We start from the raw sequence: 136,796 nt of genomic DNA, 5'->3' as shown, positions 1-136,796 counted from the left end.
AATGTCCTAGTATAAACTAAACTATTTTTTTTCCAGAAACACTAGCAGAGGCTCCCAGTGTAAAGGTAAGCCTTGCATATTTTCAGAGTGTGCAACTAGAGTAAGAAACACACAGAGCGTCCATCTGTCCTTAATACAAAGCAGTGATAAAGAAAGAGGGTCCAGGCCCTTTGCAATCTTATCTTGCTACTATCCAGTCTTGATCAGAGGCTGTTGCAACTAGGGGCTTTGATTTAGGTTTATTGCACTCACAAAAAAAAAAAAAAAAAAAAAGACAAAGACAAAGAAAAAAAAAGACAAAGACGTTATTTAGGACTATAGAAATGATGTGTGTGCCACTTACAGCTATGTCTGCCCAGCAACAAATGGAAGTGTGGTGGGGACAAAAGGAATACATAACTTGATTTGGTTACCCTAGATGACAGTAGTGTTTCTGGCCTGAACTGCTTGTTCACAGGTATATACCACAGTTCTCCACGGACTCCAGACTTCAGTGGCTAGCCCTACCAACTCTACCATGTCTGCTGGCGCTGGTATTATCTAACAGTGTTTCCACATGCTTAATCTACCTGGCACTGATGTAAACTGTAGTGACCTTATGAACAACAAGGAAAGCATCTAAACAAAGCTCATTAGTGAGTAATAAATCTTGAGCCTTTATCTCCGTAACATATTTACTCAAATCATGGCATAAATCCTAGCCAAAATAGGAAGTTTTGTTTCAGCTACAGCAGTCAGCATCATTTCTCTCAAAAACCACAGAACTAGAATTAAGGACCATATGCTGAACAGTTAGAGGGAAATTTCTGAAGAGTATCAAGAGTTTGATGACTGCCATTAAACCTTTGACAATGTCCATTTCACTCTCCTTCGTGAATGTGGAAGCACTCAAGAAAAGTGAATAATAGAGAAACATATTGCCCTCTAATAGAGCACAACTGCTGGTTTAGGATAGATAACACAGAAGAGTTGCAAAGGTCTCTTCTCTGCACACAGAATACTGAAGAATTTGGAATTATTTTGTTCTTCCACTTCAAAAGTTCTTTTATAAGTTTGGAAGAGTCTATGAAAATCTCTTGGTTTATGTCTGAGAGCATCAAAAGTCAACAGGACTTATTTTTCTGAAACTACAATAGCAGCTGGAATGTAACTGGTTGCTGAAAAGGCAAGGTGTGACAGATGGATTTGAAAAGGCACTTTAATATCTTCTCTACTGTAGTGTCATTTTGGTTTGGTCATGTTCTACTTTAGTGTCATTTTGGTGCTATATCAGGTCAAAAGGGGAGATGAGGACAGAGGAAAGTCAAAGATGGGAGCTCATCCTAGAAACTGTCAAGCAAATTTGACTTCAACACTGCACTTATCTAACAACATGGGCATTCCAAGCTGATATGGTAACAGAGTTACGATGTTAGCATAGCATTAGGGTCCAGGCAGAGCAAAGCCTTGCCTTTTGACAGAGCTGTTTCCTTCTGAGGCTCAAGAGTGTCACAGATCTTTCATATGCCTGTGCAAAATGTCCATCCTCATTACTGTAGCTGCTTATCTGTGTCCTTTCCTGCCCCTTGCTATGCTATAAGAAGTACCAGAAGGCAGCTTGGGAGGGAAGGATTCAGAAGAGGACTATATGGTTGCCACTTTCATTTTTGGAACTTGAGAGCTGAATCAGCAGGAGCAGGGAATCACAGATCTTAGTTGACAGCACCCTAATAAAGGCAAAGCAGTCAGTTAAGACAAGGCTAAGAGTTTTCCATTTTTAATGTTTTCTGTGGTTGCAATGACCTGTTGAGAGGGGCAAGTCAGAAGAACATCATTTTGCAATATATGTCTGTTCTGCTCAATGGCATTTGAGTATTTCACAGAATCATAGAATATCTCAAGTTGGAAGGGACCCATAAGGATCATCGAGTCCAACTCCCTGCTCTTCACAGGACTGCCTAAAACTAAACCATATGTCTAAAAGCATCATCCAGACATTCCTTGAACTCTGACAGGCTTGGTGCCATGATCACTTCCCTGGGGAGCCTGTTCCAATGACTGACCACCCTCTCAGTGAAGAACTTTTTCCTAATGTCCAATCGGAACTTCCTCTGATTCCATTTCCTCGTGTCCTATCACTGGTCACCAGGGAGAGAAGAGCACCTCCCCCTCCGTTGCCCCTTGTGGTTTAACCACAGTCAGCATCCAAGCACCACACAGTCGCTCGCTCACCCTCCCCCCCCCCCCCCCCCCCCCCGTGGGATGGGGTTGAGAACTGGAAGGGCAAAAGCAAGAAAACTCGTGGGATGAGATAAGAACAGTTTAATAATTGAAATATAATAATAATAATAACAACAACAACAACATTGTAATGAAAAGGAAAACAAAAAAAGAGAGAGAGAGGAACAAACCCCAGGAAAAACAAGTGATGCAACCGCTCACCACCTGCCAACCAACGCCCAGCCAGTCCCATGCAGCAATCACTCCCCCTCAGATTATATGCTGAGCATGATGTCATAAGGTATGGAATAGCCCTTTGGCCAGTTTGGGTCAGTTGTCCTGGCTGTGCTCCCTCCCAGCTTCTTGTGCACCTCCTCACAGGCAAGGTATGGAAAGCTGAAAAGTCCTTGACTTAGTATAAACACTGCTTAGCAACAACTAAAACATCAGTGTGTTATCAACATTATTCTCATGCTAAATTCAAAACACAGCACTATACCATCTACTAGGAAGAAAATTAACTCTATCCCAACCGAAACCAGGACAGTATCCACCCCTTATTCGATACCATCTACATCATGCCCAGGTCCCATACTTTCCAATACATTCCAATTAATCACCACCACCTTTCCTGTCTTTTGATAAATACAGAAAGATATCATTTCCTTGGTCTATGGGCCATCCCTCTAAAAATATTCATTGGGTTCATTTAGTCCATGACTTTGGGCTTCATCTGTCATAACAGTCTTTCAGGGCAGGAGAGATGGTGTGTGGTGTTGGATTGTTGCATGCTGAAGCCAGTTCTGGTTCTACCACCTCTGCACTTTGCTTGGTTTCCTCAAAGTTCATTCTTCATTAATTTGGGTGTTTCTTACTGTAATACCATTGATATGGCATATAGCCACCATAGAAGCAATGACATACAGTATTATATAGCAATTAACATCATACAGTTCAGTTCATTGGCTATTTTCACCCAAAAGCAAATCCCCTTGAGCTACACATCGGACTTCCCCATCCTCTCGCATCACCCACCAAGTGCATCCAGGTCCTTGAGCAAAAGCAATCCCATGAATGGGTTTGCCTTTGCGCGAGGCGGGAGTAAGCCAGACTGTCTTTCCCAGCATATTTTTTATGTGCACTACAGGGACTTTATCTCCCTTTACAGTACGTAAAAGTCTTGATTGGGCAGGGCCAGCTCAATTGGGAGATCCCCTAGTGCTGACTAACCAGGTGGCCTTTGCTAAATGTGTATCCCAATGTTTGAATGGCCCACCACCCATTGCTCTCAGTGTAGTCTTTAACAGTCCATTGTATCGTTTGATTTTCCCAGAGGCTGGTACATGATAGGGGATGTGATATACCCACTCAATGCCATGCTCTTTAGCCCAGGTGCCTATGAGGTTGTTTCGGAAGAGAGTCCCATTATCTGACTCAATTCTTTCTGGGGTGCCATGTCACCATAGGACTTGCTTTTCAAGGCCCAGGATAGTGTTCTGGGCGGTGGCATGGGGCACAGGATATGTTTCCAGCCATCCGGTGGTTCCTTCCACCATTGTAAGCACATGGCGCTTGCCTTGGTGGGTTTGTGGGAGTGTGATATAATCAATCTGCCAGGCCTCCCCATATTGATATTTCAGCCATCATCCTCCATGCCAGAGAGGCTTGAACCTCTTGGCTTGCTTGATTGCAGCGCATGTCTCGCATTCATGGATAACCTGTGCAATAGTGTCCATGGTTAAGTCCACCCCTCGATCACAAGCCCATCTATATGTTGCATCTCTTCCTTGATGGCCTGAGGTGTCATGGGCCCACTGAGCTAGAAATAATTCACCCTTATGTTGCCAGTCCAGATCCGCCTGAGCCACTTCAATCTTAGCAGCCTGATCCACCTGCTGGTTGTTTTGAGGTTCTTCAGTGGCCCGACTCTTGGGTACGTGAGCATCTACGTGACGTATTTTTTACAACCACGTTCTCTACCTGGGCAGCAATATCTTGCCACAATGTGGCAGCCCAGATGGGTTTGCCTCTGCGCTGCCAGTTGCTCTGCTTCCATTGCTGTAACCACCCCCACAGGGCATTTGCCACCATCCATGAGTCAGTATAGAGATAGAGCATTGGCCACTTTTCTCGTTCAGCAATATCTAAAGCCAGCTGGATGGCTTTCACCTCTGCATACTGACTTGATTCACCTTCCCCTTCAGCAGTTTCTGCGACTTGTCGTGTAGGACTCCATACAGCAGCTTTCCACCTCCGATGCTTTCCCACAAGGCGACAGGACCCATCAGTGAACAGGGCATATTGCTTCTCATTTTCTGGCAGTTTGTTATACAGTGGGGCCTCCTCAGCACACGTCACCTCCTCCTCTGGTGATATTCTGAAATCTTTTCCTTCTGGCCAGTCCAGGATCACTTCCAAGATTCCTGGTCGACTGGGGTTTCCTATTTGGGCCTGTTGTTTGATGAGTGCGACCCACTTTCTCCATGTAGCATCAGTTGCCTGATGTGTAGAGGGGATCCTCCCTTTGAACATCCAGCCCAGCACCGTCAGTCAGGGTGCCAGGAGGAGCTGTGCTTCAGTACCAACCACTTCTGAAGCAGCTCGAACCCCTTCATATGCTGCCAATATCTCTTTTTCAGTTGGAGTATAGCCAGCCTCGGATCCTCTGTATCCCTGACTCCAAAACCCTAGGGGTCGATCTCCAGTCTCCCCTGGTGCTTTCTGCCAGAGGCACCAGGTAGGGCCATTCTCCCCAGCTGCAGTGTAGAGCACATTTTTTACATCTTGTCCTGCCCAGACTGGCCCAAGGGCTACTGCATGGACTATCACCTGTTTAATTTGTTCAAAGGCTTGTCGTTGCTCAGGGCCCCATTTGAAATCATTCTTCTTCCGGGTCACTTGATAGAGAGGGCTTACGATCAGACTGTAATTTGGAATATGCATTCTCCAAAAACACACAACGCCCAATAAAAACTTGTGTTTCCTTTTTGCTGGTTGGTGGAGACATGGCTGTTATGTTGTTGATTACATCCATTGGGACCTGACGACGTCCATCTTGCCATTTTTCTTCCTAAAAACTGGATCTCCTGTGCAGGTCCCTTGACCTTACTTTGTTTTATGGTAAAGCTGGCCTCCAGAAAGATTTGGACTATTTTCTTCCCTTTCTCAAAAACTTCTGCTGCTGTGTTGCCCCACACAATGATGTCATCAATGTATTGCAGGTGTTCCAGAGCCCCACCCTGTTGCAATGCAGTCTGGATCAGTCCATGGCAAATGGTGGGGCTGTGTTTCCACCCCTGAGGCAGTCGATTCCAGGTGTACTGGATGCCCCTCCAAGTGAAAGCAAACTGTGGCCTGCACTCTGCTGCCAAAGGGATTGAGAACAACGCATTAGCGATGTCAATGGTGGCATACCACTTGGCTGCCTTTGACTCCAATTCGAATTGAAGTTCTAGCATGTCTGGCATGGCAGCACTCAATGGTGGCGTGACATCATTCAGGCCCCAATAGTCTACTGTTAGTCTCCACTCTCCATTAGACTTTCGCACTGGCCATATGGGACTGTTAAAAGGTGAGCGAGTCTTGCTGATCACGCCTTGGCTCTCCAGTCGATGAATCAGCTTATGGATGGGAATCAGGGAGTTTCTGTTGGTGCGCTATTGCCACCGGTGCACTGTTGTGGTAGCAATTGGTACCTGTTACTCTTTGACCCTCAGCAACCCCACAAGAGAAGGGTCCTTTGAGAGACCAGGCAGGGTAGACAGCTGTTTGATTTCCTCCATCTCCAAGGCAGCTATACCAAAAGCCCACCGGTACCCTTTTGGGTCCTTGAAATACCCTCTCCTGAGGTAGTCTATGCCAAGGATGCACGGAGCCTCTGGGCCAGTCACAATGGGGTGCTTCTGCCACTCCTTCCTGGTTAGGCTCACTTCGGCCTCCAATACAGTCAGCTCTTGGGATCCCCCTGTCACTCCAGAAATACAGATGGGTTCTGACCCTTTATAGCTTGATGGCATTAAGGTACACTGTGCACTGGTGTCCACTAGAGCCTTATACTCCTGTGGGTCTGATGTGCCAGGCCATCGAATCCACACAGTCCAGTACACCCAATTGTCCCTTTCCTCCACCTGGCTGGAGGCAGGGCCCCTCTAGTCCTGGTCATAGCATTCGTTACTCACTTCTTGTAAATGCGAATCAAAAATCCCTTTATTAAGATCGGAAACAAAATCAGCCCTTCTGCTCTGTCTGGGGAACTGCTCACTGGAAACTGGAGCAGCAATTTTCCTGGAAGAACCCCCTTTTGTAGTTGTTTTTCCTTGCAACTCAGGTACCCGTGCCTCTAGGGTGGAGGTAGTTTTTCCATCCCACTTCCTCATGTCCTCTCCATGGTCCTGCAGGTATTTCAACCACCCCAACATCTGCTGGGAAAGTAGCATGGCAGGCAGTAGGCAATCTAGGAGACCCCTGGAGTGCATGCAAGACAACTTCCTAAGCCAGGTAATAGATAGCCCTACCAGAGGGGACGCAGTACTGGACCTGGTGGTCACCAATGCAAGTGAGCTCATTGGTGATGTCAGGATTGGAGGCAGCCTCGGCTGCAGTGATCACACACTGGTAGAGTTCACAGTCCGGAGAGATAAGGGTCGGGTGAAGAGTGTAGTCAGGACCCTGAATTTTAGGAAAGCAAACTTCCAGCTCTTCAAGGACTTAATCAACAGGACTCCCTGGGAAATGGCCCTCAGGGACAAGGGAGCAGAACAGAGCTGGCAGGTCTTCAAGGATGCTTTCCATAGGGCACAAGAGCTCTCGATCCCCAGGTGCAGGAAATCAGGCAAGGAAGGGAAGAGGCTGGCATGGCTGAGCCATGACCTGTGGGTCAAACCAAAGGGCAAGAAGAGATTGCACAGGCAGTGGAAGAAGGGACTGGTATCTTGGGAAGAGTACGGGGACACTGCCTGGTTGTGCAAGGATGGGATCAGGAAGGCCAAGGAGCGGCTGGAGCTGAACCTGGCAAGGGATGCAAAGAATACTAAGAAGGGCTTCTACAGGTACATCAACCAGAAAAGGAAGGTTAAGGAAAGCGTACCCCCTCTGATGAGCAGAAGTGGCAAGCTGGTAACAACAGACGAGGAGAAGGCTGAGGTACTCAACAGCTTTTTTTGCCTCAGTCTTCACTGGCAACCTCTCTCCTCACACCTCCCAAGTCAATGGGCCATTTGACGGGGATCAGGGGGGCAGAGGTCCTCCCACTGTAAGAGAAGATCAGGTTCGTGACCACCTGAGGAACCTGAACGTACATAAGTCTATGGGTCCCAATGAGATGCATCCCAGAGTCCTGAGGGAATTGGCTGATGTAGTTGCCAAGCCACTCTCCATGATATTTGAAAAGTCACGGCAGTCAGGTGAAGTCCCTGGGGACTGGAAAAAGGGAAACATTGCACCCATTTTTAAAAAGGGTAGAAAGGAGGACCCTGGGAACTACCGACGTGTCAGCCTCACCTCTGTGCCTGGGAAGATCATGGAACAGGTCCTCCGAGAAGCTATGCTAAGGCACATGGAGGACAGGGAGGTGATTCAAGACAGCCAGCATGGCTTCACCAAGGGCAAGTCCTGCCTGACCAACCTAGTGGCCTTCTATGATGGAGTAACTGCATCAGTGGACAAGGGAAAAGCTATGGATGTCATCTATCTGGACTTCTGTAAGGCCTTTGACACGGTCCCCCACAATATCCTTCTCTCTAAATTGGAAGGATATGGATTTGATGGGTGGACTGTTCGGTGGATAAGGAATTGGCTGGATGGTTGCATCCAGAGGGTAGTGGTCAATGGCTCGATGCCCAGATGGAGATCAGTGACGAGTGGTGTCCCTCAGGGGTCCGTACTGGGGCCAGTGCTGTTTAATATCTTCATCAATGACACAGTGGGATTGAGTGCACCCTCAGCAAGTTTGCAGATGACACCAAGGTGAGTGGTGCAGTCGACATGCCTGAGGGACGGGATGCCATCCAGAGGGACCTGGACAAGCTTGAGAAGTGGGCCCACGTGAACCTCATGAGGTTCAACAAGGCCAAGTGCAAGGTCCTGCACCTGGGTCAGGGCAATCCTCAGTATCAATACAGGCTGGGGGATGAAGGGATTGAGAGCAGCCCTGAGGAGAAGGACTTGGGGGTCCTGGTAGATGAAAAGCTGGACATGAGCCAGCAATGTGCTCTCGCAGCCCAGAAAGCCAACTGTATCCTGGGCTGCATCAAAAGAAGCGTGGCCAGCAGGTTGAGGGAGGTGATTCTGCCCCTCTACTCCACTCTGGCGAGACCCCACCTGGAGTGCTGCATCCAGCTCTGGGGTCCTCAGCACAGGAAGGACATGGACCTGTTGGAGAGGGTCCAGAGGAGGGCCACAAAAATGATCAGAGGGCTGGAACACCTCTGCTATGAGGAAAGGCTGAAAGAGCTGGGGTTGTTTAGCCTGGAGAAGAGAAGGCTGCAGGGAGACCTTATTGTAGCCTTTCAATACTTAAAGGGGGCCTACAAGAAAGATGGGGATAGTCTTTGTAGCAAGGCCTGCTGCGACAGGACAAGGGGTAATGGTTTTAAACTAAAGGAGGGTAGATTCAGACTAAACACAAGAAAAAAAATTTTCACGATGAGGGTGGTGAACCACTGGAACAGGTTGCCCAGAGAGGTGGTAGATGCCCCATCCTTGGAAACATTCAAGGCCAGGCTAGATGGGGCTCTGAGCAACCTAATCTAGTTGTAGATGTCCCTGCCAATTGCAGGGGGGATGGACTAGAAGATCTTTAAAGGTCCCTTCCATCCCAAAGCATTCTATGATTCTGTGATTGTATGAAATATTACAAATCGAGCTGTTTCATTTTAAACAATTTCCTCTCGGGTTCATGAGGGGAAAGTCCTGTTTAACCAACTTAATTTCCTTTTATGACAAGGTCATCCATCTAGTTGACCAAGGGAAGCCAGTAGATGTGCTTTTTTTTTTATTTTAGCAAAGCTTTTGATATTGTCTCTCACAGTATCCTTCTGGACAAAATGTCCAGCACACAGCTAGACAAGTCCATAATATGTTGGGTGAACAATTGCGTGACGGGTCGAGCTCAGAGTTCTAGTAAATGGGGTTACATAAGGCTGGCAGCCAGTCACCAGTGGGGCTCCCCAGGGCTCAACTTTAGGGCCAGTGCTCTTTAATGTTATAAATGATCTGGGCGCAGGAGTCGAATGTACATTAAGTAAGCTTGCCAATGATACTAAACTAGGAAGAGCTGTGGACTCCCTCGAGGGTAGAGAGGCCTTACAGAGAGACCTGGATAGGCTAGAGAGCTGGGCAATCACCAACTGTATGAAATTTAACAAGAGCAAGTGCCGGATTCTGCACCTGGGACAGGGTAATCCTGGTTATATGTACAAATTGTGGGATGAGAGGCTGGAGATCAGCCCCACGGAAAGAGATCTGGGGGTTTGGGTTGATGGCAAGTTGAATATGAGTCAACAGTGTGCCCTGGCAGCCAAAAAGGGCCAACCGTGTCCTGGGGTGCATTGTGCACAGCATAGCTAGCCGGTCGAGGGAGGTGATTATTTCACTCTACACTGCACTGGTGCAGCCCCACCTCCAGTACTGTGTGCAGTTTTGGGTGCCTCAAAATAAGAAGGACATCAAACTATTAGAGTGTGTCCAGAGGAGGGCGACCAAGATGATGAAAGGCCTCGAGGGCAAGACTTTCAAGGAGCAGCTGAGGCCACTTGGTTTGTTCAGCTTGGAGAAGGCTGAGGGAAGACCTCATCACAATCTACAACTTTCTCAAGAGGGGCAGGGGAGGTGCTGATCTCCTCTCTCTCGTGACCAGCGATAGGACACAAGGAAATGGAATGAAGCTGCATCAGGGGAAGTTCAGATTGGACATTAGGAAAAGGTTCATCACTGGGAGGGTGGTCAGTCACTGGAACAGGCTCCCCAGGGAAGTGGTCACAGCTCCAAGCCTGTCAGAGATCAAGGAGCATCTGGACAATACTCTTAGTCATATGATTTAGTTTTAGGTAGTCCTGTGAGGAGCAGGGAGTTGGACTCCATGATCCAACTTGAGATATTCTATGATTCTAAATATGGTTCAATTTGAGCAGTATGGAGATAACTTGAGCTCCCTCTGCACACAACTTCTCTCCATATTGTACTCTTAAGACTTGCTGCTGTGGAAATTATAGGAAACCTAATATTTATATTGCAGGGTGTTTGCAATTATCTTGTGAAACTGTTGGATTTTCTTATTAATACATTATAGACAAGGTTTGAAGAGGCTGGGTATAGCTTGTCATGGGTATAGTGTTTATTCTCTCTTTCTATAATCAAGAAGTAGAATATCTTCTTTTTATACTTGTTCTAACCAAAAAGGTACTTCTTTATTAGAAATATACCTGGTCAATAGTGAATATATATGCACAAAACTGTAAATGTTTGGATATACAACCACAAAGAGAACGTGAATGGTGATGTCTTCATACAGCTTCTTAGGTTAACTTTTGTTACTATTAACATTCTTTTGTTTAAGTCACATCATGTCAATATATTAACGAAGTAAATGAATTGAAAATTAGTAATGAAGGTTAAGCAAAGCATGGAGATAAGATTGATTTTTCTAGGAAGTAAAATATGGGAGTCTGCCTTAGCAGCTGTTTCATATAGAATTTGCTTCTTTTGATATAGTCAAGACTAAGTACATAAACCCCAACTTTAATGCTCATTTTAACAATGCCAAACTGGAGTCCATTAACATTGTTAGCCTGTTACTGTATTATTCCTCTGGTTTATATTTTTCAAGCTTTGTTTTCTCCAGCACATCTGATTTCAGGAGTCACCTATCCTTTCTGCTCATCATATGACTGGCTTTACATGTTGAGCTGTACCTTGAGGTTTATTAGTGTGTTTAGAGCAATGAGAATTTCTCTCATTTATTCCTCCAAGTTCTGGTAGTAAAGGAAATATTTTTAGAGGACTTGAACCGTTTGTATCTAGTCAGGTTAGGCCAGGCAGCCAACATAGTTGTGTGAATTTGTGTTCAGAATATGGTAATACTCTTAAGTCTTGGTTACAACTGGAACTGTAGGGAGTTGTATTCATGTCATCTTTTTTATTACTGCTGGTAGGTTCTGTTTTATTCTTTCCTTAGAGTAGCAATTGTTTGATACTTCTCAAGAGTCTGATACATCATCAGCTATAAAGCCAACATAATACGTGATTAATGGTAGTAGTGCAAGTTAAAACAATGCTAATTTCCCAATTCTGTTGCAGGTGGTGATGCCTGGGGACTAGTTATCTCTGAGATAACTGCACAATTCCCACAATCCTATAAGCATCTTAATTTATAATGCAAATGGAAATTTTTGCAAACCGCAAAAAAACCTATTTTGCAAAATAGGTACATTGATTTCTTACTGTCTTTATGGTTTTGCTAAATATCCAAGGTGTTTCTCTTTTTTTGTCATATGTCAACAACAGACGTGAGCTTTGCCATATGCTTCAGTGGTAGTGGATCAGATTTCTTTCTGAAGAAAGATTAAAAAAAAAACCAACCCATTGTGTACTAAGGCAAAAATGCAAATACAGTCTTGTCTTGCATCTGAAATAATACCCATCTAACTTTGGGTCATCCCAAATTGTCAATGTGAAATACCTTTCACTTAAGGTAGCTGGAAACCACTATTGCACTGGATTTCCTCTTTGGCTCCAATTTCTTAGTAACTGAAGAAAACAAGTTGTAAAGCTCACATTAATATGAGACTTAAAGCATTTAAACTGAAATCTTTCATTATAGCAAAGATGTACATTAAGAATGCGACTGGTATTATGCAGTCTCTACAGTAGCTAGTTTGCCAAACCAGCAAGTTACTTTGCCTAAGCAAGCAGCTACTGCTTCATCTGTTGGCACACTGGAAAGAGGCGATAGGGAAGTGATGAAAGGTTTACTGGTACTGTGAAAACTGTTTCATATTAACAATTAGCTGCAGTACCAGTGTACCTGTTAAAATGGCACCAATCCTGAGAATAAGTGCCAAAAAACAAATTTATTTTATGCAACTGTTTTTTCAAACAGCCTACAAATAAGTGTGCATTTTAACTTTACAGTTGATGCAAGTCACTGCAATGAAAGTCACTTAACACTTGTTGCAGTAGTAGTACATCTGCAAAGCAGGAAAAATAGGTTCTGTTAACAAGAACCACCTAAGCTGTTCACTCAGTCTTAGTTTGTATTGGTTTTGATTTTCTAAGTTGCTAGAGCATATAAAACTTTATATTTCACATTGTGTTCATAAAAAAAAAAAGTACTTTTTCTCATTTCATGTATAAATCTTCACCAGCTTGAATGTACCATTTGCATTAATGTCAGCATTGTTCTACTGTTTTTATTGAATATCTCTTTAAACCTCATTTATTACTGTACCATACATTGTAGTTTTAGAAACTTTTTACCTTACTGAGTTAATTTAAATGTGTTGCTGCTTTTTAGTTTCCTAGCTGCTGAAAAATAGCTATCTTGTGTTTATTTGATACAGAACTGTAAAAATTGCATTTATACAGAGACATTTATAATACTTTTATTTTACAAGTGTTTATATGCTAAAGAAATTACTAGTGATGTGTCTTTTCCTCTGGAGTTGCTTCAACATACCTGTCATCTTTTTACTGAATTGTTCAGCTAAAAGGTAACACAATCACTTACCTTTCTCTAAGAGAAGTTGGTAAGGGAGATGGTATGACACTGTAAGAGTTCCCATAGTGGGGATATGAGAAGTTGGTAAGAACTCAGCAGAGATCCAGTCACTGGTTTTAACAGTTCAAGAACATTAGCACTTGCCACAAACTCTCTACAGCTTCAACGAAAATTTTACAGAAATGGAAGGGCACATATGAAACTCTTTACACGCATCCAGTTCTTTTAATTACAAGTTTGTCGTGGTTTAACCCCAGCCAGCAACTAAGCACCACGCAGCCGCTCGCTCACTCCCCACCAGTGGGATGGGGAGAGAATCGGAAGGGTAAAAGTGAGAAAACTCATGGGTTGAGATAAGAACAGTTTAATAACTGAAGTAAAATAAATTAGAACAGTTAAATAGGCAAAGCAAAAACCGTGCATGCAAACAAAACAAAACAAGGAATTCATTCACTACTTCCCATCGGCAGGCAGGTGTTCAGCCATCCCCAGGAAAGCAGGGCTCCATCACGCGTAATGGTTACTTGGGAGGACAAACGCCATCACGCCCAATGTCCCCCCCTTCCTTCTTCTTCCCCCAGCTTACATACTGAGCATGACGTCATATGGTATGGAATAGCCCTTTGGCCAGTCTGGGCCAGCACTCCCCCTGGCTGTGCCCCCTCCCAGCTTCTTGTGCCCCCGGCAGAGCAGGGGAAGCTGAAAAGTCCTTGACCAGTGTGAGCGCCACTTAGCACCTATTCAGAGACAGCTTAGCACTACTTAGCAAGAACCAAAGCATCAGTGTATCCTCGACATTGTTCTCATCCTAAACCCAAAACACAGCCCCATACCGGCTACCAAGACGAAAATTAACTCTGTCCCAGCTGAAACCATGAGAAAGTTCTATGGACCAAAAAAAAAAATTGTTATTTCATAGATACTTTAAAATCACTGATCGAACTTGAAATACACACCTTTCTTCCACAAACCAGACAACAGGCCTTGATGCTGTGTTACCAACACTGTTTTGGTCACAAATCTAAAACACAGCACCATACAGGCTGCTATGAACAAAATGAACTCCATTCCAGCCAAACCCAGTGCACCCCCTTACAGACAAACATTCAGACTTGTTTTAGCTCTAAGCATAAATTGAGCAATGTTTATTTTTCAAGTGTCGACATCAGCTTTTGAGTCTGATAATGCAAACAATTACTCTTATTTCTGTGTATCTACCTCTCTAGCTCCCATGAAATAAAAACTCCCTGAATTAAGTTCTGTTGTGCACTTATTTCTTCACTATTTTACAGCAATTCATGTAAACTGTACTCCTAAACTTGGAAATATGCTTAATTATAAAATGATAGTGAAATAAGAACATAAACTATTAATAGTAAACAAACCAAAATGTTCACAGTGCAGGGCATCATGGAACCCATAAGGTAGATCACATGCCACCACACTTCTGTTTTAGAAACCTTATTGAGAAAGCAGAAAGCAATGCTAATACAAGAAACATTACCATTAGACAAAAAAAAGTTACTGTGTATTTATTTATCACATTTATTTGCAATACACATTAAGGCTAGATTTACTAAAACCATGACATATAAGCCCCACTTTGGGCTTCTTAATGAAGCAACCAATTTCTTTAATATTGAACCAAGCCTTCACTAAGAAAGAAAAAAAATGACCCAGTGAATAAAAAGGAGAGCCAGCATCTATTCATAGGACACACTTACTTAGTTTTAGAGACTTCCTCTGTGCTGTGACATGATTAATTTCCCAAATAGTTGAAGTTACAAGTATAAAGCTCGGTTTTATCAACATTACTCTTATTTCACAAAGCACTAGATGAAGTATAACAGTAATTTATCTGAAAAAAACAACTTAAAAGATTTCCACAGCCTCATACTTAATCATGCCTTAGAAGAGTCTCATTAACTCCACAGATGGCAGCAGTCTAAAGATGTGAATACAGACCTTGCCATGAGTGATGGGAGCTGCCACAAAGGCAACCCAGTAACCATACTGACAAAGAAGGATATCTCCCAAGACATCCCTGATAAGCTCCGTGGAAACCTCCTTGATGGGGAGTAGTTGGCAGGACAAAGAAACTGATAACAAACAGACCTTCCAGGAAAACAGGAGTGTAGAGAACTGCTAGTGCAAAACAATGAGATGTTTCAAACAGCCTTGGTGCTAAAACCACAATGCAGAGCAACAGTCTAGGACCCAGGACTGGACAGTACCTGGAACGAGGGTGAGGGAGTCCTGTGAAGACAGGACAGCCTTGCCTCGGCCCCATCCCCCGAGGTCTGTGAAGCGTCTTATTCTCCCCCACACTTACTGCCTGGGGGAGGGTCCTGGTATCACTTCTCTTGGTTTGACTGGTCGCCCCTCTTAATTCGACTGGTATCTCTGCCACTCCTGGAACTGGGATGAGAGAAGGTTCCAGAAGTCCAGAGACTGAAATCTATAAATAGGGACTCTTGCTCTCTCTTGGGGGCACTCTCCACCGAATACTCACGTTGGCAGGTCCAACTCTGGATCCAGGACTGGTGATTCTCCTCTTCTTCCCTCTTTCTCCCCCCCCTCTCTTTCACTTTTCCTAAGGTTATTAAGTTGTTAAAGTTGTTAAATTGTAGTTAAATTGTGTACTGCCTCGATTTTCCATAAAGCCGCATAGCTTAACCGCATAGCTGGGATAGATATAATCATGAGAGGGCTGGTGGGTATCTAATATTTGTACTCAATATTTGTTTCTATAGAAGCTTTCTATTAAAGCTGGTGTTTGTGTACAGACCTTGAGTGTTGTCTCACCTTAATCCACACCGAGAGGATTTGCAAATCTTAGTTACTCCTCCCCCCTTCCCCCAGGTGGGATGTGACACAGGAGTCAGCAACAACTATTCTGGGAACTGATGTCCTACACCCACTTATGTATCTAGAACAAAAAGGTATAAAAAGTAACTTCGCTACCTACCCAAAAATGAACAGCCCTGCAGCAAGATCTCCCTGACAGACCAGACCCTGACCAGGGACACCTGGCTGACTCCGGACTCCATGACGTGGATCATCTTTGAAGTGACACTTTTTCCATCGCTGATTAGCCCCACTCCTGAAAGTGGTTTGGTGAGTGTCGTACCAGTAACACCTCACACAGTATATTTATAGGTGCATGCAAAGGTAAAGGTTCATAAGTATATACTTGCTTCACTAGTTGGAATTCAATAATAACTTGTAATATATGTATATTTGCTTTACTCTTGTAATACGTATACACTTGCTTGCTTAGTGGTAATTTTGTAGTGACTTGTAGAGAGAGCATGTGTGTATGTGTATATATGTTTTTACTAATAGTAGTTTTGTAGTAATTTGTAATAAAGAAATTTTCAGAAACCCAGACCTCCACGTCTTTGTGTATTGCAGAATCTTGAGAACCCCACAGTCACGATCTTTACACATCTGTGGGTCGAGTAGCTCTCATAGGTCATGACTGTGACCACTACAATGAGTAAAGGCACTTTTGCTAGGAAATCAACTACTTGCACTGAAGAAGTAACTGAAGATTAACTTTCACCTGAAGCTGAATAACATAACATAACATAACATTCCTCCAGCATTATTGTACCTCCTCAATTACTGTACTTATCCATTTACTGTTTTTGACAGCCTTTGGATATGATTTTTACAAGGTGAAACAAAGCCAAATTGAGCTATTTCATAATTTTCTCTTGAAAGACAAGGGCTTCCGGACTGATACAAAAGTCCAGACTTGCCACAGCTAAAAGTGCTACAGCATTAGAGTCCCAAATCACCTGGTGCTAAGCAGGTAAATAAACCAGAGATAGTTTTAAAGCTATTTTTGAGGAAAACCACTAGGTAATAGATGATGTAGGGCAGTTGAAGGAAAACCAGGATTGTACTTTTGGATGCCATGCGAGCTGCATAAAGACTCAGCCCGTGAACATACACTCTGATGAGAGGAGGGCCTAGCTCATTCAACCCATCAAGTTATCCATCACTCAACTTCACCTTAAGAGAAAAGTCCATTTTAAAAATCTGAATATGTTTGTTAACACAAGCTGCTGTGACAGATGAGGTCAGTACATTTCTCCCAACTTCAAAGCATGTATGCAAAACCCTTTAACTTGAATCATGAAGGCGATTTAATACAGTTCATCACCTCAACTCTTATTGCCCCCCATCCATCTTTGACATTGTTACTAAGAAAGTGTTGTAGATGACTAACTGCAAGTACAATTCAACATTATTGAATATATACAGAGCATACACTACACGAGATCTGAGGACAGCACAGAATACAATAACGGACACCCTTAGAATAGTTATTGCAAGCCTGATTAACCCCCATTTAGTGTCACACAATGTTTCTATTACCATGCATCTACCTTCTTCCTCTCAGCAAGATCTACAGAGGCTTATTTACATTCAGTAAAATTCTACACAAGTAACCTCCTGCAAACAAAGTTGAAACTTTTCTTTTTTGAAAGCAGCTGCAACTGGGATAACACAAAGCTTTGCAACTTCTGGAAATTGACTTTCAGTGTGAAGAAGGGAAGATATTTTGTGCAAACAATCGGGAAAGAAAAAGGACGAAAGACTGAGATTAGGTTTGAAATGTGCAACTTAGGGTTTCAAAATTACTAGGACAGACAGAAGAATCCTCTGAGAAATGGTTTTCACTGCCACTGCCGTAATATTGCAGTGTATTAGAACATGAAGACTAAGCCCAACAACTGCACATCAGAGCAATTAAAAGTTTATCAAGCTGGTATATTCCAACAGTTTAAGAAGTCAATGACAACCTAAAAAACCAGCAAGTTTAAAACAAAAGAAGGAAAAAATGCCCTCTAATGCACAGCTATGAACTAGTGAACTGAACACTGGAAAGGTACTTTTGTGGACAAAGGCTATACTGCATTTCAAGTGCAACACTTCACTACACCATTCCCATACTGCAAAGAGAACAAACCCTTCCAAACCATCAGTCAGTCCTTGCATTGCATAAAAGCAAACCCCCCTCCCCTCCAAAAAAACCCACAAAAAAACTCCTGAGAAAGAGTAAGGCTGGATTAGAAAGCCCCTTGACTGCAAAATGCGAGTCTGACTTTTGCTCGTAACAGGTTTGCTATCAGAGGTTAAAACTTTTCATTATAGCATCATGGTCAAACTTGAAGCTCAAGAAAGCTCTTGATGAGAAAGCAAATTTGTAATGGCCATTGCATGCCACAGAGCGTCCCTCTACATGTTCTAGCAGTGGGTCTTCACTGGAGCGCCACATCTTATATGCTGCATCTGCTTAAAGAGGGAAAAAAAAAAGCATGGAACAAATTTTAAACAGCTATCCTATCAATAGGAGGATCAATTACAATATTTAATTCTACAAAGCCATACATGAAATGTATATTCAATTAACATTTACAACAAAATCTGTATGTCTGGTCATAAACTGAAAAAGGTAACTCAAACAACCCTATTTACCAGGCATCTAATAGCTAGAATAAAACTTAAAATTCATGGCAATCTGGGGACACTTTCAATAGCCAATTTTACCCATAGATTTCTGTTTTGCAACTCATATCTTAATAAGGAGGAAAGAAATGTGACCTTATTTTCTGAGCAGGAAATAAAGAACTGTGTGAATACTCTCAGAAGCCCTGGTTAATCCAGAGTAGTCCAACATCATCTGCAGCAGGCAGGAAGTACCTGTTACTAGCAGGACAGAAAGCCTTGAACCAACACTTGCTTACCAGCATTATGTTGACTGAGTTGCTACTTTCTAAACCAACTCTCAGTTATTTTCACCCAGCAATAGGGTGAAACCTGACAGTTTTCACAATTAAGGAGAAGAATCTCAAAACCAACATGAAGTTGACCAAATAAAATAAATAATTCCGACTTCCCTAGAAAAACATGTCTTCATAACATTTGGTAGGTTGGCACTCCAGGAAAATAAAAGCCAAACATCATTAGTTAGGTATCTTCAGCCTTTAATGCATGACATTGGATGGAAATTCAGAGTGTACTTGCCTGTTTCAAAGTTATCTTGAAGTCTTCTTGGATTAAGCCTTTTTTCACATTTCTAGTGAAGAGAATGACCACACATTACACACTTCATAAAGAAATAGCCTTTTATTTCTTGGGGGTATTACTTAAGTGTCAGCTAACAGGCACGCTGGTTATATTTGTTTTGACAAACCTCCTGATGTGGTCTTTTCTAAATGTTTTAAGCCAAAAAGGGCTCACATATGATGATATAGAATTGAAGTGGCACCTACCTGTTCTTAAATCTGATTCTCCTGAAAAGCAACAGGAGAGCATTTACAAACAGGCAGCTAGTGCCAATTAGATTAGCACACATTAGAGACAAACTTAGAAATCTTCAGGGAAGAATTAAGTGCTAGCCCCAGCTATGTATAGGTATACAAATACAGAGAAAAGTATGGGCTTGTGCACTTCATGAAAATTAAGTTTCCTGGCTTCCAAATCCTACTAGAAAATCTCTGGGAAATAAAGTATTTAAACTTCAAAAGATTGACAATCATGAAAACACAAACAAACCACTACAGAAATATTTAGCCAAGTTTGTAAAGAGCCTGCACAGTAACTGTGGAGTATTAAAAGTTCCCCTTGTTGACAGGCGCTGCACAGGCAAGGGCAGGACTTTGGATGGCCTAACCCATCGAGAAGGAACTACCTTTGGGGTGCTTTCAAAAGGGTAGAATGCCTGGATATGTCATGGCTTGAGTCACTGCACTGCGCAGGTTGACCAAAGCCCAGCTGTATCAGGCTGTGGCCTGGTGGTTCACCTCCCCCTCCCCCCCCCTCCATTCTGTGGAGCAAGCTGACACCACAGACCCGCAGAGATAAGAAGCGAGGAATGCAACTCTGTAAAAGCTCAAAGACTACAATAGGTGATAACTACAAACAGAATAGCCACCCCCCAAAAGAAAAAAAAAAAAAAAAAAGAGAGAGATCCTGAATATCCATTTGCGATTGGAACGTAAGTGGAGCACGGGCTCCTTATGAGCACTAGATTCACGTCCAATTGGTTTGAAGGGGCTGAGCATGGGGTGTAAAAAAGAAATAAAGAAAGAAGCCACATAGTCTCCTTGCGAACTCACTGTCAACTGGCCTGCAGACAACAACCCACCCATCAGCAGGGACACCCCTGAGGTCAACTGCCAGGGAAGATGCGATTCAGTGATTCAACTCAGAGCCAGGGTGAGGACATTCCAGGGGAAACTGAACCGGAGGGGTAGCTCACAGATAGTGGGCAAGAGCAATAATTTGTGCACCCATGTTATTTGAAATAAGGCCTTAATGTATCAATCGATGGTAAATATCTATCTAGCTGCAATGCAGAAGAACTTTTTAAAAACAACAAACAAAAAAACCCCAACAAACAAACAAACCCCAACAAACAAACAAACAAACCCCCAAACTTGCCATACATTCCTTCTGAGTGATTGCATGGTTAGTCCCAGAATCTGAAAGAAATCCCAGACACTCCTCCGTTGGTGTGTCATACTTGTTTCTATCAAGATCCTACAGACTCCTATTATCATAAAATACAGCCTTTTTGTAAAGCAAATTTCTAGGCAGTCAATTGTGTGACTTTTCATTTTTCTACTCTCAGACCCAAATGCAGCTAACCACTGCTTTCTACAAATAGAATTTTACAAGGATGACAATGTATGCACTTTTACATGAAAACCAGAAAGAAGGTAATGACTATAAGCCAGAATGGGAAGAGCCTAGCTTATAGCCAGTAAACAAAGTCTGGACTAGCCAGCTGAGCTGCATGGAGAACTTGGGCTCACTGTTGCACAAGAGCCAACAAAGTAGAATTAAGAGAGCCATAAAGAACAAGGGGAAAAAAAATTCAAAGGGACATGCGGTGGGTTGACCCTGGCTGGACACCAGGTGCCCACCAAGCTGCTCTATCTCTTCCCATCCTCAACTGGACAGAGGGGAGAGAAAATACGACAAGAGACTCATGGATCAAGACAAGGACAGGGAGATCACTCAGCAATTACTGTCACAGGCAAAACAGACGCGACGGGGAAGTTAATTTAATTTATTACCAATCAAATCAGAGCAAGGTAATGAGAAATAAAACCAAATCTTAAAACACCTTCCCCCCCACCCATCCCTTCTTCCCAGGCTCAACTTCACTCCTGATTTCCTCTACCTCCTCCCCGCCCCCAGCAGCACAGGGGGATGGGGAATGGGGGTTGCAGTCAGTTCATCACACGTTGTCTCTGCCGCTCCTTCCTCCTCACTCTCTTCCCCTGCTCCAGTGTGGGGCCCCTCCCACGGGAAACAGTCCTTCACAAACTTCTCCAACGTGGGTCCTTCCCACAGGCTGCAGTTCTTCACAAACTGCTCCAGCATGAGTCCCTTCCACGGGGTGCAGTCCTTCAGGAACAGACTGCTCTAGTGTGGGTCCCCCACAGGGTCACAGGTCCTGCCAGGAGCCTGCTCCAGCGCAGGCTTCCTTCCTATGGGGTCACAGCCTCCTTCGGACGCATCCACCTGCTCTGGTGTGCGGTCCTCCACAGGCTGCAGGTGGATATCTGCTCCACCATTAACCTCCATGGGCTGCAGGGGGACAACCTGCCTCACCATGGTCTTCACCACAGGCTGCAGGGGAATATCTGCTCCGGCGCCTGGAGCACCTCCTCCCCCTCCTTCTTCACTGACCTTGGCATCTGCATAATTGTTCCTCTCACGTATTCTCACATCTCTCTTCCGGCTGCTGTTGCGCAGCAGTTTTTCCCCTTCTTACATATGTTATCACAGAGGCGCTACCACCGTCACTGATTGGCTCAGCTTTGGCCAGCGGCAGGTCCGTCTTGGAGCCAGCTGGCATTGGCTCTATCGGACATAGGGGAAGCTTCTAGCAGCTTCTCACAGAAGCCTCCCCCCCCCAATCTTGCCACGCAAACCTAATACAAGACACTTAAAAAACTAGATCTCTCAGTGAGCCTTCTCCTAGCCAGCAGAACTTTGGGGACAAGGACAGTTAGTTACAACAAGGAAAAGGTAGCAAACCAATAATGTCATACTGGTATTTACAAATTCTTGTAGTTCTACTGTGTGGTTAAATGTATATAAGATCCTGGCATACAAGTAAAGTCTGTATCTCAATGTTTTTGCTAGAGAGGAGGGAAATAATAAGCATATGCTTTATAGCTTTTTGTATAATTTGACATTCATAATAATTTATAATATATTAGTGTAAGACACATAATACATTGATTTATTGTGATATACTATAGTAGACTATTACCTGACAGGAACCTGGAAAACTACAGAAGTACTGTCTACTGAAAGAGCTGACAAATTCTCATCTGCTAAAATAAATTTTTACTTCTAAAATGCTAACTAAATAAAGTTTAGTATACTTTTCTATAGATATATATGCATATAGATATATATGCATATATCGGGTCCAGAGGAGGGCCACAAAAATGATCAGAGGGCTGGAACACCTCTGCTATGAGGAAAGGCTGAAAGAGCTGGGGTTGTTTAGCCTGGAGAAGAGAAGGCTGCAGGGAGACCTTATTGTAGCCTTTCAATACTTAAAGGGGGCCTACAAGAAAGATGGGGATAGTCTTTGTAGCAAGGCCTGCTGCGACAGGACAAGGGGTAATGGTTTTAAACTAAAGGAGGGTAGATTCAGACTAAACACAAGAAAAAAAATTTTCACGATGAGGGTGGTGAAACACTGGAACGGGTTGCCCAGAGAGGTGGTAGATGCCCCATCCTTGGAAACATTCAAGGCCAGGCTAGATGGGGCTCTGAGCAACCTGATCTGGTTGTAGATGTCCCTGCCAATTGCAGGGGGGTTGGACTAGATGGCCTCTAAAGGTCCCTTCCATTCCAAAGCATTCTATGATTCTATGATATAAGGTAAGAGATGTCATATTTCTACAACGTATGTACCGAATACTCTGTTCGAATATACTTTTGATAGATATGCACTCTACCTTCCAGGACATTGGCCTGGACTTCTGTTAAGCAGCACTGGAACCTGTTAATGTGACAGCCACTACATGTTTCTTACCAAGGCATGGTTTTGCTTAGCTGGTTGACTGTGGACTCCATTTGTTCGCTTCTTTTGGCTGGGAGTGTCTTGATATTGCTTTCTGCCATTGCTCCTTAAGTTCTGACTTAGCCATTATGTTAAAAAAATAATAAAGAGAAGAATTTAAATGGCAGCACTGAACATCATCGCACTAACACTTGCTATTTATTAGCTAAGCTTTCCTCAGAATACCTAAAAACATGTAAATGATATTTTTTGTAGACAAACTGAAGCACACTGAAATTAACAAAACACAAACTCAAATTAAAGAGTCATCAGCTGTTACTCAGTCTCTTATACTATTACAGACACCATGCTATACAATAAATACAGTGCAATGAGTTCCCACACACTGATGCATATATACCAGTGGTACCCAAAATATTTTGAAGGCTGCCCAAATGGCAAATACTAACTGCTGTTTAGTTGTGTTGCCTCAAGTATATTACCTGATATACACCACCTCTAATGTCAATACCAAGCAAATAAATTTCAGAATCTCCTACAGATCACTCCCTCACCACGTTTTGTTTTCGCACGATATGGCGATAAAATTTAGTACTTTAGTTCCAGGGCAGAATGCTTATGAATTAAGACTTCTTTTTTAAATGGCCCAGATGCACGTTTGCCTGAGAAACATAACCTACCTTTATTTTTAAAGCTTCAAATGTGTCGGGATGATTATATGCCATCTGTGGCTGTTTTGGCTTCAACCACTGCTCTCCTGAAAAGTCATCTATAAACACCTGCTGACTATAGCAAAGTCCAGATCTAGCACATGAAAAGAAACAAAGCTTACAACATAACTTCAGGGCTCCTGATAGCAGAACAGAAATATGAAAGAGTTTTCTGCTTCTTCAGACCAACCTGGAAGACAAGCTTAAGTAACAAAGCATGGAAACTATAATAAAGATTACTGCATTCTAAGAACTTTGGCTTTGCCTGCTAAGTAAGACACACTCTATATAGACAGAAGGTCGGGTCCACGTTAGTTTCTTTAATACATTAGTGTTAGTACTGAACTGACCCGAGTTACTGGAGTGTAGTCATCCCTTTGGGAGTCCAGGCTTGAAAGTGTTAGGTTATGTGATAAAAGCTCATCTGCACACCCAACAAAGGAGCTCAGAGAGGCAATGGCAGGAGGGGGAGCCCAAATAATACCCTGCCGGGCTACTCCCAGGCCCATCACAGGAGCCATCAGCCCATCAAAGGCCTATCTGCACAAGCCCAGAGGAGCACACCCTTTAAGAACAGTAGCACTTGTTCCCTTACTGATCCTTGTAGGTTTTATATCTAGCTGTTTCTGAAGTTACTTTTCAGTACTACTTCTTCAGAGGTCCCAGTTGACTGGAGGTTAGCAAATGTGATGCCCATAGTGGGAGTCTTTTATAGACCACCCAACAGGATGAAGAGGCAGATGAAATATTCTATAAGCAGCTGGGAGAAGTCTCACTGAAGGTGAAATGGGGGGGGGGCAGGGACAGATACACACCCCAGGACACTAGTTAACCTTTCATCCTATTTAGAGTCCTATGAGATATTCCTGTAATGTTATTAAGCCATTCTATTACTGGAACAGGAATACTCAGAGAAAGGACAGTCAGCTTCACATGACCTATGTTTTGATAGAAAGGCTACAGAGGTGTTAGAAGTGACCTGGTTCTTACCTTGTTTTTTCCATGTTGGGCTTAGAGGGTGTGTTCCCAGTAGATGAAAATCCATTCTCACTATCTGAGGAATCTCCATTTCTTCGAGAAAGCCATTCCCTCAAGGGCCTGTGAGAAAGCAGAAGTTAAACAAGATCCACTTACTGAAACAAATCTGAAGAAATTAAGTTGTCTGAAAGGCACTGGCCTAGCATTTTGCTCATGCGGAACATACCTGATGAAAGGAATGGCCATAAAAAATTTGTTAGGTGCCAAACCTAGCTTGGACTTCGGGGTCATATCATTTCTGTGGCATGGTAATTTGTTGATGGAAAACCATTCAATGTTCTATAAAAACAACAAAGAAAACCAACCAACAAAAATCAACAAAACAACTGCTATACATCAGAGAATTTTACAAATGCATAGCATTCACAATTATTTTCTTTAATTAAACAACTACAACAAGAGACTTTAATTAACAGACGACAACAGAGTTTCCACAAAAAGTTAATTAATGATAGGGTCATTCTTCTGACTGCAACTACACAGTAATGGATGCTACAGGACATTCATTAAAAGATACGATACCTATAATAAGAAATGTATTTATCCAACGACTAAACTCTGAATAAATATTTCAAAAATCAAAAAAAAACCCCACTGCACACTCAATTCCATTAAAGATGTGATGAAGAAACTTCCTACCCTGGTATGGCCCTCAGATTACTGTCTATCATTGTTTTTTCAGGTAGGCAGCGATGAAGTTACAACTAGAAGTCCGAGAGCAATCTCAAGAGAGACTTCAGGGCCTTGGGACGACTGGTTAAGGGATCAGGAGCACAAGTAGTGTCCTCCTCTATCCTTCCAGTTGCAGGGAATGATGAGGGAAGAAACAGGAAGTGCCAGCAGATCAATAACTGCCTCCAAGACTGGTGTCACCAGCAGAATTTTGGGTTTTTTGATCATGGGTCAGTCTACGTGACACCAGTCCTGCTGGCAACAGATGGGGTACGCCTGTCTCAAAGGGGGAAAAGGATCCTAGCCCAGGAGTTTGCAGGGCTCATTGAAAGAGCTTTAAACTAGATTGGAAGGGGGAAAGGGGTAAAACCAGGCTTGCCAGAGATAAGCCATGGGGCGGCATACCAATGTTTGAGGGACAGCGTGCTAGTGAGGTCCTTCGGTCTGCTCCACGATCTGCTGAGTGCACTGGAACACGTTTGAAATGTCCCTTTACTAATGGGAGCAGCTCCCTAGCCATCTCAGTGGAGGTAGGGGATGAATATCCACACGGCAGCAAAGACAGAAGGGTTATTGATGTGTTAGAAACCTTGGAAGCACCTGAGAACAGTCATGTAGGAATTAGGGCTTCTCCCCCAAAAAAGGTGGCAGGATCAATGGCCCAACTGAAGTGCATCTACACCAATGCACGCAGCAGGGGCAACAAACAGGAGGAGCTGGAAGCCATTGCGCGGCAGGAAAACTATGACATAGTCGCCATCACGGAAACATGGTGGGATGACTCGCACAACTGGAGTGCTGCAATGGATGGCTACAAGCTCTTCAGAAGGGATAGGCAAGGAAGGAGAGGTGGTGGGGTAGCCTTGTTCGTTAGAGAGTGTTTTGATTGTCTAGAGCTCAACGCCGGTAATGATAAGGTTGAGTGCTTATGGGTAAAGATCAGAGGGAAGGCTAATAAGGCAGATATCCTGGTGGGAGTCTGTTATAGACCACTCAACCAGGATGAAGAGGCAGATGAAACATTCTATAAGCAGCTGGGAGAAGTCTCACTGGAGGTTAGCAAATGTGACACCCATCTACAAGAAGGGCTGGAAGAAGGATCCGGGGAACTACAGGCCCGTCAGCCTGACCTCGGTGCCAGGGAAGGTTATGGGGCAGATCATCTTGAGTGTCATCACATGGCACGTACAGGAAAATCAGGGGATTGGACAGGCCCAGTCAGCATGGGTTTATGAAAGGCAGGTCCTGCTTGACTAACCTGATCTCCTTCTATGACAAGGTGACCCGCTTAGTGGATGAGGGAAAGGCTGTGGATGTTGTCTACCTGGACTTTAGTAAAGCCTTTGACACAGTCTCCCACAGCATTCTCCTGGAGAAACTGGCTGCTCATGGCTTGGGCGGGTGTACTCTTCACTGAGTAAAAAACTGGCTGGATGGCCAGGCCCAAAGAGTTGTGGTGAATGGAGTTAAACCCAGTTGGCGGCCAGTCGCAAGTGGTGTTCCCCAGGGCTCAGTCCTGGGGCCAGTTTTGTTCAATATCTTTATCAACGATCTGGACAAGGGGATCGAGTGCACCCTCAGGAAGTTTGCAGATGACACCAAGATGGACAGGAGTGTTGATCTGATGGAGGATAGGAAGGCTCTACAGAGGCCTCTGGACAGGCTGGATCGATGGACTGAGGCCAATTGTATGAGGTTCAACAAGGCTCAGTGCCGGGTCCTGCACTTGGGTCACAACAGCCCCAGGTAACGCTACAGGCTTGGGGAAGAGTGGCTGGAAAGCTGCCTGGCAGAAAAGGACCTGGGGCTGTTGGTCGACAGCCGGCTGAATATGAGCCGGCCGTGTGCCCAGGTGGCCAAGAAGGCCAACAGCATCCTGGCTTGTATCAGGAATAGCGTGGCCAGCAGGACTAGGGAAGTGATTGTCCCCCTGTACTTGGCACTGGTGAGGCTGCACCTCAAGTACTGTGTTCATTTTTGGGCCCCTCACTACAAGAAGGCCATTGAGATGCTGGAGTGTGTCCCAAGAAGGGCAACGAAGCTGGTGAAGGGTCTAGAGAACAAGTCTTATGAGGAGCGGCTGAGGGGGCTGGGGTTGTTTAGTGTGGAGAAGAGGAGGCTGAGGGGAGACCTTATCGCTCTCTACAACTACCTGAAAGGAGGTTGTAGTGAGGTGGGGGTCAGTCTCTTCTCTCAAGTAGCAAGTGGTAGGACAAGAGGAAACGGCCTCAAATTGAGCCAGGAGAGGTTTAGATTGGGTATTAGGAAAAAACTTCTTCACCGAAAGGGTAGTCAGGCATTGGAACAGGCTGCCCAGGGAAGTGGTTGAGTCCCCATCCCTGGAGGTATTTAAAAGACGTGTAGATGTGGTGCTTAGGGACATGGCTTAGTGGTGGACGTAGCAGCGCTAGTGATGTCCTGCAGGACATCATTAATTTTCCAATTATCAACACTACTAAGCACTTGTGCCTTGGGAAAGGAATTTGGGAGAGAGCTAAAAGATATGGAAGTGCTTGTGTAAGTAACAAACTGTGGAAAATTAACGGCTCTAACCTTGAACAATAACTAACAAGCTGATATAAGGGAACATCTTGGCACCGAAGACTAGACGGTGGCCAGAGCTGATAAAACTGCAGAAACTGGGTGAAAGATAAACGCGGCGAGGGGAGATCGCGACCACCGACTCAATTCGGGACCGAAAAGACTTGCCCCCCCCCTACCTGAAGGAGCATGAGTGCTGATTTACATAGCAAGCACGACTCATTTAAATATAGTTAACTAATAGTGTGTGAAATGTTAATCACTAACCAATACGTTTAGCTTTAGGCGTGTTTATACTAATCATTGAACCTGATAAATATGTTGTGGTTTTGAATGACGGTGTGCTTGATTTGTGGAATTTCCACCGAGCACCCTGCACAGAATAAAGCCATGTTGGCTCTCTAAACGGGACTTTGTCATTTGTTTGGAAGGTTTTCTCAATTACAAGCAACACTAGGTTAACAGGTGGACTTGATGATCTTAAAAGTCTTTTTCAACCTAACCGATTCTATGATTCTATGGATCTGGTCTGAATATTGGACCCTCTGTTCCCCTCAAGAGAACACAATCCTTTGTTTCCCCTTCTAATATGTAGGGGTTTATATATACTCAATTAAAATCTTAAGAACATATACAGTTATAACTAAGAATAACATGAAATGATTAACACAAGCAACTTAAGAAAAAAAACAAGGAAAGAATTATATTTTGCATGCTCTAATGCTGTTTTCATGACAAATGGAGATGTCAGTGTCAAGAATCAGTCTTCACATCAGAGTTGCAAGAAGTTGAAAAGACCCTAGAGTGATGAAATACCATTCGTAAGTAGCATTTGAGGCATTCATCACATCTGGTAGTTTCATTATTTTACAGACTATTAGGTTTTAAGAAAACAAACAAACAAAAAAACCCAAAACTAAAACCAACCCACAGTTTCCACAAATTACTTTCAGAATTCAACAGAACACCACATACCCGAATTTCCCTTCTAGTTTTGGGGTTGAATTGTGTGTTCTTTGGAATTCCTGGAATGATGTACAGCCGTGATACCTGATCATTAATTCGCAGCTCAATGTATTCTTCTTTGCAGATATAATCTTTTATATCAAATCCAGTTTCTTCAAACACCTGAGCAGCATACAGATGAAATTAGTGCATACATTCAAATTTATCCTTTCAGAAGGGTATCATCAAGAGGGAAGAAAGCATGAGTAGTTTTCATATCTATCCATTAAAGCAGGCCATTACTGACAAAAAAGCCACCAACCTTTACACGTAGATATATGTGCCCATCAATAGAAAGAGCATCTAAGATCATATGTACTTTACATTTCTCCAAGACAGACTTGTAATAAAAATTTAAACAACCCTATTACAGCATCATGTAGCAATTCATTAATATGGATGGGGAGTCTCTAGCTGCTCCTTCATGCTGCTGGATGCCTCTAAGTCCTATTCCCAGCAAAAATTACTATACTAGGACTGACATACAGACATATTCAAATTCTAACAAGCTTTACTTGCAGCTCAATTTTTCTTTTCTTTTAATGATCTTTCTACCTTATGAACCCTCTACCTCCAAAATATATAATCCTTTTCAAGTTCATAGTAAAACCCAGCAATAGGGTAGTATAATGTGGTGGTGCATTCCCCCCCCCCCCCCCGGACCACTTTACGATCACAGGGACTCCTGTTAAGACTTGGCCTTTGAGCAATGAGTCTGGTAGTTAAGCACCCCTTGACCATACCAGAAACTCTTGCATGGCTGAGGTGGGGAACAAGAATGCCTTGACTGCACCTGGCATAATCAGTCATCCCCTGACAGCCTTGGAACATATCATTGTGGATTGTAACTCAGGCGGATTGGTACGGGAAGATCATACCAGTCTTGCTGAGATTGATGAGAACTCCAGCAACCTGAATTGTGGCCAGGATGGAAATTTACTGATACCTAAAGTCAATCATCTCACAACCCTATAAACAGCGTGTAAGAGACTGGAATGTCAAACAATTGTCTCAAAGCTTGCTTGTGCATGCTTGCCTGATAAGACATTGGGAATACCGGGACACTGCAGCCTGCGGGGAAACTTATGCAAACTTGCTGAAGCAGCAGACCATTCTTTTGCTTATCAGGCACCATCAAAGCAAGATACCGACCATTGTCTGGGCTGGGCCAGCTGCCCGCCAAGAATATACATTGTTACCTGACGATAGTCACTAGTCATGTAAAGGCCGCGTGCGCGTGAACAACACGTGGGGCGTATATGCATGTACCGGACTGTGAACATGTGCCATATATAAAAGACCGTGGAAACAAACCACGGCGTGCACCCGCCACTGAAGAACTGAAGACCAAGGACCAATGGGACGCCGCTGGATCCATGGTGGTGACTATCCTTTGCTTATCTTTCCGAATGCTTGCTTAGTTTCCTCCTAATATTTCCTGCCTTCCCTATCGCTCCATTCTTCTGCTTTTATCCAATAAACACGGCCTGATAGGCAGCATTTGACCTCGTTTGTGTCTTAATCTCACTCTTGGGATCATTACAAACCTTCCCCGAGCCCAAAATCAGACCGGGACTTTACACAGCGGTACCAAGGTGTCCTGGTTTCAGCTGGGATAGAGTTAATTTTCTTCTTGGTAGCCGGTATGGTGCTGTGTTTTGGGTTTAGGATGAGAACAATGTCGATAACACACTGATGCTTTGGTTCTTGCCAAGTAGTGCTAAGTTGTTGCTAAATAGTTGCTAAGTAGTGCTCACACTGGTCAAGGACTTTTCAGCTTCCCATGCTCTGCCAGGTGCACAAGAAGCTGGGAGGGGGCACAGCCAGAGGGGCTGACGCAGACTGGCCAAAGGGCTATTCCATACCATATGACGTCATGCTCAGTATATAAGCTAGGGGAAGAAGGAGGAAGGGGGGACGTTCAGCGCAATGGCACTTGTCTTCCCAAGTAACCGTTACGCGTGATGGAGCCCTGCTTTCCTGGGGATGGCCTGCCCATGGGAAGTAGTGAATTAATTCCTTGTTTTGCTTTGTTTGCATGCGCAGCTTTTGTTTTACCTATTTAACTGTTCTATTTTATTTTACTTCAATTATTAAACTCTTCTTATCTCAACCCATGAGTTTTCTCCCTTTTACCCTTCTGATTCTCCTCTCAATCCCACTGGGGTGGGGGGAGTGAGCAAGTGGCTGTGTGGTGCTTAGTTGCCAGCTGGGGTTAAACCACGACACAAGGGAGACCCTTTGAGCTTTCCTGGACCGCAGCAGGCTGCGCCAGTATCTCCCTCTGAGTAGGACGCCTCTCAGAGTTGCAAATTCTTAAGTTTGCATACAGAGACCTGACAACAGGACCTGAGCTGATCTCCGGAGCCTTTTAGTCCTTGAGACTCGACCTTTGCCCATTGAGACAATCTTTTGAAGTTGGTATTTCACTGAACTCAAGGGGAATTTTTACTAGGCCTATTGTGTGTGTGTGTGTGTGTGTGTGTGTGTGTGTATCAATACAAATATTGTAGTAAACCCTATTTAATCACCTTGTAGATGCTAAATTAACCAATGATTAGTTATTGCTAAATTCTTGTGATTCTCTCTTAACTGTGAACAAACCTTAAACTGCTGCTAGACATATATAATCCTTAGACATAAACCATTGACCAAGTCTGACACTAGGATTGGATCCAGCCACACCTATGCTCCTCTCTGAGAAGGAGTTTAGAAAGCAAGGGGGTCCATTCTGAACCTCGTGACTCAACAGGAGGGCCTCCTTTACCCCCTTGTATTTTATTTTCTCTCTCTCTCTCTATATATATATATATTCCATTCATTTAATAAGTAATAAAGTGAACCTTGCTATCAAACTTTGTTAAATCACACTTTTATAAATTTTTATTAAAATCACTTTGCAAATATCTTTGATGGTGATTCTTTAAGCGACCTAACCACTCATTCATGACACATAACTTTGACTACTAAATTCAAACTGGATATTCACACTGACAACAGAACAGTCTAAACTGCACAGGCTGCTAATCTTCCAGACCAGAAGATCATTGTACATCAACGAGTTAGTGATCCACATAACAGTTAACCTGAGTATGCCCACACCTGTGCTGCGCTGCACTATGCTGCACATCCAGCTTGGCCTTCAGGCCTGTGTTGCGTTGCACAAATCCCTTGGCTGTAGGACAAACTCATCCAGCTCATTGCAACAGAGGAGCCTGCAGGCAGCTCCTACTCAGTACCAGTGATTACACCACCTGCATGGCCTTGCCTTTATCTAAATGTGCAGCAAGAAGTTCTCATGTGAACATCATTTCTGTTCGACTGCAGAAATGATAAACAGAGTTGTTTTCTTGTAAGAAAATCCTATAATAACTTGAATAACCGAAAGGGGAAAATCTCTTCTATGGACAGGGTCTGCATGACATGCTGTGTATTGGTTGGAGTCCTGTTCAATGCTATACTACTCAGAGTTCCCAGCATCTAAAGGGACATAATATTATCTATGCTATTCTCTCCTTATAGCGTTAGCTCTAATAAATAGCATTTAAAATGCTATCTTACAGGGTCTGAGTGCCTTTCTGACTAGGATCATAACAGAACAGCACTTGCAAAACATATAGGAAGATTCAAGTCAAATACACCTAATACCTTAGTTCATAAGATCATACCTCTAAACTAGCTCAGTAGAGAGACTGATTTTCAGAAACTCTCTAGTCCTCAGTCTTCACAAGGAGTACAAGTACTCAGAAAACATGCAAGATTGATACTACTGTCCAAGATATTTCTGCTCAGACAGCGGAACATGCATATGACAATTCACTTGTAGAACTGGGTATCAACCCTAGGGCTATAGAGCCACATTGCCAATAGTCCACAGCCAGGACTTCTCAATTACTAACAAATAAAGTAAATACATAAATAACCCCACCCACCCACAAAAAAAACCCAAACAAAAAAAAAAACCACACCAAAAAAAAAACCCAAACAAAAACCCCCCAAACAAAACCAAAAACCCAAACTTACAATTAAAAAGAGGAACAGAATTCAGTAAAGAGTTCATATTAAAAAATAAAAAATTATAAAATGCAGGTATTTCATTATTAAAGCAAATTGCCATTCCATCAAGTTGCAAAGCTGTGCACTGCTCCTTTACAGTAACTTAGCTGTTTCTACAGGGCTCGTGGTTCTACCTGTGGGTATGTATAAGTGTACTGGTTTTGGCTGGGATAGAGTTAATTTTCTTCATAGTAGCTTGTATGGGGCTATATTTTAGATTTGTGATGAAAACAGTGTCAATAACACACTTATGTTTTTGCGGTTGCTGAGCAGTGCTTACACAGTGTCAAGGCCTTTTCTGCTCCTCACACTGCCCCACCAGTGAGTAGGCTGGGGGTGCACAAGAAGTTAGGAGGGGACACAGCTGGGACAGCTGACCCCAACTGACCAAAGGGATATTCCATACCACATGACATCATGCTCAGCAATTAAAAACTGGGGGAAGGAGGAGGAAGGGATGGACGTTCAGAGTTATGGCATTTGTCTTCCCAAGTTACTGTTACATGTGATGAAGCCCTGCTTTCCTGGAGATGGCTAAACTTCTGCCTGCCGATGGGAAGTAGTGAATTAATTCCTTGTTTTGCTTTGCTTGTGCACACAGCGTTTGCTTTCCCTATTAAACTGTCTTTATCTCAACCCATGAGTTTTCTCACTTTTACCCTTTTGATTCTCTCCCCATCCCACTGCAGGGGGGAGTAGGCGAGCTACCTACTAGGGTTAAATCACAACAAGGAAAAACAGAAACAAATAATCACATCTAAAAGTAACAATAGCAGCAAATACTCAAAATACCCTGTTCTCCAATGTATATATTGATTCCAGCAAAATGGTTATACATTCCATGACTGAAAACACAGAGGAAGTTAAGCACAAGTGGGAAAAATATCACTACAAGTGGTTAAATACAAACTGAAAGCTCGCTTTCCTAAAATCCAGGGTCCTGACTCTACTCTTCACCTGGCCCATATCCCTGAAGATTGTGAGTTCCACCAGGGCATGATCACTGCAGCCCAGGCTGCCACCAATCTTGACATCTCTATTTAGTTCTTCCGTGTTGGTGAGCAACGGGTCTAGTAATGCTTCTCCTCTGGTCAGGCTGTCTGGATTAAGACATTTTCCTCTAATCTTAAGGAATATCTGGGTCTCCTGCAGCAATATACCCCACAGATTATTTTATTTTTATAGTTTGCTTGCCATGTAGAATGATCCTTGTTCCTGTATCAAGGAATGATATAAAAGTACAGTTCTTCACAAGTTTTACATAACCTTCTACAATCTCCAACTCATCTCTTTATCCTCTTTACATAACCCATCTAACAGGCTCATTTCCCATTCTTGTACCATCTTACAGTTCTGGTGGCTCTTGAAACAAAATTAATACTTAAAAGTCAACTGAAGTTGCAGAATAGAACTTTAAAGATGACATTCAGTAAACTTACCAAGTCAATGCAAGGAAATTAAAACCATCAAAACCTGTGATTTTAAACTAGATATAACCAAATTCTTGATTATCACAACTGGTAATTCAGAAAAGGACCAAAAGCTACAGCAGAAGACTCCAGCAAGAATACACAAGTTATTTACCCAATTTTCATAAAAAGATATATTGAGTATCTTCTCCGCTAATGCATGCATCCTGCTCTCAGAAAAATTTCATTTCTTTATCTTAAAAGAAAAATTGAATTTAAGAGAATCAAACAGAATTTACCTCTCTCACAGCACAGTCATGAGGAGCCTCTTCTTTATTTACTTTTCCTTTTGGAAATCCCCAGCCAGACTTTGCTAAATAGCCCTGGACCAAAAGAACCTGCAGAAGAAAAGGAATGCAACTGTTAAACACCCACTATTCTAACCAATTTCTATTTAGTCTCTTTCCTCCACCCCCACTGCCCCAAAATGAAACTTTAAGTTGGAATAAGGAACCCTTAAGCATCCATTACCATTACGGCTTTCCTAGTTCTCTGTGTTCTAGCAAGAACTGCTAAATTTTGTATGAGATCATGTAATTCAGAATTAAAAATTATTTAAAATTATTAATTATTAAAAATTAAAAATTTTACTCCCACATTATATTCCTGTACAAACTTAAGTGGTATCACATTTCTGTGAGGTCTTTGCAAATCTAAAGCACCTCTTGGTTTTGTTTGTTTTTTCTCCAGATGACATATGTAAACTACAGAAAAATTACTTTTGCTAGCATACTCCATGCTTCCCTTTAAGTTCCTCACAATTATTTCCATACTTACATTTTCAAGTGTATCATCGAGAATAATTGCACCATAGGTTGGCACTCCCATTTTATATTCCTTCCACTCATCTAAAACCTTTTGTACATCTTCATCTTGAGGCAGTAAAAAAGGACAGTGATTGAAGAGTACAGCAACATGTTAAGGAAACTAAATTTAAGTACACAGTTTCCAATCACATGCAGTAATACAAAAAGATACCCACTCAACATTTAAAATAACCACACTCCCTTCCCAAAATGCTTTCTAAACACTTCCAGGCATATGTAAGAGTACTACAAGTAACCCATTACCAAACTCTACAGGTGAGAAAGCATTAAGTGGTTTGGCAAATCTTATACAAGCCGATTTTTAAAAAAAGCAGGAGTGCTTGTTTGAAGGAAGGTCTCCCCTAAGTTTGAAGAAAAAGTATCCATTAAAAACAATTATTTAAAACATATATATTTTTAAACACATTTTCCCATTGTTAAATGAATGGGACAGACAAAAATACTTTGCTTAGTCTCCCACTTGAAGTAAGCAAAGTGAAATTCTTCTTACAATCATTTGCTAGACTACTGTATAGAATCTGTAATTAAGCATTTACCAGCCAAAAAACCACACACTTCCAAATGGCACCAAGCTATAAAAGATCTAAACTCTAATACACCTTATCAAAACTCATCATGCAGAGAAAACATGAACAACCTTTATAATTCTAAAACTTTGAAAGCAAATCTACATGTTAAAAAAAACCAAACAAACAACCACCCACAACACAGAACACACCCCCCCAACTTATTAAAATGCTAAAGATGCTACCAATAAGAAACATTCTACAACAGAGTATTTTGCTGCAGTGTTTTGTTTTTGAACTAGTATTTCCAGCAAAAGTACACTGGACAGGGAACAGTATAACGAACAAGTGCTGTCTATTAAATTGCATTTTTCTTGCACTGCCTACAATTACTAGAGGAATTGTGTTGATCTGAAAATACTGTTATAATTGAAAAAACTACTTAAAAAAACAACTGTATACTATCCAGTGACAGAAGACGACCACTTTTTTTACAGTTTATTGCTAAAATAAATAGTCAGTCTTTCAATCTAAGTCTCTGATATCAAACTTACAAGGAATTATGTTGGGTAGTGAAACCACAGACAATATTATGAAAGTTAAAACCAACACTTGAGTCCCACCTCAAGAAGGCATGAGAAAAGGTTAAAACAAAAATACTTGCTAGCTATTGGTATGAAGCTTACTTAAGTTTTTCTCCATCAAGGACTAGATCATGCAAGTTCCACCAAGGCCCAATAATTAATGAAAAAAGCAGAGGACAATTGTATGAATTCAGTAAAAATGCATCTTCTTCCCTGTCAACAAAATGGCCTCTAGAAGAATCCAGCAGCAACTGTCATAACTCCCAACAAATACATACCATTACCCATCAGGAAACACATATCATCTTTAGCTACGTTAACATTTATGTCAGTGTTTTCTTTGAAAGGGATTAAAGAGAGAACACCATGAAGAGCTCCAACAGCTCATCTTTGAGATCTGCCAAACTGCAGCCATGAGGAAAAGTCAAAGTGAAAAAAACTCAAAAATAAGAAACTACTTGATTTTCATACTTCTTAAGCAGCAAGAGAGAGAATTCTTTTGTAGAAGTCACAAAATTATGGAAGCAAATGAACAGTTAAAAATCACTTATTTAGCAATATTAGTTTTTAATCACTAACACATGAACTGTCATTTTCCTGCTGCAAGTACAAGATATGAAGTTTCACTAAAAATGTTCAGTTTGCACTTTATTCACCGAGACTGAAAAAAATTACAGTAATAAAAAGGATATCAGCTTTAGCAAAGTCTCTTATCCCACACTGCGGTAATCCTGGCGTGTTTTGCACATAGAAATCCAAGTAAAACCAATGGGCAAGTTCAATATGAAAACACACTCTGACTGTATTGTCTCTCTCTTCACTTGGAATGTGCAAAATAAATCGGCTGCCATGAAAGAAAGAAAAAGATTAGCCAATTTTATTCATTTAAATAAACCTAACAACAAAAACGTGCTACAGAAGCATTTTCCTAATCTATTAGCACAGAGCAGGAGATCTTCCTGGTGGTATGGACAGCAAAGAGTTTTCACATGAAAGTAAAAATACAGCTTTTGAAGTCAAGAAAGAAGATGGATGAGGTTCTTTCCTCTCACAAAACTTGATTACAAGAAACTAAGCAAATTAACTGTTGTAAAAACAGAAAAAGTGATGACAGCCTACATGAATGGCTACATTACAAGAATGAAAGTATTTTTAAATATCCAGTAAAGAATGTCTGTGAACTCTGATAAAAGGTGTCAACACATTTCTTCTGGAAAAAAAGTTACACATATCCAAGTATTTTTTCCACTTAACACTACAATAAACTTAAATTACATAAAATTTAAAGTTTACCTCATTCTGGCAATACAAACTTACTAATTTTCTTAGTTTATAATAGAAAGTGGACAAGTGGTTTATTTTTCAAGTCTACTTTATGCTTTAGTTCAGATATTAACACATAAAGATAGAGTTCCAGAGATGTATTTTTGAGTAGTAGCACTGCATGATAGCTCTTTTTATTTGAGGAGGGTATTTATTCATTTTTAATATCAAGAACAACAGAGTTTTCTTTTTAGAAATTTAAGGTCATCCAAGTCATTGAACTTAAACCATTTTACAGATTACTTTTAAATTCAGATCTTCAGAAGTAGCAGGTAAATCCCACAAATGCATAATATTGTTGCTGGAAACAGAAGTATTTAAGACATCTTTAGTTAAAGTTTGATAAGTAGAAGTTAACTTATTCTCTTCAACAAGTATCTATTTCCAACTTTCAGTTCGAAATACCCCACACACTGCTCTCTTCTTTTTGAAGGCTCTATTAATAATGAAAATGTCCCTTATATAGAAGGCTGCTGTAGCTCAAAGGTATAAAAATAAAAGTCTATTTTATAACTAGTTGATGTTGATGAATCTGAAGTAGTTGATGAATCTGAAGATATAGTATGCAGAAGCAGTAACAAAGAGGAATAAGAACATGTCAGCATTAGGCTTATAGAACAACATGAACAAAAACAATTAGAGATTGCTATTTATTAATCAAAAAATTAACGTAAGTTACTTGTATTGATCCTGACCAGGAGGCCACCATACATAGAGATCTCTGTACATCCACATAACAGTTAACTAGAGTAGGCCCACACCTGTGCTGTGCTACACGTACAGCTTGGCCTTCAGCTCTGTCTTGTGCTGCACAGATGCCTTGGCCGCAGGATAAAGTCAGACAGCTCATTGTAACAGAGGAGCCTGCAGGCAGCTCCCACTCAGTATAAGTGTGATCAATATACACCACCTGCATGCCCTTGCCTTTATCTAAAAGTGCAGCAAGAAGTTCTCATGTGAACATCCTTTATGAATAGAGTTGTTTTCTTGTAAGAAAAATATATAATAGCTCGAAGGACCAAAAAGGAGGAACTTGTCTCCATGGATGGGAAAATGAATCCAGGGTCCACCTGATGCTGCACAAACAAAGGGTTCCCAGCATCTGAAGGAATGTAAGATTTACTCACTATATATATATATTCCTCTTTTTATTCCGTCTTATTAAGACAGCTATTTTATTAATCAGTTTGTTGTTGTGACTTTCTTACTGAGATCCAGACCATCCAGAACCCTGCACCATCTGTCTCTCATCTCACACCCATCTCTGTGCAGAACACTTACAAAAATCATGGAATCATTTATGTTGGAAAAGATGATTAAGATCATTGAGTACAACCATTAATGTAACACGGCCACCACTAAGCCATGTCCCTAAGCACCACATCTACACGTCTTTTAAATACCTCCAGGGATGGGGACTCAACCACTTCCCTGGGCAGCCTGTTCCAATGCCTGACTACCCTTTCGGTGAAGAAGTTTTTTCCTAATACCCAATCTAAACCTCTCCTGGCTCAATTTGAGGCCGTTTCCTCTTGTCCTACCACTTGCTACTTGAGAGAAGAGACTGACCCCCACCTCACTACAACCTCCTTTCAGGTAGTTGTAGAGAGCAATAAGGTCTCCCCTCAGCCTCCTCTTCTCCACACTAAACAACCCCAGCCCCCTCAGCCGCTCCTCATAAGACTTGTTCTCTAGACCCTTCACCAGCTTCGTTGCCCTTCTTGGGACACACTCCAGCATCTCAATGGCCTTCTTGTAGTGAGGGGCCCAAAAATGAACACAGTACTTGAGGTGCAGCCTCACCAGTGCCAAGTACAGGGGGACAATCACTTCCCTAGTCCTGCTGGCCACGCTATTCCTGATACAAGCCAGGATGCTGTTGGCCTTCTTGGCCACCTGGGCACACGGCCGGCTCATATTCAGCCGGCTGTCGACCAACAGCCCCAGGTCCTTTTCTGCCAGGCAGCTTTCCAGCCACTCTTCCCCAAGCCTGTAGCGTTACCTGGGGCTGTTGTGACCCAAGTGCAGGACCCGGCACTGAGCCTTGTTGAACCTCATACAATTGGCCTCAGTCCATCGATCCAGCCTGTCCAGAGGCCTCTGTAGAGCCTTCCTATCCTCCATCAGATCAACACTCCTGTCCATCTTGGTGTCATCTGCAAACTTCCTGAGGGTGCACTCGATCCCCTTGTCCAGATCGTTGATAAAGATATTGAACAAAACTGGCCCCAGGACTGAGCCCTGGGGAACACCACTTGCGACTGGCCGCCAACTGGGTTTAACTCCATTCACCACAACTCTTTGGGCCTGGCCATCCAGCCAGTTTTTTACTCAGTGAAGAGTACACCCGCCCAAGCCATGAGCAGCCAGTTTCTCCAGGAGAATGCTGTGGGAGACTGTGTCAAAGGCTTTACTAAAGTCCAGGTAGACAACATCCACAGCCTTTCCCTCATCCACTAAGCGGGTCACCTTGTCATAGAAGGAGATCAGGTTAGTCAAGCAGGACCTGCCTTTCATAAACCCATGCTGACTGGGCCTGTCCAATCCCCTGATTTTCCTGTACGTGCCATGTGATGACACTCAAGATGATCTGCCCCATAACCTTCCCTGGCACCGAGGTCAGGCTGACGGGCCTGTAGTTCCCCGGATCCTTCTTCCAGCCCTTCTTGTAGATGGGTGTCACATTTGCTAACCTCCAGTGAGACTTCTCCCAGCTGCTTATAGAATGTTTCATCTGCCTCTTCATCCTGGTTGGGTGGTCTATAACAGACTCCCACCAGGATATCTGCCTTATTAGCCTTCCCTCTGATCTTTACCCATAAGCACTCAACCTTATCATTACCGGCGTTGAGCTCTAGACAATCAAAACACTCTCTAACGAACAAGGCTACCCCTCCACCTCTCCTTCCTTGCCTATCCCTTCTGAAGAGCTTGTAGCCATCCATTGCAGCACTCCAGTTGTGCGAGTCATCCCACCATGTTTCCGTGATGGCGACTATGTCATAGTTTTCCTGCCGCGCAATGGCTTCCAGCTCCTCCTGTTTGTTGCCCCTGCTGCGTGCATTGGTGTAGATGCACTTCAGTTGGGCCATTGATCCTGCCACCTTTTTTGGGGGAGAAGCCCTAATTCCTACATGACTGTTCTCAGGTGCTTCCAAGGTTTCTAACACATCAATAACCCTTCTGTCTTTGCTGCCGTGTGGATATTCATCCCCTACCTCCACTGAGATGGCTAGGGAGCTGCTCCCATTAGTAAAGGGACATTTCAAACGTGTTCCAGTGCACTCAGCAGATCGTGGAGCAGACCGAAGGACCTCACTAGCACGCTGTCCCTCAAACATTGGTATGCCGCCCCATGGCTTATCTCTAGCAAGCCTGGTTTTACCCCTTTCCCCCTTCCAATCTAGTTTAAAGCTCTTTCAATGAGCCCTGCAAACTCCTGGGCTAGGATCCTTTTCCCCCTTTGAGACAGGCGTACCCCATCTGTTGCCAGCAGGACTGGTGTCACGTAGACTGACCCATGATCAAAAAACCCAAAATTCTGCTGGTGACACCAGTCTTGGAGGCAGTTATTGATCTGCTGGCACTTCCTGTTTCTTCCCTCATCATTCCCTGCAACTGGAAGGATAGAGGAGGACACTACTTGTGCTCCTGATCCCTTAACCAGTCGTCCCAAGGCCCTGAAGTCTCTCTTGAGATTGCTCTCGGACTTCTAGTTGTAACTTCATCGCTGCCTACCTGAAAAAACAATGATAGACAGTAATCTGAGGGCCATACCAGGGTAGGAAGCTTTCTCTTCACATCTTTAACCCGGGCCCCAGGGAGGCAGCAGACTTCCCTAAGAAGTGGGTCCGGTCTGCACATTGGGCCTTCTGTTCCCCTCAGGAGAGAGTCTCCCATGACAATGACCCATCTTTTTTTCTTTATGGAAGCTGTTTTGATGCAGGGCATAGGCAGACTTAACATCAGCAACTCCTCCAGCCTAGATGAACCATCATCCTAAGTCATTGTTCAGGTCCACTTGCAGAGCCTTGTACCAGGATGCCAATGGCATCCTGGCCTGTATCAAGAATAGTGTGGCCAGCAGGACCAGGGAGGTGATAGTGCCCCTGTACTCGGCACTGGTGAGGCCCCACCTCGAGTATTGTGTTCAGTTTTGGGCCCCTCACTACAAGAAGGACATCGAGGTGCTGGAGCGTGTCCAAAGAAGGGCAACGAAAATGGTAAAGGGTCTAGAGAACAAGTCTTATGAGGAGCGGCTGAGGGAGCTGGGGTTGTTTAGTCTGGAGAAGAGGAGGCTGAGGGGAGACCTTATTGCTCTCTACAACTACCTGAAGGGAGGTTGTAGCGAGGTGGGGGTCGGTCTCTTCTGCCAAGTAACAAGCGATAGGATGAGAGGAAACTTCCTCAAGCTGCGCCAAGGGAGGTTTAGGTTAGATATTAGGAAAAACTTCTTCACCGAGAAGGTGGTCAAGCATTGGAACAGGCTGCCCAGGGAAATGGCTGAGTCTCCATCCCTGGAGGTATTTAAAGAACGGATAGATACGGTGCTTGAAGACATGGTATAGATGGACTTGGCAGTGATAGGTTAGCGGTTGGACTTGATGATCTTAAGGGTCTTTTCCAACCTTGACGATTCTATGATTCTATTATGCAAGGGCACCTGAGAAGGTGGGTCAAATACAGAGGAGACACACCTACTGCACCAGGCAGGAACTTGCCCCCTATCCCTTAAGTCACTGTGTTCAGGCAGGCGGAGAGAGGATAGGGAGTCCTGCATATCATGTATCCTGTCTGCCTGACAGGCCTGTCTCAGGGAAGGTAGGGTACGATTCCAGTAGTCTAACTCTCTCTCAGACTCCCTGATCCTCCTCAACCTACTCACCTCCTCCCAGAGCTCTGTCACTAAGCAGAGGAGCTCCTCTACCTGGGTACACCTCCCACAGATATGCTCACTACTGCCGTCCGATACTGGCCTAAGAGTAAGGCACACCCTGCAGCCTGACACCTGGGTGGCAGCATGTTCCCATTGGAGCTCTGTCTGGGAAGCTGCATCAGTCGTGGTGGGTGCAGAGTTTAGAGTGGACATGGCTTTCTACCGGGTGGATACCATTGCTTCCCTGGTCGAGCCAGCAGAGATACAGCACCCTTCTGCGCCACACCCTGGTCGCTAGAGTTCCCCAGGGGCTTCTTTTATACCGGGGGGGGGGGAAGGGCAGGGCTTGGCCGCCATTGTTCCTGGCCCCGCTCAGGTCTTGTCAGCCGCTGTCGCTTGAGCTGCGGGCTCCTGGCGGCTCTCTCAGCTCCCCATAAGGTTTCCCCACTTCAGGAAAACCCCCTGTGCACCACGCTAGAGCGCTCCGCTGCAGATCGTGCTGGCACCGGAGCTGCTCGCCTTGGCGACTTGCATTGCCCAACTCCCAAAAGAGCGACTGAACTGCTAACAGGCACCTGTAGTTTACACCTCCTTTAGTCAAAAGATGGGGTAACAGTGCTTGCTTATAGAAGAAAGCACCAAGAAGCCTAAATCCTACATTAAAGCTTTACACTAAGACACTATATTAAGTCTCTGCATCTCTACTTACTTATTCAGCAGAGTACAATTCAGTAGCAAAATAGCATGATGAAGAATTACTATGTGGATACCTGTGACTTGTCAGTTAACAAGATGTATCAGAGCAGTCCTGCTATTGAAGCACAGAGATATTAAATTACCAAAACTAGGATAAATTGTTGAGTTATTGTAGTGGGTCTGGCTGGGAAGGAGTTAATTTTCTTCACAGGAGAGTCCATATAGTACTGTAGTTTAGATTTGTTGCTAAAATAGCATTGATAACACACCAATGTTTTAGCTATTGCTGAACAGTGCTTACACAGCACCAAGGCCTTTTCTGTTTCCTCACTCTGCTCCCCCAGTGAGTAGGCTGGGAACAAGCAAGAAGCTGGAAGAGGACACAGCCAGGACAGCTGACCCAAACTGACCAAAGGGATATTCCATACCATATAATATCATACTCAGAAATAAAAGTGCAATAAAATAAAATAAAAAAAAATAAAGTTGGACTAGATGATTGTTGTAGGTCCCTTCCAACTGAAATATTCTATTCTAAAACTAGAGGGCAATATTTGCCAAGTAGCTGCAGCTTAGAGACTGGGTGGGCATTCACCTTCTCCCTCCCTTATTCTCACTCTCTCCCTCCCTCCCTCACTTATTAAACTGTTGTACTGGGGTTATGTTGCAAAGTATTGGTAGCGGGGATGGGGTGAGGGGGGCCTGCAGGGGTGGCCTCTGTGAGAAGACATCAGGGGCACCCCCCCCCCCCCCCCCCATGGTGAAGATAGACTGTTCCAGCTTCACAACAGACCCACTACAGGCCAACGCTGAACCAATCAGCAAAGCTGGTGGCACCTCTATGATAACATATTTAAGAAAAGCCGAAATACCACATGGCAGAATGCAGCGTGAGGAAAAAAAAAAAGTGTGAGAAACAAGCCTGCAAACATCAAGGTCAGAGAAGAAGGAGGGGGAGGAGGTGCTCCAGGTGCCAGATTCCCCTGCAGCCTGTGGAAAAGACCATAATGAAGCTGTAACCACCACAGTTATCTTAACCTTCTGTAATTCTAAAACAGCCTAAGAAGAATACTTTAAACACTAAGACATTATGTACCTGGCTTTAGCTTTCAACTTGTTTTTACACACTGACAAGTAACATTTCACTCTCTGAATAACAATTAAGATGTAGAAATTTCTTAATACAGCTTACTAGCAGCTAAAAGCTGTGATCTAGCTTAAAACAAACTTCAATGCAAGTGCCATTACACTAGTATTTTTATCTCATTTTTGCTAGCCATAAGAGAATAGCTTTGCAATGAAAGCATTTAACAATAATAACCACCACCATTATCTATACTCAATCCTCACATAGACCTCTGAAGCTGAATACAGACGCCTACTTGTTATTTTTTCCCATTTGGAAAAAGTTTGTTTTTAAGGGCTAGCTTATGTCAGGGGTTGTTTTGGGGTGGGATTTTTTTGGGAAGTGGGGTGGTTGGTGTGGTTTGTTTTTTTTTTTTGTTTTTTTTTTTTTTTTTTGTTATAGATATTAGTATTGTATTATTTCAGTATTAGATTCTGTGAAGTCAGTTATGAGTGTTCAACCCCAAACATACCCATTACTGTAGGTAACATTATATTAAGCTCCAGATGGGAAACAAAGCCCAAAGTCTGAAAGCCCTTCCTCTCATCTGCTTTATTTAGTAAACACCCAACACAAGAATTTTTAGCAACATGCATTAAGAAAAAACCCACCACATTTAAGCTTAGCTATAACCTATATTAAATTCTTATGTACTCCACTTCTGACGATGTAGATAAACAGCAAGGAGAACACTTTGGAGAACACTTTGGAGAACACTTTGGAGAACACTTTGGAGAACACTTTGGAGAACACTTTGGAGAACACTTTGGAGAACACTTTGGAGAACACTTTGGAGAACACTTTGGAGAACACTTTGGAGAACACAGCATTCAGTTTTGTTTTCTCCCATACAAGAAATCATTGTAATGATTTCCCTCTTCCAAGTAAACACTTGATACTGGATACTGTAGTTGCTACTAAATAGCCAGCCTTTACCCTCTGCAAAATATATCATCACTGAAACACTGCAAGCCAAATTTTGTAGATATAATAGTCCAATTAGTAACATCAGGTCACAAACCCTACCTAAGAACATAATTTAGACCTTCCTACAGAGTAAGCTTATATATCTCAAAATTAAGTTGCTTCAAGCCACTACAGAGAATAAAAATTTGGAGACTTAGCCCAATTAACCAAAGAATTTAACGGTATTTAGCAATTTAAGATAAAAAATGTTTACTACAGAAAGAAATCCAGTCATCTTGCACAGTACTTAAAAGCTTAGAACCTGTAACACACAGTAGCAAAACCAAAATAATTGAGGAGATACACGGTTTGCCAGCAGTACTTCATGGTTTTCCAAACTATCAGGCTCAATAACAACAGAAAAGCCACCACACCCTCCTGTCAGGACACACAAAATTAAGATACCAACTGAGGAACCTTTGTACATCTTCGGTGCTGCTATCAGCCATGAGAATTACCAGCAGGCATTAAACTAGCTGGAAGTACCCCAAGCAGTGGAATTACTACTTAGACTAATTGGCTGAATTAGGTGGCACAGCTGCAAGTGATCTGAGGACCTACACGTGAACCTCTATGACTAGCCTCCATGTGGGAATCTAAAGAAAGTGATTGAACTTAAAGAAAAATCCTAAGACATTTCATTCTAAAAGGACCAGCAAACAGGAGAAGGCAATTTCAGACTGATGGGTGTTCCTTAGCCCCTTTCCTCCCCATCACCAAAACATTCTCTTCTAGCAAAGGTAAAATCAGCAGAAAGGACCCTCAATCTCCCTATATATGACATAAGGTTTTAAACAGTGTATATTGCATCAATTTGTCACAACACACATCATAAGAACCTTATGCTTATAATCCTTCTCTCACCCACACAAACATTGCCAATGCAGTTTTACTCTCGTGAACAACAGCATAAGCTTTTGAACCTTGAAATATTGGAAGAAAAATATTAACCATCCTCTGCAGCTCCAATCCCCTTTCTTCTGCTCTCGATTTCTTGCATGCTGCCAGTTTAGCCCAGTTTTCGACTATGGTGCAGACTACAGAGAAATGTTAGTGGTACCTTCCCCATTCTGTTAGGGGAGCTTTCAACAGGCTTCTTAAGTGACAGCACCTTCTGCTAAGAAACCGTGCGGGATACCGATATAAGCCCTTACAAACACATCCACCTCCAGCAAGAACACCAAACCTCTTCCATTTTGCGGCCACTGTAGAACTGCCAATACTTCTTTTTCTAGGCTCCCAGATCGTCTCGCTCCCCTCTCGAAGTCCAACTAATCAAGACGAGCTTCAAAAAAGCCCCAAATAGCCCAAGCCGGCCACGTTGCCGCCCCAAGAACCCAACAGATGGGCTGGGCGGGGGAAGAGAGGCGCGGGTGCGCCCCCCCCCCCGCAATAACCACGCGCCGGGAGCGCCGTAGGATAGAAGCACCGCCATAGGGGAGAAAGGTATTGCCTGCCAGGAGCAGCTTGGTGGGAGGCGGGCCCCAGCTCCACCCCACACAAGCAGTCCACAGTTACCTGCACAAATCGTCCAAGACACTGCTAGGGATCTCGGCCCGTTTAGTCTCCATAGAAAAAAGCAGCTCATCCCAACACAATAAAACACAAACCACAATACAACAACAGAGCCGAGACTACTTAGTGCCCGCCCAGAAGAGAGAACAGCGGGACTAAAACAAAGTGACAGCTTCTTCCACCAATCCCCTCTTGTTTGCGGCTCCGGGAAGCCTCTCATGTGGTAACGCGGCTTGAAAAGGTGAACCCATGAACTAAAGATTTACCGGGGGAAAGGAACCAATTAGGTGAACCGAGGAGTGAGCCAATAGATACTGCTGTGAGCATAAGGCGTCACCAGCGCGTATGTGTGGGGAGAGTTGTCTGGCGGAGTAGTCAGTCCCTGCGGGTGGAGGGATTTCACCTGCAGTGCCGTTATCGCGACTCCCCTGGTGCGACCAATTACCTCCGGTTCACGCAATCCTCTACTTCCGACAGTATTCGGCGAAACACGAGGCTGGCGGGGTAGGGGTCCTGCGCTCTGTGACGGGCTGCGTACTGGCTGCTTCCCCCCCCGCCTGTCTTTCAGTTTCCTGCCAGCCATCTGAGGATTCCTAGGGCTGCAGATTGTTTGGTGCCTGGGCTATTTATCGAACACATATAATTTATATATGTTACTTTTCCGGTTTAAGTAAGGTGGCCCATACACCTAGGTAAGGATAGTAAATTATGCTCAGCGGGTAAGATGATCAGATGATCATCATAATACCGAGTCCCTTTTAGTCCCTGACTACTATCACTCCTAACCTCTCATCTTCATTCCTTCCTTCCTCCTTGGGGTCATGACTCCCGCAAAAAAATCAATTTATTAACAGTCCAATTAAGTTTATACAATAGTTTGCATGTGACTCACTGTCCTGGTTTTGGCTGGGATAGAGTTAATTTTTTTTTTTTTCTCCTCCTAGTAGCTGGTATAGTGCTGTGTTTTGGATTTAGTATGAGAATAATGTTGATAACACACTGATGTTTTAGTTGTTGCTAAGTAGTGCTTACACTAGCCAAGGACTGTTTGGCTTCTTATGCCCTGCCAGCAAGAAGCTGGGAGGGAGCACAGCCAGGACAGCTCATCCAAACTGGCCAAAGGGCTATTCCATACCATATGACATCATGCTCAGTATGGGGGGACTTGGCTGGGCATCAGTCAGTGGTGGTGAGTAATTGCATTGTGCATCACTTATTTTGTATATTCTATCATCATTGTTATTATTTTCTCTTCCTTTTCTGTCCTATTAAACTGTCTTTATCTTAACCCATGAATTTTACTTTTTTTTTGTTCCGATTCTTTCCCCATCCCACTGAGGGCGGGGGGGGTGGGGGTGAGCAAATGGCTGTGTGGTGTTTAGCTGCCTGCCAGGTTAAACCACAACACTCTCAAATACATATACAGTGTCCGCAGAAATAAATAAAGCTCATCTAGAAAAGAGGCGAGCCACTTTTTCTTGGGAATTTGAGAGTCCCAGTTCAGATAGGAACCTGTAATTGCTGTTGTACCACTTCCCACATACACCAATAGGAAATCCCATAAAGTATATTATTCACATTTGTCACCTCTCGGACCTGTTCTTAAGGTGTTGGTACTTGCGAAAGGCAAGATGCGAACTGCAATACGACTTGCTTACAAGAAGGAACACTATCTGGGACTATGAGCTTTTACCTCAGGGTCAATGTGACCTGAAGACCTAGTATTGCATTTCTGTTAATTCATAAAGGCTTTAGTCTGAAATAATGAAATTTAATGCTTGGAGATACCTAAACCTTACACTGTAAACAATGGGAAGCGCAGAAAACATTTTCGGCTGTAGTCAAGACTTAGCGAATGAGAAATATGTACCAAACAAAAATGTCTCCAAGTTTGCATTCATGGGAAATAATTTGTTGCAATTGCAGCCACCAGAGGGTGTCCCCTGCCCTTTTCATAGAAGTTGCATGAAATGGCAATAAAGATACAGCTCTGCCTCACCCGTTTCAGCTACAGCAGTTGTAGGACAAGTAGCTCTTGCTGCCTTTGCTTTGAATTAGAAGTGAATGTTTAAAGCTTCTTTATCAGGCTTCCTCCCTTGGTGGCCATGGTACTTGTGTTTCTCCAAACATTCTCCTCAAAACAGCTGTGCCCCCTCCCAGCCCATTCCTCACCAAAGTGCCTGAATTCCCTCAGACTGCATTTCCTCAATTTAACTAAATTTGTCAATTCCATTTCCATCTTATTTCCCTGCACTGGACGATACTGAGCCACAGGGAACAAAACCGGTAGAAAACTTGCTGTACAAAATGGTCAATAATTTTCTACTAGGTAGCTACCTGAAACAGCAGAATCTGCTATGTCAATATTAACAGAAGAGAGAGGATAAGAATGAATGGTAAGGATAACTGTGCCAGCCCAGAGTGGCTTAATTTTTTGGGGTAAATTTACACAATATGACTTAATAAGAGCACCAAAAGGGGGAAGTTTCATTTTATCCTTCCCTCTGCTACTCTACCTCTGGCATTCCACCAGGCCTTGTACTAAGCCAATTCAACTCCCTGATTCAACTTTCAATCTTTTTAGAAGAAAACTAATCTAGCAACGAAAAAAAATATCCCAGAAAAATGTAATCTTATTTGTCTCTGGCTGCACTATGCAATTAAGTACTTTTATATTAACTCAGTGTGCTTACAGGTCATTTGAATGAAGAAAGGAGCTAACAAAGATACCAGCCCAGTGATACTTTGAAGACACAAATAGCATGGATATTTGCAAGTCATTTTTCAACTGTTAGGGAAGGAAAGTGAGAAATGTATCCTTTGCCTCCATTCTGTTAGGAAAATCTCATTCCCTAACTATTGTACCAATTAGTCTTTATAGTATGAAAATGTATGAACTTTCTTAAGATATATATAGTTTACACTGTAAAACTACTTAAGTAAGCATGACTAAAGGACCCCAGCTCATTGCAAGGAGGAGGACAGCCTCCACTCTGAAGAATAAAGGATACCCCTGGACTACCAAGATTATGCCAGCATCCTAGCTCCTCTAACACCTCTGTGAAACCCTCCCATTATATGGCATCATAGATAAGTAACTAGAAAGAGCGACTCCAGGGACTGCTGACGCGGAAGTCACGGACACAGCGCACGATCGATATGATCAAGCAAAATGTCGGTTTATTACATACACAGCTTAGTTAATATAGTTTCTTGCCTTCCTAATCATGCATAAACTTATCGCTAATTGGTTAACTATGTTTGGCAATATGCTGTTCATGCGCTACTAGCGATATTCTGATTCGTTCATAACAATAGTTCACATGCACCGCCCGCTTCTCCCATATCTTGTTTTCAACATTGCAAGCCAATAGTTTCTTCCTCTTAATCTGCTTGTTTCATGTCTTCCAAACCGCAGTCGACCTTCGCAGCATCCTTGAATTCCTCTTGCGTTAAATGCAGATTAAGTCCACATAGTCTGAGTCTGGGTTGCTCACTACATGTCCTTGGCTTTTCAGATATCCCACAAATCCCCCTTTTTGTTTTTGAGCAATCCAGACTCCATTCATCATACGCTCCACGGCTTTCATGAAATATTTAAAAACACATCTTAATATAAGTATAGTTAATAATAATAATCCCAGTAATAATATAAACCCATGGATAATTAGATCTTTTCCCCAACCTGAAATGCCTAACCCAGCTAACCATGAGTTAAAACCTAAAGAGCTAGTCTTTCTACAATTGTTTTATCTGCTGTCCAGAAATCTAAATCTGACTTACAATCCTTTGAATATTTTTCAATACTTCTTCAAGATCTGTGGGTTTGTTTTTTAATATTCAAAATCATTGACATCGTTAGCTATATCTCTGCATGCATGCCTGATGGTGGAGGAGTTACAAACATACTCCCACTCTTTACCGCCAATCGGAGTCCCCACTAAACATGTCATAAATGGGTTGCCTGCATTTGCTGCCGCTAAGCAGATTGAATCTTGCCCTGTTTTATTAGCTAGAGTTACCCAAACATTTGTACGTGGTTGTACTGAAATCCATGAGTGACCACTACCAATGATGGAGAGGAATGACGTGAGAAAACATATCGTGGTAACTCCTGTTGTGGTCCCGACTCTTCTCTCCATGGTTTCACCCAGCGGCTAGGCACCCACCTCGGACCTTCGTCTGTCAAAACACAAACATATCCTCAACCTGTCATCTTAATTTCTGCAGGACCCTTCCATTCTCCAGTTTTTAAGTCACGATATCGTACTTTTACCGATACTGAATCGATCTTCTGTATTCCCGATTGAAATGACATATGGTGTATAACAACTGGAGGAGATTCACGGTCCCCTGTTAACCGTAAATAATTTAAAACGTAAATCGCTTTTGCAAGATGTTCAGCAGGGGCTATTTCTCCCCCCTTTTGTTTTTGCAACAGCGATTTTAACGTAGCATGTGCGCGTTCTACGATCGCCTGTCCTGTAGGAGAGTGTGGCATGCCTGTGATTCTGCGAATGCCCCACAAGCGGCAGAAATGTTCGAATGTTTGAGAGATATATGCAGGACCATTATCTGTTTTTATCTCTTGAGGAATCCCCAAAGCAGCGATGGCTGCACACATATGTTTTACAACATGTTTGGCTCTTTCCCCTGTTTGAGCAGTGGCCCAGATTGCATGCGAATAAGTATCAATGCTAACGTGTACATATTTTTGCCGTCCAAACTCTGTGATGTGGGTGACATCCATTTGCCATAACTGTAGGGCTCCCAGACCTCGAGGGTTGACCCCAAGACCTAAACCAAATCCTGATTTTTGGCAGGCAGGACAGGATTGGACGATGCCTCGGGCATCTGATAGTTTTAAATCAAATTGTTTCGCCAATACTTTTGCAGATTGATGTAAAAATTCATGAGATAAACGGGCCTGCTCAAACAGGTTAATATTTTGATTTTTCCAGATGGTAGCAACCAACTTGTCGGCTACGTTGTTTCCAATCGACAAGCCTTGATCAAATTGATGGCTACGAATATGTGTCACAAAATAGTGTTTAGTGCGTTGATTCAATAAAAATAAAAGTTGCATTAATAACATATATAAGGTGTTATTCTTCAGTGATTTGATCATAGCGCGTTCTAGGCGCTGTACCGTTCCTACTACGTAGAGCGAATCTGAAATTACATTTAGAGGTTTGTCGGGCCAGCGTTGAAAGGCCCATAACACCGCTCTCAGCTCGAGGGTTTGTAAAGAGTCGGCAATATGACCTGTAAGAAGTTGATGATTCCATTGATTATTGTCATACCAAGCAATAGCAGCTCGTTTTGATTTTCTACCAGCATCAGTAAATACTGTAAGCCCTTCAACTGGTACTTCTGATCTATAAGGGATGTCTTCAAAGTCCTGATTTTGTAAAAGCGGCAAAATTTTCGTGGAAGGATAGTTATTGGTTACAGTACCTGGATATTCGGCTAAAGCGATTTGAAACATTTCTGATGTTGCTAAAAGCCAATCTAAATAATTCTGTGCTATAGGTACAAACAGGGTTTCAGGTTCTTGTCCTGTCAGATCACAAATCCTTCTTCTACCTTTGATGATCATATTAGCTAATAGTTCAATCCGTGTACAGACGGTATTTTTTGGCTGATAGGATAAAAATACCCACTCTAAAATGTTGATGCGTGGGCTATCTATTTGGATTATCAGTCCTATTAAGTGTTTTCGGTTGGGTGATGAGTTAACAATTAAAAATTGCAAAGGCAAATCACTAATTTTTCTTTGTACAACTGTTGTCAAAACCTTTTTTATAATGTGGTCCAATGCCTGCTCTTGTTCCTTCGTCAGGCTTCGTCGTTCATCGGCTCTGGTTGAGGTTCCCAACAGAGGCATCAAGGGAGCTAGATCATCATTAGTTATTCCACTAACTGACCTTACCCACTGTAAATCTCCCATTAGTTTTTGAACATCTGAGAGCGTCTTAATGTCTGTTTTGAGTATGATCTTCTGTGGTCTGACTGTGCTCCCAGTAACTGTCCATCCTAAATATTGCCATGGATTTTGTCGTTGTACCTTTTCTGGAGCAATTTTAAGACCTTTCGGTTCTAAGGTTTCTATTAACCTTTGTAAAGTTCCTTCCACATCCATTTTTTCTCCAGCAATTAAGATATCATCCATATAGTGAAAAACTAGTAAAAATGGATGTTTCATTCGGAATGGTTGTAAGGCCCATGCTACAAAATTTTGACACAGAGTAGGTGAGTTTTTCATTCCTTGAGGTAGTACCACCCAATGGTATCTTTTTGCCGGTTCCTGTTTATTGATTGATGGTACTGTAAATGCAAATTTTTCTGCATCTTCAGGATGCAAAGGAATAGTAAAAAAACAATCCTTCAAATCAATGATGAGGAAGTCCCAATTTTCTGGGATTATCACAGGGGAGGGTAATCCTGGCTGTAATGCCCCCATATTTTGCATTACAGCATTCACCGCTCATAAATCATGCAACAATCGCCATTTTCCAGATTTTTTCAGGATGGTAAAAACGGGTGTGTTGCAAGGGCTTATGGAAGGCACAATGTGACCTGCTTCTAGTTGTTCTTTAACTAAATTTTGTAAAATATGCAGCCTCTCCTGTTTCAGCGGCCACTGGTCTACCCACACTGGCGTTGTCGTAGTCCAGGTGAGTTTTAAGATGGGCTGCTCAACCATGGCCGCTCCTAAAAAGGCTGGGTTACAAGTTTGGCTCCCATTTGGGATAATATATCCCGACCTATAAGAGCTAAAGGCAAGTGCATTACATATGGCCTTGTGGTAACAGTGGCACCGTCTTCAAAATTGAATGCTATCAGTAATTTGCTAATCATCGTGCATTGTGCCCCCCCGACTCCCACAACACTGGTAGCTGCAGGTACCAGTGGCCAATTACGAGGCCATTTTGTGATAGGGACAATAGTTACATCTGCCCCCGTGTCAATTAACATTGACAGTACTAAAGATTGTCCATTAGGATGTCTTAATGTTACCCTTTCTTCAGGTTTTCCCTTGGCAATATCTATTGCTAATAACACATTTGGTACTCCTGTGGATCCAAAACCTCCATGCCCACGTACAATTGAATGCGCTTTAGGGACACACGCATGAAATGGTATTAATTGAGCTATTTTAGACTGTGCTGGTATTGTAAGTGGTGGCGTTAAGGTATATACCATAATCTTTATGGTTCCACAGAAATCCGCATCGATGAGTCCTGGTACTATAAATATACCTTTTCGTGATATTGAAGAACGGCCTATGAGCAATGCACTCAACCCATGCCCTAGAGGTCCTTGTTGATCTGAATCAATTAATTTAACCTCAGGCGTTGTTAAGGTTATGTCTACTGCTGTTGCCAGGTCCACTCCGGCGCTACCGGCTGTGGCGGCTGCGCAGCGGTCCAAGCACCCTGCACTTGTGTCTTCACGCGTGGGTGTGGCGCGCTCCGCGCCATGTTTCCCGATTTTCGACACTCTTGGGTGTCGTGATTATCTTTTTTACAATTCGTACACCATTTTTCTTTCCGACCCTCAGTATTAATTGGACTCCTACATTCTTTTTTAAAATGGCCTAGTTTTCCACAATTAAAGCACTTCTTGTCCTTTTTTCCCCCTTGCTTTTTTGATACCAACGGCTTCACTGCTGCACCTACAGCTGCGGCCATAACCGTAGCCTTTTCTTGTTCTAACATTCGCTCAGCAGCCTCTAGCAACTGTCCTGTGCTGGATCCTCTTGGCAACACACTGAGTGCTCTTTTTGTTTTTTCATTAGCGTTATCAAAAGCAAGCATATCTAAGAACTTTACTTTCATTCCCTCATCCATATCTGGATGAGCCATAATTGCAGCGTGCAAACGATCAATAAACTTGCCGTACGATTCAGTGGGTCCCTGCCTTACAGCGGTAAAAGCAGGTCTAATTTTCTCATCATGCACGTTAATAAGAGCTTTATAAGCTAACTCCTGACTCAATTGCAATGCCTCGGTAGCAAACTGCGCTTGCCAGTCAGGTTGCGTAAAAGGCCCTGCGCCCATTAACATTTGAGCCTGGATTCCGAATAACGGATCGCCTTGTTGTCGAGGTATTGAAGCTGCCCTATCACAGGCAGTTTGCCAATGTTGGAAAAATTGTAGTTGTTGCGATGGTGGTAATAGCATCTGGACAATCATTCTAGAATCATAAGGAGTTAATAACTGTGCTGAAAAAATGTGCTGTAATATAGATTGAGTATATGGTGATTTTAAACCATATTGAGTAACAGCGCTTTTTGCTTCTTTCAATATTTTCCAGTCCAGTGCTTCCCATACACCTCTCCCGTTATTATCAACTACAACAGGAAAAACCATGGGTAAAACCTGTCCCTCTATCATGGCATTCCGGATAACACCTTTCCATCGCATTGACGGATCCCCAACTCCTCCCACCAACATCCCTTGCCCGAATACACACACCCCCTCCCCGATGGTTGTTGTGGTGGCAAAGACGGAAAAGCACCAGTTTCCACCGGTGTCCTAGTTGGAGCAAAAACGTTGGGTGCTGACCGTCCTGGGTATAATGCGGACAGTGACGTTGGTGGGTTTTCTGGCGGGGCCGCCAATCGCGCTTCTAAAGTCTCTAGTCTTTTTATCAATTCCTGTAATTCAGCTTTCTCCTCTAGAACACCATTGTTTTCCTCCTCCTCTTCGCCACCTGGTGGCAAAGGAGGGTAAAGTGAGGTGGTCGCCACCGGTGAGGGAGGTCGATTTGGTGGATCGGCCTCATCGTAACTCGGAGGGCGGTCCGACTGTGGTACATCGGGCGATGGTGGAGTAGCCTCCGCAGCGTTTTTTTTCTGGTGACTGCACTTCGGTGGTGGTGGGAGCTGCAGTTGCAGTCCCTGCTAGGATCCGGACCCCTCCTGCAACGCGGGCTGGGGTCGCTGCAGGGATTGTCGGACCCGAAAACAACATACTGGTTGCAGAGGTGGGCCCGCCCCCTGGAGTCAAAGCCGCGAATGCCGATGCAGCGACTTGCCGCTCCTCCCCCATGCTTTTTAAAGTTTCATGAATCAGTCTCCACACAGTGGGGAATTTGCTCGTCTCTTTGGATCCTTTACTTATTTCTTCCCACAGTTCTGCCCCTATTTTCTCCCATGTCATAGCATCAAAGGCGGCTCCAACCGTGGGGATCAAATCCTTTCCTTTTGCCCAGAGCAATAATGCTTTCAGAGTAGACGTGTCGTAACTTATACCTCTCGTTGAGAGGATATGTTGGAGGAGCTTAACCACCGCTGACTCTTCTTTTGTCATGGTAGCCCCCATCTCCTCCCCGGCCGCTCACCTGATCAGGGTGAGATTCCGCCTTTCGCGCTAGCGTCTCCCGAGTGCCGGGGCAGCGCTCACCTTCGGCCGGCTTCCGCCCCCTCCGTGCTCGGTTTCCTCAGAAAATCCAACTCCGATCTGAGGGTCCCTGTTCGGGCGCCACCTGCTGACGCGGAAGTCACGGACACAGCACACGATCGATATGATCAAGCAAAATGTCGGTTTATTACATACACAGCTTAGTTAATATAGTTTCTTGCCTTCCTGATCATGCATAAACTTATCGCTAATTGGTTAACTATGTTTGGCAATATGCTGTTCATGCGCTACTAGCGATATTCTGATTCGTTCATAACAATAGTTCACACGCACCGCCCGCTTCTCCCATATCTTGTTTTCAACATTGCAAGCCAATAGTTTCTTCCTCTTAATCTGCTTGTTTCATGTCTTCCAAACCGCAGTCGACCTTCGCAGCATCCTTGAATTCCTCTTGCGTTAAATGCAGATTAAGTCCACATAGTCTGAGTCTGGGTTGCTCACTACATGTCCTTGGCTTTTCAGATAACCCACAAGGGACGTCTAGATCAAGAAAGAAGTAGATGAATGATGATGCCATAGAATTATAGTTGCTTTTCAAAACAGTTGTGTGTGTGTGTGTTAAGTAGCGATTAGCAAAATCATGTTGTACCTGAATGCTTGAAATGTATAAGAACCATGTGTGAAATGGGACAGCTCATGTGCATGAATAAAATAATTACTCTTGTAAGTCTATACTTTGCGTCCTAGCCTCTTTCCTCAGTCAGCATGGACCAGTTGCAAAATTTTCGTGGATAGGGTACAGGGTTCTTTCTGGATCTCAAGGCTTACCAAGGATTTGAGCTTCTTGGTTCTCTCTTTCTTCTATAAGGAAGCACTGTCACCCCATCTTTTGACTAAAGGAGATGTGAACTAGAGGTGCTTGTTAGCAGTTCAGTCACTCTTTTGGGAGTTGGGTAATGCAAGTGTTCTGCACAGGGGTGGGGTGAGATGAGAGAGACAGATGGTGCAGGGTTCTTTCCGGATCTCAATAAGAAAGTCCCAACAACAAATGGCTTAATAAAATAGCTGCCTTAATAAGATTGAATAAAAAGAGGAATATAGATAGCAAGTAAATCTTACATTCCTTCAGATGCTGGGAACCCGGTGTTTCTGCAGCATCGGACGGACCCTGGATTGATTTTCCCACAGCATGCTGTCAGATCCCATCCATGGAGAAAAGTTCCTCCTTTTTGGTCCTTCGAGCTATTATATATTTTTCTTATAAAAAACCAACTTTATTCATAAAGGATGTTTGCATGAGAACTTCTTGCTGCACATTTAGATAAAAGATACCAAGTTCGGTGGAAGTGTTCATCTGCCTGAAGGTAGGAAGGCCCTACAGAGGGATCTGGACAGGCTGGATCGATGGGCCAAGGCCAATTGTATGAGGTTCAACAAGGCTCAGTGCCGGGTCCTGCACTTGGGTCACAACAACCCCAGGTAACGCTACAGGCTTGGGGAAGAGTGGCTGGAGAGCTGCCTGGCAGAAAAGGACCTGGGGCTGTTGGTCGACATCTGGCTGAATATGAGCCAGCAGTGTGCCCAGGTGGCCAAGAAGGCCAACAGCATCCTGGCTTGTATCAGGAATAGTGTGGCCAGCAGGACTAGGGAAGCGATCATCCCCCTGTACTCGGCACTGGTGAGGCCGCACCTCAAGTACTGTGTTCATTTTTGGGCCCCTCACTACAAGAAGGCCATTGAGATGCTGGAGTGTGTCCCAAGAAGGGCAACGAAGCTGGTGAAGGGTCTGGAGCACAAGTCTTATGAGGAGCGGCTGAGGGAGCTGGGGTTGTTTAGTGTGGAGAAGAGGAGGCTGAGGGGAGACCTTATTGCTCTCTACAACTACCTGACAGGAGGTTGTAGCAAGGTGGGTGTCGGTCTCTTCTCCCAAGTAACAAGTGATAGGACGAGAGGAAATGGGCTCAATTTGTGCCAGGGGAGGTTTAGATTAGATATTAGGAAAAATTTCTTCACAGAGGGAGTGGTTAGGCATTGGAACAGTCTGCCCAGGGAAGTGGTACAATCACAGTCCCTGGAAGTATTCAAAAAATGTGTGGATGTGGTGCTTAGGGACATGGTTTAGAGGTGGACCAGGCAGTTAGGTTAACAGTTGGACTCGATCTCAGAGGTCCTTTCCCAATTTAATGATTCTATGATTCTAAGATTGATTTTACCACAGCATGCTGTGCAGATTCTGTCCATGGAGATGTTCATCCCCCCTCCCATGCTGTGGTGCCTTTTATTTTGTGTAACAAACAAAACCATATATCTTCTCCTGACAAGCTGGAATGTCTCTGTTATAAAATCCATCAGTATGCACAGGCTGGCACGGGACACTCCAGCAGGTTTCCATGCAACAGCTATTCATGCTAAAATACAGGCTTCTCAAGCCTTAACTACAAGGCCCAATAGAGCAAACATGGCTTACTCAAGATCACTAACTCCTCGAATGCAGTGTGTTCTCAATACAGCCCCACTAACTTTTTTTGCTGTGATACTTGAGATGATGAGTGGCTCACACGAAGTGCTTTGACAGAGGAAGGGAAGTCAAGCACTAACAACACCCAAATACTGCTAGATGGAGGGACAGATGGGAGGGTCTGAGTGCAAATTGGTAAATCCCCATTGCTCAGGGTTCCAAAGAGTTCAATTTCTACCATAAGGAATAGATTTACAAGGTACTATAAAAGATACATGACTTGTATCACTTTCAGGGTATCCACTTTCAAGCTACTGACTTATGCTAATTGATAAAAGCAAAAGATGGCCCATAAGTCAATGAGCAGAGGCCCAAATCCTAGTTACAAGCAAATTACATTTCTCTAGGAATCAAGCAACTCATCATCCACCACAAACTACAGTCACTTACTTGACAGTGCTAATTTCAAGTCACTCCCACTAGCCAACAAAAGGGCTATGATATCAAGAAGCCAAAAGAGTAGAGCCCTGAGCCCTAAATATAAGGAATCACTCTGCTGGAGTCCATTTCCTTCTCTCTACCTTTCTCTTCTCCTGTTTGTCCATTTTCTGCTTCTTTATTATTTGTTGTTGCTGGGGACATATATAACACAGAATACAAAAATTATCTCTCTTAAGATTTTCCTACAGAAATCATTGCAATTACAAGTGCTTTTACATGAAAAAGGCTGAAACTCCAAACCACGTTTTCCCTGGTGGCATAAGATGCACCTCTGGTCCAGAAACACCCACATCCTGGAGGATATAAGGGAAACCTGTCAGTTCCAAGTGGGAAGCTATTCTGAAGCTGGGATTGGGGAATCATAGAATCATAGAATACCAGGTTGGAAGGGACCTCAAGGATCATCTGGTCCAACCTTTCTTGGTAAAAAAGAAAGCCAGCAGCTCTGCAGGATCCAGAGGGCTGCTTGAAAGCATATGAAATGGAGATCTCTGATGCCCTGGAGATCTCCTCCTGCAGAGAGGAGACTCAGCCTCAATAAAGCCAACTATTCTCCCTGTTCCAGCAGGGTTGTGCCCTAGTGCAGCTCCATTTTTCCCTCTAGCCTCTTGTTGTTGCTGACGTCCCTCCTTTCAGATAGATTTGAACTGTAAAGCATCAAAATCAGTTTGAAAAGACCCTCTCTCTAGATCCCTGTGGCTTCCTCCTTGGAGCAAAATGTGGTGTGCAGAGGAGACGGTCTCTGCAGGGTCAGGTTGTGTCTTTGCATCAAGATGCTGGCCCCTGTGGATATGCTGCAGCAAACCACCGCAGGCTTTACCCCCTGCTGCTGTTGCAGGTTGTTTCTGATGCATATTCCCCAGCCTTCCTCTTCCCATTGTCTTTTGGTGATAACTCTTCACTCCTTGTCAGGGGAGGTGCAGCTTTCTTTCCACCCCTTTCTGCCTACAAGCTATCTTGGTGATTTATGTGCAATTGCTGTGTGATCGTAATACAAGTATAACAAAAGCTTTTAACACTTTTAACTCCCCTGATCAAACAGCAAAGTCCAGGAGGCCTCGCAGTACCCCAGGGTTGGTTTTCTGTTTGTTTTCTGATTTAATTTCTTCTTGGCACAGTCAGCTTTGATGTTTTTTGCATATATTTGAGGCTGGTTAATGTTGGTCAAAAAGCAGAGCTAGGAGCCAGAAAGCTTTCCTTGGACTTGCTACAGAATTCCTCTGTGGCCTCAGGCAAGTCACTCAATGTCTCTGTGCAGAGAGGGTGATTATTGACTAGAGGGCTGTAGGACCTACCAAAGCATGCCAGGGTTTGCAGGGGAGGGCGTGCTTTGTGTACAAAGTAGTATTTGTATTATTATAATTGTTGTTATATTGTAATTTAAGGCAGGCCAAATGCAGGATCCAACACTGCTCGGCAGAACCTTCCTTTCTGCAAAGCTACGAAAGCAATTTACATGTAAATAAGTTTGTAATTTTGTCTGAACTCAGAGGATCATCTTAAAATCCTGCTGCGAAAGAACAAACTTTCAGATATCTGCATGTGCCAGCCAGAGTGATTTCTGTGCTGTGGCAGACTGCATTCACCCATGGGATCTCTTGGCTAGTTTTCATTGTCCTGGTTAGCACTAAGCACCCCTTGTGCGCTGTAGATGTATATGCAGGGGACAGCGTGGGCGAGAAAGCGGCATGAAAATGTACCAGTCCAGCTTCAGAAATGACATGCCCAAGTGTCCCATCACAAGATAACTGTGGGAAAATCATCTCTTCCTGCTAGTGCTTTTCCCTGCTCTCTTACCTCATTTATTTTTTTCATGCAGATGTGATACCAGGAGCCCCTACAACTGATAAAAAGAAAAAAATTTTGGAAAATGCACTTTGCTACCATATCTGTGTTAACAATGAGTTAAATGCATAATAAGTTTTAATCTTTAAGCTATTGTATTAAGAAGAACAATGTAGAATATAAATTACATGGGTTGTATGCTTGCAGGTGTTCAACATCAATCATCTATATTAAATTCATGCAAGACTGCTTATTTGTCCCTATACAGCCCCAACCCAGAGGCAGGCTAAAATCTGCCTACCTAAATAGAAGTTAGAGAATAAGTAGAAACGTTGATTGAAATGTAGATAATTATTCACCTTTAAGTACATAGGAATAAGAATTAGAAATAACTTAGGTATACGTGGAAATCGAGACGAAGTGAAGAAACCACGAGGATCAAATAAGAAATTTGGCCAAGATGACCTTTGTGACAAGCCAACCTGAAAGAAGGAAAACAAGAAGAAAAAGAGAAGAAGTGGGACTTTGGAACAGGAACAAATCAAGACGTTCTAAATGCCCTGAACACCTGGGAATTTCTGACTGTTCAGAACAGACACACATATTATGTAATCTATATGAGATAATGTAAAAGACAAGGTATATAAGTACGGAGTAAAATAGTTTGAACCACCACACTCTGCAGAGGTGGTCCACCGATATATCGTTGCCTGAAAATAAAGCAAACCTAGAGTTACCCATTGTCTGCTGAATATTTTTGTAACATCTGTCATCTATGCTACTTATTAGCCCATTCATGGTTTCTGAAAAAAAAATGATAGTGTGGCTGATAAAGTAAATGTGTCTAATGTTATATAACTTATGAAATACTGTTGGATAATAAGCTGCCTAACATAGGAGAAATATACTAACTGAAGAACATAACAAATTTAAACACAGTGCTGCCAAGCTACCAGGACAGGGGAGCTGGAAGAGAGCCCACCTGCACATTTCTGCTTGCTGCATTTTTGAGACATGTCTGAAAGATTTGAATTTAACCAGAACAGAAATCCAAGAAGAAATCTGTTATTAAGTAGGATTTGGAACTGCATATCATTGTTTTATTTTTTTTTCTCATTTAGAACTTTGTTATCAATTTTATAATTCAGACTTTAACCTTTGCTTTGCTAAAATAAACGTGCACTTCTTTTGCTCATAAGCTTATGCAAAGCAAGTTTAGGTAAAGCTGACACATTCAGGTTATAGTATTTCTGCAGAGAGAAAAAGTCCATCAAGTAGTGTGTAGGCCCCTCTAGGGAACTTGCATGCAGAGATGTGCTGAGGGCACTGAGAAATTGGCAATGCCTCTTGTCAAGCTCCAAGGGTAATTAGGATACTAGGATGGCCAGGTACAGAGTTGAGAAGTTTTCCCTACTACCCACAGCACCTCACGGCTCCAGGCAACACGCAGAATCACCAAGTGATGTAGTCAAACAGGTTTTTAATCTTTGTTTATCAGTCAACCTTCATTCCACAGCAAGGCAACAAAAAAAAATTGGAAATGAATGTTTGTTTTCTGTTTGCATTGGGACAAGGAAAGAAGGTAACAGAAAATAAAAAAGGGTAAGCAGTTTGTGCAGTCAGAAAGGAGTCTCGGAACAGGAGATAGATTGCACGGGAAAAGCAACAGCGGAGAGCGGAGAAAGTTTTGCTTGGAGAAGCTGACCAAGGTGGAGGATAGGATTGTGCTGAATAGGAGGAAACTCTCAGAAGCTACGAACCAGCCCAAACCAGATCTCAACAACATGGGGTTTCAGCTCATGTTAATTGGAATGAAGACTGAGGCAGAGCCTGAAGAGTCTGCAACCAAGTGACCTAGTCTGAGACTTGCCTAGGTCATCAGAAAATGCCATTCTTTCCAATCAGCACTCCAATAAACTGTTTCTATACTAAAATATTCAACAAAGAATAGCTAATGGAGGTAGCAGGGGGTAGCTCCCAATGTCCATTTCATGGACTGGGCCCAGCTCTGATGGTCTGTGATAGGTGGAAGATGGCTTCCTTGATGGCTGGCTGGCTCCCTCCCTCCATTGCTGCGGGGCGCGATTTGCTGCCACTGGTGAGTGGTGCTCCCCGTGCCCTGCTGGCCAGGAACGGTGATTGCAGGGCTGGGCCGGGTTTGTGCGGCTCCCATGTCGTCTGTGGTGCTGCCTCCCACTGTCAGCTGGAGGGCGGCAGTGCGGGAGGTGCCAGACACGGAGCTGCCGTGTGCTCAGGACTGTGAGCGTTGGCGAGGACTAAGGAGTGGGTGCCCACACCAGTACCACCATGACTCCAGCAATGAGGCAGAGATTTGACAGGTTCCTGCACAAGAAAAACTGCATGATGAGCGTGCTGGAGAAAATCGAGAGCAAGACTGGCGTGAACTGGGCCTACATTGCCATCAGTGAGTGCCCCCACCCGCTCCCCAGCCCAGTTGCTGTGTGTCCCCACCAGGGTCTCATGAAGCACTTGAGTTGAGGGGTGCCTTTGCCCAGGTGGCTCTGCGGAGAGGCTACTGCAATCATGCCACAGCTGCGGCCCTGCCAGCTCCTCCTCCTCCAGATGTGCTGCATAGAGCTCCAGGGTCGCCTATGCCTTCCTCTCCTCTTTACTGCCTTTCTCTAGTAGCTCTACAGGGTAGCACCTCACATCCTCAAGGGCCTCTACCCTGGAAGAGTGCGGGGGCAGGTGAAGGGAACCTCCGGGAGCCACCCCAACAAATACCCCTTCAGCGCCACAGGTAAGGTCCCGCCCAGGTCCCACTCCCGAGGTGCCTCGTGGGGGCTGGGCTCGCCCTTCCCCCCCGGTAACAACTCTACTCTCTTTGCACAGCTATCATTGGGGCGATGGTCGTATATCTGGTGATCGGTTGCGATTGGTTACGGGGCATCTTTGCTCTGCAACATCATTGGTTTCGGCTACCCTGTATACATCTCGTGAGTGCTGCCCTGGGAGGCATGGAAGGGATGGGGAGATGGGCAGTGCAAACTCTAGTAGCTAAATCTGTCTTGGTGAGTGGAAGCCATCCTCCTGGGTCTGCTTTGGGTTTCGTGATGGAGGAGCGTGGCAATGTCAGCCCTTCCAGGCGGGAGGGAAACCAAGCCTGGCTGAGGCAGCCCCACTGATAGGCTTCCTGCCATAATAAAGTGTTATCATAGTGCGTTGTGTTTCAGCTTTGGCTTCCTAGCCTGGCTATCTTGAATAAGAAGTTGGATCACTGTATCTTATTTTCTACTAGTAACGGGAGAGAGAATTGCTGTTGTAATAGTATTTGATAAAACTCATATTGATGTTGAGTATACTCCCAGATATGCAGGAGGGTGCTGATGGAGTGTCAGCATGTTTAATGTGAAGCACAATGCAATGTAATGGGCCTGAGACAGAGCTGCATTTACGAATGTGAAGGAATCAAGATATTGGAGCACCTCTTGTGAGTAAAAGACTTTAAAATGTCTCATTTTTTCAAAAGGTGACACAGGAAAGCCTCCTTAGATGGTGTTTTTTTAGAATATCTATCTGATATCTTTCATGGGCATTATATTGTTAAGCTATTAGAATAAAATGGATTTCCTGTTAGGTAAGATCACAGTGGAATATGTTGCAAAAGAGTTTGGAAATGTACTAAGTAACACTCATGTAACCAAATACATTCCTAAAATGGAAGTCCTTCCCAATTGTACTGATATATCATTAAAACACAACGCTTGCATTTTACATAACTGTGTTTAAATAGTTAGCAACTCTTAAAAATATGTTCTCTGTTGTTAGTTCCTGGGCAATACAAAATATACTGCTTTGCTTGTTCCTTCTCTTTTGTTTTTCAGATATGTTGACAATTGACTTGGTTTTAGACTCTGACATGTTTAAAACTACCTTTTGAAACATCTTATGATTATGATGCTTAAAACTATACAACACTTCTAAATGCTGTTAATGGGCACTAGTTTAAGAGATTATAGGCCAAGAACAACTCTGGAGAAACTTAGATTTAATTTTGTTATAAAGCAATTTATAGTTAAAAGGGTTTTTTTTTCATTAAAATCTGAAAGTGAAAATAAACTTTATCAGCCTATAAGGCTTCGAAACCTTAAAATAGCTGTATAGGAATTATATTTATGTAATAATTTGTTTCTGAGTTAGATCACTTCAATTTCTATAATTATTTTTAAAACATTTAAAATTTTAAATTTGTTCTAAAACTCTGTTTTGGGACTGTGTTTTATACTTAAAATCTGAACTTATGCAGATTAATATTGAATCTTAACAAAAGCTCTTAGAGCTGGGAAGGCAAGATAGTAACAAAACAAATGAAAGCAACTTTTTTTTTTCCCTCCTCCAGTATTTCTTTCCAAATCTGGAAAATTTATTTTATTTTGAGTTTACCTTTGTGTAAAATGTCTACCCTTCCACATGTAGGAAGATGGTTTTAAATGTACTGAATTGCCTTTGCTAGTCTGTACAGAATTATGGGGTCTGTCTGGACAGCAAGAGGCCAGGACATCTATGCTATCTCCTGAAATGGCTTACAGTCTGCTGTCAAGCATCTGTTGCCTGACTATGGAAAAAGAACAAGAATCCTCTTTGGTGATTACTCTTCTCCCAGCATACGTGTTTCTTTTTGCCCTGGCAATACCATGCCATATTCCATATCTACCTTAGGGTGTGCATCCTAATGCTGGGCTAAGCCATGAGAGGATAAAGCTGAATTGCTGGAGAAATTCCTGTTTCCCTTTCCACTGCTCTGAATCCTGTACTCCTGTACAGTATTAGTCACAAATGACAGAAGCAATTTTTTATATCTTTAGTGAGTTTTAACTGCACTGTTTCAGACTAGTAGATGGAAGAAGCAAGTGTTGACAGCATTTAAATAACATATTGCCAATATTTTCGGTGCCTCTCTCAACTTTTCAGAGTTAGCCTGTTTAAGTGTAGCTCTACCAATAACCAGTGGTAGCTGCCAATACATAAATAAAAAGAGAAAAAGCGAGCAGGAAGGGAATCTTCGATGACTAAGAAATGCATACAAAGAATTTGCTGAAATTTCAGAAATGCTGTCATGTTTAGTTTAAAAATTGCCAAGATGAAAATGGCTTTAGGCAGTAAAAATGCCTGAACTTATTACTGGAGACTTAATGGGAGAAAAGCAATATTGTGTTAATCATACATCTGCTTTGACTAATTTTTTGCTGTTACTTCAAATTAGCTGGTTTTGCTATAGAAGTGCTGCTCATGTCATTTTACATATGAGGAAACAATCTAGATTGAGTGTAGAGTGGTATAAACAAGCAATTTGAGTCTTAATTTGAGTATTGTTGTGGTCTTGAGTCTGGTTCCTTTTTTTCTTCCATACCTCTAAAATGGAATGGTGCTTTTCTTTGGTCAAAGACACTTTGAAAATGTAAAATCATTCTTGTCTTTGTTGAGAGCTAGGGCAGCAAATTTGCTTCCTCTTAACAAATTTTGAGGAGACCACTTTCTTTTTTCCTACGTGAAAAATGCTGTATGGTGTGTTAATGTTTGAGTAATGTTCCATTGCTGCTTTATAAAGGTGATTTGAGAGAGCCGATATATCTAACCAGATTCACAATGTTCAGTTTAAATATGAGAAGAAAGTATCCAAATCTGTCTTCATTTATACTGTTGCCTTTCTCAACCTACACTCTTTTAATGATGCCTCAAATACTAAAAAGTGTATCTTAACTTTTTGTATATGTTCTGCCAAGTCAGTACCTCCAAATTTATTTGCTTTTTTCTTTTAGGTTTTAAAGTGCTGTGTTTAAAATAAAAGCTGTGTATCTATTGCTTGGACAAATCACATGCTTTACTTTCAAGAAATAGCAAGTGGTTAGATGCAAGAGAGAGTCTAATACTATGATAACTGTAGGAAAATTAAAATTCATCTTCCATATCTTAAATTTAGCTTAAAAAGTTAAAAGATCTCTGTGCTACAGATAGGTCCACAATCTCAATTAAACTAATTGGAAGATTTCCAGTTTATAACTGATGTAGATACTATTTTTAGGGGATGTGGTTATGTATGAGACATAATAAATGAAGGCATTTTACCAGACCTTCTTAGTCTTAAGATGCATTGCAATATTGCACTTTGCACTATTCTTTCTTACTGTAGTGATCTCTGGATACTTGGCTGGTGTAGGCCTACAGATATTCATGAAATAGTTCTACTTACACCAGCTGGGGTTTGCTGGAGTATATTTCAGTTTTCGAAGTCTAAAACTTGAATCCCTGTCCCACTCACTGATGAATAATTTCTTTTTAAATTACTTTATTACTTAAATTGCAATATTTGCATAACTTGCTTTCTAGTTTAAATAGTAGTTGCACAGTTTATCATCTCAAAGCAGCAACATTTTGCCATCCGAGACCGCAATTGATTTGAGAACAAAGTCTAAAAATGTTGCACCATGATTTCATGCTTAACTATACATTTATATAAATTAAGGCCATACTATAATAATAAGAATGTAGCAGAGGCCCAGTTCTCTATTCAAGAAACAACAGGACTATGTTTGATCTCTGTGCTTACACCCTAAGCAATACCAGCTGCGGAGAGACAATCACTAAATATGAAATATTTTTTTTCTTCAAACAAAATTGGCTGTCACAAATACAGAGGAAGCTGGAAGTGTGTCTCAGATGTTAGCAAGTGACTTCCTCTTGTGGAAATGCAGCAGTGGTGGGTCGACCTTGGCTGGCCACCAGGTATCCATCAAACTTCTTTCTCAATCTCCCTCCATCAACAGGACAGGGGGAGAAAATAAGATGAAAATCTCATGAGTCGGGAAGAGGACAGGGAGATCACTCACCAATTACAGTCACGGGCAAAACAGACTCTACTTCGGGAAATTAATTTAATTTACTGCCAATTAATTGTAACAGAGTAGGATAGGGAGGAAAAAAACTTCCAAAACTAAAAATAACTTCCCCCCCGCTCCTTTCTTCCCAGGCTCAACTTCACTACCAACTTTTCTACCCCCTCCATCTGAGCAGCGCAGGGGGAATGGAGGTTGCAGTCAGTCCATAATGCTTATTCTTTGATGCTCCTTCCTCCTCGTGCTGTTCCCATAGTCCAGCATGGGGTCCCCCCCAGACTGCAGTTCTTCAAGAACTGCTCCAGCATGAGCCCTTTCCATGGGGTGCAGTCCTTCAGGAACGGACTGCTCCAGCATGGGTCCCCCATGGGGTCACAAGTCCTGCCAGCAAACCTGTTACAGTGTGGGCTCCTCTCTCCATGGGGTCACAGGTCCTGCCAGGAGCCTGCTACAGTGTGGGCTCTCCACAGGCTGCAGGGTGGATATCTGCTCCGCTGTGGACCTCCATGGGCTGCAGGGGGACAACCTGCTTTCACCATGGTCTTCATCATGGGCTGCAGGAGAATCTCCACTCTGGTGCCTGGAGCACCTCCTTCCCCTCCTGCTTCACCAACCTTGGGGTGTGCAGGGTTGTTTCTCTCGCACATTCTCAGTCCTCTCTCCCAGTTGCTTTTGTGCAGCATTTTTTACCCTGTCTTAAATGTTATCACAGAGGTGCCATCAGTGTTGCTGATTGGCCTCAGCTTTGACCAATGATGGGTCTGTTTTGGAGTCATCTGAAACTCATCTTCTCACAGAAGCCACCCCTGTATCCCCCCTGCTACCAGAAGCTTGCCACATAAGCCCAATACAGCACCATGTCTGTACTACAAGGGTAAGATTTAGGTTTTTTTTTCCTAAGCTCCCTTACTGCACACTGCTTGTGTTTCAGGTTGTCTTTCTTCAAGGTGCTGACAGGAAAGACTTCTGACAGAATTAAACGTTACCAAAATAGGGCTTTTGGACTCTAGCAGACAGTGTAGCAATACTGGTCTAACTGCTGGTGTGGACAAGTTGCTAAGCCACTATCCATCATATTTGAGAAGTCATGGCAGTCCGGTGAAGTTCCCGCTGACTGAAAAAGGGGAAACATAACCCCCATTTTTAAAAAGGGAAAAAAGGAAGACCCGGGGAACTACAGGCCAGTCACTAACCTCTGTGTCCGGCAAGATCATGGAGCAGATCCTCCTGGAAACTATGCTAAGGCACATGGAAAACAGAGAGGTGATTGGTGACAGCCAACATGGCTTCACTAAGGGCAAATAGTGCCTGACAAATTTGGTGGCCTTCTACGACGGGATTACAGCATTGGTGGATAAAGGAAGATCGACTGTTGTCATATACCTCAACTTGTGCAAAGTATTTGATACTGTCCTGCACAACATCCTTGTCTCTAAATTGGAGAGACATGGATTCAATGGATGGACCACTCGGTGGATAAGGAATTGTCTGGATGGTCGCACTCAAAGAGTTGCGGTCAATGGCTCGATGTCCAAGTAGAGAGTGGCATTCCTCGGGTTGATATTGGGACTGGCGCCGTTTAACATCTTTGTCGGCGACACGGACAGTAGGACTGAATGCACCCTCAGCAAGTTTGCAGATGACACCAAGCTGTGTGGTGCGGTTGACATGCTGGAGGGAAGGGATGCCATCCAGAGGGACCTTGACAGGCTGGAGAGGTGGGCCCATGTGAACCTCATGAAGTTCAGCAAGGCCAAGTGCAAGGTACTGCACCTGGGTCAGGGCAATCCCAAACATGGATACAGGTTGGGCAATGAGTGGATTGAGAGCAGCCCTGAGGAGAAGGACTTGGGGGTGTTGGTTGATGAGCAGCTCAGCATGACCCGGCAATGTGTGCTTGCAGCCCAGAAAGCCAACCATATCCTGGGCTGCATCAAAAGAAGCGTGGCCAGCAGGTCGAGGGAGGTGATTCTCCCCTTCTACTCTGCTCTCGTGAGACCCCACCTGGAGTACTGTGTCCAGCTCTGGAGCCCTCAACACAGGAAGGACATGGACCAGTTGGAGCGAGTCCAGAGGAGGGCCATGAAGATGACCAGTGGGCTGGAGCACCTCTCCTATGAGGACAGGCTGAGAGAGTTGGGGTTGTTCAGCCTGGAGAAGAGAAGGCTCTGGGGAGACCTTATAGCAGCCTTCCAGTACCTGAAGGGGGCCTACAAGAAAGCTGGAGAGGGACTTTTTACAAGGGCATGTAGTGATAGGACAAGGCGTAATGGCTTTAAAATGAAAGAGGGTAGATTTAGATTAGATATAAGGAAGAAATTCTTTACTGCGAGGGTGGTGAGGCACTGGAACAGGTTGCCCAGAGAAGTTGTGTGCTACTGGGACAGACTTATTTGTTTTTAGGATGTACAAATAACCATTACGGACTGTTCTAAATTTAGCTCATGTCAGTGTTTCATGATCTGCATTCATTTCCGATCTGTATCCTTTCACTAATTGATGTAGATTGTATTTTGAATATTACACTGATCGATTCATGATGTAACATGGCAAAAAATAAAATGTTCTTGGCTTGAAGTAGAGTGCATGGCACATCTTTTAAAGTTAGTTGTGCAGAATACTATAGCAGGATAATAGTTTCTTATAGAATAAGTAATTAAAGTTTGGCCTAATTATGATGAGATCCAGGTGCCAAAAAGAAAATTATAAATTACAAAAAAGCTATAGTTTCAGATATTTGACATAACTACATTGTACTTGCTAGTTCTTGAGTAAGAAGGGTTTTCTGTGACTTACTCACTCTTGAAATAGTGCGTAAGTAGCAGAGGATAGAGATAATTTTTTTTTTAAGTAGAAGTGTTAGAATATGAATTTGCACTGGTACTCTCAGCTGAGGGACACATTCTTCCCCAGTCTGAGGCAAAACACTCATCAGATACTTGCCTTTCCTTGACTTCAGTTAAAACTTTCAGTCACTGATGGCCCTGCTTTATCCATTCTTTCCTTCCTTCCCTCCCACAAAATGGGATTATGGCTATGACAGGTACACCCCCCCCCCCCCCCCCCCCGAAGATCGGGGTTTTTAACATGGTGATCACTGGCTTTTCGCGCCTCATTTTCGCGCCTTTTGTGCTCTGCCGTGCCCCCAGGCACGTACACCCTTCGGCAGGGGGAGCAGGAGGAGCGAGGCCTCTCGGTCGCCAGGCAGGGTCTGCAGCCAATGAGGCGCCTTGGCTCGGAGAAGCTTCTGGATCGTGACCAATTATGACCACAGCTCAGATCCGACCCAGGGTATAAATGGGGCGCTGCCGGAGACCCCCTTTGAGCGGTCTTTTAAGAGCAGCTGGTCTGTGTTCGAAACCTCTCAGTTGGGACGCTGCCTGAAGAAACTTCCCGGGACTGAGTGCCCTCACCTCCTTTGGGTGAGTGATTTTCTTCTGGATATCCTTGAGCGAGCCCTCACCCCTCCCTGGGGTGAGCAATTACATCGTCTGGGTACCCACGGGAGGGAGAGAGATTTCCCCCCTTTGTGAGTGAGTGAGTGAGTGTGTGCGCGCACTTCGGATCATCATTGTCGTGTGTATTGCTGTGTAGTAACAAGACTCTGCCCGACTGACACCTCAAATCTGTTATGTGTTAAATGTTATCAGAGTGTTGATTGATTTTGGTTTACCCCTTTTTCTCATTGGTTTCTGTTGTGCGGTTTCAGTTGGTTTGTGCAATAAAGTTGTCTGAGTTTGTCCTTCTGTCCTGGTTTCAGCTGGGATAGCATTGATTTTTCTTCCTAGTAGCTGGTATAGTGCTGTGTTTTGGATTTAGGATGAGAATAATGTTGATAACACACTGATGTTTTAGTTGTTGCTAAGCAGTGCTTACGCTGGTCAAGGACTTTTCAGCTTCCCATGCTCTGCCCAATGCACAAGAAGCTGGGAGGGGGCACAGCCAGGACAGCTGACCCAGACTGGCCAAAGGGCTATTCCATACCATATGACATCATGCTCAGTATATAAACTGGGGGGAGTTGGCCGGGGGGCAGTGATCGCTGCTCGGGGACGTGCTGGGCATTGATTGGCAGGTGGTGAGCCAATTGTATGGTGTATCACTTGCTTTGTATATTATTATTATTACTATTACTACTACTATTTCATTTTACTTCAATTATTAAACTCTTCTTATCTCAACCCACGAGTTTCCTTGCTTTCACCCTTCCGATTCTCTCCCCTTTCCCACTGGGGTGGGGGGAGTGAGTGAGCAGCTGTGTGGTGCTTAGTTGCTGGGTGGGATTAAACCACAACAGTCCTTTTTGGCTCCCAACATGGGGCACGAAGGGTTTGAGATAATAACAGATTAACCAGAGCTTATTAAGGAATTTGTATCTGTTAACAGTTGCTGGTCATAATATTGATTCATCTGTTCTTGGTATTAGTCTACTCAATCTGCACCGTGCTCTTGTTTTTGCAGTATGTGTTAAAGATTGGTGTTGGGTTTTGCAGTTTGCTGTGCTCTGCAGTGATTAGTGATGTTTTGCCTGGGAGATTTGTTATTAAAACACTGACCTTGAGCGCTATCTGATATTTGGGTTCTGTAGTGAAGCCATTACTGTACTTGGGGTACCACCTCATGGAGACAATTAGCAATTGTACCTCTTCCTCTGAGAGGTTTTTTATGGAGGAAATAAAGAATGGCACCTTTGTTACTTTCTTCTATGATGTTTCATCCTTCATTGCAACAACTTTTCAGTATCTTGAACATCCTTGGGTAGTTAAGATCTATCTATTGGTAGTTCTTGGGAATATTGTTTTGGTTTTGTCTAAGGTTAATAAGCAGTTTAAGAATATCATCCAGAGATCTCCTCCAAGGCTGGATAGTTATGAGTGGCAGGGTGTGTGGGAGAGCATGGGCAAGTACCTAGGACAGTGGGCCCCTCCAATGTTTTGGAACAAGTGCAGAATCCTGAAAAACTAGTAAAGTATTTGGAAAAAGTATGTTGTCACCCTGGCAACTCCAGGGAGACACAAATCACCCCAATGTGCTGGGGCCTGGCCCATGCCTACCGAGCCCTATTCAACTCTATTCAGAACCCTCAAGGGGAAGAGAAGGTCTCTGGATCTGACGACAAAATGACAGCCCCTGCGGCTGTGCCAGCCCCTGCGACAGGCACTGCGGCTGCGCCAACCCCCACGACAGGCGCTGTGGCTGATCCAGAGAACCAACCTGTGCCAGTATCAGTTGCCCCTATACAGAAGAAAAAATACAGAAGAAAATCAACTCGTTTAGTAAGGGCTGATGATGAGCCAGGGCCATCACAAGAACAGGAGGAGGAAGAGGCAGAACCCATAAATGAGATGATAACCACCTGATCCCTATTCCTGAGTGAGCTGCGAGATATGCGAAAAGATTTCAGTCGTTGTCCAGGCGAGCATATCCTCACCTGGCTGCTCCAGTGCTGGGATAATGGGGCCAGTAGCCTGGAATTAGAGGGTAGGGAAGCCAAGCAGCTGGGATCCCTTTCTAGGGAAGGGGGCATTGACAAAGCGATTGGAAAAGGGGCAAAAGCCCTCAGCCTCTGGAGGCGACTCCTGTCAGGCGTGAAGGAAAGGTATCCCTTCAAGGAAGACGTTATATGTCACCCAGGCAAGTGGACCACCATGGAGAGAGGTATCCAGTACCTGAGGGAATTAGCCATGCTGGAGGTGATTTATAATGACCTGGACAACGAGCACTTATCCAAAGATCCAGACGAAGTCCAGTGCACATGACCCATGTGGTGGAAGTCTGTACGGAGCGCACCATCATCACATGCAAATTCATTGGCAATAATGACCTGGAAAGATGAAGAGGGACCAACGGTGGATGAAATGGCTGGCCAACTCTGACAATATGAGGAAAGTCTCTCTTCCTCCCTATGGGCCTGCGTATCGGCTGTGGAGAAACTGTCCTAGAAGGTCCAACAACTCGAAGAGCATATATCCTGTTCCTCACCTGTACGGACCAGTATCTCAGCCATTAGGAGTAAGCGTCCCTCTGCTCAAGAGAAGATATAGTGGATATACACCACGGGCCACCCTGTGGTTTTATCTGCGTGACCACAGAGAAGACATGAGGAAGTGGGATGGAAAAACTACCTCCACCCTAGAGGCACGGGTACCTGAGTTGCAAGGAAAAACAACTACAAAAGGGGGTTCTCCCAGGAAAATTGCTGCTCCAGTTTCCAGTGAGCAGTTCCCCAGACAGAGTAGAAGGGCTGATTTTGTTTCCGACCTTAATAAAGGGATTTTTGATTCGCATTTACAAGAAGTGAGTAACAAATGCTATGACCAGGACTAGAGGGGCCCTGCCTCCAGCCAGGTGGAGGAAAGGGACAACCGGGTTTACTGGACTGTGTGGATTCAATGGCCTGGCACATCAGCCCCACAGGAGTATAAGGCTCTAGTGGACACCGACACACAGTGTACCCTCGTGCCATCAAGCTATAAAGGGGCAGAACCCATCTGTATTTCTGGAGTGACAGGGGGATCCCAAGAGCTGACTGTATTGGAGGCCGAAGTGAGCCTAACCAGGAAGGAGTGGCAGAAGCACCCCATTGTGACTGGCCCAGAGGCTCCGTGCATCCTTGGCATAGACTACCTCAGGAGAGGGTATTTCAAGGACCCAAAAGGGGACCGGTGGGCTTTTGGTATAGCTGCCTTGGAGATGGAGGAAATTAAACAGCTGTCTACCCTGCCTGGTCTCTCAAAGGACCCTTCTCTTGTGGGGTTGCTGAGGGTCGAAGAACAACAGGGGCCAATTGCTACCACAACAGTGCACCGGTGGCAATAGCGCACCAACAGAGACTCCCTGATTCCCATCCATAAGCTGATTTGTCGACTGGAGAGCCAAGGCGTGATCAGCAAGACTCGCTCACCTTTTAACAGTCCCATATGGCCAGTGCGAAAGTCTAATGGAGAGTGGAGACTAACAGTAGACTATCGGGGCCTGAATGAAGTCACGTCGCCATTGAGTGCTGCCATGCCAGACATGCTAGAACTTCAATATGAATTGGAGTCAAAGGCAGCCAAGTGGTATGCCACCATTGACATCGCTAATGCGTTTTTCTCAATCCCTTTGGCAGCAGAGTGCAGGCCACAGTTTGCTTTCACTTGGAGGGGCATCCAGTACACCTGGAATCGACTGCCCCAGGGGTGGAAACACAGCCCCACCATTTGCCATGGACTGATCCAGACTGCATTGCAACAGGGTGGGGCTCCAGAACACCTGCAATACATTGACATCATTGTGTGGGGCAACACAGCAGCAGAAGTTTTTGAGAAAGGGAAGAAAATAGTCCAAATCTTTCTGGAGGCCAGCTTTACCATAAAACAAAGTAAGGTCAAGGGACCTGCACAGGAGATCCAGTTTTTAGGAAGAAAAATGGCAAGATGGACGTCGTCAGGTCCCAGTGGATGTAATCAACAACATAACAGCCATGTCTCCACCAACCACCAAGAAGGAAACACAAGTTTTTATTGGGCATTGTGGGTTTTTGGAGAATGCATATTCCAAATTACAGTCTGATCGTAAGCCCTCTCTATCAAGTGACCCGGAAGAAGAATGATTTCAAATGGGGCCCTGAGCAATGACAAGCCCTTGAACAAATTAAACAGGTGATAGTCCATGCAGTAGCCCTTGGGCCAGTCTGGGCAGGACAAGATGTAAAAAATGTGCTCTACACTGCAGCTGGGGAGAATGGCCCTACCTGGAACCTCTGGCAGAAAGCACCAGGGGAGACTGGAGATCGACCCCTAGGGTTTTGGAGTCAGGGATACAGAGGATCCAAGGCTGGCTATACTCCAACTGAAAAAGAGATATTGGCAGCATATGAAGGGGTTCGAGCTGCTTCAGAAGTGGTTGGTACTGAAGCACAGCTCCTCCTGGCACCCTGACTGCCGGTGCTGGGCTGGATGTTCAAAGGGAGGATCCCCTCTACACATCAGGCAACTGATGCTACGTGGAGTAAGTGGGTCGCACTCATCAAACAACAGGCCCAAATAGGAAACCCCAGTCACCCAGGAATCTTGGAAGTGATCATGGACTGGCCAGAAGGCAAAGATTTCGGAATATCGCCAGAGGAGGAGGTGACACGTGCTGAGGAGGCCCCACTGTATAACAAACTGCCAGAAAATGAGAAGCAATATGCCCTGTTCACTGATGGGTCCTGTCATCTTGTGGGGAAGCATCGGAGGTGGGAAGCTGCTGTATGGAGTCCTATATGACAAGTCGCAGAAACTGCTGAAGGAGAAGGTGAATCAAGTCAGTTTGCAGAGGTGAAAGCCATCCAGCTGGCTTTAGATATTGCTGAACGAGAAAAGTGGCCAATGCTCTATCTCTATACTGACTCATGGATGGTGGCAAATGCCCTGTGGGGGTGGTTGCAGCAATGGAAGCAGAGCAACTGGGAGCGCAGAGGCAAAACCATCTGGGCTGCTATATTGTGGCAAGAAATTGCTGCCCGGATAGAGAACCTGGTTGTAAAAGTACGTCACGTAGATGATCACATACCCAAGAGTCAGGCCACTGAAGAACATCAAAATAATCAGCAGGTGGATCAGGCTGCTAAGATTGAAGTGGCTCAGGTGGATCTGGACTGGCAACATAAGGGTGAATTATTTCTAGCTCAGTGGGCCCATGACACCTCAGGCCATCAAGGAAGAGATGCAACATATAGATGGGCTCGTGATCGAGGGGTGGGCTTGACCATGGACACTATTGCACAGGTTATTCATGAATGTGAAACATGTGCTGCAATCAAGCAAGCCAAGAGGTTCAAGCCTCTCTGGTATGGAGGATGATGGCTGAAATATCAATATGGGGAGGCCTGGCAGATTGATTATATCACACTCCCACAAACCCACCAAGGCAAGCGCCATGTGCTTACAATGGTGGAAGCAACCACCGGATGGCTGGAAACATATCCCGTGCCCCATGCCACCACCCAGAACACTATCCTGGGTCTTGAAAAGCAAGTCCTATGGCGACATGGCACCCCAGAAAGAATTGAGTCAGATAATGGGACTCTCTTCCGAAACAGCCTCATAGACACCTGGGCCAAAGAGCATGGCATTGAGTGGGTATATCACATCCCCTATCATGTACCAGGGAAAATCGAACGATACAATGGACTGTTAAAGACTACACTGAGAGCAATGGGTGGTGGGCCATTCAAACATTGGGATACACATTTAGCAAAGGCCACCTGGTTAGTCAGCACTAGGGGATCTCCCAATTGAGCTGGCCCTGCCCAATCAAGACTTTTACGTACTGTAAAGGGAGATAAAGTCCCTGTAGTGCACATAAAAAATATGCTGGGAAAGACAGTCTGGCTTACTCCCGCCTCGCGCAAAGGCAAACCCATTCATGGGATTGCTTTTGCTCAAGGACCTGGATGCACTTGGTGGGTGATGCGAGAGGATGGGGAAGTCCGATGTGTAGCTCAAGGGGATTTGCTTTTGGGTGAAAATAGCCAATGAACTGAACTGTATGATGTTAATTGCTATATAATACTGTATGTCATTGCTTCTATGGTGGCTATATGCCATATCAATGGTATTACAGTAAGAAACACCCAAATTAATGAAGAATGAACTTTGAGGAAACCAAGCAAAGTGCAGAGGTGGTAGAACCAGAACTGGCTTCAGCATGCAACAATCCAACACCACACACCATCTCTCCTGCCCTGAAAGACTGTTATGACAGATGAAGCCCAAAGTCATGGACTAAATGAACTCAACAAATGTTTTAGAAGGATAGCCTATAGACTAAGGAAATTCTATCTATATCTATATCTATCGCAAAAGACTGGAAAAGTGGTGGTGATTAATTGCAATGTATTGGAAAGTATAAGACCTGGGCATGACGTAAATGGTATCGAATAAGGGGTGGATACTGTCCTGGTTTCAGCTGGGATAGCGTTGATTTTTCTTCCTAGTAGCTGGTGTAGTGCTGTGTTTTGGATTTAATATGAGAATAATGTTGATAACACGCTGATGTTTTAGTTGTTGCTAAGCAGTGCTTATACTGGTCAAGGACTTTTCAGCTTCCCATGCTCTGCCAGGTGCACAAGAAGCTGGGAGGGGGCACAGCCAGGACAGCTGACCCAGACTGGCCAAAGGGCTGTTCCATACCATATGACGTCATGCTCAGTATATAAACTGGGGGGAGTTGGCCAGGGGGCAGCGATCGCTGCTTGGGCACGTGCTGGGCATTGGTCAGTCGGTGGTGAGCCAATTGTATAGTGTATCACTTGCTTTGTATATTTTTATTATATTATTATATTATTGTTGTTATTATTATTACTACTATTCTATTTTATTTTACTTCAATTATTAAACTGTTGTTATCTCAACCCACGAGTTTTCTCACTTTTACTCTTCCGATTCTCTCCCCCCATCCCACTGGGGTGGGGGGAGTGAGCAAGTGGCTGTGTGGTGCTTAGTTGCTGGCTGGGGTTAAACCACGACACCTTCGTTTCGTTTAGTCTTAGTGTAGCTCCGTGACATTTGGCTAAAACAGATGCAGTTTGTACTCATACGAGCTGATGTTGCTGGCTGTTACCTTAATGGGTGTGGTAGGTATCTGCCTAATGAACTTGTCTCATGGTATCTAGATCAGGCTGCTGCAGAAGGATGGGAAGTGTTCTGTTTTCTACAGCACGCAAGAAAATACCATCTGTGGATTTAACATTGCATGGCAGCTGATTAAACCAGACAAGTTTTTGTCTACTTGTAGAACTGTTGCTTGACCATAAGTGTCTTGTTTGTATATTCCCTTAGCACTATGTAGCACTATGTAGCACTGTGTATTGAGTTTAGATGGCAAGGAAGAGATCAGGAGCTGGCCCCATGTCAGACAAAGCCAGTTCCATGATGGACCCATTGCTGGCCAAAGCCAAGGCCAAGCAGTAACACTGATGGCACCTCTGTGATAACATATTTAAGACAGGGTAAAAAATGCTGCATAACAGCAGATGGGAGAGAGGAGTGAGAATACGTGAGAGGAACAACTCTGCAGACACCAAGGTCAGTGAAGAAGGAGGGGAGGAGGTGCTCCAGGTGCCGGAGCAGGTGCCTGTTGTCCCCCTGCATCCCATGGAGGTCCACAGTGGAGCAGATATCCACCCTGCAGCCCGTGGAGGACCCCACGCCAGAGCAGGTGGATGTGCCCTGAAGGAAGCTGCAGCCTGTGGAGAGCCCATGAAGGAGCAGGCTTTTGGCAGGAACTGTGAACCCGTGGGGGACCCATGCTGCAGCAGTCCCTTCCTGAAGGACTGTACCCCGTGGAAAGGACTCATGCTGGAGCATTTCTTGAAAGACTGCAGCCTATGGGAAGGACCCACACTGGAGAAGTTTATGAAGGACTGTCTCCCGTGGGAGAGACCCTACACTGGAGCAGGGGAAGAGTGTGAGGAGGAAGGAGCAGTAGAGACAAACTGACCACAACCCCCATTCCCCATCCCACTGTGCTGCTTGCGGGGAGGAGGTAGAAGAGTTGTGAGTGAAGTTGAGCTAGGGAAGAAGGGAGGGGTGGGGGGAAGGAGTTTTTAGTTTTGTTCTTATTTCTCATTATTCTTCTCTGCTACAATTAATTGGCAATAAATTAAATTAAATTGACTTTTGTTTGGCAAGGTTAGAGGGCAGCCTTTCTCTCACAACACTTAGTGGTCCTCTGATTCCAAAGCTTAAAGGACAAGATTTTGGGGGTGGCTAGTTCTCTGTATTACCAGCATTCGTATCGTTAGAGTGGTTTTAAAATGGTTTTAAAAATTAATTTAGTGCTATGTCCTTGGGGTTAGTGTTTTCAGATGTTTTTTCTCAGCTGGCTGCTCACGGCTTGGATAAGTGCACTCTGCGCTGGGTTAAAAACTGGCTGGATGACCGAGCCCAGAGAGTGGTGGTGAATGGAGTCAAATCCAGTTGGCGGCCGGTCACAAGTGGTGTTCCCCAGGGCTCAGTACTGGGGCCGGTCCTGTTCAATATCTTTATCAATGATCTGGACGAGGGGATCGAGTGCACCCTCAGGAAGTTTGCAGATGACACCAAGCTGGGTGGAAGTGTTGATCTGCTGGAGGGTAGGAAGGCCCTGCAGAGGGACCTGGACAGGCTGGATTGTTGGGTCGGAGCCAACTGTATGAGGTTCAACAAGGCTAAGTGCCGAGTCCTGCACTTGGGTCACAACGACCCCATGCAACGCTACAGGCTTGGGGAGGAGTGGCTGGAGAGCTGCCTGGCAGAAAAGGACCTGGGGCTGTTGGTCGACAGCTGCCTGAACATGAGCCAGCAGTGTGCCCAGGTGGCCAAGAGGGCCAATGGCATCCTGGCTTGTATCAGGAATAGTGTGGCCAGCAGGACCAGGGAGGTGATAGTGCCCCTGTACTCGGCACTGGTGAGGCTGCACCTCGAGTACTGTGTTCATTTTTGGGCCCCTCACTACAAGAAGGACATCGAGGTGCTGGAGCGTGCCCAAAGAAGGGCAACGAAAATGGTGAAGGGTCTGGAGCACAAGTCTTATGAGGAGCGGCTGAGGGAGCTGGGGTTGTTTAGTTTGGAGAAGAGGAGGCTGAGGGGAGACCTTATTGCTCTCTACAACTACCTGACAGGAGGTTGTAGCCAGGTGGGGGTCGGTCTCTTCTCCCTAGTAACAAGTGATAGGACGAGAGGAAATGGCCTCAAGCTGCGCCAGGGGAAGTTTAGGTTGGATATTAGAAAAAACTTCTTCACCGAAAGGGTAGTCAGGCATTGGAACAGGCTGCCCAGGGAAGTGGTTGAGTCTCCATCCCTGGAGGTATTTAAAAGACGTGTAGACGTGGTGCTTGAGGGTATGGTTTAGTGGTGGACTTGGCAGTGCTAGGTTAACGGTTGGACTTGATGATCTTAAGGGTCTTTTCCAACCTTAGTGATTCTATGATTCTCTAATGCCATCAGGGCTAGTAATTCATAGTCCTAAACATAGCTTAGATTCACATTTATTTCTTCAAGACTTGAGGATTCACAGCTTTACAGTAAAACTGAAACTTACAGAATCGGCAGTGCTTCCTTTTAGGTGCTAGCAGTACTTATTCACAATTAGATCATGAATACTTTGAAGCAAAGACTGCCATATCTTGAGTTTTTTGCATTAGTGAATATGTTGACATGAGCATAAGCACATCTTTAATAAGTATCCCTATGAAGCTCAACTACTTTAAAAATAAATGAATATCTGGCAGATAAGAAAAAATGCCTACTTCCCTAACTTCTGAAGTCTGACACTTTATTTTTTTTTTATTTATTTGTTTGATATTGGGGATCTTTCTTTAGGGTCCATATGGACGTAGTCAGTTCCCATTCTCTGATTTGACTAGGCAAGACATCAGCTTAAGGAACTACAGCAGCAGATGTTGAAAACTCAGATGGGGCACACCCATAGCACTACATTTATGGAGTTCTTAAAGGCCATCCACTTTTATAGGAGAGAAAAGATGATAATAAAACATGCCTTAACACAGTGATTTCTGGTCATCTACACTTTGCCATAAAATTGGAGGTTCTAAGCTTTTAAATGAAAATTTTTAATTTTAATGATTATTAAGATGGCTTTAATAATGCAAGAAAATTTAAATGTCTCCTTAAATCTGTGGATGGCTTCTAACAATGACTGGAAGAGCAAGACTGTCAGCCATTTCATGACCAAGCATTCTCTCACAAATACTGAGTTGAACATGCTTATTGTGGTAAAATAAGCCTTTCCCAATATACCTCTAATGGAAAACTTGTCAGTGGAACCAGAATAACTCATGCACTTAAGTCCAGGAGCAAGTTTTCAATAACATTGAGAAACTTTGCAATTAGTTCGGTTCTCTCCTCTATTTATCCCTTTGTTCACCACTCCAACTTCACTACTACTTTTTTCTTTCCTTTTAAGTGTAGTTTCACACATCGAAAATAGTTCACATTAGTAACCCTCTCCCTTACCTCATGTTTGTTGTAGAGCCCCCTCACTCAGTGATATTAGAACAACTGAGAGGTGCAGGCATAGAAAAAATGTGGTTTGGAGTATGTGGCAGGAGCTACTGAAGTTAGCACTACCTTTAAGAAAATTGCCTGGACTGCTGTTTCCTAATGCTGTGTTGTTAGGTGTACTGGATCTGGCTGGGATGGAGTTAATTTTCTTTATAACAACCCATATGGTGCTATGTTTTGGATTTGTGACCAAAACAGTGTTGATAGTACACCAATGTTTTGGTTATTGCTGAACAGTGCTTACACAGAGTCAAGGCCTTCTCTATTTCTCACTCTGCCCACCCACAGCGAGTAGGCTGGGGGTGGGCAAGAGGCTGGGAGGGAATGCAGCCAAGACAGCTGACCCCAACTGACCAAAGGACTATTCCATATCATATGATGTCATGCTCAGCATTAAAAGCTGGAGGGGAGATTTCCAGGGGGGATGTTGCTTGAGGACTGGCTGGGCATTGGTCAGCTGGTGGTGAGTAATTGCTTTTGTATCACTTGTTTTCCTTTGGGGCTTTTTTTTTTTCCTTATTGAACTGTCTTTATCTCAACCCACAAGTTTTCATACTTTTACCCTTCTGTTTCTCTCCCCCATCCTGCTGAGGGGGAGTGAGCAAGCCGCTGACTGTGCTTAGCTGCCTACTAGAGTTAACCCACAACAGTCCTTTTTGACCAGTCACAAACTAATCAAAATAACACAGAAACTGAAGTGTCAAATGCTCGTATTGCATTTCAAAGTAATTTAATCCAGTACCTAAGCCAATTCTGTGGGTGTGGGTGTGTGTGCCAGTACTTTCTCTAAAATAAAGGCTTGTCACATGGTTGACTTTTTTTTTTCTTATTTTATAGAATTAGGAAGTGACACACCCAGGAGGATTTGTCAATTCACAAAGCAGGAAATGTACTCACAGACAGCCATCTCTCTGTATTTTCTATTTGGTAAACCTCCCTAGCTCTCAAAATCTTTATTACTGACTAAAGGCAAACTTTGCATCTTTGACATATCCCACAGATGTTGCTTCAGCAACAATCATAGACTCATAGAATGCTTTGGGATAGAAGGGACCTTTAAAGGTCATCTAGTCCATCCCCCCTGCAATTGGCAGGGACATCTACAACCAGATCAGGTTGCTCAGAGCCCTATCCAGCCTGGCCTTGAATGTTTCCAAGGATGGGGCATCTACCACCTCTCTGGGCAACCTGTTCCAGTGTTTCACCACCCTCATCGTGAAAATTTTTTTTCTTGTGTTTAGTCTGAATCTACCCTTCTTTAGTTTAAAACCATTACCCCTTTTCCTGTCGCAGCAGGCCTTGCTAAAAAGGCTATCCCCATCTTTCTCATAAGCCCCCTTTAAGTACTGAAAGGCCGCAATAAGGTCTCCCTGCAGCCTTCTCTTCTCCAGGCTAAACAACCCCAGCTCTTTCAGCCTTTCCTCATAGCAGAGGTGTTCCAGCCCTCTGATCATTTTTGTAGCCCTCCTCTGGACCCTCTCCAACAGGTCCATGTCCTTCCTGTGCTGAGGACCCCAGAGCTGGATGCAGCACTCCAGGTGGGGTCTCGCCAGAGTGGAGTAGAGGGGCAGAATCACCTCCCTCAACCTGCTGGCTATGCTTCTTTTGATGCAGCCCAGGATACAGTTGGCTTTCTGGGCTGTGAGAGCACATTGCTGGCTCATGTCCAGCTTTTCCTCCACCAGTACCCCCAAGTCCTTCTCCTCAGGGCTGCTCTCAATCCCTTCATCCCCCAGCCTGTATTGATACTGAGAATTGCCCTGACCCAGCTGCAGGACCTTGCACTTGGCCTTGTTGAACCTCATGAGGTTCACACAGGCCCACTTCTCCAGCTTGTCCAGGTCCCTCTGGATGGCATCCCATCCCTCAGGCGTGTCGACTGCACCACTCAGCTTGGTGTCATCTGCAAACTTGCTGAGGGTGCACTCGATCCCACTGTCTATGTCATTGATGAAGATATTAAACAGCACTGGTCCCAGTACGGACCCCTGAGGGACACCACTCATCACTGTTCGCCATCTGGACATCGAGCCATTGACCACTACCCTCTGGATGCGACCATCCAGCCAATTCCTTATCCACCGAACAGTCCGCCCATCAAATCTATATCCTTCCAATTTAGAGAGGAGGATATTGTGGGGGACTGTAAACACGTAAACAACGTGTTTAATATTTAAGGGTATAAATTATAAGATAATTAAATCTAAATTTGTTAAACTAAGTATACAAATTTTAATTATATGGCATGAGTGGTGAGGACAAATGCTTTTTAATATTCTCAAGTCCTTGAGACTTACGATTGCTAGCTTTTCCTTCTAAAACTTCTTATGGTGATGATCTAGGGCTTAGCAAGTCTAGAATCACCACTTTGTTTCTTTTACTAAAAAAAACCCCAACAAACAAAACTACATGTGCATGATTTTTTGAACTATTTTATTGTTAAAACTGTATAAACTTGAACTGCATTCTCCTAACAGTGGAGAATAAAAAGCCAGTTAGTCATTAAACAGGAACCGCAAGACTTTACTGGAGGTTGTTCCATGCTGTTCTTACTGACATAGGTTACACAGAAATTTTGCAGTCTCATAGGAGTGGATTTATAGAGCAAAAGAGTTAGTACTGCAGATCTGCTTCTCTGCTTCTGTGGATCAAGTGCTTGTTAGTAGTTAGAGTGCAACTTCCAGTTTACCTTTTAAAAAATTAAATTAGTCCACATACATGATTAATAAAGATATTTGAGATTCACTTCAAAATACTGAATTAAATTTAAAATTTTAATGTAGTGCATCCAGAATTGGCCAAAGATTATCCCCTCTCTTCTCTATCCCATGACCTAGTAGGTGAAGATGTTCTTGGGTTTTATTTGGTTTTATAACCACAGAGCTAGAAATAACTTGAGTATCTTTTCTTTTTGAAGTCTTACATGTAGAAAAAGGCTTTGCTATTCAAAGATCTTGGGCACACTGTCCATTTGATAGATATTATTTAAGTCTCTTCTGTAGAGCATACAGAGAAATTAAATGATGGGAATTCACATGTAACAACAAATCTGAAACATAAAATCTTCACCACTGTAGATGAGACTGGTGCTACTGATCTTGCTCACTTGTTTTGTTTTCTTTACAGAATCAAGGCTATTGAAAGCCCCAACAAAGATCATGACACACAGTGGCTGACTTACTGGGTTGTTTATGGCATTTTTAGCATAGGAGAATGGTTCTGGTTCCCTTTCTACTACATGCTAAAGGTATGTTAGTTCATGTTTTCCCTCTTCTAAAGGGAGACTTTGATATAACTGATTTAATGTCTTCAGAACAAGTAGACAACACATTCCCCTGGAACCATTCCTGGGTCGTGCCTTATTTTCAGATGCTGATTACATGTAACTTATTCTAGCACTGTGAAAGTGATCTGCTTACAGCTGATGGTTTTGTGAGGCAAGAGGGGAAGTTGCAGTGGGTGGCAAAGAAAGATCTGTGGTACTTCAGGAAAAGGAAAGAAGAGACCATGCAGGTGTACAGTCAAAAGACAGTTCTTTGGCTTGGTGTTCAGGTAAATTTGGGCAGAACGACAGTGCATGGTAAACACTGCAGAGAGGCTTTGTTTTTGCTTTAAGTGCGTTAGCAAAAGTGGAGAGTAAAATCACAAAGGGAGCAAAAGGAAGTATTAATTTCTGTGTTATTGGAGCAAAGAAGGAAATTTCAACATAAAAATAGTTTGGATCAGTGTACTGGTTTTGGCTGGTATAGAGTTAAATTTCTTCATAGTAGCTTGTATGGGGCTTTGTTTTGGATTTGTGCTGAAAACAGTGTTGATAATTGTGGTGGGTTGACCCTGGCTGGACGCCAGGTGCCATGTCGCCATAGGACTTGCTTTTCAAGGCCCAGGATAGTGTTCTGGGCGGTGGCATGGGGCACAGGATATGTTTCCAGCCATCCAGTGGTTGCTTCCACCACTGTAAGCACATGGCGCTTGCCTTGGTGGGTTTGTGGGCGTGTGATATAATCAATCTGCCAGGCCTCCCCATATTGATATTTCAGCCATCGTCCTCCATACCAGAGAGGCTTGAACCGCTTGGCTTGCTTGATTGCAGCACGTTTCGCATTCACAGATAACCTGTGCAATAGTGTCCATGGTCAAGCCCACCCCTCAATCACGAGCCCATCTATATGTTGCATCTTTTTGGAAAAAAAAAAAAAAAGGGAATTATTGCACCCATTTTTAAAAAGGGTAAAAAGGAGGACCCTGGGAACTACCGACGTGTCAGCCTCACCTCTGTGCCTGGGAAGATCATGGAACAGATCCTCCTAGAAGCTATGCTAAGGCACATGGAGGACAGGGAGGTGATTCAAGACAGCCGGCACGGCTTCACCAAGGGCAAGTCCTGCCTGACCAACCTAGTGGCCTTCTATGATGGAGTAACTGCATTAGTGGACAAGGGAAAAGCTATGGATGTCATCTATCTGGACTTCTGTAAGGCCTTTGACACGGTCCCCCACAATATCCTTCTCTCTAAATTGGAAGGATATGGATTTGATGGGCAGACTGTTCAGTGGATGAGGAATTGGCTGGATGGTTGCATCCAGAGGGTAGTGGTCAATGGCTCGATGCCCAGATGGAGAACAGTGACGAGTGGTGTCCCTCAGGGGTCCATACTGGGACCAGTGCTGTTCAATATCTTCATCAATGACATAGACAGTGGGATTGAGTGCATCCTCAGCAAGTTTGCAGATGACACCAAGCTGAGTGGTGCAGTCGACATGCCTGAGGGATGGGATGCCATCCAGAGGGACCTGGACAAGCTGGAGAAGTGGGCCTGTGTGAACCTCATGAGGTTCAACAAGGCCAAGTGCAAGGTCCTGCAGCTGGGTCAGGGCAATTCCCGGTATCAATACAGGCTGGGGGATGAAGGGATTGAGAGCAGCCCTGAGGAGAAGGACTTGGGGGTACTGGTGGAGGAAAAGCTGGACATGAGCCAGCAATGTGCTCTCGCAGCCCAGAAAGCCAACCGTATCCTGGGCTGCATCAAAAGAAGCGTAGCCAGCAGGTTGAGGGAGGTGATTCTGCCCCTCTACTCCACTCTGGCGAGACCCCACCTGGAGTGCTGCATCCAGCTCTGGGGTCCTCAGCACAGGAAGGACATGGACCTGTTGGAGAGGGTCCAGAGGAGGGACACAAAAATGATCAGAGGGCTGGAACACCTCTGCTATGAGGAAAGGCTGAAAGAGCTGGGGTTGTTTAGCCTGGAGAAGAGAAGGCTGCAGGGAGACCTTATTGCGGCCTTTCAGTACTTAAAGGGGGCTTATGAGAAAGATGGGGATAGCCTTTTTAGCAAGGCCTGCTGCGACAGGACAAGGGGTAATGGTTTTAAACTAAAAGAGGGTAGATTCAGACTAAACACAAGAAAAAAAATTTTCACGATGAGGGTGGTGAAACACTGGAACAGGTTGCCCAGAGAGGTGGTAGATGCCCCATCCTTGGAAACATTCAAGGCCAGGCTGGATGGGGCTCTGAGCAACCTGATCTAGTTGTAGATGTCCCTGCCAGTTGCAGGGGGGATGGACTAGATGACCTTTAAAGGTCCCTTCCATCCCAGAGCATTCTATGAGTCCATGACAGCCTGAGGTGTCATGGGCCCACTGAGCTAGAAATAATTCACCCTTATGTTGCCAGTCCAGATCCACCTGAGCCACTTCAATCTTAGCAGCCTGATCCACCTGCTGATTATTTTGATGTTCTTCAGTGGCCTGACTCTTGGGTATGTGATCATCTACGTGACGTACTTTTACAACCAGGTTCTCTATCCGGGCAGCAATTTCTTGCCACAATATAGCAGCCCAGATGGTTTTGCCTCTGCGCTCCCAGTTGCTCTGCTTCCATTGCTGCAACCACCCCCACAGGGCATTTGCCACCATCCATGAGTCAGTATAGAGATAGAGCATTGGCCACTTTTCTCGTTCAGCAATATCTAAAGCCAGCTGGATGGCTTTCACCTCTGCAAACTGACTTGATTCACCTTCTCCTTCAGCAGTTTCTGCGACTTGTCATATAGGACTCCATACAGCAGCTTCCCACCTCCGATGCTTCCCCACAAGATGACAGGACCCATCAGTGAACAGGGCATATTGCTTCTCATTTTCTGGCAGTTTGTTATACAGTGGGGCCTCCTCAGCACGTGTCACCTCCTCCTCTGGCGATATTCCGAAATCTTTGCCTTCTGGCCAGTCCATGATCACTTCCAAGATTCCTGGGTGACTGGGGTTTCCTATTTGGGCCTGTTGTTTGATGAGTGCGACCCACTTACTCCACGTAGCATCAGTTGCCTGATGTGTAGAGGGGATCCTCCCTTTGAACATCCAGCCCAGCACCGGCAGTCAGGGTGCCAGGAGGAGCTGTGCTTCAGTACCAACCACTTCTGAAGCAGCTCGAACCCCTTCATATGCTGCCAATATCTCTTTTTCAGTTGGAGTATAGCCAGCCTTGGATCCTCTGTATCCCTGACTCCAAAACCCTAGGGGTCGATCTCCAGTCTCCCCTGGTGCTTTCTGCCAGAGGTTCCAGGTAGGGCCATTCTCCCCAGCTGCAGTGTAGAGCACATTTTTTACATCTTGTCCTGCCCAGACTGGCCCAAGGGCTACTGCATGGACTATCACCTGTTTAATTTGTTCAAGGGCTTGTCATTGCTCAGGGCCCCATTTGAAATCATTCTTCTTCCGGGTCACTTGATAGAGAGGGCTTACGATCAGACTGTAATTTGGAATATGCATTCTCCAAAAACCCACAATGCCCAATAAAAACTTGTGTTTCCTTCTTGGTGGTTGGTGGAGACATGGCTGTTATGTTGTTGATTACATCCACTGGGACCTGACGACGTCCATCTTGCCATTTTTCTTCCTAAAAACTGGATCTCCTGTGCAGGTCCCTTGACCTTACTTTGTTTTATGGTAAAGCTGGCCTCCAGAAAGATTTGGACTATTTTCTTCCCTTTCTCAAAAACTTCTGCTGCTGTGTTGCCCCACAGAATTGTAGGAGTAAGTGAGATGATTGTGTTTTACTTTGACGAGATGCAGCTGTGCCCTTGAGGCTTGTTACAGGTTTGCAGGAATGCAGCTGTGGCCTTGAGGCTTGTTACAAACAAGTCTGTGAAACTCAGAGGCAGAAAAATAAGGATGAGATTGGATACATCCCTGAAGGAGGAATTCACGTGCACCAGCTTGAAGAACCAATAAGTAACGCAGAAGAGACGCGTGGACGAAAGACAGTAGCCAATGAAATGGGGTTTGCTTGCTCATGAACACTAGGTCATATTATAAAAGGGATAGATTGTAAAAATAAAGGGTCTTCGCTTGTCTTCGCCTGAACTCATATGCAGAGTCCATGTCTCATTCCCTTCAAATGGTGACCCCGACGTGATCCGGAGGAGGCAGCGCTGCAAGTAGTGTCCGGAGGGAACCCCAGCTTAACGACTCAAGCTGACAGCAGGACCGCAGCTTTAATCCCAGGACATCACCTTAAGAAACAGGTGAGCAGCTGGGCAGTAATCATGGGAGCTAACATATCAGCTGAAGAAGCAGCTATAGCTAAACTTTTAATGCAGCTATTAGCGAAACGAGGAGTGAAGTATGACGCATATAAAATAAAATTATTACTGAAGTTCTTACAAAAGCAAGGGGCTCCCTCTACAGTCTCTGCAGTATTTGATGTGAAAACTTGGGAACGGGCAGGGGAGACGATTTGGGAGGCGGCGTCCAGAGGGGACACCACCGCCACCGAAGTCATGACCACTTGGCGATTAGTGACTGAGACCTTGCGCTCATGGCAAGCTGAAAAAAAAAAAAAAGAAAAAAAAAGAAAAAAAGAAGGAAAAAAAAACCCGCAGTCGCTCAAGCAGCGCAGATAGGGAATGATGAACTGAGTGAAAGCAAGCCCCAAGATAAGGAAGCTCTTATAGACTTGGGGGAAAATGAAAAGAATGAGAACTTGGGTGAAACAAACAAGGGAACAGGACTCAGACCGCCTCCCCCAAGTTCCATTCCAATGAAACCCACTCCGTCCCGTCCCCCGTGTCCGATGCAGCCGCCCGCGCCGCAGGCTGTACCACAGCCTGAGCGAGCCTTTGACCCCCGGGATCGGTGGGAGCAGCTCCGTAGGGAAGCGCTGAAAGGTGGAGAAACCGCGGGGTTCGCGTTTCTGGTGCGGGCACAAGATAATAGACCACCCTCCCCCGTGCCGCCGCTACCCTCCGGGCCGTTTTCTCCTTCACCTGCTCCTATAGCTTCAACACCTCTGCTAAACCTTCCGATCCCTGCAACCAGTACTCCACTTCCCCGCCCGCCTGCCCCGGCCCCTGCTGCATCGGCATTCTTACCGCCTTTCTCTACCGCTCCTGATACCGATACTCCACAAACCCATAATCAATTGCTGCCCGAGGAATGGGGGGCGTCAGTCCCTGCTACAAGGTGGCAGAAGATTAGACACCAAGCATTGCAAGCGGGAGATACAGCTTTTTGTTCAGCGATAGTGTGTCCTGTCATATGCAGCAACGCAAATGTCCCCGATGAGCATGAACCTTTTGGCTATAATGTTTTAAAAGATCTACAACAAACAGTTGCCGCGCATGGACTGGGTTCTCCTTTTACACAATCCCTGCTACGGGGAATATTTACAAATGAAATAGTACCATTTGATATATGCACGCTTACTAATCTTATATTGACCCCAATGCAAAAGGTGATCTTTGAAAGCACCTGGCGTACCGCCTGTCAAAACACCACAATTGTTAATATGCAGCGACAACAAGGCGACCCTTTACAAGGGGCAGGACTCCCACAGCTTATGGGGGATCCGCCGTTAAATCACCCAACGTTACAGGCACGGTTACGACCAGAGATATTAGCACAAGGCAGAGACCTTGCTTTATAGGCATTACTAAAAGTGCCGGATGCCGGATGAGCGACAAAATCATTTACATTAATAAAGCAAGGGAGAGGAGAGGGATATATCTCATTCTTAGATCGTCTTAAAGAGGCTTTGGAAAAACAAGTCGAAAATGCAGAAGCAAGAGAGGTCCTACTCCTAAAATTAGCCTTTGAAAATGCGAATATGGACTGTAAAAAAGGTGCTTTTGCCTCTAAAAAATCCCTCCTTAATGGACATGATAGAAGCTACCCAAAAGGTGGGGTCAATGTCCCATAATATGGAAACATTAGCTACAGCTTTTGCCACTGAAATGAAAGTACAGAAATCATGTTTCTTCTGTGGTAAAACTGGACATTTTAAAAGAGATTGCCCACAACTAAGAGATACGACGAGCTCTAAACAGATATGGACTTGAAATAGCCCCTGAAAAAGTGCAAAAAACTGAGCCTTGGAAATATCTGGGCTGGAAAATCTTGCAACAAACAATTGAACCTGCAAAAACAAAAAGGGGGAATGCCAGGAGCCACTCCAGCAGACAGACTAAGTAAAGCCGTTGTCGTGGTTTAACCCCAGCCAGCAACTAAGCACCACGCAGCCGCTCGCTCACTCCCCACCAGTGGGATGGGGGAGAGAATCAGAAGGGTAAAAGGGAGAAAACTCGTGGGTTGAGATAAGAACAGTTTAATAATTGAAGTAAAATAAATTAGAACAGTTAAATAGGCAAAGCAAAAAAACTGTGCACGCAAACAAAACAAAACAAGGAATTCATTCACTACTTCCCATCGGCAGGCAGGTGTTCAGCCATCCCCAGGAAAGCAGGGCTCCATCACGCGTAATGGTTACTTGGGACGACAAACGCCATCATGCCCAATGTCCCCCCCTTCCTTCTTCTTCCCCCAGCTTATATACTGAGCATGACGTCATATGGTATGGAATAGCCCTTTGGCCAGTCTGGGTCAGCACTCCCCCTGGCTGTGCCCCCTCCCAGCTTCTTGTGCACCCGGCGGAGCAGGGGGAAGCTGAAAAGTCCTTGACCAGTGTGAGCGCCACTTAGCACCTATTCAGAGACAGCTTAGCACTACTTAGCAAGAACCAAAGCATCAGTGTATCATCGACATTGTTCTCATCCTAAACCCAAAACACAGCCCCATACCGGCTACCAAGACGAAAATTAACTCTGTCCCAGCTGAAACCAGGACAGTATCCACCCCTTATTCCATACCATTTACATCATGCTCAGGTCCCACATTATCCAATACATCCTCATTAACCACCACCCCTGTTGTCCCAAAAATGTCCATTGAGCTCCTTTAGTCCATGACTTTGGGCTCCATCTGTGGTAGTGGTCACTCAGGACAGGGGAGGTGGTGAGGTGGTGTGTTGCGTGGAGTTATTGGGCACCAAAGCCAGCTCAGGTCAGGTCACTGCTGCACTTGCACTGCTTCTTGTAAGGCTTCTCCTCCATTGGTTCAGGTGGTTCCTGCTATGGTAGTTCCTATAACATGCAACTCAGATCATGGGTTACAACAATTTAAAGGTATTTCCATCACAATCTCCACCCCTGGCCCCTTTGGGCTAGGTTGAACATTGCAATGAACTCCTCCCCTTACTCCTAGCCTGGCTAGCAACAAGGGGTTCCTGCTATAGTAATTCCCATAACATGCAACTCAAATCCCGGGTCACAACAATTTAAAGGTATTTCCATTACAGTCTCCACCCCTGGCCCCTTTGGTCCAGGTTATAGGGTTTAACACTGCAATGGAGTCCTCCCCTTGCCCCTGCTCCGACGTGGGGTCCCTCCGACAGCACAGTCCATGAACTTCTCTAATGTGAGTCCTTCCCACGGGCTGCAGTTCTTCACTAACTGCTCCAGCGTGGGTCCCCCACAGGGTCACAAGTCCTGCCAGCAAACCTGCTCCAGCGTGGGCTCTTCTCTCCACGGGTCCACAGGTCCTTCCAGGAGTCTGCTCCAGCACAGGCTTCCCATGGGGTCACAGCCTCCTTCAGGCATCCACCTGCTCCAGCATGGGGTCCTCCATGGGCTACAGGTGGATCTCTGCTCCACTCTTAACTTCCATGGGCTGCTCTGGCATGGGATTATCCACGTCCACAGACACTCTGGGGTGTCGTGCTCCCGCAGGGACTCGTCCACAGGTCACAGTCCCTTCGACTCGAGTTCACACTGGAGTTCCAGCCTGTCCAGTACAGCAGCACAGAAAAACAGCAGCCATGCCCTGGCCATCTGCCAGCCCAGGTACGTGGCCATTGCTGTTATCAAAACGTTCCCAGGTACAACACAGTAAGATGATAAGCAGTACAGCAAGCAGCAAAAGCAAAAAGCGGCCACTAACGAGCACTAGACTCTAACATACAGTAAGGCAAGCAAGCCCCATGGCAAGCACAGAAGCCTGCCGATTAAGAGCTAAACAGCAATAACAGCTATAAATTCAATCTAGCGCATTCCAATTAAATCTGTTGTTATCTCAAACCCTTCGAGCCCCACGTTGGGCGCCAAAAAGGACTGTCGTGGTTTAACCCCAGCTAGCAACTAAGCACCACGCAGCCGCTCGCTCACTCCCCACCAGTGGGATGGGGGAGAGAATCAGAAGGGTAAAAGGGAGAAAACTCGTGGGTTGAGATAAGAACAGTTTAATAATTGAAGTAAAATAAATTAGAACAGTTAAATAGGCAAAGCAAAAAAACTGTGCACGCAAACAAAACAAAACAAGGAATTCATTCACTACTTCCCATCGGCAGGCAGGTGTTCAGCCATCCCCAGGAAAGCAGGGCTCCATCACGCATAATGGTTACTTGGGACGACAAACACCATCATGCCCAATGTCCCCCCCTTCCTTCTTCTTCCCCCAGCTTATATACTGAGCATGACGTCATATGGTATGGAATAGCCCTTTGGCCAGTCTGGGTCAGCACTCCCCCTGGCTGTGCCCCCTCCCAGCTTCTTGTGCACCCGGCGGAGCAGGGGAAGCTGAAAAGTCCTTGACCAGTGTGAGCGCCACTTAGCACCTATTTAGAGACAGCTTAGCACTACTTAGCAGGAACCAAAGCATCAGTGTATCCTCGACATTGTTCTCATCCTAAACCCAAAACACAGCCCCATACCGGCTACCAAGACGAAAATTAACTCTATCCCAGCTGAAACCAGGACAGCCGTGTATGTGTTAAACTACCTGAATATGTCTGAAAATAATATTCCTGTTATTATCTCTCATTTTCTGTCTCTTCAATCAAAAGATTTAATAGCCACCCCCACAAAGGGCTTGATTGGAGTCGGCGGCCTTTCTCAAACCTTTCAAAGTACCCACCTGCTCAATATCAATACCCAAGAACGGTCTACATTTACTGTACGGCCATATGTGACAAATTTGCCCATGAGCCTGTTGGGGTGAGACGTAATGTCCCAATGCGGCTTCACCTTAAATTGCCCTGAAAATTTTCAGTAGCGGCCATTGATGAGCGACCGACAATGTAACTTATTTGGAAAAAAGAAACACCCATTTGGATAGATCAATGGCCGCTCCCCAAAGAAAAGGTCGCTGCCCTTCAAGAACTGGTCAAAGAACAACTTCAACAAGGACATATCACTCCTACAACCAGCCCCTGGAATTCTCCTGTATTTGTTATAAAAAAGAAGAGTGGAAAATGGCGACTGCTACATGACTTGAGACAAATAAACGAAGCTATGGAAGAAATGGGAGCGCTCCAACCCGGCTTGCCCTCGCCAACAATGATACCCCGAAATTGGGACATAATCACAGTAGACTTAAAAGACTGCTTCTTTACTATCCCCCTACATCCTACGGATGCACTGCATTTTGCATTTTCGGTACCAAAAATTAACTGATGCGAGCCAATGGATAGATACCTCTGGACTGTCCTGCCTCAAGGAATGAAGAATTCTCCAACGATCTGTCAAACATATGTGGTTAAAGCCATACGTCCTGTACGACTAAAATTCCCGGAAATGTATATCTATCACTATATGGATGACATTTTACTAGCAGGCCCCACGAACACCATGGTGCGTGAAGCGCTACCTGTTTTAAAATATGCATCGCAAAGCAAAGGACTGCAAATCGCACCAGAAAAAATTCAAATGGAAGCACCATGGAAATATCTTGGGTGGAAAATCTTACAACAAAGTATCCAACCTCAAAATGTGATCATTTCAGCAGACATAAAAACCTTGAATGATGTACAAAAACTATTGGGAAACATAAATTGGATTAGAGCGCAGTGTGGTATTGATAACTACACGTTAACACCCTTATTTGAGCTACTTAAAGGAGATACCGATATTAACACACCACGCCAATGGACGACCAAAGCAAAAAACGCACTGAGAACCATAAATGAAAAACTCTCACTGCAACAATGTCACCGACGACTTGAAAATTTACCCATACAATTATATGTCTGCAACCAAAAACAACAGCCTCTAGCAATCATCGGACAATGGGAGAACAAAGGAACAGACCCTCTCATAATGTTGGAATGGGTGTGTTTGCCACATCAACCTGCGAAAACCCTGGCTACTCGTATCGAAATGTTCGCCGCCTTGATAAAAAAGGGCAGAGAACGAATTGTAGAAATGGCTGGAGAAGAGCCTCATCTCATTGTCCTTCCTGTTGTAAAGCACTACTTAGATTGGTGCTTACAAAATAGTCTAGAACTTCAAATGGCCTTGGCAGGGTTTAGTGGAAAAATTGATACTCATCACCCCCCCCATAAAATGTTCACCTTTTACAACAATGTAAAAATTGGAGAGGCGCCACTATACCAGTGGCAACCGGTTAAGGGTCAAACGGTGTTCACCGATGGCTCAGGGAAAACAGGAAAAGCAGTCATCACATGGAAAAAAGAAGGTCAATGGCAACACAAAATAGAACAAATTGAGGGTTCACCTCAATTAGTCGAGTTGCACACCATTACCATGGCTTTTAGAGAATGGCCTCTAACTCCACTAAATATTGTATCAGACTCACTATGTGCTGTAGGAATTGTGCAATGCATTGAAAGGGCACAACTAAAACATATACTGAAAGAAGCCTTGTTTTTGAAGTTTAAGGAGCTATTATTCTTAATAGAACAACGAAAACATCCCTATTGTGTAATCCACATTAGAAGCCATACAAACTTACCCGGGTTCTTTACAGAAGGAAACGCACGAGCTGGTTACCTAACGAACGTTGCATTACATACCCCAGTACCAAACACACTTTCTCAAGCTCAATTATCGCATCAATTTTTCCACCAATCTGCCAAAGCTCTTGTGAAACAATTTGCAATCTCTATGGGGGATGCAAAACTCGTTGTGCAAACATGTCCGGACTGTCAACAACAACCATCCCGCCCATTGTTTGCGACAAACCCTAGGGGACTCTCTTCCCTTCAGCTCTGGCAAACTGACGTGACTCATGTACCTGACTTTGGTCGGCAGAGATATGTTCATGTTTCCATAGATACCTACTCCCATGCAATCTGGGCCACTGCAATGACAGGTGAAACTAGCCGGCACGTACAAAGCCATTTCCGAGCTGCCTTTGCAGCCCTTGGTATTCCAAAAGAAATAAAAACAGATAACGGCCCTGCATATGTCAGCCATGCGACACAAAAATTTTTCCACACATGGGGTATCACTCATAAGACAGGGATACCCCATTCCCCCACAGGGCAAGCTATTATAGAACGTGCACACAGAACCTTAAAAACTCTATTGCAAAGACAAAAAGAGGGGGAAGCTCAGGAATCTCCCCAAAACAGATTAGGAAAAGCTATATATGTACTAAACCATTTATCGCTGCCTTTTCAACATGAAGATGTCACACCCATAGTCAAACATTTTAAAGCTATGGAGTCGGGAATGGCACATATATCACAGGAGAAGGCGATGGTAATGATGAAAAATTTAAATGCTGGGTGTTGGGAAGGCCATATCGGCTACTAACTTGGGGTTGAGGGTATGCTTGTGTCTCAACAGATGTAGGACCTAAGTGGGTACCTGCAAGGTGCATAAGACCGGCTCTTGCATCGGATAACAAGAACGAACAGCAGAAGACACTGAACTCTGAGAAGACTGATGGGGAATGACTTATTAGATAACTCCGAATTAATCTGTAAAGCAATCAAAGATTTGAAGTTAGCAAATTACAAGTCAATGATGGATTTGATTGGCTGAATCACTTACTAACAAGTTGGGGAATTGGCGGGTGGATAATGTCTCTAATCAAAACAGGTTTTTTCTCGTTACTAGTATTTTGCACTATAATAATGATAGTTTCTTGTCTAGCGTCTTGGGTATAGAAAATGCTATAGAATATGATTAAACAAGCTTTTGTGATAGAAAAACAAAAAGGGGGATTTGTAGGAATAAGTGAGATTGTGTTTTACTTTGACGAGATGCAGCTGTGCCCTTGAGGCTTGTTACAGGTTCGCAGGAATGCAGCTGTGGCCTTGAGGCTTGTTACAAACAAGTTTGTGAAACTCAGAGGCAGAAAAATAAGGATGAGATTGGATACATCCCTGAAGGAGGAATTCGCGTGCACCAGCTTGAAGAACCAATAAGTAACGCAGAAGAGACGCGTGGACGAAAGACAGTAGCCAATGAAATGGGTTTTGCTTGCTCATGAACACTAGATCATATTATAAAAGGGATAGATTGTAAAAATAAAGGGTCTTCGCTTGTCTTCACCTGAACTCATATGCGGAGTCCGTGTCTCATTCCCTTCACACAATGATGTCATCAATGTATTGTAGGTGTTCCAGAGCCCCACCCTCTTCCAGTGCAGTCTGGATCAGTCCATGGCAAATGGTGGGGCTGTGTTTCCACCCCTGGGGCAGTCGATTCCAGGTGTACTGGATGCCCCTCCATGTGAAAGCAAACTGTGGCCTGCACTCTGCTGCCAAAGGGATTGAGAAAAACGCATTAGCGATGTCAATGGTGGCATACCACTTGGCTGCCTTTGACTCCAATTCGAATTGAAGTTCTAGCATGTCTGGCATGGCAGCACTCAATGGCGGCGTGACTTCATTCAGGCCCCAATAGTCTACTGTTAGTCTCCACTCTCCATTAGACTTTCGCACTGGCCATATGGGACTGTTAAAAGGTGAGCGAGTCTTGCTGATCACGCCTTGGCTCTCCAGTCGACAAATCAGCTTATGGATGGGAATCAGGGAGTCTCTGTTGGTGCGATATTGTCGCCGGTGCACTGTTGTGGTAGCGATTGGCCCCTGTTGTTCTTTGACCCTCAGCAACCCCACAAGAGAAGGGTCCTTTGAGAGACCAGGCAGGGTAGACAGCTGTTTAATTTCCTCCATCTCCAAGGCAGCTATACCAAAAGCCCACTGGTCCCCTTTTGGGTCCTTGAAATACCCTCTCCTGAGGTAGTCTATGCCAAGGATGCACGGAGCCTCTGGGCCAGTCACAATGGGGTGCTTCTGCCACTCCTTCCTGGTTAGGCTCACTTTGGCGTCCAATACAGTCAGCTCTTGGGATCCCCCTGTCACTCCAGAAATACAGATGGGTTCTGCCCCTTTATAGCTTGATGGCATTAAGGTACACTGTGCACTGGTGTCCACTAGAGCCTTATACTCCTGTGGGTCTGATGTGCCAGGCCATCGAATCCACACAGTCCAGTACACCCAATTGTCCCTTTCCTCCACCTGGCTGGAGGCAGGGCCCCTCTAGTCCTGGTCATAGCATTTGTTACTCACTTCTTGTAAATGCGAATCAAAAATCCCTTTATTAAGATCGGAAGCAAAATCAGCCCTTCTGCTCTGTCTGGGGAACTGCTCACTGGAAAATGGAGCAGCAATTTTCCTATTCTACTAATTTTTCAGGTGTCGTGGTTTAACCTCAGCCAGCAACTAAGCACCACACAGCCACTCGCTCACTCCCCCTGCAGTGGGATGGGGGAGAGAATCAGAAGAGTAAAAGTGAGAAAACTCATGGGTTGAGATAAAGACAGTTTAATAGGTAAAGCAAAAGCCGCACACACAAGCAAAGCAAAACAAGGAATTCATTCACTACTTCCCATCAGCAGGCAGGTGTTCAGCCATCCCCAGGAAAGCAGGGCTCCATCACGCGTAACGGTTACTTGGGAAGACAAACGCCATCACGCCGAACGTCCCCCCCTTCCTTCTTCTTCCCCCAGCTTATATACTGAGCATGATGCCATATGGTATGGAACAGCCCTTTGGCCAGTCTGGGTCAGCTGTCCTGGCTGTGCCCCCTCCCAACTTCCTGTGCACCTGGCAGAGCATGGGAAGCTGAAAAGTCCTTGACCAGTGTAAGCACTACTTAGCAACAACTAAAACATCAGTGTGTTATCAATCAACATTATTCTCATCCTAAATCCAAAACTCAGCACTATACCAGCTACTAGGAAGAAAATTAACTCTATCCCAGCTGAAACCAGGACATCAGGATTCTGCACTTGTTCAGGAGTGAAGTTCCAAAATACTGGAGGGGCCCACCGTCCTAGGCATTTGCCCATACTCTCCCACACACCCTGCCACTTATAACTATCCAGCCTTGGGGCAGTTCTCTGGATGATATTCTTGAACTGCTTATTAACCTTAGACAAAACCGAAACAATATTCCCAAGAACTACCAATAGATATATCTTAAGTACCCAAGGATGTTCAAAATACTGAGAAGTGTTGTAATGAAGGAGGAAATATCATAGAAGAAGGCAGCAAAGGTGCCATCCTGTATTTCCTCCATAAAAACCTCTCAGAGGAAGAGGTATAATTGCTAATTGTCTCCATGAGGTGGTACCCGAAGTACAGTAATGGCTTCACTAATCACTGCAGAGCACAGCAACCTGCAAAACCCAACAGCAGTCTTTAACATGTACTGCAAAAACAAGAGCATGGTGCAGATTAAGTAGACTAATAACAAGAGGAGATGAATCAATATTACGATTGGCAACTGTTAACAGATACAAATTCCTTAATACACTCTGATTAATCTGTTATTTTCTCAAACCCTTCAAGCCGCACGTTGGGCGCCAAAAAGGACTGTTGTGGTTTAATCCCACCCAGCACCTAAGCACCACACAGCTGCTCGCTCACTCCCCCCCACCCCAGTGGGATGGGGGAGAGAATCGGAAGGGTGAAAGTGAGAAAACTCGTGGGTTGAGATAAGAAGAGTTTAATAACTGAAGTAAAATACAATAGAACAGTAGTAATAGTAGTATTAATAACAACAACAACAACAACAACAACAACAACAACAACAACAATAACAATAATATAATACAATAATAATATACAAATTAAGTGATACACTATATAATTGCTCACCACCCGCTAACCAATGCCCAGCACATCCCCGAGCAGCAATCGCTGCCCCCTGGTCAACTCCCCCAGTTCCCCAGTTTATATACTGAGCATGATGTCATACGGTATGGAATAGCCCTTTGGCCAGTCTGGGTCAGCTGTCCTGGCTGTGCCCCCTCCCAGCTTCTTGTGCACCTGGCAGAGCATGGGAAGCTGAAAAGTCCTTGACTAGTGTAAGCACTACTTAGCAACAACTAAAACATCAGTGTGTTATCAACATGATTCTCATCCTAAATCCAAACCACAGCACTATACCAGCTACTAGGAAGAAAATTAACTCTATCCCAGCTGAAACCAGGACACTACTTTTTATGGCGAAACCAGCTTTCAGAAGAATCTGAATGACTCTTTTTCCCTTCTCAAACACTTCTGCTTTGTTGCCCCACATAATGATGTCATCGATGTATTGTAGATGTTTCACCCTTTTCCAGTGCAGTTTGGATTAGTCCATGACAAATGGTGGGGCTGTGCTTCCACCCCTGGAGCAGTCAGTTCCAGTTGTATTGGATGCCTCTCCACGTGAAAGCAAACTGTGGCCTGCACTCTGCTGCCAAAGGAACTGAGAAAAACACATTAGCGATATCAGTGGTGGCATACCACTTGACTGCCTTTGACTCCAGTTCATATTGGAGCTCTACCATGTCTGGTACAGCAGCACTCAGTGGTGGCATGACTTCGTTCAGGTCACAATAGTCTTCTGTTAACCTTCACCCTCTGTCAGACTTTTGCATTGGCTACTATTAAAAGGTGAGTGAGTCTTGTTGATGACTCCTTGGCTCTCCAGTTGATGAATCAGGTCACAGATGGGAGACAGGTAGTCTTGGTTTGTGCAATATTGCCGCTGGTGCACTGTCATGGTAGCAATTGGCACCTGCTGTTCTTCAACTCGCAGCAATCCCACAACGAAGGGATCTTCCAAGAGGCCAGGCAAGGTAGATAGCTGTTTGATCTTCTCTGTGTTCACAGTGGCTACGCCAAAAGCCCATCGGTACCCCTTTGTGTCCTTGAAATACCCTTCCTGAGGTAGTCTATGCCAAGGATACAAGAGGCCTCTGGGCCAGTCACAATGGGGTGCTTTTGCCACTTGTCATGGGTTTTGTGCCCCTATACCCTGATGGCACCAGCATGCACTGTGCACCAGTGTCTACCAGAGCCTTATAGTTCTGTGGGTCTGATGTGCCAGGCCATCGAATCCACACAGTCCAATATACCCGGTTGTCCCTTTCCTCCTCCTGGCCAAAGGCAGGGACCCTCTGTTCCTGTTCCTGGTTGGAGTATTCACTGTCTGACCCTTTCAGGGCCAGACCAGAAGTCCCCTCACCAGGATCAAGGGAGGTGATCTCAGTCCTTCTATGTCTGGGAGATCACTGATTGCCGCCTTGTGTCTCTACAGCAACTAAGCTGACAGCCTTCTTGGGTGGCCCCTTCTTAACAGCTGTCTTCCCTCTCAGTTTGCGTACACAGGGTTCCAGCTTAAAGGTGGGTTCACCATCCCACTCTCTCATGTCCTCCCCCTGGTCACACAGGAAGAACCAGAGTGTGCCACGTGACTTGCGCCTGGGGCTCCCTTTCCCTCTGGGTGGGGCAGGAGGGGACTGACTTCTTGGGGTGCCCCTGACAGCCAAGGCGCTGGCCTGTAGGGGTGAGGAGGAGCAGAGATTGTCTTCAAAGTTTTGGAGCCAAGAAGACGCTCTCTCCATAGTTGGTGTATCCATATCGAGGCAATACATCGCTGCCAAACTGTTAGAATATGATGCTGGGGCACTTTGAATCACCTTCCTCCACATGGCCCGTGTGCACAGGATGTCCTCTGGATCTTTGGAGACCTCATCATTGTGTAGATCACTGTAGATGACTTCCAGTACTGCTAATTCTCTCAGGTACTGGATGCCTTCATCTGCGGTAGTCCACTTTTATAGAATCATAGAATCATAGAATGCTTTGGGATGGAAGGGACCTTTAAAGGTCATCTAGTCCATCCCCCCTGCAATTGGCAGGGACATCTACAACTAGATCAGGTTGCTTAGAGCCCCATCCAGCCTGGCCTTGAATGTTTCCAAGGATGGGGCATCTACCACCTCTCTGGGCAACCCGTTCCAGTGTTTCACCACCCTCATCGTGAAAATTTTTTTCCTTATCTCTAGTGTGAATCTACCCTCTTTTAGTTTAAAACCATTACCCCTTTTCCTGTCGCAGCAGGCCCTGCTAAAAAGTCTGTCCCCATCTTTCTTATAAGCCCCTTTAAGTATTGAAAAGCTGCAATAAGGTCTCCCTGGAGCCTTCTCTTCTCCAGGCTGAACAACCCCAGCTCTTTCAGCCTTTCCTCACAGCAGAGGTGTTCCAGCCCTCTGATCATTTTTGTGTCCCTCCTCTGGACCCTCTCCAACAGGTCTATGTCCTTACTGTGCTGAGGACCCCAGAGCTGGATGCAGTACTCCACGTGGGGTCTCACCACAGCAGAGTAGAGGGGCAGAATCGCCTCCCTCGACCTGCTGGCCACGCTTCTTTTGATGCAGCCCAGGATACGGTTGGCTTTCTGGGCTGCGAGAGCACATTGCTGGCTCATGTCCAGCTTTTCCTCCACCAGTACCCCCAAGTCCTTCTCCTCAGGGCTGCTCTCAATCCCTTCATCCCCCAGCCTGTACTTATACCGGGGATTGCCCCGACCCAGGTGCAGGACCTTGCACTTGTCCTTGTTGAACCTCATGAGGAGGGGAGTTCACAAGATCTTCCTTGAATGGATATCTTGCCCTCACACTTGAGAGGAGCTGTCTCCAGAGACTGCAAATTGCTGGCTTTTTTCCAATTCCTCTCTCAATTCCCTGGTTTCTAGCAAGGTATCCCAGCTGTTGGGCTTCCTTACCTTCCAGTTCTTGATTGTCAGCCCCATTATCCCAGCATTGGAGCAGCCAGGCAGCAATCCACTCACCTGGCTGGTGGCTGTAATCTTCCCGCACGTCTCGAAGTTCTGATGAGGTCAGAGACCGGGTAGTTTCAGCTTCCTGTTTGAATTCTCTCACTCCTTCCTCCTATCTCTCTCTTGAAGGACTGTCTTCTTGATCAAACCTTTCCTCTTCTTCCTCCTCCCTTACTAATCAATCATATGGACCCATTGTTCCCCTTGTCCACTGTTTCTTTTTCACTACTGGGGCAATTACTGTAGTTGTTTGGGTCCCTATCTCAACCATGGTGTCCTCAGATGCAGTTTGGGTCCCTGCCTCAACCACAGTCATCTGATAATACTGAACTGTGGCTCAGTAGGCACAGGCCAAGCCCCAGTACAGTGCTAGAAGCTGCTGGTTTTCATTGGGGTAGGCAAGGCACCCTTATATCAGGTGGCGCGTCATTTTGCCAGGGTTACTTGCCTGTTCAGGTGCAAAGTCCCAGGCTATGGGAGGTGATAACCACCCTAGGCACCTGCCCAAATCCTTCCATGCACCCTGCCACCCAGGGACCAGCTGCCTCAGGGCATGTTTCAGTAATGCCTCACCCAAAAGTTTTCTCTTGCACCAGGACGAGACCGGATTCCACAAAACCCATAATATGCCAACAGTATTAATTAGTAGTAATAAACAGCTCACATAAGGGTGAGCAAGGACCTCGGGAGCCTGCATAATAAAACGATCCACATCAGTCCTGGGTAAGGAGAGGGAGATGTAATCACTCATCTTCTCCACAAGATAGCTCCCTGAGCACAGCAAGGCCATTAATGCCAGGGTAAAGCACAGAGCCATTATTTGTATTAACATGTTCCCAAGCTCAGCAAAATAAAGAGATAAGTGGTGCAGCCAACAAACTCCATGACCCGCACAGGAGCTTGCCACTAAATAACTACTATAGCTATAGCACACTTAATACAAAACTGCCGTTGTCTCGAGCCCCACATTGGGCGCCAAAAAGGACTGTGGTGGGTTGACCCTGGCTAGATGGCGCCCACCAAAGCCACTCTATCACTCCCCTTCCTCAGGTGGACAGGGGAGAGAAAATATAATGAAAGGCTTGTGAGTCGAGATAAGGACAGTTTAATGAAAGCAGAAGCAAAGGCCACGTGCAGAAAAGCAAAAGGAAAACAAAAAGATTTTATTCTTCACTTCCCATCAGCAGTGATGTCCAGCCATCCCCCGGGAAGCAAGGCCCCAGCACACGCAGCAGTTGCTCCAGAGGACAAACGCTGTAAAACAATGAATGCCCCCCCCCCCTTCTCCTAGCTTTTATTACTGAGCGGATGTCATATGGTATGGAATATCCTTTGGTCAGTCTGGGTCAGCTGTCCTGGCTATGTCCCCTCCCAAGAGACAGCCTTGATGCTGTGCAAGCACCACTCAGCAGTGTGGTGGTGTGCTATCAACACCCTTCCAGCTATCAATACAAAGCACAGCACTATGAGGACTGCTATGGGGAAAATTAACTCCATCTCAGCCAGACCCAATACAATAATACAGGGATGTTTTAATTATTGCTGAGCAGTGCTTACACTGAGTCAAGGCCTTTTCTGCTTCTCACACCACCCCACCAGCGAGTAGGGTGGGGGTGCACAAGAAGTTGGGAGGGGACACAGCTGGGACAGCTGACCCCAACTGACCAAAGGGCTATTCCATACCATATGACGTCATGCTCAGCATATAAAGCTGGGGGAAGAAGGAAGGAGGGACGTTCAGAGTTATGGCATTTGTCTTCCCAAGTAACCGTTATGTGTGATGGAGCCCTGCTTTCCTGGAGATGGCTGAACACCTGCCTGCTGATGGGAAGTAGTGAATGAATTCCTTGGTTTGCTTTGCTTGTGTGCGCAGCTTTTGCTTTCCCTGTTAATCTGTTTTTATCTCAACCCATGAGTTTTCTCACTTGCCCTTCCAATTCTCTCCCCCATCCCACCAGGGGGGGAGTGAGCGAGCAGCTGTGTGGCACTTACTTAGTTGCCAGCTGGGGTTAAACCACGACAATCAGATAGACTTCATTTTTGATAAAGCATATTTTCCTGAAAGGAAATGGCTGATATTAGAAGAGCTTGTCACTAATGTGCATTTGCTAGCATACCTTGACTACCAACAATAATTTATTTAATGTGTTCTAAGCTTCGTTTGTCAACTAAGGTGTGATTATATTGTCAATCAATTTCTAAATATTAAATTATTTTACAAGACAGCCAATTACCATGTATGCTGTTGGGTAGAAGAAGCTCTAGCTTGCTGGATAGTCACTTGCTTAGCTTGAAGAACTGTTATTTATTTTCTGGGTTGATGGCTGTTCTCTTGCTTCTCTCTCTTTGCTTTTTTAACTTAGCTTTGCCCAGCCAAAGTTCTTGAAAGGATTTGCTTGTCAGTTATTGTGGTGGAGGCATTTACAATTTTAATAGTAATGTCTGATATTACCAAACACTTTTCCCAGGAAATGCTCTACTTTAAAGACAAAAGTCTACTTGGGCAGCTCAGTCATACTTTTGCATTGTTGCTTTTGAATCTTTAGTTGGCATGAACTGTACAATCATTTGGACACTTATTCCCCAGCTTCCTATGAAAGAGCTCATATTCCTTTGACAGTTAATTCTCTCTTCCCCCCTTTTTGTTCTTTAGTCAGAAACAAAAATATCTTTTTCCATTGTAAACCTAATGTTTCTGCTTGCAAAGTTTTTAAAAAGAATATACTAATTTTGAAATGTAGCTTGGGCACCACGTACATGACAGTTTTACCATTTTACTATATTAAGATCAAACCAAATACTGATCAAAATGCAAGTTCAGCTTATCTGAATAGGATCTGAAAGGATTGCTTATGGCACTGGAAGAATCTGTTCTTAACCACTTATGCAGTTATTTCAGATTTCCAACTTCACCATACAGTTTAGCAGGACTATGACTTTACCCAGTGTCTCTACTGATGTATACTTACAGTTCTGAATTCATACAATGTGTTTTCAGGGCTTCTTTCGTAACCTCTTGGTGGTAAAAATGTGGCAATGATTTTTCATGCCAGCACAGCACTCCCTCAGAATAGCATGCAATTGAAATTCAAGCTGACCTAGCAAGTGAAGACCAAACACAGATGGCTCTGTTAATACTATATCAGAAGTACCACATTTACATGTAATGATGGCATAAACAGTAAGATACTTTTCTCAAATGAAGGAAACAATTAAGGTAAATGCACAGCTTTCTAAGGTAACCACTTAAGGCATATAGAAGTAAAAGAATTTACTGTCAATAGTGGGGAAAAGGAGAAATTTACTTTTGTAAAAATAAAAGGCAGATGGAAGGTATTGGCTGAGAATCAGAAAGCTGTGACTAGAATTTCTTGTAGTGTAGTTTGTGGTGTTTCTAGATCTCTTTTATGATCTTATGAAATAGAAGCCCAGATGTCGTACATGCTACTTTAAAACTTGCTTTCATTTTTCAAATATGCTGAATTTGCATATTTACATTAATTTTGTACAGCTTGTAGCTTCACTCTTAGCTACCTGCTATTTGTATATACCTTGATGTGCAGGGCTGAGACTCTGATCTTAGGTGTTCCCATACTTCTGTAAGTCCAGAGCTTAAGCTCTGTGAAAGTTTTCAGCATAATAGGAGTTTTCACAAGTGGATGAAAGGCATGTTGAAGAACTCTTTTGAATATGTGTTATGATGTTTGCATATATCTTTGTTCTCCAGTTGAAAACTGGGGATTTCCTGAGTTTGGGGGGTGTGTGTTGTAATGCCTATTTTCTATTTATCTACTTTTTTCCCTAAAGCACAGGAAATGTGTGCAACTCATGATTTCATGAGTATTTAATCTGCTTCTCTATTTTTCAACACTTCTCTTGATTATTTAAAAATTTCTTTGTCATTTAGGTATTAAAATACTGTAGCAACTAAAAGCAGCAAAGGTTATTCTGGAAGTATTGAGAGTGGGAGGGAGAGAAGTATTATTTCTGAACAGAATTCCTAGAAGACACTTTACAATGGATATGTGTTCTACTAAAAGGCATTTGGTCAAATGAAATGGGAGTTTTCATTGCAAGAGCAATAACATGCCAAATGTAGCAGACCAACTCTGCTTCAAGACAGAGATTTTCTCTTCTTGCCTGTGCACCCTATGCAAGCAATTACTGATTTCCATTAAAGAGCTCTTTCACTTCAATTAAATGAACGCTGTCTTTTAATGACTGAAGTAATCTACTATGAGTAAGTCATAATCTACTATGAGTAAGTAGATGAAGTAATATCTACTATGAGTGTGTTTATATTTGTAGTCAATAAGACATGTCTAGGGTCTTGATAGCATTCTACCTGTAGGAGTATGGAACTGACCATGGGATCACATATTGTGTTTCTTAGCTTCAATCACTTCATCCGTCATAAGCACAGAAACTAGTTGTATTCTGTTTTGCGCTGCTAGGGCGAGAACAGATATTAGCACCAGATCCAAGTGTTTTAGAACTAGCTCAGGTAACTGCATAATGGAAGTAACTCCATTCCATGAATCCCATTCCCTCCTGTGGCTGAACTGGAGGCTCCCAAAGAGTATTGTAATTTTTTTTCCCAATTAACACTTTTCTCGGTCTGATCTTTCTAGACCTCTTTTTACAAACCATTTTAAGTTTAATGATCTCTGTAATTTCAAAGCTTTACATGAGACAAGGGAAAAATAAACTAAAAGTTAGCAGTCTGACATTCTCAAGCTTTGAAAAGACTGAGATTTGCAACTGTCGTGGTTTAACCCCAGCCAGCAACTATGCACCACACAGCTGCTCGGTCACTCCCCCCACCCAGGTGGGATGGGGGAGAGAATTGGAAGGGTGAAAGTGAGAAAACTCGTGGGTTGAGATAAGAACAGTTTAATAATTGAAGTAAAATGAAATAGAATAGTAGTAGTAATAATAATAATACAATAATAATATACAAAGCAAGTGATACATTCTACAATTGCTCACCACCCGCTGACCGATGCCCAGCATGTCCCCGAGCAGCGATCGCTCCCCCCGGCCAACTCTCCCCAGTTTATATACTGAGCATGATGTCATACGGTATGGAATAGCCCTTTGGCCAGTCTGGGTCAGCTGTCCTGGCTGTGTCCCCTCCCAGCTTCTTGTGCACTGGGCAGAGCATGGGAAGCTGAAAAGTCCTTGACCAGTGTAAGCACTACTTAGCAACAACTAAAACATCAGTGTGTTATCAACATTATTCTCATCCTAAATCCAAAACACAGCACTATACCAGCTACTAGGAAGAAAATTAACTCTATCCCAGCTGAAACCAGGACAGCAACTTAGGTATGTATCCTCTTGAAAATATATTTAATCAATCATCTGTTTCAGTACATTTCAAAAGTAATATGCATTTGACAAGAAATCTATATCTGGAAAAGATTTAATATTTTGTTGACTAGATTGGGACAAGGCTGTAAAATCAAAATGACTAATTTTGTTCCTAGGGAAGAAAAGGAAACTTCAAGTTCTTTAAGTTTCAGAGCAAGCTGGATTTATAGCTGAGGGTTTCCTAAAACAAAGGAGAGATAAGTAACATCTGTGTATATTGGCACAAGTAAAATGACTTTCAGCAGTTAGCTGATGTATTGGGTTTGTGTGGCAAGGTTTTGGTAGCAGAGGGGCTACAGAGGTGGCTTCTGTGAGAAGATGCCAGAAGCTTCCCCTATGTCCAATAGAGCCAATGCCAGCTGGCTCCAAGATGGACCTGCTGCTGACCAAAGCTGAGCCAATCAGCGACAGTGGTAGCGCCTCTGTGATAACATATGTAAGAAGGGAAAAAACTGCTGCGCAACAGCAGCCGGAAGAGAGATGTGAGAATACGTGAGAGGAACAATTATGCAGATGCCAAGGTCAGTGAAGAAGGAGGGGGAGGAGGTGCTCCAGGCACCAGAGCAGAGATTCCCCTGCAGCCCATGGTAAAGATCATGGTGAGGCTGGCTGTCCCCCTGCAGCCCATGGAGGTTAATGGTGGAGCAGATATCCACCTGCAGCCTGTGGAGGACCCCACCCTGGAGCAGGTGGATGCGCCTAAAAGATGCTGTGACCCCGTGGGAAGCCTGTGCTGGAGCAGTCTGTTCCTGAAGGACTGCAGCCCGTAGGAAGGACTCACGCTGGAGAAGTTCGTGAAGGACTGTCTCCTGTGGGATGGACCCCACGCTGGAGCAAGGGAAGAGTGTGAGGAGGAGGGAGCGGCAGAGACAACGTGTGATGAACTGACCGCAACTCCTGTTCCTCGTCCCCCTGCACCGCCTGGGAGGAGGAGGTAGAGAAATCGGGAGTGAAGTTGAGCCCAGGAAGAAGGGAGGGGTGGGAAGAAGGTGTTTTAAGATTTGGTTTTATTTCTCATTATCCTACTCTGACATTTTATTGGCAATAAATTAAATTAATTTCCCCAAGTCGAGTCTGTTTTGCCTGTGACAGTAATTGCTGAGTGATCTTTCCCTGCCCTTATCTCAACCCACAAGCCTTTTGTTATATTTTCTCTCCCTTGTCCAGCTGAGGGGGGGGAGTGATAGAGCAGCTTGGTGGGCACCTGGCATCCAGCCAGGGTCAACCCACCACAGCTGATTATTCTTTACAGGAAATAAAATCAATATAGTTCTCAGCTTTTAAATGAAAGATAGCAACATATAGCATATATACATATATATATGTGTGTATATATGTATATTTTATATATACATGTTCCAAATAAATGGAAGTTTTCAAAAATAAGTTTTCCATCACTTTTTGGATATGGAGGATGGAAATTTACTAGCTGAATTTTAACAAAAACTTGTGCGTAATTGGTGGATGAGATTGAAAAATGAGTATCACGATTTAGTAAGTGCAGCCAATGATGAACTTCTTCCATTTGGATCTACGTATCTTTATAAGGTATCTTTTTCAGCAATAACAGCCATTGAAACCAAGTATCAAAATAAACTGAACTTATAACCAGACCTTCAAATCTCTGTATCACAAAGTGTTAAACCAAGGTTTTAAAAAATATCTCATTCTTTTTTAATTTCTATTTTTGTGTATGTTTTAAAATGTACATAATATATTAGCACAGTAGTACATGTATATAATTTAATAATAATTTACTGATAGCGGTGCGTGATCAAAAAAGTTTGGAGACCATTGGTTTATAGAACTAGTATTGCTCACATGGAGTACTTACTCTTAAGCCAAGTAGAAAGCAAACTAGAAAGCAAAGTGACAAGCTCATTTAGAGAAGGGGAGAGAAGCGGGAGGGGAGGGGGAAGAAGGGAAAAATTAGACTTCAAATCCCTAATGATAATAGTAATTTGATTTTCTGGCAGTGCACAATTGGCTTTAAAAAAAAAAGTGTTTTACCCAAAATACCCCGAGAGCTTTGTTCATTTGATTAAATCATCGTTTAAGATATTTAAGATTAATATTTCTCTTTGCAGAAATCTTTCTCGGCCTCTCCTTACAGTTTAGAGTAACTTGACTAGTTTTGGTTCTTTGATTAGGTAATTTTGTAAGCAGTAATTTAAATAAACTCAGACCCATATTAATCCACATGGAATGGCACAGATAAGTCCTTAAGATATTTAACTTCTGGCCACTGTAAACAGATATCACATAAGATTTAATCTCTGTATCTTTCAAATGTCAATGGCCTAAAGCTCTTACTTACAATACTTATGCATAATTTGATCATGACTTAATTAGGGTTCATTCACCTCCACTTAACATAATGGAGTTACTCTTTTTTACCAATTAATTTTCATAGAACTCTCACTTTTCTGAAAAATAAAGTTTCAGAAAAGTTACTCAGCTATCAGAAGGAGCCAGGAATAATTTGAGCCAAAGAATCTGTGAGGAGTTATGACCTTTTATACAGTGACTGTTTTTTCCACTCTTGGTTGTAGATGTCCCTTACTGTTTGACCCCACATTGCAACTAACTTGTAATACTTTCCTAACTGTATAGAGCAGAAGTGACTAGGTAATGGCCTCTGACCATGTCCACTTGTTTTCCAAAACAAAATTTTCACTTGCTTACAGATAACACCTATATCTACTGTTCCTACACATGGCATTCCATCAACTCAGAGATTCCATTTAACTAATTTCTCAGAATTTAGCTGTGTTTTGAAGGATAGATCCTCTAAAGTTAGTTTGTGTAAGCTGTTATGACTGCAGAAACGACTGAAGATGTTTGTATACAACCATGCTCAATTACAGCCTTAAACACAGGATGTCTTCTCCTAATTCATTCTATTACACATAGCCATATTGTTAGTCCCACATTGTTATGGGACTTTGGCCTGAGGAACTTTGTCATGACAGCTTTTGGCTTTTGTACAACTGCACTGAGAATGAGAAAACATCCTTCTTCTTCATTAAACAATGTAATACAAGAACTGCACTTATAAAGTATTATAAACAGGAAATACAACTGACTGACTTAGATCTCTTAAAAACTAGGGGGCTCCACGTAGTTGTGCTACCAGCACATATCAGTATCAACTTGAAGGGGCACTGGCAACTTACCTTGCTATTTAGAAAAAATTGCAGTTGAGGGAACAAGAAATATGAGAGTATTCTAAGGAAACCCAAACTACAAGCACTAGCAAGATGAACAAGGATATTAAGTAAGACCCTTTAAAAAGTTTCATTATTTTAGTAAATTCTGACTATGCTAGTAAAAATAGTTATTAAATATCTAGATTAATTTCAGATGCTGCTTATTTTTAAAATAGGGAAAAAAAGTGATGCTATAGGATAGCATACCTGGTAAGGCAGATGAGAAAAATCCTAAAAGAGAATATCCTCACATGAAGAATTTATCAAAATAATCTGATAACTTGCTTCTAGTACTCATTTATGAAAGCATTCAACTCTTTTCATACAGTAAAAATTAGAAAAACTCATGCAGGAAATTTGTTCAGAACAGGTTATGCTGTTTCTTTTTCAGTCTCTTTATACTAAGCTATCTCTCATAAAAATAAAATATTTTATTTTATGTTAGCAGATATTGCAAGCCTCAGACATTTGAAATAATATTTGAGGTCAAAAGTAAAGATAGAAAGTACATTTCATAAGATCTCAAAGAACAACCTGAAATAGGATCATCTAGTGTTCTGTATTATACAGGATACAAAAGAGCAGTTAGTTTGTTCAACTATCTTAAAATGCTAGTTAAAATATTATCCCCACAATATGTCACAAGCATCTTTAAATAAGCTGTGGAGGAAAAATTAACACTTTGGAGAAAAGTATTGTATACAATTAGATTTTTCAATTTGTCACCTTTATTAATACACTTGACAGTTGTGAAAGATGATTAACAAGAGAAGTTTACGGAGTCATAATTTCATTAATTTGCATTTCTCTGTTAGCAATACAGACCTTCCAGAATTAAGATAATCATTTTACTAGTATAGATAAATGGTGTACTAAGGAACCGATTTTCAAATATCTGGTCTGCATAAGATACTTTTTTAAAAGCTGAAAAACAATGCATAGTTCTTCCATCCACCCTATTTGCTTATATTCTTCCACTTCCAAAACTAGATGTTAGCTTTAGACTTGCAGGTTGTGTGTGAAGACAGATAGATTTACTGTTACACAAATGCAAGGAAGTTGCATGTGTTTCAGTTCAGAAGGAAAATCATGCAGTTCTATTCAGCTTCACCTGTTCTTTTTTTTCTGTCAGTATTTTTCACTTCAAAGTTGCAATCATCAGGAATGTGTCCATCTGTATCTGTCATAAGTACTACCATATAAAGTAGCAATTATTCCAGATGTGGACTCATTACTTTTTCTTCCTTTTGCCCTTCTTGCCTCCCTCTCCTTGCTGGAGACTTTGATCACTACCTCCCATTTTTTGTGTTCTTGTTTTCAGTTTGGGAATGGTCTCTGCAGCATTCAGAATCACTGATTTACCAACAGATGCACAGACAGACAGAGACACACACACATAGACAGAGACGCACACACAAAGAGACAGAGACAGATAGACACACACACAGACACAGAAAAACACACATGGAGAGAGAGACACACAGACACACGTGTGCAGATATGCACAGACATGCACAGAGACAAAAAACATGAAGACGTGCAGACACACAAAGACTAATACATGTACAGAGATGCACAGAGACACACATGAAGACAGATTGGGGGGGAGTGAGAGAGACTGGGTGAGAGGGAGAGGGGTAGAAAGAGAAACAGACATGCGCAGAGGTACAAGCGCAGATAGAGACACAGAGGTGCGCGCGCGCGCACACATAAAGAAAAAACACAGATGTGGAGATAGAGATGCACAGAGACTGAGAGACCTCTAGAGACACACACACGGACACTCAGAGACACCAAAACATGAAGAGAGAGACACACGCACAGAGACATGCAAATACACAGATGCACAGATGCACACAGAGACACATGCATACACAGAGAGAAACACACAGGAGAAATACACAGACAGAGCGACAGAGGGAAGGACAGACACACACAAAAAAAAAAACAGAAAGGGGGGGAGAGAGAGAGAGGAAGACGGAGAGTGAGCAAGAGAGGCAGTCAGACACACACACAGATAGACAGAAACACACACACAGATGCAGACCTGAAAACACAAACATGCACAGACACATGCACGAACATGCAAAGAGACATGCACAGAGAGAAACACGAACAGAGACACATGCATACAAAGACAGAGGCACATGCACAAAGACAGAAGGGGGGAGGAGAGAGGCATGCAGAGAGAGAGAGACAGACAGACAGGTAGAGACACAGAGAGACAGGCAGAAGGAGAGAGAAAAAACAGCGAGAGACAGAGGGGGGCAGACAGTGAGGCAAAGAGGGAGGGAGGGAGAGGGAGAGAGAGAGGGGAGGAGGTGTTACAGGAGGAAGCCAGCAGGCTGCGCAGTGGGATCTCAGAGATGCAACAGCTTCAAGAGCCCCATACCCCAACTGCAGTGGAGACACAGGCAGAGTCTGTCCCTAGCAGAATGGTAAGTGGGGAAGGTGAAGAATGGAAGCTGGTGACTTCTGGCACCAAGAGGAAGGCTCCTGCCCCACCTAAGGGCTTACAATGACAAAAGAGGGTCACCATCCCCAAAACTGAAGAGGAGCCAGATGTGCCTTCAAGCAAGGGATTAGGGCCACCTGACCCTAAACCATGCAAGACCACCAGGAAGAAGCAGCAAGTGATAGTACTGGGTGACTCCCTGCTGCAGGGGAGAGAGGCACCCATCTACTGGCCTGACCTGTTGCCTAGAGAGGTTTGCTGCCTACCGGGAGCCCAGATCTGGGATGTTGTGGAGAAACTCCCAAAGCTTTTCCAACCCTCTGACTATTAACCCCTGCTGTTCTTCCATGTGGGCACCAATGATATTTCCAGGGGCAACCTGGAGAGTATCAAAAGTGACTACAAAGCTCTAGGGGTGATAGTCAGGGGCACAGGGACCCAGGTAATGTTCTCCTCAGTCCTGTCAGTGAGGGGAAAAGGTGTAAGGCAAAGGGCACTGATACTGTGTGTCAATAATTGGTTGCAGAGCTGGTGTCAGCAACAGGGTTTTGGTCTCTATGACCATGAGACCCTGTTTGAGGATCAGTGTTTGCTTGGGAGAGATGGGATCCACCTCACCAAGTGGGGCAAAGGTATCTTTACTAGTAGAATGGCTGTCCTGGTAAGGAGAGCTTTAAACAAGAATGGTGAGGGGAGAGATTTACCAGCAGTCCTGTGAGGGAGTGATGGACAGGGTTGAGGAGCAAAGGGCCCGGAGTGATATGAACAAAAGGGAACGCAACATCAACAAAACAGGTCTTAAGTGGGGTCACCTCCAGCATTTGCATGTAAACAAGGAAATACTTACAAGGCACCATTATGGGAAAAAAACCAAAATTCTTTCTGGGAAAGCAGCATGCTGGGGGTGCCTCTCTGAAGCACCTGTACACTAATGCATGCATTGGGGGAACAAACATGAGCAATTAGAAATCTGCATGCAGATGCAGGGCTATGATCTTCTTGGGATCGTGGAGACGTGGTAGGATGGCTCATGTGACTAGAGTGTTGCAATAGAGGGATACAGGCTTTATAGGAATGACAGGCTGGGAGGAAGAGGAGGGGGAGTTGTCCTTTATGTAAGACAACAGCTGGTATGCATGGAGCTCTGCATAGGAATGGATGAGGAGCCATCTGAGAGCCTATGGGTAAAGATTAAAGAGCAGACCAATATGGGTGTTATAGTGTCTGCTATAGGCTGCCTGCGCAGGAAAAACAAGTGGATGAGGCCTTCTACAGACAACTAGAAGCAGCCTCAGGTTTGCAGGCCCTGGTCCTCATGGGGGACTTCAATATCTTCCTGGAGGGACAAAACAGCAGGACCTAAGCAATCCAGGAGGTTCCTGGAGAACATCAATGACAACTTCCTCACCCAAGTGACAGAGAAGCCAAGGAAGAGAGGTGCTCTGCTGGACCTCATACTCATCAACAAGGAGGGGCTCATTGGGGATGTAAAGGTTTTGGTAGTGGGGGGGAGAGAGAGAAGAACACAGAGAGAGAAAAAGAACAGGACACAGAGGGAGACAGGGAGAAAGGTGGGGTGAGACAGAGAGAGGTAGAGAGTTACACAGAAGGACACAGAAAGATGGGTAGGGGGGTGGGGACAGTGTGTCCCTCTCTATCTATACTTGTATGAATGCAGCTGAGGCCCCCCTTCTTTGCGCCCTTCTGCATGAACTGCTTCGCTAACTGCTGCGTCTATTGGCTGCCTCTGTTGGCTGTGCCAATGCATTTAGCTTTCCTAATTAGCAGTGTTTGTTGTAACAGTTTTTTTCTGCTTTGCTAGCCTGTAAGCCAAGGCCCTAGAACTAACAGTCCGACCATCCTGCCTGCTACTGCTCTGTGCCACAAAATAATCATGGTCTTTCAGCTCTGCAGCACCGCTATTGCTCTTACTGATTCGCTTGCTCTTTCTGCAGTGGCTGTGGTCTCTAAGAGCATGGGACCGTGGGCTGTGTCCCAAAGCCTGGGTCTTGCTGCTTTTGCAGTAATTGGGACAGGCTAACAGGACAGGCTAATTGCCCTAAGGATAAGGAAACACATATAGCACCAGCCTGCACCCCAGAATGGTCTTACAGGTAGCTGTCAGATCCTGCACAGCGATGGGCAAAGGGAGCTCTCTCACCACTGCCACCTGCCTTTTCTGTGTGGCACTTACCTCAAAATCCAGTTTGCCATTCACAGGCCCACTGGGCAGTTCTGGTTCGTGTGCTTTTTGGGGAACCCCTTAGGGTCTTTTCATTATGATGTGAGCAGCCATGAAGGCGGCCTAGTTAGAAGGGGAAAATTACTGAAAAGAAGAAAATGTCTGCTGAAAAGTACTGACAGAGAAAATGCCTGCCAGCCTGGGATCTGTTAGCCTGGGAGCTAGGCCTTGGAACCAGAAGCATCCTTGAAAAGTGCAGCTGGCATCTTTGAAGTACAGCTGGGATACCTAGAAACTGGAGACATCCTCAGATACCATTGGCTGTTCTAACTGCAAGAACAGGAAAACAGTCTGGAAAAATAAAAATTGGTCTGAAAGAACAGAAAACATCATCATCTATTAGTTGTTTCAGGCGAAAAAAAAGAAATTAACAGCACCTATTGGCTGCTCAAAGTGGTGGTGTCCTACACCCTCTTATGTCTCAATGATACAAAAATGACTTAATTTTAATCCAAAATGAAGCCTCTCTCTCTTTGACAACTTCCCATGCTGCACATACTTTTCCTTTCCTAAACAGTTTGAGCTCCCTGCATGAACTTTCTACGAGACCTTGGACTCTCACCAGGGACACCTGGCTGACTCCAGACTGGGTGACGTGGATCATCTTTGAAGTGAGACTCTGTCTGTTATTCTATTCATCCTCCTTCTGGGCCGACACTTCTGGGGTCGGTTCAGTTTGTCCTTCCACCTTTGGAATGTTTGGGTCCCCCTCTGGAATTGGTTTGTCCTCCCCCAATTTCGGGATGATTTGGCCCGTTCTGAAATCTAATTCACTTGATACTGGTATTATCAAGTTCACAGAGTCCCTTGGGAGGCAATCCTGAAGGGCAAAGGAGTCCAGGAAGGCTGGACATTCTTCAAGAAGGAAATCTTAAAGGCACAGGAGCAGGTCATCCCCATGTGCCGAAAGATGAGCCAGTGGGGGAGAAGACTGTCTTGGCTGAACAGAGACCTTTGGCTGGAAGTCAGGAAAAAAAAAAAAAAGAATTTATGCCCTTTGGAAGAAGGGGCAGGCAACTCAGGAGGACTACAAGGATGTTGTGAGGTTATGCAGGGAGAGGATTAAAAGGGCCAAAGCCCAACTAGAACTAAATCTGGCTACTGCAGTAAAAGACAAGAAAAAATGTTTCTACAAATACATTAGCAACAAAAGGAGGGCTAAGGAGAATCTCCATCCTTTATTGGATGCGGGGGGAAACATAGTGACAGAGGACAAGGAAAAGGCTGAGGTACTTAATGACTTCTTTGCCTCAGTCTTTAATAGTCAGACCAGTTGTTCTCGGGGTACCCAGTCCCCTGAGCTGGAAGACAGGGACAGGGAGCAGAATGAAGCCCCCATAATCCAAGGGGAAATGGTTAGTAACCTGCTACACCACTTAGACACACACACAAGTCTATGGGGCCGGATGGGATCCACCCAAGGATACTGAGGGAGCTGGTGGAAGTGCTCACCAAGCCACTTTCCATCATCTATCAGCAGTCCCGACTAAGCAGGGAGGTCCCAGTGGACTGGAGGTTAGCAAATGTGATGCCCATCTACAAGAAGGGCCAGAAGGAGGATCCAGGAAACTAGAGGCCTGTCAGCCTGACCTCGGTGCCAGGGAAGGTTATGGAGCAGATCATCTTGAATGACATCACATGGCATGTACAGGACACCCAGGGGATCAAGCCCATTCAGCATGGGTTTATGAAAGGCAGGTCCTGCCTGACTAACCTGGTCTCCTTCTATGACAAGGTGACCCGCTTAGTGGATGAGGGAAAAGCTGTGGATGTTGTTTACCTGGACTTTAATAAAGCCTTTGACACCATATCCTACAGCATTCTCCTGGAAAAACTGGCTGCTCATGGCTTGGCCAGGTGTACTCTTTGCTGAGTAAAAAACTGACTGGATGGCTGGGCACAGAGTTGTGGTGAATGGAGTTAAATCCAGTTGGCAGCCGGTCACAAGTGGTGTCCCCTAGGGCTCAGTATTGGGGCCAGTTCTGTTTAATATCTTTATCAACAATCTGGACAAGGGGATCGAGTGCACCCTCAGGAAGTTTGCAGGCGACACCAAGTTGGCTGGGAATGTTGATCTGCTGGAGGGTAGGAAGGCCCTACAGAGGGATCTGGACAGGCTGGATCGATGGGCCAAGGTCAACTGTATGAGATAAAACAAGGCTAAGTGCTGGGTCCTGCGCTTGGGTCACAACAACCCCATGCAACGCTACAGGCTTGGGGAAGAGTGGCTGGCAGAAAAGGACCTGGGGCTGTTGGTCGACAGCTGGCTGAATATGAGCTGGCCGTGTGCCCAGGTGGCCAAGAAGGCCAAGAAAGCCAACAGCATCCTGGCTTGTATCAGAAATAGTGTGGCCAGCAGGACTAGGAAAGTGATCATCCCCTTGTACTCGGCACTGGTGAGGCTGCACCTCAAGTACTGTGTTCATTTTTGGGCCCCTCACTACAAGAAGGACATTGAGGTGCTGGAGCACGTCCAAGGAAGAGCAACGAAGCTGGTGAAGGGTCTAGAGAACAAGTCTTATGAGGAGCGGCTGAGGGAGCTGGGGTTGTTTAGTGTGGAGAAGAGGAGGCTGAGGGGAGACCTTATCGCTCTCTACAACTACTGGAAAGGAGGTTGTAGCGAGGTGGATGTCAGTCTCTTCTCTCAAGTAGCAAGTGGTAGGACAAGAGGAAACGGCCTCAAATTGAGCCAGGAGAGGTTTAGATTGGGTATTAGGAAAAAACTTCTTCACCGAAAGGGTAGTCAGGCATTGGAACAGGCTGCCCAGGGAAGTGGTTGAGTCCCCATCCCTGGAGGTATTTAAAAGACGTGTAGACGTGGCTCTTAGGGACCTGGTTTAGTGGTAGACTTGGCAGTGTTAGGTTAATCGTTGGACTCGATGATCTTAAGGGTCTTTTCCAACCTAAATGATTCTATGATTCTGTGATTGCAATGTTAAACCCAATGGCCTGGTTAAAAGGGACTAGGGGTGGAGATTGCAATGGATATACATTTACATTGTTACAACCCATTACTTGAGTTGCGTGTTATGGGTACTATTGCAGGAACCACCCAAAACAATGGAGGACGAGCCTCAAAAGAAGCAGTGCAAGTGCAACAGTGACCCAACTTGATCTGGCTTTGGTGCCCAGTAACTCCATACAACACACCTCCTCTCCTGTCCTGGGTGACCACCATAAGAGATGGAGCCCAAAGTCATGGACTAAATGAAGTCAAGGGACATTTTATGGACATTTTACAGGAGTGGTCCATAGACTAAGGGAACGATAGCTGTGTATATATCAAAGGACGGGAAGGAGCATGGTGGTTAATAAGGATGTATTGTGATAGTGTGGGACCTGTGCATGACATAAATGGTATGGAGCAAGGGGTAGGGATTATACTGGGTTTAGCTGGGATAGATTTAAATTTCTTCATAGTAGCTTGTATGAGGCTATGTTTTGGATTTGTGCTGGAAACAGTGTTGATAACATAGGGATGTTTTATTTTTTGTTGAACAGTGTTTACACAGCATCAAGGCCTTTTCTGCTTCTCACACTGCCTGGCCAGCAAGTAGGCTGGGGGTGCACAAGAAGTTGGGAGGGGACACAGCCAGGTCAGCTGACCCCAACTGACCAAAGGGATATTCCATACCATGTGACATCATGCTCAGCAATAAAAGCTGGGAGAAGGACGAGGGAGGGGCGGATGTTCAGAGTTATGGCATCTGTCTTCCCAAACAACTGTTACGTGTGTTGAAGTCTTGCTTTTCAGGAGATGGCTGAACGTCTGCCTACCGATGGGAAGTAGTGAATGAATTCTTTATTTTGCTTTGCTTGCATGTGCAGCTTTTGCTTTATCTATTAAATTATCTTTATCTCAACCCACAAGTTTTTTTCACTTTTACCCTTCCAATTCTCTCCCCCATCCCACTGCAGGGGGAGTGAGTGAGTGAGCGTCTGTGTGGCGCTTAGCTTCCCACCGGGGTTAAACTACAACACAGAGAGTCATTTTACCAGGGCCTGTAGTGACAGGACAAGGGGCAATGGTTTTAAACTGAAATAGCGTAGATTTATATTGGACATAAGGACGAAATTCTTTACGCTGAGGGTGGTGAGACACTGGAACGGGTTGCCCAGAGAGGTGGTAGATGCCCCATCCTTGGAAACATTCAAGGTCAGGTTGGGTGGGGCTTTGAGCAACCTGATCTAGTGAAAGATGTCCCTGCCCGTGGCAAGGGAGTTGGACTAGATGACCTTTGAAGGCCCCTTCCAATCCAAACCATTCTATGATTCTATGATTATTCTTCACATCCCTTGCCAAATTCAGCTACAACTGTGCCTTAGCTTTCCTGATCCCGTCCCTACACATCTGGGCACCGTCTCTATATTCTTCCTAGTATACGTGTCCCTGGTTCCACTGCTTGTTCATTTCCTTCTTACACTTTACTTTGACCAGGAGGTCCTTACCGAGCCATGCTGGTCTTCTACCTTTCTTTCCCGATTTCTTACATATGAGAATCAAGAATAGTATGAAGGGCTTCTACGGATACATTGGACAGAAAAGGAAGATTAAAGAAAATGTATGCCCCCTGATAAATAAGGCAGGTGACCTGGTAACAACCAGCATGGAGAAGGCTGAGGTACTGAGCAATTTTTTGCCTCAGTTTTCAAAGGTAATCCGTCTTCCCACATCTCTCAAGCCCCTGAACCTCAAGGCAGGGACTGGGGGAATGAAGGCTCTCCCGTTGTAGGAGAAGATCAGATTTGAGACCATCTGAGGAACCTAAAAATAAACAAGTCCATGGGACCCGATGAGATGCATCCCAGGGTCCTGAGGGAATTGGCTGATGTAGTTGCCTAGCCACTCTCCATCATATTTGAAAAGTCATGGCAGTCAGGCGAAGTCCCCAGTGACTGGAAAAAAAGGAAGTGACTGGTAAAAAGGAAGACCCTGGGAATTACAGACGAGTCAGCCTCACCTCTGTACCTGGCAAGATCATGGAACAGATCCTCCTGGAAGACATGTCGAAACACATGGAGGACAGGGAGGTGATTAGAGACAGCCAGCATGCCTTCACCAAGGGTAAATCATGCCTGACTAATCTAGTGGCCTTCTACAATGGATTGACTACATCAGTAGACAAGGAAAGAGCTATGGATGTCATCTACCTGGACTTTTGTAAGGCCTTTGACATGGTCCCCCACAACATTCTTGCCTCTAAATTGGAGAGTTAAGGGTTTGATGGATGGACTGTTAGATGGATATTGAACTGGCTGGATGGCCATGTCCAAAGAGTTTCAGTCAATGGCTCAGTGTCCAAGTGGAAAGCAGAAAAAAACGGTGTCCCTCAAGGGTCCATACTGGGACCAATATTGTTCCATATCTTCATCAATTACATAGACAGCAGGATTGAGTGCGCCCTCAGCAAGTTTGCACACAACACCAAGGTGAGTGGTGCAGTTGATATGCTTTTGAGGCAAGGGATGCCATCCAGAGGGACCTTGACAGGCTTGAGGAGTGGACCAATGTGAACCTCATGAGGTTCAACAAGGCCAAGTGCAAGGTCCTGCACCTGGGTCAGGGCAATCACCAGTATCAATACAGACTGGGGGATGAATGGATTGAGAGCAGCCCTGCAGAGAGGTACCTGGGGGTACTAGTGGATGAAAAACTGAATATGAGCTGAAAATGTGCGCTTGCAGCCCTGAAAGTCAATCATATCCTGGGCTGCATAAAAAGAAGCATGGCTAGCAGGTCGAGGGAGGTGATTCTCCCCCTCTACTCCACTCTGGTGAGACCCCATCTGGAGTACTACATCCAGCTCTGGAATCCCCAGTACAAGACAGACATGGACCTGTTAGAGCAGTCTAGAGAGGAGAAGAGAAGAGAAGAGAAGAGAAGAGAAGAGAAGAGAAGAGAATAGTTCAGTTGGAAGGGACCTACAATGATCATCTAGTCCAACTGCCTGACCACTTCAGGGCTGACCAAAAGTTAAAGCATGTTATTAGGGCATTGTCCAAATGCCTCTTAAACACTGACAGGCACGGGACATCGACCACCTCTCTAGGAAGCCTGTTCCAGTGTTTCTTTCTTGGTAAAGAAAAGCTTCCTAATGTCAAGTCTGAACTTCCCCTGATGCAGCTTTGAACCGTTCCCACGCGTCCTATCGCTGGATACCAGGGAGGAGAGATCAGCACCTCCCTCTCCACTTTCCTTCCTCAGGAAGCTGTAGAGAGCAATGAGGTCACCCCTCAGCCTCCTTCTCTCCAAACTAGACAAGCCCAAAGTCCTTAGCTGCTCCTCACAGGACATGCCTTCCAGCCCTTTCACCAGCTTTGTTGCCCTCCTCTGGACGCATTCAAGGACGTTAAGATCCTTCTTAAATTGAGGGGCCCAGAACTGCACACAGTACTCAAGGTGAGGCCGCACCAACGCTAAATACAGTGGGATAATCACCTCTTTTGACCGGCTAGTTATGCTATGTTTGATGCACCCCAGGATGCGTTTTTCCCTCTTGGCTGCCAGGGCACACTGCTGACTCATATTGAGCCTACTATCGACCAGCAACCCCAGATCCCTTGCTGGGATCTGCTCTCCAGCCCCTCCTCTCCCAAACTATACTTGTGCCTGGCATTACTCAGTCCCAGGTGCAGAATCTGGAATTTTTCTTGTTAAATTTCATCCCATTAATCATTGCCCAATGCTCCAATCTATCTAGATCCCTCTGCAAGGCCTCTTGTCCCTCAAGAGAGACAACAGCACCTCCCAGTTTGGTATCATCAGCAAACTTGCTAATGGTACATTCAACTCCTGCATCCAGATCATTGAGAAATATATTGAACAGAACTGGACCTAGAACTGAGCCCTGAGGAACACTGCTGGTGACCGGTTGCCAGCCAGATGTAGCCTCAGTCACTACAACCCTTTGAGCCCTGCCCTTCAGCCAGTTCTTCACCCAGCACACCGTGAACCTGCTCATCCCACAGTTGGACAACTTGTCCAGAAGGATGCTGTTGAGGGACAGTATCGAAAGCCTCACTAAAATCCAGAAAGACTGCATCCACAGCCTTCCCTTCATCCACTAGGTGGGTGACCTTATCATAGAAGGATATCAAATTAGTTAAACAGGACTTTCCCTTTGTGAACCCGTGTTGACTGTGCCTGATGATTGCATTTGTCCTGGTTTCAGCTGGGATAGAGTTAATTTTCTTCTTAGTAGCTAGTATAGTGCTGTGTTTTGGATTTAGTATGAGAATAATGTTGATAACACATTGATCTTTTAGTTGTTGCTAAGGAGCGCTTACACTAGTCAAGGACTTTTCAGCTTCCCCTGCTCTGCCCAGTGCACAAGAAGCTGGGAGGGAGCACAGCCAGGACAGCTGACCCAGAATGGCCAAAGGGCTATTCCATACCATATGACGTCATGCTCAGCATATAAAGCTGGGGGAAGAAGAAGGAAGGGGACGTTCGGAGCAATGGCATTTGTCTTCCCAAGTAACCGTTATGTGTGATGGAGCCCTGCTTTCCTGGGGATGGCTGAACACCTGCCTGCTGATGGGAAGTAGTGAATGAATTCCTTGTTTTGCTTTGCTTGTGTGTGCAGCTTTTGCTTTACCTATTAAACTGTCTTTATCTCAACCCACGAGTTTTCTCACTTTTACTCTTCCGATTCTCTCCCCCATCCCACCAGGGGGGGAGTGAGCAAGCAGCTGTGTGGTGCTGAGTTGCCGGCTGGGGTTAAACCATGACAGCATTATTCTTTAAATGCCTTTTAGTAGCACCCAGTATGATCTTCTCCATAATTTTTCCATGTACTGAGGTTAGACTAACAGGTCTGTAGTTCCCTGGGTCTTCCCTCACACCCTTCTTGTAAATTGGCGTAACATTGGCTAGCTTCCAGTCAGCAGGGACCTCCCCAGACTCCCAAGACCTTTGGTAGATGATGGAGAGGGGTCCTGGCATAACATCCGCTAGCTACTTCAGTAGTCTGGGATGAATCCCATCAAATCCCATGGACTTGTGAACATTCAGCTGGTCCCTTACAATTTCAGTGTCCACAAATGGAAAGTCACTGTTCTTGCACTCGTGGTCCTCCGACTCATGGGACTGGGCAGCCCAAGTTCTATCAGTATTATTAAAGACTGAGGCAAAAAAATAATTGAATGCCTCTGCTTTTTCTTCATCCCTGTTAGTCAGATGAAGAAAAAGCAGAGGTATTCAATGCTTTTTTTGGCTCAGAGGAGGGCCACAAAAATGATCAGAGCGCTGGAACACCTATCCTGTGAAGAAAGGCTGAGAGAGTTGGTGTTGTTCAGCCTGGAGAAGAGAAGTCTCTGGGGAGACCTTATTGCACCCTTTCAATATATAAAGGGGGCTTATAAGAAAGATGGAGAGAGACTTTTTGCCAGGGCCTGTAGTGACAGGAGAAGGGACGACAGTTTTAAATTGAAAGAGGGTAGATTTATATTGGACATAAGGAAGAAATTTTCCAGCTGTTCAAGGAGTTAGTCACTAGGACCCCCTGGGAAACTTCCCTCAGGGACAAGGGAGCAGAACAGAGCTGGCAGATCTTTAAGGACATTTTCCATAGAGCGCAAGAGCTCTCGATCCCCAGGTGTAAGAAATCAGGAAAGGAAGGCAAGAGACCAGCATGGCTGAGCCATGACCTGCTGGTCAAACTAAAGGGCAAGAAGGAAATGCACAAGCAGTGGAAGCAGGGACAGGTATCCTGGGAACAGTATAGGGACGCTGCCCGGTTGTGTAGGGATGGAGTCAGGAAGGCCAAGGCATGGCTGGAGCTGAAATTGGGGATGCAAAGAATAACAAGAAGGGCTTCTATAGGTATGTCAGCCAGAAAAGGTCTAAGAAAGCGTACACACACACCCCCCCTCAATGAACAAGACTAGCAAACTGGTAACTATGGACAAGGAGAAGGCTGAGGTACTCAACAGCTTTTTTTGCCTCAGTCTTCACTGGCAATCTCTCTTCCCACACCTCTCGAGTGGATGGACCACAAGACAGGGACTGGAGGAGCAAAGTCCCTCCCACTGTAAGAGAAGATCAGGTTCATGACCACCTGAGGAACCTGAACATACATAAGTCTATGGGTCCCAATGAGATGCATCCCAGAGTCCTGAGGGAATTGGCTGATGTAGTTGCTAAGCCACTCTCCATCATATTTGAAAAGTCATGGCAGTCAGGCGAAGTCCCTGGGGACTGGAAAAAGGGAAACATTGCACCCATTTTTAAAAAGGGTAGAAAGGAGGACCCTGGGAACTACCGACCTGTCAGCCTCACCTCTGTGCCTGGGAAGATCATGGAACAGGTCCTCCGAGAAGCTATGCTAAGGCACATGGAGGACAGGGAGGTGATTTGAGACAGCCGGCACGGCTTCACCAAGGGCAAGTCCTGCCTGACCAACCTAGTGGCCTTCTATGATGGATTGACTACATCAATGGACAAGGGAAGAGCTACTGATGTCATCTATCTGGACTTCTGTAAGGCCTTTGATACGGTCCCCCACAACATCCTTCTCTCTAAATTGGAGAAATATGGGTTTGATAGATGGACTGTTAGATGGATAAGGAACTGGCTGGATGGCCACGTCCAAAGAGTTTCAGTCAATGGCTCAATGTCCAAGTGGAAAGCAGTAACAAGTGGTGTCCCTCAGGCATTTGTATTGGGACTGGTACTGTTCAATATCTTTATTAATGACATAGAGGGATTTAGTGTGCCCTCAGCAAGTTTGTGGATGACACCAAGCTGAGTAGCATGGTCGATATGCTTGACGGAAAGGATGTCTTGACAGGCTTGAGGGTGGACTGTTTGGTGGATGAGGAATTCGTTGGATAGTTGCATCCAATGGCTCGATGTCCAGATGGAGAACAGTGACGAGTGGTGTCCCTCAGGGGTCTGTATAATGAGGTAACGGGCAAAACATGGACTGAACACAGCTAGAAAGCGAAGAGCGGAATGATTGTGGGGAATTTTGGTTGTTGTAATTGTGGTGAAGGGACGAGGCATGGATTGTGTTTAAATTGCCTACTTTTATCGGTGTTACAGAAATTTTCAGCAGACAATTGGTATCTCTAGGTTTGCTTTATTTTCAGGCAACGGTATATCATTGGACCGCCTCCACAGAGTGTGGTAAATCAAGCTATTTTACTCCGCGCTTATATACCTTGTATTTTACATTACTTCATTTAGATTACCTAACATATGTGTTTGTTCTAAACAATCAAAAATTCCCAGGTGTTCAGGGCATTTAGAACGTCTTGATTTGTTCCTGTTCCAAAGTCCCACTTCTTTTTTCTTCTTTCAGGTTGGCTTGTCACAAAGGTCATCTTGGCCAAATTTCTTATTTGGTTCTCGTGATTTCTTTACTTCGTCTTGATTTCCACATATACCTAAATTATTTCTATTTCTTATCCCTATGTACTTAAAGCTAAATAATTATATATATATATTTCAATCAACACTTCTACTTATTCTCTAATTTCTATTTAGGTAGGCAGATTTTAGTCTGCCTCTGAGTTGGGGCTGTATAGGGACTAACAAGCAGTCTTGCATGAATTTAATATAGATGATTAATGTTGAACACCTGCAAACATACAACCCATGTGATTTATACTCTACATTGTTCTTCTTAGTATAATAGCTTAAAGATTAAACTCACTATGCATTTAACTCATTGTTAACAATCGGTGTGGTGAAGATGTTTGATTTTTGTGTGGGGAATTCTTTTTGTTGATGTAAGTGAAATTTGTGAAGATTGTGTGATGAATGTGCATTTTAATGATAATTCTTAAATATGTGATTCACAGAGGCGAGGGATGGAATGTATTGGGCTTGCGTGTCAAGGTTTTGGTAGTGGGGGCCCTTTTATGTTTTAGATTTTGAACTAACATCTTGACATCTGAATCATCTAAGCTGCAACTTAGATGAGTGAGATGTTCAGAAAGCAATCTGGACATATGGTTAAGGTTTTAGACTGGTGTATAGCATGACTGGTTATGGTGGTGGTGGTGGAAACAGACAAAAAGCCAGCAGAAATAGTCTTAACTTGTGCAGAAAGACTGACATATAGTCTCTGAAGTTCTGAAACTGTACTCTGTGTTTGTGGTGGTGCATCCCCCCCCTTTCCTGAACTGTTTTACAATCTCAGTAACTCCCGTCAAAACTTGGCCTTTGTGTAACGAGTTTGGTGGTTAAGCGTCCCTTGACGGTATCAGAAACTCTTACATGGCTAAGGTGGGAGTAGCACTGACCGTACCAGGGAGTCAGTCACCCCCGACAACCTTGGAACATATTTTACATCTGTACCAGGAATGATCAGCCACCCCTGACAGCCTTGGGGCATATCTTATCCAGGTTGTAACTCAGGAGGATCTCTACCAGCATCACCGGAATTTTTGAGAACTTTAGTAATTATTTCCAAGCCAGATTGTGACAATAGGATGAAAATTTACCGATGCCTAAAGTCAATCATCTCACGACCCTATAAACAGCGGTGCCAAGTGAGACCCTTTGAGCTCTCCTGGACTGCAGTGGGCTGCGCCAGCATTTCCCTCTGAGTGAGATGCCTCTCAGAGCTGCGAACTTCTAAGTTTGCATACAGAGGCCTGACAACAGGACCTGGGCTGATCTCCGGAGCCTTTCACTCTTCGAGACTCAACCTTCACCCGTTGAGTTAATCATTTGATGTGAGTATTTCACTGAACTCGAGGGGAATTTTTACTGGGTACCTTTACATATGCATATTGTGAGTATTTCACTAAAGTCACGACAAATTACTAGGCCTATTGTGTGTGTGTATCAATAAAAATATTGTAGTAAACCCTATTTAATCACCTTGTAGATGCTAAATTAACCAATGATTAGTTATTGCTAAATTCTTGTGATTCTCTCTTAACTGTGAACAAACCTTAAACTGCTGCTAGACATATATAATCCTTAGACATAAACCATTGACCAAGTCTGACACTAGGATTGGATCCAGCCACACCTATGCTCCTCTCTGAGAAGGAGTTTAGAAAGCAAGGGGGTCCATTCTGAACCTCGTGACTCAACAGGAGGGCCCCCTTTTCCTCCTTGTATTTTCTTCTAACTCAATTTCCTCTTTCTTTCTCTTTTTATATATATATTCCATTCATTTAATAAGTAATAGAGTGAACCTTGCCATCGAACTTTGTTAAATCACACTTTTATAGATTTCTATTAAAATCACTATTTGCAAATATCTTTGGTGGCGATTCTTTAAGTGGCCTAACCACTCATCCGTGACAGTGTTGCATCTGTTATTCTGTGAAACTTACATCTTTGATCACAAAAAAACTAGAAGGAATTTGGAGATGCTTATATAAAGGTCTAGTTTGCCTGATGTAGCATAGGTAAGGGTTGTGTTAGCCTTTAGCTGGCCAGACACAGCTGACAAAAGTAAACAGAAATTCAGTTGTTGAACTTGCTTAATGCGTGCCTTTGCTCTCAAATTGCTGTTTCAACCTTTAAATGAAAGGCCAAATGCATTCTTTTAAGAGTAAATCACTTTTGATGATACAGGTTTCTGTATATCGGTGGGAGGTAAGCATAGTCTTAGTCTCACTGAGTTACCAGGTGCAATTTTTAAAGAAGAAGGGGGGGGGGGCAGTGAGAGGAATATACATTCCTATTGAATGAAGCTGATTTGACACACATAGCCCAGAACTCCATGATCTTTTTTCTAAGGTGTATTAAATGTGGAAAAAACTTGGTTACTTATCCATACTAGTCCTTGATACAGTAGGTCCAGCAGGTCTATATAAATGTCAATTCATAAATGTTAATTTTTAATTCAAACCAAATTAAGTGAAAGTTATATTGTTGAATAATCACCATTTTTACAGAAAAACATCCCATATCAAGTGTATTTTAAGAATTCTCCAGGGTATTTATTTGTTGTTACTTAAGATCTTCCTTATTTTCAGTCTTTTCCTTCATTTTTATGACCACATTATGACCATACGACCTCCATTATTATGATTACATCACTTAGATGTGATACACATCTGTGTGTTTTCATTCACTTAAGACAACAATTTAGACGTGTAATTCAAGGTTTCCATTATTAATGACTTATTTCTTTCACATTTAAGACTAGAAACTGGGATAGCTTTTTAACACTGAAGGCTCTTTCATATAAGGGTTTTTGTGAAGAACTGCTTGGCTGTTCAATGTGTCATCCTGGACACATGCGACATGCCCCAGGAGGAGTATGGTTCTCAGGCTGCAGTTTCATGAGTGGCTGAACTCACTGCTTCTGAAGCTGGGGCTTCTCACTTTTCTTGCTCCTCACCCATTCCAGCCACATGCTTATGCCCCCCCCCCCCCCATTGAACTCTTCTGTGAGCAGAGTATATTTTTCTGCTGGGGTAGTTTTCTGATATAGATTTAAGTTAGCAGAGTCTAACAAGGACTGGAAGCAGCAGGAACATGGGACCAAGGATGACAGACAGGGAGTAGAGGAGGGATGGGAGGCAGAACTGTCCTGCTTCCACCACAATGAGCTGTTAAGTTGGTTTGCAGAGGCTGGTGAAATTGTGCTGTTGTTCATCATGATGAAGTGTTTGTTCATAGGCAATGGCATTTCTGTGAAATAAGCATAAGATTTGGGGAGGGCGTTTGACTAGCAGAACCTAAAATTGTCAGGATGATTATATGATGTGCAGTTCCATTGTCTGACAGGTGTTAATTTATGGGAACTAATTAGTGATCAAGGTTTTTAGGGCAGAACTGAAGGGTTCAAAGAGACAGCCACTTGTCTGATCTTGACATGGTCACAGAATGAGTTCAATGGAAAGTAGGTACAAACTTGCATGAAAGAAGAATCCTATCATTTCACTGTTATATTGAAAGAAGTTTATATTTCTCTTTGGAAGATATGACCAAGGGTATATGAAGGGGGAAAAGATTCCTGGTTTTCAATCTGCTGAAAAGGAACTCTTAAAAAAAAATTGCAATTCTGTAATAAATAATGTAAAATATAATTTCCATGAGTTCTATTTCCCACAGTAAACAGAGAAATGAACACTTAGGCTTTCTTTCTTTACTTCTTCTTTAAAATTCTTTTTTTTTTTTTTACTATCATGAACAAGACAATATGAGCTATTGTTACCTAAGGAATGTTGTGTTACTTTTAAGTGCATTCCCATACTTTGTTTACCAGTGATTTAAGAAAAAGAATCCTAAACTGAAACTTTCAAAATAACAATGGCTGAGTTCTATAGGCATTATGGTGTTTAAAACAATCTGAAGTATTGGGCAGCTAGCCCAATGTGGTGATCCAGGGTTCTTCTTGAAATAAAGTAGTTGCCCCCAAAGATCCATTTCATGATCTAGTCTCTTCCCATTGGCTATGTGGGAATCTAGGAGCTCCTTTAGGGCAATTTAATATTCTTCTGTGCTGTTTTTATAGCTGCCTAAAACAAGCCTGAGGGGAAAGTGAGGCATGAGGTGAGGTATCTGACCAGTATTGGCATTGGACTGAGCAATGAGATGTCTTAGTGCTCATAATTCAGGATATCACGTCCTCTTCTAAGGCACACCTCTGTCTGATGAAATAAATGTTGCTTTTTTGTGTAACAGCTTAGTTGTTAGCTTTCTCAGCTACTGTACAATTATCTGGTTTATAGATTCCCTCAGTCTGAGATGGGTTGAATCCTGTTATCTTAGTCACAAGCAGATTGCCCTAATCACAAATACTAACAAATAGTAACTCTGGGCTACTGTCCAGGAAAGAAGGTAGACTTATGTCATGAGGGGAGTCTGGTTCTGTAGTTCACCAATGGGTTAATTTCCTTAGGAAAAGTCCTTCACTGTGCTCTGAAGGCTGCTTATCCAACAATTAACATAAAATGCATTAACACCCTCAAAGGAAATACAGGAACTCAGGATTCTTTACCCCTGAAGAAATTCTCCTTCTTGCTCGTCTACAGGTCTCTCATTATTTTGCCTCTGTCTTGTGAATCTAGCATGTCTGTCTTTTGTTTTTCCTTGCATATCAAAGCTGGAAAGTAGCACCATCCTACTCTAGCCCCTATCCAGCGTGCTGGTTAAGCCACTCTCTTGGAAGTAGAAGCAGTTATCTTAGACTCCCTCATATTGAAGAAGGCCCGTAACTTTAGACTTTTCATTTCTGGTAAGTGCTTCAGCATCTAGACTCCCTCAGATGGTGAGCACCAATTCTGGTACTGCTCTGAACCATCATGAACAGTATGGTCAAGCTGTATCAGATAAGCTGTATTTCTTAGGGAATTTAAGCCAACTTTAGGTTCATCAGTAACCATTTCCAAATTACCCTTAAGATCAAGTGGTTAGCCCTTAGATACTTTTGAAAAAGTACAGGTGCCTAAGAAATTCTGTAGTTGAAATAGAACCTGTGGCTGAATTCTGGCACTGCCAAGGTCTGCATATCCCTGCTTGTATGTAGTCTTAAATACTTTCTTGAAGCTAGCCACACAATCTCTTGCATGTCATTGAAATCAGTTTAATATCTTTATTTAAAAAGGTATAAACAAGTTATGAGAATTAAAATCCCAAATTTCTATACAGTTCAAAACTTTTTATCCAAATAGCTAATTTATTCCATCAGTTTTTTTCTCAATATATTGGCAAATTACTACTTGTTGCTCTAAATTACAAATATGTGCACAGTTAGAAAGCAAGCAGGACTTTCTCTTTTAAATTCTGGAGTGCTTCGCAACAGTCATACTTTAGCTCTGTGGAAATACATGTAAAACTTCTTGCATTAATTGTGTTACTAATAAATAATTCTAAGCACAACAGTTTCTTGAAGGGGAAAAAATTGTGCTAGATTGGGCTTGAATTCTGCTTAACACTTGAACAGTTTTCAACTATTGATATTCTTTTACAGACCATGTAAATGTCCTAAGGAAAAGTTTTTTTTTCTAGGAACTCTTCCAGCAGCTCTTTCTAAAGTCTCTAAAGTTGCCACATCATCAGTTAGACTAACAGCAAATTCTGATCAGCCATTCACACAGATTTTCTTTCAGCAGATCAAACCGAAGTAATTAAACATGGAAAATGATCCAGTTATTTGCTGCTGGCAATACTGTATACAGCCCTTATAAAACTACTGCACTTCAGGACAGAAATGAAAAATTTTCCTTAAAGCTTAAGTGGTTTATATAGAGTGTGTGTGGTAGGCCACATAGACTAGTAAGATGCTCTCGTAAAATAAAACATCTGTGGTTCCTTGGCTGTGGTAGTGTACAATAATGAAAAAATGTGCAAATACAGTGATGGAAAACTTTGTAATTCTTATTTTAAAGGATTGTGAGATACTTTCAGCATGCAGTATAGGGGTTTTTTTAAATCAGATTTAACTGATTGGTATATATGCATGCATAAAGGACCTAAAAAAAAAGCTTTCTGTTATAGTAAATGTGCTTAATTGCTTAATTGCTTACTACTGTCATTGCAGGCATCTTTCTGCAACCTTTGCATTGCTAGGCTTGAATCTTGCAGCCAAATGAAGAATGAAGCGAGACTGAAATGGGAGAGAAGGGAGGTAAATATTATGATGTTGGGGTTTTTTTCCTAATAGATTTGGGAAGTCTTTCCTAGAAGAAGAATCACAATCAATTGTGAGTTCATTGCAAATTGCTAATTGGTACAGCACTGATAAAATTTCCTTCAGTTTGTCATGCTATGGAGGTCAGTAGTGGAGAGCAATTAACTAAAAAAAATTTCCCTTATGGTTTTTAGCACAAAAGTATCCAGCTACTAGATTCAGTGACTTTTTCCATTGCTCTGTAAATCATATCAGAGAGAAGCTTTCTGCTGTATTATCCTTGGAGTTGCTCTCTTTGAGCACAAAGCAGTAACTGTAGTTGTAGCCTGTGTTTCCTGCCTGCTTAGCCAATCAGGAGATGTGGCTGGTGTTCTGTGGCTGGTTCACAGCCAGACATGCTGGCGAGAGAGTATGCATGTACTGATTGGCAGCCAGAATGGAAAAGATCTGAATTCAGCTTACGTGTCTCTTCCATGCTAGACATGCTAATTTTAGTACATATCTCCTACTTAGCTACCAGTTTTCACAAAACGTGTCAGAGCTCTGGCCTGTATTAATTTGTCAAACTTGGTGGCTGTTTAGTAGGGGAGGATGCTGAGAGGCAAACAATGTCATAACAAACTTAATTTCCTCAGAAACCAGGTTAACAAATTTAATTCCAGAATATACAAAGTTTTAATGTGCCACTCTTTCAGGGAAGCTGAGAACAGTTCTAATGTATTGGCTCTCAGTACTCTGAGGTTTTTCTGCGGTGACTTAAGAGACCAATACCACCATCTCTTTGCACCATCTCTCTGCTTGAAGTAAACAGTTTAAACAGTAAAACAGTTTAAATTAACAATATGTTTTATTTCAGTCTTCTCTTACAATGGGACATGAAGCAAAATGAAGCAGAACCTGCTTCAACCTAATTTCTTTTGAGTATTTAAACTAAGATATAGGAGTGTACTGCAGTTCAGAGATAAATGTAAATATTTTTGTAATACAATCAACAGAATAGATACACCAGAGAGGAAAAGAGATATGAATGTCAGCTACCTGTCCAAAGCTTTGGTTTAGCTATAACAAATGTATAGTTTAGAGAATTACATGAGAGAACGTTGGATTCTTCCCAGTAGCAATCTTAGCATTGCCAATTAAAAATTACCATTAATTAAACAAACTCAATGGAAAATGTTGAGCAGCAAATAATTTTTTTAAAGGAAAACTTAAATTTTGAAAAGAAATTGAGAAAGTGGGATTATAAAATAGTATAGACACTATATACTTAAATGTAGGATAGGGTATATTTTCCTTCCTTCATTTTTTGAAGTATGTAAATATTTATTTTTTCATAACATCAGTTGTTAAACAAAAGTAGTTATACAAATCAATGTGATGTTTAAACAATTTCAAGTCTAAACTAGAAAAAAAAAACAAAATTATGCATAAAAGTATCAGATTGGCTTGCAGTCTTTAAGCATTTTAATTATAAACTTTGAATCAGTTCGGGTCTGTGCATCTTCTTTTTGTACACTGTGTAAGGCTAGAATTTGTTTCTGTATGAATGGCAAATGTATAAATCCCATGAATTAAAATTCTAATGGTAAGGCAGTTACTTAAGTTGTGCAATTTTTAACTAAGAGAAAACCTGATGTTGCTGAATAGATCTATTGGAAATCTACTAGGGACACCCTGTTGGACGAAGCTGAGTGGTCCCTCACCAGTACTGTAAAAATAAATAAATGAACTGAGAATCAAGAGAGTGTCCACTGTGTCAGTGAGCACCAAACTAATCCAGAGAATATAATTTCTGTGTTGAAGATTCTGTAGACCAAATGGAGAGGAAGTAAAGGGAAAAAGGGTAATGTGAATCGAATGTTTATCTTGTATTTCACAATGAATCCATAATCTGGGGAGGATGAGATTTTGTGGGGAAAACATTAGTATAAACGTCAGGGTAAAGCACTACAGAAGGGTGGAAAGGACTATATTCTCAGTCTATGAAACTTTTAAGTACAAAATGAAATGCCTGAAGCCTATCAGCCCTGTTTGTGTCTTCTGCTGACTCTGTCATTGGAGAGTGCCATGCTTCAGAACCTTGAACTAAATTAAATAAAATTTCATCCACAGAGTGGAGTCTTGATTCTTGTTAATCAAATTACCCATCCAGTATGCAGCTTTTCAGAGTCATCTTGGAAAAAGTACTAATTACATTAAAGATAGACTTGTGTAAAATCACTACTATTCTGAGAAGAATCGTAGTGCTATTCCAACAGGTCATGATGTCTGTAAAGTGCTTTTAAGCATTTTCATCCTGGTCAGTAAGCTTTGTTAGATTCTTCACTCTTAGCCAGCCTTTTCTCTTAGCTTATTGATTCATAGATGTTCTGTATGCTTTTCAGTCTCTACTTTTAGCAATGAGTAACAATGACTTATTTCAGTTCTTAATCCAATAAAGAAACTATAAAAAATTTTTCATTTAGATCCCATTAAAAAGTATATGTAGCATCACTTTCTCAGAGCTTTTAAAGTTAATCTGAAAAGCGAAGTTTTGAACAAAAAATTGATCAACATAATTGAGTGAATTTTTTATTAAGTACTAAATAGCATTTTGTAAGAGTCCTGTGTGCTTAATACTTAGAATCTCATGGCACACATTCTTCAGCTGATAGATATAGATCCATAGACCGTCCAGGTCTATTATGCATGCTATTATGAAAATATCATTCCCTAACTATTGCACCAATTAGTCTTTATAGTATGAAATTGTATGAACTTTCTTAAGATATACATATGTATATATAGTTTACAATGTATACTGCATAGTCATGGTTTAGTAAACATGACTAAAGGACCCCAGCTCATTGCAAGGAGGAGGACAGCCTCCACTCTGAAGAATAAAGGATACCCCTGGACTACCGAGATAACACCAGCATCCTAGCTCCTCTAACGCCTCTGTGAAACCCTCCCATTATCTGGCATCAGATAAGTAACTGTAGCAAGACCGACTCCAGGGACGTCTAGATCAAGAAAGAAGTAGATGAATGATGATGCCATAGAATTATAGTTGCTTTTCAAAACAGTAGTGTGTGTGTGTTAAGTAGTGATTGGTTAAATCATGTTGTACCTGAATGCTTGAAAGGTTTAAGAACTCTGTGTAAAACCCCATTAGGAGGGTTTTGAATTTGAATTGTGTCCATTTGAATAGGACACCTTATGCACATGAATAAAAGAATTACTCTTGTAATTCTATACTTTGCATCCTAGCCTCTCTCCTCCAGTTGCAAAATTTTCATGACACTGCCCACCTGATACCCCTGCCCGGACCCAGGGACCCTACTTACTTCTGTCTGGACTAGCCAGTCTGCTAGCAAATTACACGTGCACACCAGGTTTGGGGAAGATACAGACACTTCCCCCCAACACCCCCACCCAGCAGCAGGCACCAGGCACACAGGCCTGTGACCCACAGCTGCACTCTAGCTGCTGGCACTGAGCCCCTTGCTCACTTCACTCACCCTGGTCCCCCCAGTAGCTGCACCTGGGGCGCACACAGGCCCTGTAAGCCCTGGTCCCATACCACTGGCTGAAGCAGAGACCCTCACCTGCTCCAGTTGCTAGCCCCACAGGCCAGGGGCACCTACAACCCCAGTCTAACTTTAGTTGCTTGCCCCAAAACTACTCATGTCTGTATTGCCATTAGCCATCGCCTAGTCCTTAAAGAACTCACACAGGATAGAGAGATTACACCAAAAGATAGTTAAGAAAGTAGTCATAAGAAAATAGGACAGACTGCAGCGATCAAGCACAGGGCTCAGTCAGACAAGTGCACTCACTGATTGGCAATGGATTACATGGGACCCCTTTTAATGAAGAAGTTACTTAAACCATGTGTCTT

General features: G+C 43.9%; 2 protein-coding genes across 2 annotated transcripts; one reads left to right on the top strand and one right to left on the bottom strand.

The window, feature by feature from the left end:
- Positions 1-18,025: 18,025 nt before the first annotated feature.
- Positions 18,026-103,060, bottom strand: DCP2 (decapping mRNA 2; the record flags this gene model as incomplete). The annotated part of the gene is made up of 13 exons (XM_082335229.1): positions 18,026-18,217; positions 18,953-19,004; positions 22,995-23,096; positions 23,639-23,786; positions 24,683-24,790; positions 24,897-25,009; positions 28,919-29,071; positions 34,713-34,811; positions 35,251-35,378; positions 37,083-37,234; positions 88,947-89,031; positions 101,771-102,080; positions 103,034-103,060. The coding sequence occupies 13 exons, from the start codon at positions 103,058-103,060 to the stop codon at positions 18,054-18,056; spliced, it is 1,641 nt and encodes a 546-aa protein (XP_082191355.1). The 3' UTR covers positions 18,026-18,053.
- On the top strand, positions 63,312-88,930 carry LOC309601690 (receptor expression-enhancing protein 5-like; the record flags this gene model as incomplete). The annotated part of the gene is given in 6 exon segments (XM_082334857.1): positions 63,312-63,429; positions 63,858-63,898; positions 63,900-63,961; positions 85,018-85,138; positions 85,288-85,443; positions 88,913-88,930. Coding segments are annotated over 6 exon segments (516 nt in total).
- Positions 103,061-136,796: the final 33,736 nt, after the last annotated feature.

The sequence above is a fragment of the Platalea leucorodia genome (assembly GCF_965183815.1).
Source record: "Platalea leucorodia genome assembly, chromosome: W".
Lineage (NCBI taxonomy): Eukaryota > Metazoa > Chordata > Aves > Pelecaniformes > Threskiornithidae > Platalea > Platalea leucorodia.
The sequence above is the reverse complement of the archived record's forward strand: the minus strand, read 5'-3'. Positions and strand labels throughout refer to the sequence as shown.